The sequence below is a fragment of the Anser brachyrhynchus genome (genome assembly GCF_964034855.1).
Source record: "Anser brachyrhynchus genome assembly, chromosome: 16".
NCBI classification, from domain to species: Eukaryota; Metazoa; Chordata; class Aves; order Anseriformes; family Anatidae; genus Anser; species Anser brachyrhynchus.
In genome coordinates, this window is record NC_137734.1 from 2,284,127 (window position 1) to 2,423,421 (window position 139,295).

At 49.5% G+C, this 139,295-nt stretch overlaps 4 protein-coding genes across 10 annotated transcripts in view; all 4 read left to right on the forward strand.

The window, feature by feature from the left end:
* The first annotated feature begins 2,263 nt into the window (after window positions 1-2,263).
* Window positions 2,264-70,192, forward strand: MYT1 (myelin transcription factor 1). 2 transcript variants are annotated; one of them, XM_080557997.1, is made up of 25 exons: window positions 2,264-2,519; window positions 23,666-23,766; window positions 30,609-30,663; window positions 32,522-32,552; window positions 35,521-35,583; window positions 36,333-36,577; window positions 37,409-38,284; window positions 38,859-38,993; window positions 40,411-40,501; window positions 42,039-42,152; window positions 43,623-43,837; window positions 46,402-46,607; window positions 47,340-47,609; window positions 48,152-48,306; window positions 49,591-49,653; window positions 49,864-49,932; window positions 53,783-53,845; window positions 54,469-54,552; window positions 58,373-58,594; window positions 59,206-59,297; window positions 60,116-60,219; window positions 60,315-60,458; window positions 61,917-65,343; window positions 66,780-67,769; window positions 68,156-70,192. In XM_080557997.1, the coding sequence occupies exons 1-23, from the start codon at window positions 2,495-2,497 to the stop codon at window positions 62,055-62,057; spliced, it is 3,564 nt and encodes a 1,187-aa protein (XP_080414123.1). In that variant the 5' UTR covers window positions 2,264-2,494; the 3' UTR covers window positions 62,058-65,343; window positions 66,780-67,769; window positions 68,156-70,192. The 2 variants fall into 2 exon arrangements, with proteins under 2 accessions (XP_080414123.1, XP_080414124.1); XM_080557998.1 differs by lacking the exons at window positions 53,783-53,845; window positions 54,469-54,552; window positions 58,373-58,594; ... (4 more) ...; window positions 66,780-67,769; window positions 68,156-70,192 and adding an exon at window positions 51,331-53,502.
* A 5,657-nt stretch (window positions 70,193-75,849) lies between these two features.
* Window positions 75,850-89,071, forward strand: PCMTD2 (protein-L-isoaspartate (D-aspartate) O-methyltransferase domain containing 2). Of its 2 annotated transcripts, none has more exons than XM_080558004.1 (7): window positions 75,850-76,046; window positions 76,819-77,013; window positions 79,109-79,441; window positions 80,426-80,528; window positions 82,311-82,482; window positions 82,873-82,996; window positions 84,501-89,071. In XM_080558004.1, the coding sequence occupies exons 3-7, from the start codon at window positions 79,135-79,137 to the stop codon at window positions 84,878-84,880; spliced, it is 1,086 nt and encodes a 361-aa protein (XP_080414130.1). In that variant the 5' UTR covers window positions 75,850-76,046; window positions 76,819-77,013; window positions 79,109-79,134; the 3' UTR covers window positions 84,881-89,071. The 2 variants fall into 2 exon arrangements, with proteins under 2 accessions (XP_080414130.1, XP_080414129.1); XM_080558003.1 differs by having other exon boundaries at window positions 75,860-76,009.
* A 148-nt stretch (window positions 89,072-89,219) lies between these two features.
* Window positions 89,220-135,007, forward strand: LOC308178850 (peroxidasin homolog). 5 transcript variants are annotated; one of them, XM_080557994.1, is made up of 24 exons: window positions 89,220-90,373; window positions 91,588-91,695; window positions 101,134-101,205; window positions 108,509-108,580; window positions 108,816-108,887; window positions 111,703-111,774; window positions 113,281-113,352; window positions 115,099-115,268; window positions 117,392-117,509; window positions 119,020-119,189; window positions 119,594-119,866; window positions 120,040-120,156; window positions 121,416-121,574; window positions 122,627-122,739; window positions 123,956-124,112; window positions 125,579-125,687; window positions 126,422-126,579; window positions 127,882-129,385; window positions 129,856-129,990; window positions 130,610-130,818; window positions 131,338-131,452; window positions 131,825-131,918; window positions 132,250-132,367; window positions 133,642-135,007. In XM_080557994.1, the coding sequence occupies exons 2-23, from the start codon at window positions 91,643-91,645 to the stop codon at window positions 132,343-132,345; spliced, it is 4,110 nt and encodes a 1,369-aa protein (XP_080414120.1). In that variant the 5' UTR covers window positions 89,220-90,373; window positions 91,588-91,642; the 3' UTR covers window positions 132,346-132,367; window positions 133,642-135,007. The 5 variants fall into 5 exon arrangements, with proteins under 5 accessions (XP_080414120.1, XP_080414117.1, XP_080414118.1 ...); XM_080557991.1 differs by having other exon boundaries at window positions 89,220-89,865; window positions 90,232-91,695; XM_080557992.1 differs by having other exon boundaries at window positions 89,220-89,865; window positions 90,257-91,695.
* A 118-nt stretch (window positions 135,008-135,125) lies between these two features.
* The window catches only part of LOC308178853 (tyrosine-protein kinase Srms-like), a 9,187-nt gene continuing 5,017 nt past the window's right edge, over window positions 135,126-139,295 (forward strand). Inside the window, exon 1 of the mRNA XM_080557999.1 lies at window positions 135,126-137,352. Within this exon, the coding sequence (XP_080414125.1) occupies window positions 136,997-137,352 (356 nt within the window). The 5' untranslated portion in view covers window positions 135,126-136,996. The remainder of the gene's footprint in view (window positions 137,353-139,295) is intronic.

Below are 139,295 nucleotides of genomic sequence, written 5' to 3' on the forward strand. Positions count from 1 at the left end.
GCAGCAGCAGGAAAAACAAGGATGAGGTGCCTGAGAAAATCACCAAAAAGGAGTGAAAAAGGCAGATGCAGTCATAAGACGTGCTTATAACATTGCGGGGCTCCCTGTGCCAGACAAAAGCCAGCATCTCCCAGCTCCCGGATGAACTAATTTCACTCTGCTTTTGTCTCCTCGGAGTCTTCACCTTTTTCCCCAGCTAATGCCTGGGGAAGGTGGGCCGTTCCAGAGCCACTGTGAATTGGTTTCCTTTCCTTGCTTGCCGGAGCTGCGTAAGGGCTGTTTCATCTCAACAGGCTTCTCCCAACACACCTTAATTTGAGATCTCCTGCATGCAGGCAGCAATGAAGTTAAGTGACCTTGCTGAATCCCGGCCGTTGCAGCTGCGTGAGAAGAGGGGAGGAAAAGAAAAGAGGGGAGGAGGAAGAGGCACTTTGCAGTCTCCCATTAAAGCCCCAAGAGGCTGCAGATGAGAGAGTGAAAGTTTCAAATTGCCAGAATATAATTCTGAAAGTCATTTTCCAAGCGCAGAGCTCTCCTCAATGTCACCTCTCATCTTCCAAGGTGGGGACTGAAGGAACGGTAAAGCGCAGAATATTCTGAAGAGACAGAGCTGCTAATGCAAAGACCGAAGAGGTGCTGGTCCCCAAAGAGGCAGCCTCGCACCCCCTTCTTCTGGGAGATCTGTGCAGCTCAGATGTACCTGTACTGGGGGACCATTCCCAGCTCCCTTCCCAAGCTGGGCAGGTGAGCTGGATGTGCTGAGCGTGGCTTTTTCCAGTCTTTCTAAGAGCAAGAATCACAAAAAAGCTCACCAATTCAGCAGTTACACTTTTAATTTGAACCAAACTCCTGACTTCTAATTCAATCCAGTGCTTATGATAATGATTATTATTATTAATAATTTCTTAGCCCTCCCTGAGATTAGCAGAAGATGATGATGGATGTGCAGGAGAAAGGTGCACTTTGAAATTCACCTCCATGCCCCGATCCAGCCAAGCTGTTCCTCCCGGCTCCCCCTTCCAGCCTTCTGCCTTCAAAGAAATCTGAATTAAGGAGTTTGATGCATTCAGCAAAGAGTTCAGCCCGGGATCTTGCACCAAGGAGTGAATTAGCCTCTTGTTCTACATTCTTTGCTGACCTTTATTCCAACTGCACCCCCCTATGTTTATAAAATAAAAAAATACTCAAATATACAGGCATACCCTGCTGAGATAAATTGCATTCAGCTCTCCTTCAGCTAATATCAGCTTTGTCCAGCACTCCTTGTTACTGGTGCCACCTGCCCCTCCAAGCCCAGGCTTTTCCCCTTTCCCTCTCCCGAATTGCCCGAGCTGAGGCCTGGGATGGCTTGCCCTCTGTCTGCAAGCGCACTTATTTACCCACCCAGGTCAGAGAGCTGAGTTTTCACACTGACAATCGGGCTTTTTGCCAGGCAATCCCTCCCCTCTCACACTTTCAGGAAAGGCACTTTGCCCTCTCTGCAGGTCAGAGCTGACCCTAAGAAGGAGCTGGTTATGTTTTTGTCAAGGGTGATGCAGAGAGTTCAGTGGGCCACATAACCTGCAGAAGGCACTTTGCCCTTGGAGCCAACAAGGTAGCAAAGTTCGGTGTTACCATACATTGTAATTACAATCCTGGTTAATTTTGCTGGTTAATTTTTATTATCATTATTATTATTATTATTTCCTGGTAACTATTTCCCTGCTTTTCCATCTGGGAGGCCAGCGAGAGCACTCCTCGCTGGCCCGTAGCCAGTTTTCTCCAGCTGGGATCGGTTGAGTCCAATGTTGCCATCTGTCCTTGGAGACAGAGGGACGTCCTTTTCCATTTCGGATCTCTCCCAGAAGCAATTCCCCTTCCCCCACGCGCCCTGGACTGGACCAAAGCATCCCGTGAGCTGCATGTGGCCACGATGGGACTCGTGCACAACCAGACTCAAACATGCAAGAGGTCCGCTCACCCAGCCACCGAGCTCCCCAGGGGCTGCCAGGTCCCTGGGGTGCCATCGGGTTGAACTGGGGGGGCGGGGGGGACGACACTGTCACTCCACAATCAGCCATGGGCTCTCTTGGGGTCTCCCCGGTCGAGAGGAGGTGGATGGGGCTCCGGGGATGCTCAGCCTGGAGGGGGGGGCGGTGATTATAGGATTATAACCCCGGACTGGGACGTGCGTGTTATCGCTTCGGCTCTCTTCTAATTAAAGACACGGAGATGCTTGGCCTTTGGGGGGGGGGTCGGGGGTGGGGTGGGGGGGGCAGAGCCATTGTGCCGGGCCCCGGCCCGCCCCCGCCCATTGGCCGCCGAGTGCGCTGCAGTGATTTGGCGGCGAGGTGCCATTGGCCGGCGGCGGGGATAAGTTTTTGCTCCGGCCGGGAACTTTTCCCAGGGAGGGAGGAACCCCGCGGAGCCTCCGCTCCCTCCCTGCCGCCGCCCCCCACCCCCCGGCCCCCTCGTTCCCTTCCCCGGCGAAGGCAGCCACCGCTCGCCGGCAAGGATGAAGCTCTGCGGGACTTTCCTCGGTTCGTAGCCGGCGGATGGGGCGGAGGGGGGGGGAGGGCGTGGGTAAGGGTGGGGGGGGGGGGGGGCGTGCTGGGTGCCCCCACTCTCCCTCTGTTTCTGAAGCTCTCGAGCGGCTTAACTCTGCCCAAGCCCCTCCTCGCAAAGGGGCTCGCTGGGCTGGGGGGAAGGCGGTCCCACAAATGCTCTCCTTGTTCTGGGCTGATTTTTGGCTTTTTTTTTTTTTTTTTTTTCCCCTAATGTCATAGCGGAAAGGGTGTTTCAGAGCGCAGGTTTCCCGAGTTTGCGTTTAGCGGGAGAGATCCCGGGCTCGTTCCCCCCCCCCTCCGCCTTGCTCCGGGCGCGGCCCCGCGGGGCTACAGGTGCGCGGGGACGCGCGCGGCCCCGGGGGCGGCTGCTGCTGCTGCTGCTGCGCGCCTCCGCCGGGCTTTGTCCCCGCTGCCGAGGCTCCCAGCTGCTTACAAAGGGCAGGGGGCGAGGGGAGCAAATCCCGTTTTCTGCCACTTCTGGCACAGTTCTGCTAAGTTCGGTTTGGTTTTTGCTCTCGTGCGAGGGTGGCATGCAACCAAAGTCGCTTCGCGCCCGGTGAGCCGGGGGGGGGGTTTCGGTGCCTGCGTTAACCGAGGTACAAAGGGAAAGTACCGGGCTAACGCAAGGTGTCTCTTGCAAAAGCTGCCGGTTGCTTCAATTGTCGCTTTTTAGGGAGAAAAGAGCTCTAGATGGGGGTGAGACAAAGGCATCGCCTCTTCGGGAAGGAACCGCCCAAATCGGGGAGAAGGGGCGCGCCAGAGAGCGAGCAGAGGGTTATTAAAAGTTTTTTTTTGTGCCTGTGCATGTTGTTCCATCTGCCAGGGGCCTGTAGTGGGCAGGTTTCTTCGCAACCCTTCAGCTGTTCCATATACAATATTAATGCTGGCCATTTCTATTCGGCATACAACGGCACTAATTGTAGTCTGAGGCATTAAGGCAGCCAGCCCATCTGCATAGAAGCTTTCAGAAAGAAACAAGGAAAAAATCTTTCACCCCCAGCTGGTAACCGGAGAAGCTGGTGCCAATTACAAATGCATAAAGTTTGAGATCTAAATTACTTCGGAACAGTCTCAGCGAAGCAAGAGAACTGCAGCACGGCGTTTTTTATGTCTGTATTTACACAAGCAATTGCAGTTTTATTTTAAATAACCTGAAACTTGAAATGCTTGATCAGAAAAGATGAGCATAGGAAGACGTTAAAATAAATAAATAAGAACGCTGCATGGGGACAGAAGTGAAGGGAATCCACTTAAAAAAACCAAACCCTTCCGGCATTCATTTCTGTAGGCGACGTGAAGTCAGTATCCTCAGCGTACCCGTCTCAAACAATGCTCCAAAGGCGAAAATATTTGAATATTTTTATTTTATACCTTTCGGCTGCACGGCTCCCTTCGGGGATGCGGCAGCTCTTTCAGACCCGGGAGCGCACGATAATTACCTGCTGCCTGAAATCGTCTGTGAAGTGACTGTAGAGCTTAAAAATAATAATAAAAAAATAAATAAAAAGTGCAAAAATGCCTTAAAAGCCGGACGGGGGCGGCCGGAGCTGTCCGCTGCCGTGGTGCTGAGCCGCTGCTGGCACGGCTCGGCACTGCTCGGCCCGGGCTGCTGCCCCCGGAGCCTGGGGGGTGCGGAGGGATGTGCGGGGGGGTCTGGGGAGTCCAGCTGCTTGCTGGAGCTCTTGGTGGTCACTGGAAGTTGGGGGTAAGGGGCCGGTTGGTTGCACCGTTTTGGGGAGGTTTTGAGAGAAGGGGACGGTGAAGTTGGCGAGTTGGGGAACAAAGGGGAGCCGAACAGCCTCCGGTAACCCCGAGCTTAGCAAACGGTGTCAAAGCCGCGAGCTCGACCTGCCTCAGGGCTCCCTGGGCGCACCGCCTGCTAATAAATGCAAGAGCAGCGATAATAAAACACCTCCGTGCCGATACTCGGAGGCACAGGTACGTTTTGCACATCGTGCGCATTTCTACACGAGCGGCGGTGCACGCACGGATTTATGCGGGAGCACAAGGGAAAGCACCTCCCTCCTGCCTCCCGTCCTGGCTATCGTGCTTTTGTTTCTCAAGTTTTAGCGTTGCGTGTCTAAATGAAATAGGGCCGGGGAGCACCAGGCAGCGCTGTGGGGAGAGGCGCTGAGCCCTCCCGGCCCTGCCTTTGATCCTATCGCGGGCGCAGAACAATGGGGCTGCGGTGTAGCACCAGGCCTGCTGCCTGCAGATAAGAGTTTAATAGAATTTCTGAATGCCAAAGGTTTAGGATGTAAAATATCCCCGTCTCCGTGGTGTGTCCAAAGGAGATAGAAAACGGCTTTTCAGGAGCACTCTCTGCTGAATACCTCCTTTATGCTCGCGGGTTAGGAGCACACCAGGCTTGCGAGCCGTGGAAATGAGCATCGCAAGAATTTCCAAGACTACCTCAACAGTTTAAAATTAGTGGTTTTTTATTTATTTTTATTTTTTTATGTATTTTTTTGTCACCCTCTTCTCAACAAAACGCCCTAAATGGTGAATTTTCTCAGTGTCCCCCTGCCATGGCCCCGTAACAGTCCGTGGGCAGGACGGGGCTGCATCCTGCACTCCTTCCAGCCCACGGTGCCTGGAAGGGTCCCGGCGGGGCTGCCTGGGCTGAGCCCCCGAGCAGTGCCCAGGGCTTTTCCCAGGGTTTTTCCCCTCCTGTTCCCCCAGGAGCTGCTCAGGTGCGGGGCTGGGGCTTCCAGGGGAGAGGACAGGACCCCGGCAGGACCCGGCTTTCCCTGCCTCAGCTCCTGGGGCTCCCTCCCGCATCTTTTCGGAAATCTTCAGTACGATGACAGCGAAGTCTAAATCAGTGCTGGGGGAGGCGTGAGGGTGTAGGGAAAAGAGCCGGGTAGGAAGGCGAGCCCCAGCTCCCCCTGCCCCCGTTTCCAAAAAGTTGCCAGCAAAGTGTTAATGCGCCCCTCTGCCGGGGGGGGGCTCCTGCGGGGGCCTCCGCAAGGAAAAGTGCGGCTCTGCCCGGGAGGAAAGCAGGCGGCCGGGCAGAACACGGGGCTTTGCTCACTTAAAACACCCCCCGAACTCTTTCAGCCACCGTTTTCTTTTAGGACTTATCCTCGCGGTCTTCTCCTCCCCGTCCCAAAGTCCTGAACGAGTCGGGATCCGTCCCTCGTGGGGTGAGGCGACGTCTGCCGGGAACACCTTGTGCCATTTATTTTCTTTAAGGGGAGGAAAAAAAATATATATATATATTTATACACCTTTTAAGCGCTCGCTTTTGAATATGTATATCAGCTAATATGCAATACTTCCAGGTTCATGGAGGCGATAAATTTCCCAGTCTGTTCTTTATGGTGATAGGTCATCTTCCTAACCACCAATAAATATTGTAAAGTACTTTCGCTGGAGCTGTGCTAACCCAGGGCATCTGTCACTCGCTGCTTGCTGCTATTAGGAATTATTGGGCTGTACCACGCGGAGGGATGCGCAGGGGGGACGGCGCGGTGCTCGTCGCGCTCGCCGTCCTTTTGTGTTGCTGCCATCAAAGGAGCCCCGAGCCTCGTGCATATTAATTATGAATCAGCTCGGGCAAAAATCCCTCACCTTCTGCTGGCTCTCGGCGAGGGGGAGCGGGAGCGAGAGGGGCCGGCGGGGCTGGGAGAGCCCCAACTCTCCGTGCGCTCAAGTCAGCAGCTCCATCTCTCTCTCTCTCTCTCTCTTTTTGATGCTATACTGTAAATTTATTTCACCTCGGAGAGTAAACAGATATATTGCAACCCCAAGGTTTCATGGGTAGTGTATTTACAAAGGGAAGGCGCAGCAAGCCCCCTCTGTGCCATTTCCATTAATGAGAGCGGTCATTAAGTAAATGAGACATTGCCTTTAGCAGGCTTAAGAGTTCACACACTAAGGAGTATCAGATATTTAATTGAAACCAACAACCCGTCTTACACGCGTGTTACTGGTGTAGGGAAGTGGGCTGCCCTCCAAGAACTCTCCCCCCACAACCTCCCCCATGCAAATTTCATGATTGGTTTCCGTGATGTCATTTTGCAAAGGGGCAGACAATAGCTGTGGGGAAAGGTAAGTCAATATTATGTTCTTTCGCTGACAAAGGCAGATAATGCTGGCTTTTTTCTTTTTTTTTTTTTTTCCTTTTCCTCTTTTTTTTTTTCCTCCCTTGGATTGAGACAGAGGGGAAAGGCTTTCGGAGCACACAGTTGATGTAAACAGACGCAGGCGTTTCGCTTTTAGAGCACGAAGGCTGGGTTGTTGTTTTGAAAATTGCACTGGAGAACCGAGGGGATTTTTATGATGATCATCATGCTCCTAGGTCCATCTTTGCTCGCTCGCTCTCTCGCTGGCTGCGAGACGCTAGTGGACATATTCTGCTTCTGACTGAAAAGAGCTTGAATAAGACGAGGAAGGAGGAGATTTAAAATATATATATATATATAAACACGACATCGCTTTCAGCCGGGAAACTTTCTGAATATTTCTGGAAGAGGATGCTTGCCGGGTTTGCGGACCGGGGGATCGGTGGATGTTTACCCGGAGGGCAGCGAGCGCGGTGTTAGCAGAAGACGCCGGGGGCGCCGGGACGCGGAGCTCTCGGAGGTGCTGATCGCGGTGCGCGGCCGGGCTCGGCTCGTCCCTCTCCGGGCTCCCCCCGAGCCCTCGGTGCCCCGCAGGGCCCCCAGCCCACCTCGGGGACCCCTCGGGGACCCAGCGGGGCTCCGCGTGCGGGGCTTGCGCCTGCACGCCCCAGCCTCTGCCCCGCTTCTTGCCACGAGCGCACTTTTGCGTTTTGTTTCTTTCTTTATTTTTTTCCCCCCCACTCCTTCCCTCTCCCCCAGCGTTGACTCCTTGAGACTTCTCTATTTATAGCAGCGAGGACCAAGGGAAGCGTGCCATGTTTGTGGATTTCTCCCCGCGCGTTGACCGCGGCAGAAAAATCTGCGGGTTCTTATTTTTAGCTAGCTCGGAAGAGGCTTTGCTCGCCTAATCTCTTTATCAATTTCAGCAAAGTTTGGTGGCGGTGGTGTTCTGTGGATGGTTCGGGGGAAGGGGCTCGGAGCCCGGGGAAATGCTGCCGCTGCGATGGACCCCGGCGAGTTAGGCTGAGTTTGGGGCGCAGCTCCCCGGCGGGCAGGACCGACCCCCCCCCTCCAGGGGAGGTGTCCCCAAGAGGGTCCCGACACCCCCCGAGGCTCCCCCGCATGCCAGGGGCAAGTCGTGGGCATTAACCCCCGGTACCAGGAGGCTCGGGGGGATGCCTAATGCCAGCCCCCCCGGAGCCGGGATGCCGGGGCGGGGTGGGGGGCACCTGCCCTTTGCTCCCCAGACCTGGCCGGGCCGACCCTGGCAGAGCACCCGCGACCCCCAAAACGGTGGGGGGCAACCTCAAGCCCCCTCCGCTCCGCCCTCCCCCCCCTCCCCCCCCCCCCCCGCTATTGTTGAACCCCCTCGCTCCGAGCAGCCTCTGCAAACAAGTGCAAAAAGCCCCGGGTAAATCCCTCGCCCTGCCGCTACTTTTAGCTATTTCTCTTTTCTTTCCCTTTCCCCCTTCTCGTCGGCTCATCTGCTGTTATTATCAGCCTTTTCCATATGGCCACTCTAATTAATGGCAGACAAAAGGGGGGGGGGGCGGCTTGCGGGGGGGGGGGGGGGGGGGGAGGAATCTAGGAATTAGAGTTTATAGTTGGGTTGTCTCCGATGCTGTCATAGAAACCAGAAGCAAAGATGCCGCCTTTCCACTTCTTTGTATGATCCTGTTTATTGTTCCCGAGCGGCGCAGGCTGGAGCAGCCGCGTGTTGCAAAGCTCAGCCCCGCGCCTGCTGCTCGGAGCCCCCCCGGGCTCGCCCCGCGCAACTTCTTCCCTCCGGCTCCCCTGCTCCCTGCCCGTCCTCCCTCTCCCCCATCCTTCCCCTCTTTCTGCCACCTCGGGAAGGCCGAGGATCTCCTCCCACCCTTTTATTATTATTATTATTTTTTTTTTTTTAAAGTGGTTTAGCGATCTGTGGCATCCCGACCGCACGGAGGCGAGGAGTAGGAAAACTCCCCAAAAGTTGGATTTGTCCCATTCCCAAAAGCAGGCGGGGACCCCCCCCCTCGCGTCCCGGCGGAATTTGGGGCCGGGGACCCCCGAAGCCGTGGGTCCGGCTCAGTCCCAGGCCGGTGGCACTGCGGGGAGGGGGGCTCCGTGCCCCGGGGGTGGGCAGCAGCTCGGGGCCGGCCGGGGGTCCCGTCCCGGGGGGGTCTGTCCGGGCTGGGCCGTTTGTCCCCCGAGCAGCCCGGAGCCCCCAGCCCTGCTGCAGGGGGGTCCCGCTGCGGGAGGGGGGCTCCAGGCAGCGCTCAGTGTCCCTGCGGAGTGTCACCTCGGTAGCTTAGGGGTGAGGGGGTGGCGGTGACCCCCACCCTCCGGCCAAGCCCTGGGGGTTGGAGGGGGGGGACACCTCTCCCCTTCCCCTCCCCTGTCCCTACTGTTGTGGGGCGGGGGAGGCGACAGCGGTGCCACCACGTTCCCTTTACCACCCTGGGCTCATCCTTGTCCCCAAAGCCTCCCACGGAGCCGGGGAGGGGGGCAAACAGCCCGAGGACCCCACCCCCCCCCACCCCCCCCGGACTTCTGTTTTGTGGAGCTGGGCTGGCAAATCGCCCCGGGCTGGGCTTGGGGGCGCAGGGAGCCCGGGTGGCACCCAGCCGGGGGGAGTCATCAGGCCGCTGAATAACCCAGCCGGGCCGGGACTTCTGCGAGGAACCGGGGTCCGGGAGGGGGGGGGGGGGTCCGGGGGGGGGGGGCGCAGCTCTGGTTCTGCCCCCGGCCCGGGGGGGGGGGCGGCGCCGGGAGCGGGCCGGCCCCGGTTCCTGGCAGTCAGATGATGGGGAGGGCAGGGCTGACTTTGCAAGACGTAGGGCGGCGTCAGAGCAGCTGCCATTTTAGCAGACGTTGTTAAACTGCCCCCCCCCCCCCCCCGCACACCCCCAGAACTTGGCTTTAGGGTGCCGCATCAAATCGGGCCCCTTGCCGGGGATGGGGCGTGCTCCTCTTCGGGTGCACAACGACCACGAAGTCATCGATGCACCCTGAGCAAGCTGAATAACGCAGCTTTAGGGGCTCAGGAGTATCAGTTTGTCTTGCTCCCCCAAACCCCAACTTGCTTCTGCGTTGGGGTTTGGCGGGTGGCAGGTGACTTTTATTCCCTGAGCCCCAGAAATAAATCAGTATGATGCAAAATGGTCCCTAGCTCCCCACCTGGTGAGGTTGTTTTTCTCCTTTTGCATCCTGGGGGGTGCTGGTTTTGCCGGGGGTGCTTGCATCTGCCCCCTTGGAAGTTTGGGGACCCTCTGCCCCCAGAGCTGAGGGACGAGGGGGAAGCAGCAGGCTTACAGTAAAGGCCGGAGCGTGCGGGGGAAATCGCCTCGGCTGGGCTGGGCTTCCCAGAAGATGTGAAATCAGCCCTGGGAAGGGGTGGGGGGAGGCCGGGGGAGGCATCGCCTTACCGCTGGGAAGTCAGATGTGAGAGCTGATGGCAAAGTGGGGGGCAAGACCCGCTCCCCCCTTCGCTTTGTGTCCGTGTGGCAGTCTGTGAATGGCAAGGGCTTATTTTTACAGCTGCGAACTGTACGGCTTAGTTGCTTGAGCTCTTTCCTGAACGACAAAGGACGTCTCCTGTCACTTTGTAGCTGCTGCCCTTTCTCGTGCGTGGGAGCTGAGGGTGGAGGATCCACGCTGCAAACTTACGGAGCTGGGAGTACCCCACCACCTTCACTCACCTTCCCCATCAGCTCCGTGCTGTGCAGATGCTGGTTTACCCCCAGCTGAGCAGGCACGGATGCTGATATCCAGGAGGGCTGAAAAGGTGGCCGCGGACCCCAGGTTTATTTGTCATTTGGGGAAGCAGCCCTACAGCGGCAGTCTGAAGGATGCTAGCCCCGACTAACTCCTGCCCATGCCCTCGGTTCCCAGATACTTCTAGAGTTTTGACAGGGTGGAAGTTGCTGTCAGGAAGCCTCACTCTTTGCACTTTTTTTTCCACCTTTTTTCCTGATTTTTGCTGGTTTCTGCAAATAACTCCTGCAGATCTGTACTGGTGTCCCTGGGCACGTGCTGCAGGGTCCCCTGGTGCACGGTGGCTGGCACCGCTGGCAGCCTTAGGGCTGCGTGAAGCCTCCCACAACCTAAAACACTCTGTGGTGCTGCTGAGGCCGCTTACCTCTGCGAAATAAACTCGATCCAGCAGCTAGTCCTTAGGAGACGGTGGTGTGAATAAAGAAGCGTGGCAATAAGCATGTGCTGTGAAGTTCTGGGGGTAGGTGAGATGCCCCAAACCACCTTGCTTCTAGTGAAATGAATTTACACGAGACTCCTGATTTGGGAACCGGGTCATGAGTAATACCGAAGAGCAGGGCTGTGGCATCCCTCCGGCTTCAAACAGAGGTGGGAGGAAACCTGTCACCCCCTCCGTCCCCCCGGTTCTTTTAGCCAAGGAGAGAAGAGCTTTGTGCGTGTGTACGCTTGGAGGAAACAAGCTTCCCTTCTCGGTAGGCTGCTCTGATAATTTCTGAAAGTGCAAGGTTTGCTCTTGCAGAGCTCGCGAGCTGCTCGCTGGGAGCTGCTGCGCGGTGGCTTGGCCCTTGGGGACAGGACTGGGACACTAAATATGAAGGGCAGTTTCTGGGGGTGTCCTCCCCATGCAGGTCTGCTGGGCTTTCCCTGCCTGAGAGCAGCAGCGCCCGGTGTCCCGCAGGAGGGGATCCCTGAGCTGCTCTGACAGGGTCCTGTGCTGGAGGGGGGCTGCTCCTGCCCCACCACCAGCTGGGGGGACACACACCTTGATGGCATGAACACGTGCTAAATATTCATGTGCAAAGACTGGAAGCATCAAAAATCACCCAAACAGGGTCATTCTTTGGAAATCTGAAACACTCTGTGGATTTTTTTGTGGATGCTTATGGATGGCACAAGCTGGAGTTGCAAGGAAAAATGACTGAATACACAACACAAGCCTAGCGTGGAGGTTACTCCTCCCTGCAGTGCTTCTGTGAGGTCTTGCTGTGGTTTTGCAGTGGGGATGTTGAGGCAGGGGAGGATTCGGGGCCAGGAAGGCCCAGGCCAACTGCCTGGGATCTGAGAGTGAAATCTGGGATCCTCTAAGCCGGGCATCCTGCAGTTTATCCCTTATGGGTCTGTGTTTCAGATATCAAATTTAGACATGCCCCTGTCCATGCTACAGGCATGTGGTGAGGTCAGGAAATTGGGCAGACCCCTGGTGCACACAGCTCCGTCAAGGCCATGGGGGAGAGGAGAGGCTGGGAACGTGACGGGGCTCAGCCCCCTGCCAGCCCCTCGGTTGGGCTGCCCGGTGTGTTTTATAGCAGCGAGGAAATGCAGGTAGCTGTGAAAGAGTCTGGAAGCTGGTCTGGTGCAAAAAGATGTCAGGAAAGGACGCAGGGAATTTCCAGCACAATTTTGTTGAGGAAAGGGTGGCAGGGATCGCTTCTTCTGACCGGCCGTAATGCAGTGACACGCTCTGCAGTATCCGCTTTTCATTTTGGCTTAGTTTAAAAAAAAAAATAAAATACAATTTTCACCTGATCTAAAATACTTTTGATCTGTCTTTCATTGAACTTTTTGCTTCAGAAAGAATAGATTAATAAACACTTTCAAATGGAAAAAACATAGTTTGGAAAGGTCCCCCTTTCATCTTTAACGCAGAGCTTTAATGCTAACCTGGGTGCGGGCTGTCTGCCCCTCAGTTCCTTTTGTCTCGCTTTTTTATCTCAACAACAATAAACTTGCTTTTATTGTGATCATGCTGGCCTTTACTGGTCACTTTTTTATTCTTTTTATTCTTCCCTTTTTTTATTTTGAAGTCAGCACATTAAAAAAATTGCAGTGTTATTTTAATCAGACCAAATGAAAGAGCAAATCAGAGCGAGAACTTTAATCTGCCCCAAGCAAAACTGCCTTGTACATCTGTCATGTTGGGATTAGTGGAACTCTTTAAAGAAGCTGAAGACTTTTTAAACGAAGTATTAAACATTTGTGACCTCATTTCCATTCTTACAATATTCTCGTTAATAAGAGTGCAGGCTGAAAGACATCTGTTGGGTCCTATTTGTTTTAAGAATATTAAAGAATAATAAGAATATTTGGGGGGGATGGGGGATCTAAATGCTGTTTTTAGAGCCAAATGTCTAAGCCGCATCCTTGCAGAGTGGTTCTGTGCCCAACTTGGGGCAGGGTGGAGGGAAAAGCAGCTCCTGGTGAAGGCTGCCAGGTCGGACACGGTGTTGCTGGCTTTGCCTGGTGGTTCGGCACGCTGGTGTTTGGGGCAGCTCTTCCTGAGGGCTGCCAGCTTTGCCTGGCTGATGGATATGTGCCTGGTGCTCCGGCATCCCCCTGCTGCGTTTGTGGGGTGGGCAGGACGGACCCTGGCGAAGCCCTGCAGCAGCAGCCAGCTCCCCGCGCCTCGCCTTGTGGGGTTGGATTGTGGGGTGGTGTCAGCACGGGGCCGGGCTGGCCCGTAAATAGGTTTGCACATCCCTCATGAAACACTGCAGTGGTGGATAAGGGACGATTCCACAGCCCCAGGATAAATTCCAGCTGGGAATGCAAAACCCACGGAGCTGCAGCCTTACGAGTTGCACTCAAATACCACTTGTGTGCAGCACCTGCCCGCGTCCACTGCTGCCTTTGACCTGCCAGGAAACTGAGTAGGAAGGGAGCGAAAATGTCCTCCTTGGGTGTTCTGCTTGTGTTCTGTTTGATGCTAATGCGGTTAAAGTAAATGGACCCCTAAAGGAGGGGAAAAAAAGCCAGGCATGTGTTCGGTAAACTACTTGCTGAAAGAATCCTTCGCTATTAACGCGGGTATATGGTTTAAGAGGAGGTTGCTGTCGACTGCAATCTTTGCATCTTGTTTATGCTTGCTGGGTAAAATATTAACTAAAGCATCTGAACATAAAGTTCTGGTGTGAAAGAATATCAGCAGGGGAGAGCCATATGGTGCCAGCATGCTAACAAAATACCAAACGTTGGAGATTCCTTTTTGCAGAAGACTGAAAACTCTCGTTCCCATCCATAATACATGAGTTCACGCCTTTGATTACTCTAAACATTAGTCCAAGTGGTACGGGAGTCTCTTTGGAGCTAACACAACTTAGGGCACACAGTTCTCTTTCCTCTCTTCCTTCACATAAAAGAAATCGATGTCGAGCTGTTAAGATACAAATACCCAATATGCTGTAAGACAATATGTTTCCGAAACTGCTGCATAAGCTGCCTCTGCTCTAATTAAATATAAACTGCAGCGGGGACTCGGGTTTCTTCTGCTTCGTGCCTTCGCTTGAGACCATTTGGCACGCGTGCGGCTTTCCCTAGGCCAGCATCTGCAAGTCAAGCCTCTTCTGAGGAAGCCTCTTCCTCCTCGGTGGCACACTCAGACCTTTTTGCTCAGCGTGGAGGACGGGACCGAGGGCTGTAATTGTCTCCTTGAGCCGCAACTCACGGGCGTGTTTACCTGAATGCTCTCTGCAAGCGCAGGAGTCAGGTGTATTCAACAGCAATGAATTAAACCCTGCATTAGGAGGATCCCCTGGTGAATATTATTATAAGGTACAAGAGATGGCTCTGGGGGAGCTTTCATGCACACGGTATTTAAAAACTGAGGCAAAGCCTGTAGGTGACACTCTGAACGCTTTCAAATTTATTTTTTTTAAACAATCCCACAAACCTGACAATTTGGTGCTCAGTAATTCTGCCTTGTGCTTGTCCCTGGGATCCCCAAGCATGGCTGGTTGAGTTTGGTGATGAGTACTGAGTTACCTGCATGTAGAAACAGCTACGAGGTGTGGATTAACCCCCCAGCAGCTGGCTGGGGTTAACCCACCTGGCATTGGTGTTTCGGGGCTGAAGCCTTCCCACCCAGGGGAAGGCAGCACAGGGGGTGGAGGACAATGTCTGTTTGGCAGTCAGGTGTTTGGGGTCAAACCTGGCCTTTTTTTTTTTTTAGTCCCCTTTTTCAGTGCTTGTGCCTCTAAAGTTAGCCCTGCTCAAGCAGCAAGGATGAAAAGTTTGTGTCTCTGCAAGGAGCTGTGGCCGTGAGCCCCAGCTGCTCCTGCTGATGCACACATTTCTCCTCTGTAATCCTGAAGCTCTGCGTCTAGCAAGCTCCTGGCAAGTGGAGTTAAAGGTTTGTTTGTTGCCCTCAATATTTTGATGTAATTAGTCAGCGAGCAAGTAGCTGCTTTTGCCCAGAGAAATGCTCTCTGCAAGTACACAAGTGACAGGAGAGGATGAATGGCCTTCTGGAGGGAGCTGCTGGTTCAAAAAAAAAAAAAAAAAGGTGCCTGGGAGCCATGTTGTTGCTTCAGAAGAGAAAAAGACAGTCAAAACAGTTAACTTTGCCTGCAGCATCGCAGCAGAGCACGGGGTTGTCATCTCCTCTCGCACATCCCCTAGAAACTTGTGGCTTCCCTCTGCGGGGGAGAGGCCCCCGGCCGCAGGGAGGGTGCTGCGGTGCCACGGGGGTGCTGGGTGACAGCAGGAGCGAGGGGAGGGCAGGGGGGGCAAGGAGGCTTGCCAGGGTGTGAGCTAAACTCTGGCTGTGTCTGGGGCTTGGGCTGCGGGGCTGTACCCCTGTCCTGCAACGTTTTCCCTATGGTAGGCTCAGCTCTCGGGCTGGGGCTCAGCATCGGGGCCAAGCGGTGCAGCGCAGGGGGCTCAGGCCGTGCCAGAGGCTGGATGCAGGGATGGAAGATGTGCAGAGAGGCACCCAGCCGCTGCCCCAACCTCCTCCCCAGGCGTGCCGTTGTCCCCGCTTCCTATTCACAAGCCAGCCCTGGCTCCCATGGGCAATGCAGAGAGGTGCCACTCGCCTCTATTTAATCCCAATTACACGGGGCCGCAGGAGCGCTAAGAGTGCTGCCAGCAGGGCTGTAAACTCAGCATATTTGATGATTCCCCGCGAGCAAGTGGAGCTCAGCAGGCGACTGTCCAGGCAGGCCGTGGCACGATACCGGCAGAGGGTCCCGGCTCGTGGTGGGCAGCGTGGGGACGGCCCCGGTGCGAGCGCGGCGCTGCCGCTTCCCCAGGGGAGCTGCAGGCACACGATGAGCTCACCTCCGCTCCTGCCTTATTGCTGCTGTCTGTTGGACTCCGCCTGACACACGCTTACGTGTCAAGTTTTCACTTCTTATAAGACAGCGGAGAGGAAAGGCTTAATATCGCAAAGACAAGCTGGCAGCTGGGAAGTAGCCCACTTAGTCATCTAGCCGTGCGTCACAGCGCTGCCAGCATCTTCCCCGGCTCCTCCAGGCAGCCTCTCCTCCGGTGCCTGACCTGCTGCTGCCTGCTGCAGACCCCCCAGTGCAAAAAAGGGGCTGCTCCAGCAAACACCAGCAGTAAGACCAGGTCCTGTGCTGGGGACAGAAGGGCTCTGTCCCTCGGACACCTCTGTGCCTGGCTTGGCCACCAGCAATGAGCCAAATTCAGGCAGCAGCAAATTTTTTTTTTCTTCCAGTTTTGTGTTTTTGCTCAGAACCCCAGGGGCCCAAGGGTAAGGTCTCCAGGCAGATTCAGATTCACGTGGGCTGTGACAAATTCGCTGGGGTATTTCTGGAAGTTTGGAGCCCAGAAGGAACAAGAGTCATTGACAGACAAATCTATAGCTGGCAGATGATGGAGGAAAGATCAGTTCATACCCCAGCAGTTTCTTCAGCTCTTTCCCTACATGCTGGGGAAATCCATGTTTGCTATTCAAAAAAAAAAAAAAAAAAAAGTGCAGATCTAAATGACGCTTCGACCTGTTCCAGGAAGGCTGTCTGGAGCTAGTTTTGACTCGCTTGCTATTTCTTCGTGCAAAGACCCCCATTTGTTACCTTTGATTTAAGCATTTGGCTTCCACCCCCATGCAAAGACAGAGCTCAGGCTCTCTTCTCCCTTGAATATCCAAACTGATGATGGAGCAGCTTGGACGTGAGGTGCTGTGAATACCTGAGCTGTCTCAGTGCACCCAGCTCGATCTGTTTGCCATCCACCCACACTGGGACAACCTCCCCGTGCAGGCACAGCGCTGCTCTGAGAGAGGGGAAGATCTGGCTGCAGCAATCACTGATGCCCCCCTTTAACCATTCAGGGGCAAACCAGGGGGGTCTTGGGGCTGAAACCCCCCCCATCTGGTTTGCTCCTCTCCATCACCTCGTTCTGGCTGTTCCCCACCACCCCTTTCCTCAGCCACCCCTCTCTCTACCCGTCCTCATCCCCAGCCGTCCTAGTGCCACACCTCTTTTCCACGTGCACAAGGTTTTACGACACAGAAAACACTTTTGTGGCTTCACCCCGAGCCATTAGTTCATTTGTTTCAGCGGCAGCTCGACTCCGAGCTGCTTCCTTTCCCCTGACCCAAGACACAGTTATCCAAAATCATCTCTAAAAATCCATCCGTGGTGAATTCTCCTGCTGGTGTTTCGACACATCGGCTCCATGGAAGCTTTCGATTTGGTATGAAAAGTAATTATTACCGGGGTGCAGTTTAGCAGTTATTTTTCACAGCACTGGTAAGGTTAAAAGAAATAATAATAATAATATAAGAAAGACTCAGCCAGAGTAACTGTCTGCAACATGCTATTTGCATTTTTAAGGAAATACTTCTTTGAGACAGCTTGGGTGAAAGGTCGACATTTGCATATAAATGGAAAAGAAAGTGTGTGGTGCTGGAAGTTACATCTATATTATTTTCTCAGCAGTGAGCTGCTGTTTCGGCGATTAAGGGACGCAGTTTGCATTTGGCTTTTATTGAATAGAGAAGGTACCGGGAAAGCCAAATTAGAACAAAATAATGAGGAAAATGCGCAAGAAGAAAGAAGCAGCATCCTGTGCCTTGCTTCTCGGAGATGCACTCTGCGTGCCCGACGTGTTACACGCCTGTTTGCACATGCGTTGGGCACGAGTGCGTGTCTGAGCGGGGCTGCCTCTGTGCACAAAGGGATGCTGGAGCCGAAGCCCAAAGCAGGAGTGGTCCTGTTGTGGAAGAGCAAGGCAGAGGAGGGCCCCTGGCACTCCCAGTTTGGAAAGGATAAGCCAGGGCTTGCTTGGTTTTTGTCCAGGCTCAGGTATGGTCCGAGAGGAATATATGGCTCCTGAGACAGCAGTAGGAAAACTCGCTCTTTGGGCAACCTGTAGAGGTTTTTAGGGCGAGGGCAGGAGGGAGATGCCCATCCTTCAGACCTAGCTCTCATCTTGGTGGGGTCAGCATCTGCTTTTCCAGGCCCTGCTGTTGCCCTGGCCCTTGGAAATCCCAAGGGGGTCCTCTCGTGGAGGACCTCACCACTTTGCTTTTGCTGTTGTGGGTGGCCTTGCTCGCCGTTCTCAGGGTGCCTCGTATTAACAGCGACAAGCCAAGGAGCTGGGGACGGATGGGACATTGAGGAACGTTCACTCTTTCTATTCTTTTTGATCAATATATTTAAGGAACAATGCACAAACAGCGGTGTTACTGTGGGCATGCAGCATTCCTTCTCGTGAAGAGTATACGAGTGATACAAGGGTGGAAGGCAAAAAGCCCCTACACATTCTGCAGCACCGTGCGCTGCACTTCTGCCAGCCAGCAGGAAAAGGAAAATAAAAAAGGCTCCAACAAAAAGCCTTATTAACTGGCCGTGAACACTGGAGCATGAATATTGCTCTTAATGAGGAGAGGCTGTAGCCTCATTTGCTTTCTTTGCATCGGAGGTGTGCTGAGCGCTTCAGCCCCTGCAGCTGAGGGTGAGGCAAAAGGTGGGTCCCGGTGCTCGCTGTGCAGAGCTGCTGGGTCTGGGGGCGGTGAGATGGCAGCAGGAGGGGGGGTGGATGGACAGGAGCCACCTGGGCTTTGTGTGGAGCTGGAGGAGGGATCCCAGGCAGGGTGCTGCCGGGTGACCCCGGCCACTGCAGCAGGCAGAGCTGGAGGGAGGGCGGCAGCACCAGGCACCTCTGAGCCCCACTGGTGCTGAGCTGGTTCATCACACGTGCTGTGCTGCAAGCATCCGTCCAGCAGCGAAAGCACCAGAAAGACTTGATCCTACCAAAATCCCAACCTTTCCTTTACTTTGTGTAAAGGGAAAGGAAAAGGTCAGCGTGCATCACGGATTTTGTAACCCTTGATGCTACAACGTGTGGTTTGGTAGCAGAGCGCGTTAAGCTGATGCTGCCTGTCTGCTGGGGCAGAAGGATCAAAAATTCATGCACCCGGTGAGCTGCTGGGGCTCTGCATGGCTGGGGTGAGCAGTGAGGCATCGCCCGGCCCGGTGTGGCTGAGCAGGAGACCAAGATGTGGGTGAACTGCCCTGGAGACCAGCCCAGGGTGTAGGAGCCGTTCGCGTCCCTCATCAAAGGCGCTAATGTTCGCCTGCTCGCTTTAAATAAGAGTCACAATCAGAAGCATGGGGCTGCTGTGGTTCTGGCACGCAGCAGCCTCCAGGTGCTGGGGAGGACGAGCATCTCTTGGCATTTGCTCCCTGCTCACCAGTTCCCCACTTTCCTGCTGGTGTAGTCGTGGGGCCAGTTCCCTGCAGCTTTATAAGAAGGAACTGTCTGTGGCTCCTACATCTGTCCTTTTGCAGAGATAATAAACTCTTTGGGGTTTGTCCAGGGAAGCTCCCCAGCTCAGAGCATCCAAGCTCAACATCTGCTTGGCAATTGCTGAGCTCCTTTCCCAACCTGCTAAATAAAAGTGTCCTTAGGTCAACTACGGAGCAACACAGAACAACCTGCAGTCTGGCCGGCCCTGCTCCGTCTCCCATCCATACATTCGGTCTAATTGATTATTAAATCATATTTGCTGATAAGTGTGAGATGTAATATCTATTATACAGCTGTTAAACCTCAATTAATATGTTTTAATGATCAGTCATTTACTGTGCAATATACAATTAACATCCGGTATTAAATCTTGAATTAAATGCATGTTTGGGAAGCTAAATTTGGAGCGCTGAACGTAGATGTGCTGCGGTAAACAGTGATCATTGCATTGAGTAGGTAGTATTTCTGTGCTGTGAGAGGGCATGCAACACTTCTCTTAAAGATCCTGAGGAGCACAATTAGTAACTCAAGGGTTTTCTCGAGGCAAATGCAGCTCCGCACCGGACTGTTTGCCCCGAGAGCTATCAAAGGCGCTGCTGAGAACTCCTTGCCTTTATTTTGTGCTGTCGGGTGCAAGCATCGGTGTGCGGGTGTGTAACGGCAGCAAAAGCAGCAGTGTGTGTTCAGCCACCTCCACAGTTATTCCACCCCGTGCCATCGCTGTTCCTCAGCGCAGCTGCAGAGGAACCTGCGGAGGCATTCAAGGACCTAATGACGAAGCAGAAAATTCCCGTATTTCCTTGTAAACCTGGCAAAAGAGCCAACGTCTTTCAGCATGTGGCTGAGTCCGCACGTTTCCCTTCCACAATGGCACGTGCAAGCTACAGCTCGGTGCAGGGGTTTGCTCCCCCTCTGGCTGGCGGGGAAAGGCGCCCGTTGCCTTGTGGAGTTTGGGTGCAGAGAGCGGTGAGCGCGGGCGATGTGCTGCAAAATGCACCCCTGTGAGCCACCAAGAGGTGTGGCGGCACAGAAATGATGCAAAATTTGGCCTTGGGATTATTTTTATTCGTGTGAAAGGCAGGGTCCAAAATACACCCTCGGTGCTGCCGTTGTATTTGTCCTCAGGAGCGAGCCCATGTCATCTAGCGGGATGCTGAGCACCTGGGCTGAAGGACCCAGCGCAGGGTCCCTTGTCAGCACAGCGCTCACCTTTCCCTGAAAAATGTGCCTGAACAAAGATGAAGAAAATTCTCACCCTCTTCCTCTTTCTTTCCTCGCACTTGGGGGAGCAAATGAAGATTGATATGTTTTTCTTCTGGTCTTTCGGTTAAAATATGCGGCGATGCATCTATGAGGAAACGAAGCCTTTCCCCCATCTGTTCTCCGAGAGCCCCGTCTCTCACCCCGTCGCTTTGCCGGAGCAGATGCAAGCCCCGTGCAGGGGCAGCTCTGGAGGCAGGGCCGTGCTGCTCTGCCTGCAAGCGGGGCTGCCCCGCGCCGGAGCTGGCTGCCTCCCAGCAGCCTCCCTCCACGGCTGCCTTGCTTTCTGTTCACCTTCTGCACTCATGAGTTTCATATGGGCTTATTTTTGAGGGAAATATCTGCTGTTCTTTGGAGTTGTTTTTTTTTTTCTTTTCTGGAAAATCGATGCTTTCGCTCCTTGGAAAGTGAAATACTCCAGAGTCTGATCCACCTTCTGACTTGCGTGTGGTCTCCCTCCAGACTTCCCAGATTTTCCTTTTTGGAGTTGATGAGGGTGACCAGAGATTTCAGAGAACTTGCTCTTTCGTGTCACGGTTTTGCACATTTTGCAGTGCTTCGGTTCACAACTGCCCTTCCTCAGTGGCTATCTATCTCTGAAGGAGAGGAGGGGACAAACAGATTCAAGGCTTGGGAAAAACCTATTTCAGAAGAGTATATCGTGATGTTTTGGTGGTAGACTGACATAAATGTCGATGGGGAAACACAACCTTTTTAACGAGTGACCCAGACAGCGGGCACAGAGGATGGGTGCGGTGGAGGAAGGCCGGTTACCTCCTTGGGATGCGAACATCAGGCCGTGACCTCCTGGCCAGGCTGAGCATCCAGGGCTGCTTTTCAAGGGGAAGTGTTTGTACGTCCTCCTCCTGGCTGCGAGCTCTGGCCGTCCCAGCTCAGCGCCGGGAGGGGAGCTCAGAATGGCTGGTTCCCTCAGGGATCCGCTTCCCGTGCACAAAATCTGTCATTTAAGGCAATATCCCGCATCTCTGCTTGGGCGGTCCTGGTTAACAGGAGTGTCCTTCCCATAAGCGTGCTGCGTTTCTGCTGAATCCGGGTCCGGAGGCGAGGGGAAAGGGCACAGCCAGCACGTGCAAGCTGATCCCCTCTGGAGACCGGAGAGATGCATTTAAGCAGCATGGAGCAGAGGAAATCTGATTCGGGTGTTGACGGCTCAGATGGCCACGGCAGCTCCGGGCTGGGCGGAGGGCTGGGAGCAGCGGCTGGAGGGTGCTGAGCTGGCGGGGAGAGCCTGGCCCCGTCCCCTTCTCTGCACCTCGGGACCAAAGGCACGGGAAGTGATGCGAAACGTAGCTGGCACCTTGGTCTACGTTTACCCTGACAGCTCCAGGGCTCGTTCTTAGCCTTCTACTTAGGGAAATGTTTCCCTTCAGATAAGTAGTCAGGCCATAATGTCCCATGTAAGTGCTATAGAAACATCTTTTATTATTATTACTTGATGTCCTCACCCCCGTTCTCCTTTCCTCTGTCCCTTTTTTAGTTTCTTTCCCACATTATGTTTCATTTTTTATCATCTGCCTGGCCATCTGTGCCTCCCCGCTTCCCTTCCTTGGAGCTTCTCTGAAGGAAAATAATATTTGGCAGCTCTTGGATTTTGTGTCCAAGCCCTGTACCTTTCCTGCGGATCCAGGCTGGACACAGTGTTTCAGGCAGGATTTTGAGCAGAGTCTCCAACACACATGTTTTACCCGTGAAACCTAGAAAAGCCCCCTAAACATCTCTGCTGGCCTCAGAACAATTTTATAACAAATGCATGAAGGTGACTTTCACAGTCGTCGGTGCCGGGCGCTACCTTGGGCAGTGTGTCACCGCGGGATCGAATTATCCCAGCCTTTCAACATGCTCATCCTTGCAAGAGCACTGTGGGATGTGGTTGTTTCTTAATATCTTGTGGATAAAGAACAGACACAGGCTAGGGGTAGGTATTTCCCTTGGTATTTGTTGTGCGTTCTCCTAAAAGCTGCTTGGTGGCAGAGCAGCTCTGAAGTCGCTCAGCTGGTGTCCTGCATGCTCAGCAAGTTATCCGTGATCCTTATCCGTTTCTGAAAGCCCGTCTCAGGTTTCCTTCAGTGCCTGTTAGCCTTCTGCCTGCTTTCGCTTAGAGATCACCCAAATAACAGGCACATCGAGGAAGCATGGGAGCCTGTTGTGGCAGTGCTCAGGGAGCCCGGAGCTGCCCTGGGCTCTTCTGCAGGCTGTTAGCACCCGCGATGGATGCGCATCCTCAGCTCCCTCCTGCTGGGGGATGCACTCCTTCCGCTCGCCTTGCTGCTGGAAGATGAATGGTGGGAGGCTTGGAGAACAGGCAGTAAATTATTCACTGCTCAATGCCACGGGGAGCCGCAATTAAGGATTGAAGGGGAAGGCTGGTGGCGGCGGCACCCAAAGCAACCCTGGCTTGCCAAGGTGAGCTGTGACCGTGGGGAGCTGGAGTCTGGGGGCGAGCATTTTTCATCTCATTACCACAAACAGGAGGGGAAGACCCCCAACACAGCTCCTCGCTGCTGCAGCAGGGCTGGCGCCTGCCCCTTGGATGTGTTTGAAGTTGTGTAAGAGGAAGGGAGAGTGCCAAGCGTCAGCTTGTATAGTGCGTGCTTCCCAGGGCTTTCCCCTGCTCTCCAGCTGTACCTCGGGTATCCTCATTTTGCATCTTCTCTGCAAATTGCTGCAGTGACCCACTCCCAAAAGCTGGTGGTGCCTGGATTTGTCATGGAAAATTGCACCAGGAACAGGGACCTGCTCGGCTCCCAGCGATGCCCAGCGGCGGGTCCCATCCGCTGCCTTGGATGTGGAAAATTTCTAGGAAAGAATAAAAAACTAACTTTATCTCTGGAAAGGGAAGAAAAGAAGGTGTGAGGGTAGAGCACGTGGTGAGGCTTTGTCAGCTGCCACAGGCACCGCAAGGCTCCTGGGCTGCTGCTGGTGGCCCCCATGGGCAACCTGGGGGCTGCAGTCACTGCTGCTGTTGGGTTTTCCATTGAAGGACCAAGCTGAGCAGCATTGTGCAGAGCCTGCAGCAGCCTGAGGGCACCCATGGGTGCTCCTGCAGCTTGGCTGCTGCATGGGAGCCTGTTGAGTCTCTGAACCATCTTTTACCCCAAATGCAAAGTCTTCATGGTCAGGTCTCGTGGCCCTGGAGTGCCACCAAGGGGTCCTGCTCAGGGCATGGAGACTGCAGGCAGGGTTTAAGTGCCCATTTAAATAAAGCAGGAAATAAAAATGTCATTTTCACCTCTGGCTGATGCTGCCAAAGGAGTGCCGGGCTGGCTTTGTCTCCTGACCCCGTGTTCCTCTTCCCCTCCCTAGAAAATGAGTTTCGGGGCGAGCTGCTGAACCAGAGGTGGACCTGCGGAGAGAAGATCAGCAGCTGCGAGGGAGCCGCCAGCCTGCACGGCACACGCATCAAGGTGAGCGGAGAGCCCTTCCTCCTCCACGAGCATCCTCTTCCTCGGTGCGGCGACAGCAGGACAGGGCCCCACGGTGCCACAGCCCTCGGGGACCAGCTGGGCCAGGGGGACGGAGCCTTTCCGGCACCCAAACCGCGGGCAGGAACTGGGCGGCTCTGTCTCCTTGTTAAAACCGAGCCTCCTGCACGGTGCGTGCAGGCAGAGAGGCTTCCAGCTGGCAAGATTTGGCTTCGGGGCCAGATATTTCAATCCTTCCCTTCCTCTCTGGTCCCATCCTTCAAGGACAGCTCAGGATATTTAGCTCGGTCCCAGGCCTGTTAAAAGAGGCCCTTTCTGTGAGGGGCCGGCTGGTCGGAAGAAGCCCCTCGCGGGCCAGGTGAAGCCGTGGCGCGCGCGGAGGGGACAAGCGAGGCATTCATCCTGCCCATCCACAGAGCTGCCCATTTACTGCTGCAGCTGGGGCTGCTGAAAGGGGTCCAGCCCGCGCCGTCAGAGCCTCTGCCAGCAGATGAGGAAGCTTTAATTAAGCACAGAACGGGGCTGCTCGTTACACAAGTGATGATGCTTCCCGCCTGGTTTTGGACTCTTGGTAACGAGGCACGGGCTGGGACAGACGGACGGACCCCCAGGGCAGTGGAGGGAGCCCTCCTTGGGTGACTGATGTTAGGCATACATCCTCGGTCCCCAAATAAATGGGGCCCCAGGAAAAGTCCAAATCAGCAAATATCCACCCTTAGAAGCATCCTTCTTGGCTAACAAGCTGTCAGCTGCGTGCAGGTGTCGCCAGGAAAGCTCACACCTTCTTAGAAAGCAGCGTAAGCAGTTGTTGCTATATTTAAAAGCGGCTCAATTAAGGCTTTTCTATTGAACCTGCCAAATAAGCACTTAGATTAGATTTAATAAGATTGTTGTATGTTAATAAAGCGATGATTACAAAAGGTAACGTGCCTAGTACCTGGTGCTCATCTAGTGCTCTGCCTCTGCCAAGCACGTTGCTAGTATTAACCATTTCTCTCCACCCTCCCCTCTGCCCAGCTGTGCTTTAACACAGGGAACCTGGTCTGGGGCCAGGAGGAGCTAGGAGGGAGCATCCAAAGTGGGAGCAGGATTTGGGGTGGTCCTGCAAAGCCAGGTTGTGCTGAGAGCACCAAATAAACATGGACTACGTTTATATGTAGCTTTCCATGGTAGTTACGGCTTGTAACCTACAGGATGCGCAGCTTGAAAGGACGATGGGGTGTGGGGCATGCTTACTTATTTATTTTTGTCCCTAAAGGAGTCTGGGTGCAGGATAAAATTTCCCTTGACAGGTCTGAAATGAGATCTCTGAGGAGCAGCAGGGAGAGGTGCTCCCTGCATGCATCCAGCTGCATCCGTCTGCCCGGACGCTCCTGCCTGTGCTTGTCCTGGCCCCAGCAGCTGGCAGAGAAATGAGCCTTTTTCTCCCAAATCTCCATTCCCCTGTGCCTTGGAGAGGTCCGTGGCCCAGCGAAGGCTGGCAGCTGCTAGGACAGGTAGGGCTGGTGGTGACGGGGCCACCAGAGCCCCTCTTTGGAGATGTGCTCTCATAGTCTCGCTTCAGCAACTGCCTCAGCTCGTGCCACTTGAGGATAATCTTATGAAAATGGCAGCTTATTACCGAGCTTGAAAACAATGGGATTGAGGAGCTGCAATTTTTTTTCCTCCCTCACCCCTCCTCTTTTGGCATGAGAGCTGTTTGCACATACCGAGCCACTTAGGTCTCTGTGCGCGTGAAATGGCGTTTGGATTGCACGTTGTAGCACTTCCAAACAGTCAAGGGGAAAGTAGATGTCAACTTAAACTGCTGCACGTGAAATCACCCCAGCCTTGAATGCTGGTGCTGCAGAGGCACACGGTGCAACTGTGGCTGTGCCAGACGTGATGCTCAGAGCATCTTTTCTGGTCCGCTTCACTCGTGCGGAGGATGCCTCTGCTACAGAGCATTAGTGCTCTGTAAATGTTTAATTTTCTGCGTTGTTGTTGTTTTTTTTTTTTTGGGGGGGGGGGGTGGGGATAGGACCCCTTGTTGCAAATGAAAACTGACAGCGCAGCTGAAGGAGGCTGGTTGTGACAAAGCTACAGGTTTTAATTTGGGGGAGAGGGCGGAGGTACAAGCTGTGGTTTTGCAATTAAAGATGTCAAGGCGAAATCCTCCCCCGACTCGGGGCACAGGGTGTCCTTTCTCGGCAGCAGCGAGAGAGCAAAAGGCAGCCGGTAGCTTGTACAGCTGAGGACGGGGCTCTCCATAGGTGGAACGTCAGAAGGATTTAAATCGAGCAGCAGGAGAGACCCTAAAGGAGGAGCGGGGAAAAACAAACAGCCCCAGAGTGTGGTTATAAAATAGTGCCTGGGAGCTACGGGGCTGGCGCGGAGGCTTTCAGCCACTTTCAGCCCTTTTTAAAAGAAGAGCGAGAGTCTTGAGCAAAGAGTACTTCTTCCTCCATCCCCTCTTTATTTATTCTTTAACAACTAATAGCTAGAGAAGGTGCAGTGTGACGGAGCCCTCCGCATTTCCCGCAGTGAGCGGTGGTGCCCTGGCACTTGGCAGAGGGGGATGTGGAGATCCAGAGCCAGGTCTGCCACCCGCACGCAGCCTGCAGCAGCCAAGGCGGGGCTACCTTGTGGGGTAAGAAATAAAACTTTAAAAAATCAGGCCAGGCCATTCAACCCCATTTTTGCTGCCTGGCTTGGGTTGGCTCCATAGCCCTCCACACCGGCATCCAGCTGGACCCTGGGGCTAGCTAGGGCTGGTGAGGCAGCCCCTAGGTCCAGAGGGAGCTGGGGGACCACAGTGTAAATTAATCAGAATGTTAATTGTCCCTGGTGAGAGCCTGAAGGAGTCTGACTGCTGGGATAAGGTTGTTGTTGGTGGAGTTTCCCACATGCCATCCTTCTCCCTTCCCTTAACTCATCCCGGCTTTGAACCCAGCCCCGAAACGGGGCAGTGAGAACTGGGCTGTCCTCCCACCCTGCATGGCCCGAGAGGAAAAAGCCAAGAACAAAACCACCGTTCAACCGTTCTGTAAAACATCATTTCTTCTGGCATTTTCCTCCTCCTCCCCTACCTGCTGAGCAAGCCTCGGTTTTGTTTTTTAATTGAGCAGAAGCTGTCCGCGTGTCCCTCGGATGCAGCTTCGTGCAAAACGTTTTTTGCAACATCCGCAAATAGGCGCTGATGGAAGTTCTGCTGCTTCCAGAGCAAAATAAATATTCCTGCTGAATCCTCACCTCTCTTTGGCCAGCTGAAGGCTTTTTCAGCGTGTTTATTTTCTCTGAGCTCCGCGCTGCTCTTGAATACATATAAAGTATTACTGCTGACCGTGGGGAATTTCAGCATGGCCCTTAATGGGGGATTTGCATAGAGCTGTCGAAGCCCCGGCGCACCTGGGTGTCTGGGCGCGGGAGGCTCCAGTGGTTTTATGTTAACGCCTCGGTCTGCCTTCAGAAAATAAATGTGTATTAAGATAAGAAAGGGGATGAAAATATCAACCGTGTAGGTACTCTGCGAACTTAAACTTCAGATCCATTCCATCGCTGTAGTTTTGGCAGCAGAGCAAGACAGCTACTGCACGAGGAGGCTTTTAAAATTCACCTGGTGCTCAGGTTAAACTGTCTTTCAAGCTTCTCTCTCTGAACCTCATTGATTTAGGTGTGCAGCATCAGGACACCATCGGTACTGTTTGTATTATGTCGGGAATTTCCTTAGTGCAGGGCAAACACGGTAAGAAATTGTTTCTGCATCAAAGCACCTTCAGAGAGAGAAAAGGGCAGGAGGGAAAAGAAGCCCCAGAGAGGAAGGGATGCTCTCCAGGTCACCCCACCTGGCAGTGACAGACCACAAAGCTGAATCCTGATGCGAGCATCCTGACCCGGTGCAGGGTCCGGTGTCTGCCTGGTTCCGTGCTGTTGGCTTGGGAAATCCTCTCGGTGTGCGAGAGAGCATCCAGCCACGAGGCGAGGAGGGGCTGCACAAACTCTGCCTTGTTCTAGCTGCACTAGCGTGCACCGGGGCCAGCACCCGGTGGCAATAATTTATTTTCAGGTTTCCTTACCAACTGTGTGCTTGTGTATGCAGGGTCTTTGTCATGAGCTGGATTTGGGGAGGAAGTTTGTACAGTGAAGAGGAAATCAGATTTTGCTGCTGTTGATTTAAGCTGAGAAAAGGTGACCGATGGTAGAAAACAGAGTCTGGCTGGGGAGCCCACGCCATCTCTCTGGTGTAATGGGACCTTCTCTGCAGGGGAAAAAAACAATATATATATATTTATAATTTTTTATAAAATTTTTTATTTTAATATATATATATATATATATATTTTTAAGCAGGCCATGTCATGCAGTAGTGCAGGCCAGGCAGCCTACCTGGCTTTTCCAGCCTGGGTGAGGCTGGTGCCCAGCTCAGGACCCTCCTGCCCCTTTTCCCACGCTGTCACCATGGACCCTGTGCTCTCGTTGCCCAGGGGAGACAATTCTGCCCTGAAAAGGTGTTGAAGGCAACGGGAGGAATTGCTCCATTGAGGTGTCACAGCGTAGAGAGGAGCCTGGTGTTAGCTCAGGAGTGATACCTAATTTTTTGAAGGCAAATGTTGCATGCGGTGGGATCTCTCCCATTTATAAGCAAACAGCTCCAGCCTGTCATCCAAGGGCAGGTTTAAGAAAACCGAACTTTAGCTCTGTGTTTCCCTCAGTCCCAGCCCTCCCTCTGGGCTGTTTTGAAGGCAGGCTGTGAAACCAGAGCCACGTCCATCAGCTCCGCTGGCCGGAGCCAGCACGTCACAGGCACTGCCCGCAGCCCACCCTGCTCTCGCTTTGAATAATTTATCCACAGGAAACCCGTATTGCCAAGGCACCAGCCGAAAGCGTGCCAGTTCCCTGGGAAAACTGTCAAAGGAAAAAAAAAAGAAAAAAAAGCCCTCTCTGAAATTCATTTTGGTAGAACGCAGGCTCCCAGCAATCAAACGTATCAGGCGCTTTGTCGGCGCGCGACGTTAGCTCGCTCGCTCAGCGCACGCCGGCTTTGAAAGGCTCATAAATGTAATGAAGTCCCTTTGACACCTGCTCCTCTCCACACTTTAAACGTAAGCCATTGGTCCGCAGGGAACCGGGGCTTTAAAAATAGGAATTATAGTAATTGTCTGCTGTGTTATTGGGAAGATTGTAATAAACGTGGAGCACAACACCGCGGTGCCACGAGCTGAATGCTGACAGGGTGCATAAATTGCTCCAGGTTTTGATATATTTTTTTTTACCTTTTCTTGAGTCTCCCTATCCAGCAAATCACAGAAATGAAGGTGTGTTAGTGCTTTGCTGCCGGAGGGAGGCAGTGGGAGGGAGAGATGTGCTGGGGAAACTTCAGCCCTTGCTTTGAAGGGTTTCCAGCTGCGGTGCCCCATCGGCTGGGACCTCCATCCCTGCTCCCTGCCTGCCAAGGATCCATCCAGAAAGAGTTTTGAGGTGCACGTGGGGGTCTGGAGGCACCCACTGTGTGTGCATTGTCCCCACCAGAAGCGGAGCAGCTCCCATGTGTGTCCTGTCCCATCCCACCTCCCTTGGGGTACCACAGCGTTTTCTTTTGTCTCCTCATTTGGGGGTGGCACAGGAGCTGGTCTCATCCATATGGGACCTGTAGAGGATGCTCCAAAGAGTACACGCCAAAGAGAATTTGTTTTTATTGCATCAAATTGCACTCAGAAATCCTTTTTCCCCCTTTTCTCTCTTTCCCAGGAGGAAATGTCCTGGAGCGTGATGCTCTACAATAAAACCTAAATCATCTTCCCAGTCTACTCCGATCCCATTCACCTCCCTGTTCACTCCCTGATCCTCCATACCCCATTGGTATTTGCTGCCGAACGCACCCGGTGACTCAGATTCTGTGACATTGGGATTTTCATCCCTGCTGTGGGGCTGCAAGAAGAGATTTGGGCTGTCCACATCAGAGCAGCTACAATCGCCTTAGGGCACGACAAGGGCAGGAGAAGAAATCGGCTCTCGGGCCCCTTCAGCAGCTTCCCTGACAAGTTCAGTGCAGTACCACTTCTGTTATCCTTCTCCCCTCACCTGGGCATCCCCTGCTTTTGCTGCCACTTCAGCCAGGGCTGATCTCAAAGCTCCCACCTACGCCACGGCGCGGGCACGGAGACTGCGCTGCAGCCACGCGCTGCTGCATTCAGCCCTCCGCTACCTTGTGGCACGCTGTGATGTTTAATTAATAGCGAGTGCTTTGAAGTCCATGGCGTTACTTATTCATGCCCATATTCCCCGCAGACCCTCCCGTTTGATGTCCATGTTGCAGAGGTTATTTAGATGCACCCTCTGTGTCAAATCTGAGCACAGCGGAGAGGTTGCTCTTTAGAGCACTACATGAGAAGTTGCCCTTCCCGGGCACAAGATCAGCTTGACCGAATATTCAGAGATTTCCGAAGGCTGAAATGTGCTGGCTGCTCCCTGAGTTGCTCCCAGTAGTTCTGAATCACCTGGTTTGGTGTAAATACAGGGAAATTTGGTCTGGCCTTAGCAAGGGACGCTGTCTGCCTCCATCAGCGCGGTTCCACCTGCGTGTTTGGCCCTCCGTGGCACCCCCAGCAGGGAGTCCGTGCTATGGCCTGGGATGGGGAAATTAACACAAGGTTGCTAAATCTGGGAATCTAAAAGAAGATTGTGCCTTCTGCCTTTCAAATGAATAACTTCGGGTTGAATGACAAAAGCAATGCAAGAATTGTCTGTCTCAGGTGTTTACCCAGAGCAACAGCCATGTGTGAGAATTGCCTTTAATGATAGTTTTCACGTTGTCTTTTAACCAACACCTTCTCTTTCCATCCCAGATGAGTTTAGAAAATGACGATAAGAGAGCACGCACGCGATCGAAGTCTATCAGAGGTGAGCAGCTGATCATCCTGCTGCGCGCGGAGGTGGTACCCGAGCTCCCTGCACTTCGCTTGTTCCAAAAGGGCTTTGATTTGTCGGGTCCAGGCTGGTGGCTCTTTAAATTACACTCACCGCCTCCCCTCCAGCCCCACTGAGATTTGTCCACGAGCCTGGAAAACTCCCAACTACAAATCTTTACAGTGCCTCGTAATATTTAACCCTCCCTCCCTGCTTCCCTCATCCTTGATGCCCAAGGAAAAAAAAAAAAAAAAGAAAAAAAAAAAGAAAAAGCCCTTTGCATGCTTTGCTTGATGGGGATCGCAATCGCTGTAGCTTCAGATCAGCTCCCGGGGCTTTCATCATGCACACTCTGCTAGTGGCTTTGAAGTTGTACATCTGAGAGCGCCTGGCAGAAGTGGTGCATGCTGCAGAAGCAAACAGGGCTGTCTCCCGGCAGGGACACGAGGACAAGTGACTTGTTAATGCAAAGCTTGATTGATATTTATTTTTCACCTTTAATAAATCGCTCAGTTCGCTCTTCACGTGCTTTCTCTCCGGGAGGAGGAGAGGCAGTCTGGTGCAGAGCACGGTGCATCACCTCGTGTGATGGGTGCAGGGCATCCTCGCAGTATTTATTCCTTCTTGTGGACATAGATTTGATTAATTGCGAAGGTGGCTGGCAGCGATGGATGGATGGGGCTTGCTGACATGAATAGCAAGGGCTATAGGGGTTGCAGATTCCCGCATGTGGTTGTGCTGGCCCACCTCACTTTGTGCTGGCCTGCCTTCCTCCTTGCATTTTTCAGCATCGTTTTTAAAACCAAAGGAAAAACCAGATGCTGCCAATTGTGCTGAATCAAGCTGGATTATGTGGGTTTTATTATCTTGCTGCACGTCCGTAAAAGTGCTCACTCAGGTTGCTAATGAGAGTGGCACGATTCTATTTATTTTCTCTCACCCTGCCTTCGCCACACTTGAATCTGGGTTTCTAGATGTGAAAAGGTAATTTATCGAATACACCGTGGGATTTGCCACTGCCTCCAGTTTGTTGAAGCTTGTGAGTCATCCCACGGGGAGCTGGATCCCAGGAAACCCAATTAGCTCAAACAAATTGAGCAAATGTGTTATGGTTTTTAGCTTGGACGAATTTAGCTTGTGTTGTATTTTTTTTTTCCCTTCCGATTATTTGGATTCCTTGCTGAATGGGAGGTTTTCAGCAATGATGCGATGTTGGTGTGTGTTGTTACTGTAAGCAGTGGGATGCCCTCTTAATCACGAGTGGGGAATAATCCCCGTCCCCCCACAAACTATTGTTCACCCTAAAAGCCAAGTGTCTGAGCATAGGCAGGGCTCTTACGTAGTCCAGTGGGACAAAGGAAGGAGAAAAAAATGTGCCTGTTGATGTTACAGAGGTAAACATGGCCATTGCGGCAAACCAGTAGCGAACTGTGCAATAAGTAATTAGGGGACATGTTTTAAAGGCAAACACAGAGAGGAAGGCATAAGAAAGCTCAGTCCTTACTTATAAGTGTTTGAATCCTATGCATATAAATCAGTATAGCTCTGCTGACTCTAAAGTTGTCATTTTGAGATGGAGGTACTCCCTGATGCTGCGAACATGCATTTACGGGCTTAAGGCTAAGAACACACGTGAGGATTTCCAAGGCAGGTGTATGATGGCACGCAGCAAACATTGACAAAGTGGGTTGTCCTTTCTTTCCCAAGTGGGATGCCTCCGGGGGCAGTAGGAATGGAGTAGCTGTAGGAGAGCATCGCCCAGGGAGGGGAGGTGCCCCGTGGGGGCTCAGCCCCTTAATGTGTTTTTGACCGTGTCTTTGTTTCCATTGCTGCCTCCTGCCCCTTCGGCCAGTGCCCACGGAGCTCATCGGCCAGGAGGTGAGGTAAGGACCCTGCTCCTCTTCCTCGGTGGTGGTGGGAGGGATGGAGACCCCAGGCTGGGGCTGGCTTGGGTGAAACCTCGCTGCTGCTGGCCCATCTGGGGACCAGGGAGCAAATGTGTGGGACTTACAGGGTGGAGATCTTGCTGGTTGGCTTATATTGGACCAAAGAACCTCTGTCCACCCTCTGTCCTGCCCAGTGTAAACCCCAGCAACGCCTGATGCCCCTATTTTATGGAGGTTGTTGTCTTTGATGATCTTGCAACTGAGCAGGATTTCTTTTCCGCGTAGGTCACATCCTCCCCTTGCCCCCAAACAAAGCCATGTCACATCACTCCTCGTGCCAGATGCTCCTCCTCTAGCCCTGCGTCCCCTGTCAAGCCACCGAGGTCTCGTTGTCACTCATTTAGCAGCGCTGGCATGCGAGCAGCAGCCGCCCAAAGAGCCGGAGCGAGCCTTTGCAGCCCTACAGAGCTTCTCATTATAAATAACAGCCTCCCCCACCTCTAAGCTGCCTTTAAACCTTGCGCGAGGGCTTATGCAAGAGGTAGGAGTCTTTAACCTGGACAGGCACTAATAGCAGGGGCTGCCTCTCCGATAGAAAGCCGTGCGTGTCAAAGAGTAATTGGACCTTAACCAACCCAATCTCAGCGCATTTCTGCTCCTCCGCTCCCCGATGGCTCTGGAGAGATGGAGGAGCGAGCGGCAGGCACGCCACTTCTCCAACTTTTATTGCTGAACACTTGAGTGGAGGTGGTAATTGGAGCAGGTGACATATATAAGGGGCAGGACGGAGCGCTCCACAAAGCCATCTCTGCAGCTGTCACCTAATTGCCTGATTAACTGGACGATTAATCGACTAATTGGAAGCAGGGCAACGTCTGCATGACAATAAGCGGCCCTTTTGTCAAGCAGATGAAGGCTTCGGGGAGAGGGGAGCAGGTCCGGCAGTGGCTGTGGCAGGGAAGGAGCGCGGCTTTCGCAGGCCCCAGAGGCCCTTTCTGCTTCTGGGACCCCAGCCAAAATGCGTGAAACCCCCTGGAGGAGAGCGGGGACAGAGGTGTGGGGATGGCAAAGCCTGGCCCGGAGCGTGGTGAGCATCACCTCTGCTTTGGGGGCTTTGTAAGGGTTTAAATCCACGCACCGGAGACATCCCAAATCGCCACCTGCTTTGGGAAACCCCGATGCTGAGCCGCTTGGCTTGTTCTCTTTTATTATTTACTGCAGGCTTCATTTCACCACATTAAAAATGAGGTGGGGGCAACGAGCTTTAATTGATTCAGGAAAGCTTATAAAAGCCTGTAACATCTTCATCAGAGCTGCTTTTGTTTCTTGCTGAATGAAGCCTTTTTCAGGCGAGTCACTGGCACCATAAACACCGCTCTGTCTTCTGCCTGCGCTCACTTAACGTGTGTCTGGGGCTGCTCGGCACAGAGCAGCCTCAGTCGTGACTGAGGACAATTAAAATTAAGTAGACTTGAAGATCAGCAGCAGAGGGAGCAGCGAAGGGGACAGCCCCTGATCATGCACGTTAGCGGGATGAGATGCTTTTATAGATGGTCCTGAGCGCTTTGCTAGGGATGGGTGTGTTGGTGGCAGGACCCCAGGGGTGGTGGGGCTGTTTCCAAATCCTCCAGAAAGGGTTCCTACCCAAAGGAAGCATTCCTACTGCCCTGACAATTCAGCAACCCATTCCTGTCCTGTTTTGGGGTTTAATTCTTTTATTTGAATGCAGCAGTCCAGCTTGTGCATGGTGTTGTGGGGAGCTAAGCCATTAAGAGCCCACCGGTGTGCTCCCATTCACCTTCTCCCGAGCTTTTTGCAGGGGCTGGGCTCTCTGCTGAGAGCAGAAACTCTGCATCCCTAAAGCCTGACTTGGCACTTGCTGCTATTTAATATCATCCCGTGTTTTTACTCCAAGACTAAAAGGCTGGCCGGATCCCCTCTGGGCTGGCAATGCCTTCTCCCTTTGCACTGTCATCAGGAGATTTCATTAGCGCTTCCAACTTCCCGGGCCGAGGGTGATACGGTGCTAAATGAGGTTATTAATCCTACACGACTCCAGAATCCCTCAGACGTCAGGCGAGTCACTTGGGCATCCTATAATCAATGCCGTAATCTGGTTTTGCCAGAAAATGTTTGCTTTAATGCTTTTTATCTGGAGCCCTTCTTGCTCTCGGAGCTGGGATTAATTACCCCTGCAGGGGAAGCGTGCGGCCCCGTGCTGAGGGATGCAGCACGCAGACGGTGTGGCTGCAGCCCCTGGCAAGGGCAGCAGCATCTGTGAGCGCTGCCCAGAGCTCCTGGGAAGTCTTTAATGAGTCCTCTTCTGCAGGGCAGCAGGAACAAGTGCAGGGATTTGGGATTTTTGTCACCTAAATGCCTTCCGTTCCCCCAAAAGCAAGCCTCCGAGGTGCTCTGGAGGATTCGCCTCCAGGTGACTTTCACCCACTGTGCTCTGGCTAAAAGCTGGACATCCTCACCCCGTTCCCTGCCTGCTCTTTTCATCAGGGCTCCCATTTCTTGGTGCCAGGAGCCCCAGTTCCCCAATACGCCATCACGTAAGTGGAAACCCATGTTTTCCTCCAGCACCAGCGAAAAAGAAAGCTGAAGAGTGGGGATGGGGGGAGGCAGAGTGTAGTAGTTGTCTGGTTTTTAAAAGCTTGCTCTTACACATGCAAATCTTTAATTAAACATACTCATAAAACTATAATGAACCGTTCATCTAATTAAATGGGGTGAGTCATTTCATTAATTTTTAGCAAACTGCAAAGCTGCTCTCCTGCCCTCCTCACTTGGAATTCAAAGGGACAAGCTGAAGCATTTGAGGGAAATTATCTTCCATTTTGCGGTTATTTTGTTCTTTGTGCACCGAACCTGTTTAACTGACCATAGTTTATACTCTTCTAATTAAAAAAGAATTCTCCGGGCCCTATTGCTGTTCTTGATGGTTGCTTGTTTCCTTCTCCAGCTGTCCTACCCCAGGCTGTAACGGCTCAGGACACATCCGTGGGAAGTATGCGAGGCACAGAAGGTAAGGCTGGGCCGGAGGTAATGGGGATGGAAACACGCAAGCAGGAAACCCAGAGACAGATGTTCCCTGGAGAAGCTGGTTCCTTGGAGGATGGTTCAGAGCAGGAGCCAAACACCCCAAATCCATCTCTTGCTCTCTCTCCATCGGTCCGTGGGGTCTTTCACCAGGCTGACAGCTGCCTTCACACCGACCCCAAACCAAGACAGCAGTGCCTGGCTCGGGTGCCTGGTGTCAGTGGGAGCTGTCAGCAGGAACAGATTGTGGTCTGCTCCGTGCCTTTATGGACATGGAGAGGAACGAGAGCCCGCTGGCTGCCTTGGGAGCCATGCCAGCAGTAACCAGTGGTTTTCAGATAAATTTAGTTACAGCGGTTGGTGGATGAGCTCCACAGGCTGGTTCTGTGTCCCCTGCCTGGTTTCATGGTGGCACTGGTGGCCAGCACCAGCAGTGGTGCTGGGAACCATTGGTCCTGCTGCTCCCTGGACACCAACTGTCCATGGGCAGACTGGTAGCATGAGTTGGGCAAGCTTGTGCTGACTTCTGCATAAAGCCAATATCAGGAGATGCACAAAGTCAAGATCTGAGAGCAGATCTGTCCAAAAAAAAATCAAAAAATGCTAAAAAGCTGGGGTACTATATGTGTTATTTTTTAGTATTTGTGTATTTATCCCAATTGCCTTTGCCTGCCTGGGTGAGATGCCGTAGACATGCCTTCTCACCGGGCAATGCCTCCTTGCTCCCACCCACAGCCTACAGAGCTGCCCTCTAGCAAAGAAGAGGAAACTTCAGGATGCGGAGGCCGAACACCTGGTGTCGAAGCGAAAATCCCACCCGCTCAAGCTGGCCTTGGACGAAGGCTACAACGTCGACAGCGACGGCAGCGAGGAGGCCGAGGCGAAGGAGTCTGGCTCCGATGAGTCGGAGGGGACGCTGGAGGAGGACGAGGCGGAGGCGGTGGAGCAGGAGGAGACCCGCAGCCCCGAGCCAGCAGAAGGTGCTTTGTCATTATTGATTGCCGAGCTGCGTTGTGGAGATGAATAAAGGGCAGTGAGTGTTAATAACCAGGAGTTATAGCTCCTCTGAATCGCGCGTTCCGCAATTATTGTGTTTGGTGGAAGCAGGGCAGCAGAGCTCTGGTTAAGCAGTGATGGGTTACAAGCAGACTGTCTCTGGAGTCTTCAAAGTGAGAGCTGCTCCATCAGGGATGCTCCCTGGGGAAAGACCCCTGGGAAGCACAAAGGAGCTGTGCGTGGTGGCGAGGGTGGCAGCCCGGGCTCCTCCATCGCCTCCCTGGTGCGGGATCTGGCCATCCATCCTCTTTCCAAGGTGACAGGCGGATGGGCTGGGTGTCTGTCCAGGGTCCTGGCACCGCCTGGTGCAGAGCCCCTGGTTTTGGGAGCAGGGGGAGCACGGGGCCAGCTGGCTGCTGATGGTAGGGGGCCAGGGAGCAGTGTGCATCTGAGCACCGCGAAAGCTTTCGTGAGGAAATCCCCTTTCTATCTGCCGTCCCCGAGTGCAATAAATTAGGCTGCTCCAGGGGTATAACAGCAAGGCTCTGGTTTCAATTAAGCTTAAGGAAGACAAAGAGATGTTTACAAGCTTATATCATTACTTTATTTTCCTTTTTTCCTCCCTTTTTTTCTCTCCTTTTTTCTTCCTCTCCTTTTTTCCTCTCCTATTTTTCCTTCTTTTTTCTCCTTCCCCCCCTTTTTTTTCCATCTTCTTTTTCTTCTTTTTTTTCCCTCTCTTTTTTCCTCTTCCTTTCCCTTTTTTCTTTCCCCTTTTCCTTTTCCCAATCCCCTCCCCCCCCCCCCCGCCTTCTCAGAGAGAAGCCCAGCAAAATCAACCCATTACGGACAAAAACCAGCAACAAGCACATCTGGGCCCAGCAAGGCCAACTATAGCAGCTATCAAGAAATAATCGCCAACTCTCTCCTAAACCTAGGCCAAATAGCGGAGGAAACCCTCGCCATCGAAGGGCAGCTGCCCGAAGCAGAGCTGCAGGTCTCCAAGCCGCCGTCCAACGTTGTGCACCTGGTCCACGAGGACGCAGGAGAGGAGATGGTGGAGGAGTGCGACAAGGAGATCATCATCCAGACGGAGGACGCGGAGGAAGTCATCGAGGTCACCAGCGAACGCAGCAGCAGCGAGTTGGGTCCAGAGCACCGGGACGACGCCAGCTGCGAGGAGGCCTGCAAACTGCCCAAGGCCATGCAGGCTGAAGGAGAGGAGGAGGAGGAGGATGAGGAGGAGGAGGATGAAGATGAGGAGGAGGAGGAGGAGGAAGAAGAGGAAGAGGAGGAGGAGGAGGAAGAGGAGGAGGAGGAGGAGGAAGAGATGGCTCCCGAAGTGATCTGTGAAGAAGCTCCTCACACTTCTCAGGACGCCCAGAAAAGCCACTGTGAAGGGCAGTTCAGCCCGAAGCCCGAATACTCGGTCATCGTGGAGGTCCGCTCGGACGACGACAAGGACGATGACGCCCGCTCCCAGAAGTCAGCCGTGACCGACGAGTCGGAGATGTACGACATGATGACGAGGGGGAACCTGGGGCTGCTGGAGCAAGCCATCGCGCTGAAGGCCGAGCAGGTGAAAATCGTGAGGGAACCCAGCCGGCTGCCGGGAGAGCACGTAAAGCACTTCCAGGTGGACGAGAAACAGAGCAAACCACTGGACAGCATCCGAAAGAGCTACTATGGCAAAGGTGGGGTATGGGGGTTAGCCTCCGTGGGTCTCCTCCCTTCCCACCCCCAGGGACAGAGCTTCTCCGCTCCAGGAAAAGTGGGCTGCTGGGGTGGGTTCATGTCCCGCAGTGGGAATTTAGCTACAAATCCATGCCCAGAGAAATGGGGACATCCTAGAGTTAAGCAGTGAATGCATAAAATGATGGTGGTCTCCGGGTCTCAGCAGGGGAGTTACTGGGTTAAAGAACTCTGTTGGCCTTGCAAATCTCAGCCTGGGCTGGAGGGCTGGTTTCAAAGCCAGATGGGTTTTGGAGCAAGGGCAGGCGTTGGGCATGGCCAGGCAAGGGGTGTTCAGTGTGCACTGCGAGCACTGCTGCTGGGCCGCCTGCTCGGCCTAGAGAGCAGCTCTGTGCTGCCAATTTGTTTCCAGTGCTACAGCTCCACTTTCATAAAAAAATCTCCAAACGCAAAGGTTTCTCCCTCATTAACTGGAAGAGTGGCGGGAGGCATCCGGGGCAATTTTGCAATGAAATGTTCCACACCTTTACACCTCTTCCCCTCCAAATCCGCTAACCTGCCTCCCACAACCCCTAGATCCCTCGAGACCCGAGAAGAGAGAAATCAAATGTCCGACGCCCGGCTGCGATGGGACTGGCCACGTCACGGGACTCTACCCTCACCATCGCAGCCTCTCTGGTTGTCCGCACAAAGACAGGATCCCCCCTGAGAGTGAGTACATGCTCGGGTGCCCAGCAGGATAGCACGGGTTGCTTAAATTAGTCCAGAGCCGCATTTCCTAGAGGGACTTTTACGTCTGATGGGTAGAGTCATCTCAAGGGTAATGGGCACTCCAAGGAGTCCCAAATGGTGTGAATTTTGTGACTGAGTCTCTAGCAGAAGTCTGATGTTAACCGCTGAGGTATGACGGTGTCTCTGGTGTGGTGTGGTGCTTTTCCAACTCATTCCAGGACGCTTCTGTCCACCAAGGTGGTACTGCTCTTCATGGGAAATGCTAAGGAGATTACAAGAAAGTCAGACCCTTCTTAAAGATTTTAGCACCATCCTGTGGAGGACGAGGTCCCTTCTCTGAAAATCAAAGGTGCTTTGAAAATGACTGCCCACCTCCAGAGACGTGTTGAGCAGTTCCCACCTTTACACCGAATTTCTTGTATTTTTCTCTATTTGGGAGATCATATTTGGAAGGAAGAGAAAGTGTTCTCTCCTGATGTCCAGCTGTGATGAGGGGGTTGCCATCCGGCAAAGGAGAGGAGGTGCTCAGGATGTATAAGGCAGCTGAGTATCCTCCTATGCTCTCGTCGCTGTAAAATTCATGAAGCACTACACTGAGATTCATCTCTTCTCCAGGAAATATTTATCAGCATCATAACAGATTTTTATACACATATACGTAGATAGAGTTTATTTCTACCTCTCTACCAGCATCCTAAATAGTTTTCCTTGTGCATATACATAAAAATCAATGTTGTATGTTTACGATAATGGCATAATAGACCAAAAAATAAAACCACCACACTTCTTTATCAGTAATTTCAAAGGTTGCAGACCTGCTATAAAGACAGACTTGCAGGAAACAAGGAGGAAGTACAGCTATCTCCGCACAAGTTCAAATGCAAGGAGAAATATTAATAAATAAATAACACAAGCTGTGTGCTTCAGAAAGGCTTGCAAATCAAATTATTTTCTTTACTTTTAAGGTCAGCACTGCAGGAAGCAATAATCCTGAAGATTAAAACTTAAAAAAAAAAAAATCAAACAAAGACTAGTCCTCAGGATAAAAGCAGAGATACAACTTCAATCACTTAAAACTACCTGAAATGGGGAGGCCTGGCTCCAAAATGATGGAAGGCAGGAGGGGCTGGTTGGGGAAACTGGACTGCAATCAGTAAACAGGGACAAAGCCCAGGCTGTGCGCAGGGATGCTCTGACCTGAGCGGTTCTGCTTTGAAAATCTTTTTTTTTTTTTTTTCTCCACGCAGAAAAATTCTAATTACAGCATTTCACATTCCTTGATTTCTAGGAAGCCAGTGTACAAGTCTTGATGATTTTGTCTTTTTTTTTTTCTCTGATTTTTATCGAGTTGTTTTTGCCTCCCTTCCCTTCTCCCCTTCCCCTTCTCGCTCCGAAGTCTTGGCGATGCACGAGAACGTGTTGAAATGCCCCACGCCAGGCTGCACAGGACAGGGTCACGTCAACAGCAACCGCAACACGCACAGGAGGTACTGCCTTCCGCTTCTTCTGCCCTGCAGCCGGCCCCAGGGGCACAGGTTTTGTCCTGGAGCTACAGCCCTCGTGCTGGCAGATGCTCCAAGCAGGATGGGCAAGGAAGGGGTGATCCTAAGACGAAGAATAATACGGGAAAGCACGGATGGGGCAGGGATTTCTGGCTGGGCAGTAGGGCAGAGCAATGCTTCCAGGCTCAAAGGTGGATGTCCCGGGATGGGGGCTCAAGGAGGAGACACATGGAGCCAGGGGAGCAGAGGGTGCCTGGTGATGCTTGCTTGAGTGGCACTTTGCAGGATTTTTAGGAATTGACACAATACTCGGGCTGAAATTAGTCCACAGTACATGTGAGCTGGGAGTTTAGGCCCTGCTGCTCTATGCCCTCAGCCCAGGTGTAGCCAGGAGGGGACAGGCCGGTGCTTTGGGATCAGTAATTATACCCCGTGCTCTGGCTTCAGTCAAACCCCAGAACTTTTACAAATGGGAAGGCTGCAAGCAGAGGGGATGGTGCTGTTCAAGCTAGAAACCATCCCAAAAGCCAGACTAGCCGGTGCTACAGGGATCTGCTCACCAGTTTGTGATTTATTCACTGTGCCCACGCTTCATTAGCACTGAGTGCCGGCTCTGCGAGCATTACCGTGCTGGTAGGCACGAGGTGAGAGTTTACTGTCACCCATCCAGACATGGCTGGGGACCACGGGGGCAGCCACCCTGGTGATGCCTCCCTGCAGCTGTAATTGCTAGAGGAAAATTAGGGAAATCTCCTGGGTTAATTGAGAAACATGGTTTGCTGCAAGCAGTGAGATCGCAGGGAGATTGAGGTGAGGGGCTGCTCCCAGGGGGTTATGGAGAGGGCTTCCAGCGGGGTGCTTTGCTCTGCCAGCCCCAGCCCTGAGCCTGGCGGGGGTCCCTTGGTGGTGGATTCTCCGGGGATGGGGGCACCTGAGATGGTTTGGGGCTGTAAACCCCTTACACTGCTTGTAAGGCGTTTCTACCTTCCCTGAGCAATCGCTGCTAGAGCCAAGCTGGTCCCGAAGAGGCACAGCCAAGCTCATGCAAAGGGTGAGCGCAAGCAAAAGCCCTCGTAGCCCCCGACCGACCCCAGGCACCGTGTGCTGGCAGCTGTGCACATCAGAAGTGCAAATGTTTCCCAGCCAGCACCCCTCAGAAGGCTCCCTTCAAACAGCCTCAAAAGAGACAAATAAACACAAATCAAAAATGCCATTTAACTGCTAAAACTTCCCGAAGAAACCAGCCTGGCCTCTGCTGTGCTCAGCCCTGGGCAGCTGCCTCCCTCCTCCATCCCCGACACTGGTGATGCTCCGGGGCTTGCCCCAGAGAGATCTGGCAGCTCTGCTGCTTGGCAAGACTAGCAGTACACTGGGATAATGCTAACCAGAAAAACCTTAAATGCAAACATTTTTCTCAAGGGCTCAGTGCAGCTCTGGGTCTCTGAAATGAGAGAGGATTTCCGTGTGCATCCCTCATGCTCTGTTTCCTTCCCTCTCCCTTTTTTCTTTTTAACTCACACAGTTTATCTGGGTGCCCCATTGCTGCTGCTGAAAAATTAGCCAAATCACATGAAAAGCAACAAACCCAGTCTGGTGACCCTTCGAAGACCAGCTCCAATTCTGACCGGATACTCAGGTATGTGGTGTGGGAAGCCAGCACCGGGGACCCGCGCCCACAGCGGGAGCCGGCTCACTCCAGCTGTATCCTGATACTGCTGAGTCCTGTTATTATGATCATAGGTCTCGCCAAGGTGGGGAGATATTTAATTGATGATCCCAGGGAGGGCATTGAGGACAATGAATTGCTTCTGTAGCATCAATTAATGCTGAGGCTACAGGCCAAAGGGTTTTAGCAGCGCAGCAGAAGGCATTTGTGCCGATAGTGCTGCAATGCAAACTGCCAGAGAATTATGGCTATTATATTAGCATTATAAGTAGGGTGGGCCCAGGGAGGGGGAGGAGGAGATTTCGGCTACATATAAATCACTCGATCACAGTTTCACACAAGTCCTCCCACTTTTCTTCCTTAGCCCGCACGGGTCAGAGGAGAGGAACCTGCCACTCATTGCCAAACCGCCCGCATTTATTTTGTAATTTCACCCATCTCTGTCTTCCCGGGAGAAAGGGCTGTCTCACAGCAAGGATGTCCCTGATAGATGCTGGCTTCCGTAGCCGACGTGATTCATGAGGCTACAGATGGATTGTAATATGGTTAGTTATTTCACAATGAGAGCAGGAGGATCGCAACTGCAGCACGAGCCCTTTCCATGCTGCGCTGAGCAGCGCTCCCACCAAGGCATCGAAGTCGGATTAATTTATTTATTTGCTCCCCAGGACTGCTGAGCACCCCGGTGCACCGGCGCTGAGAGCTCGGTGCTTTGCAAAGGAAGGCCATTCGGGGCGATTACTTATTTATTTGCAGCGGAGCCTGCGATGGGCGCAGCGTGCTCTGGGCACATCACGAGGACACTCCATGCTCCAAGGAGCTCCCGCTCCGAGGACTCACTGGTGGAAAGAGGTCACGGGAAGGAGAATAACAATGGGCCATTTATATACAATTTATATGCAAGACAAATTGATTCATGATAGGCAGCCCGGCAGAAGCGGGGCTTTAGGAGGGACTCTGCAGGCAGGGGAGAGGCGCGCTCGGCTCGGCTCTGCGTCAAGCTCCCCTTTGCGGCCAGGCTGCAGAGGGGCTGAGAGCTGGATTGGGGTCCTGATGCCTTCATGTGCTGTCCTTTGGCACAGCTCCCACGGGCGAGCGGCACCTGGGTGTTTACTCTCTGCTATTGGAAACATGCTGCCATGTCAGAGCAGCCTGCGGGGGTATTTTGGATGACTCCTCAGCTTTTGGTTTAAAAAGAAATTAAAAATGAAAAACAAACAAAAAAAAGAAAGAAAAAAAAAAGAAAAATGAATTTAATGGACCCAAACCAGGTGCAGACTTGCTGAGGGACAGAAAAGGGCTGTCACCGCCAGCTCTTCCCCTGCAGCCCCTGGGGATGTCCCCACCACGTCGGTCCCCCCGCACTACCCCAGCCGCTGGTGCCACCTCGGTCGCACCGAGGAAAAGAGAAATCACCGGTGCTCGTTGTTTCGTCCTCAGGCCTATGTGCTTTGTGAAGCAACTGGAGATCCCTCAGTACGGAAGCTACCGGCCCAACATGGTCCCAGCCACCCCCCGGGCCAACCTGGCCAAGGAGCTGGAGAAGTACTCCAAGGTCACCTTCGATTATGCAAGTTTTGATGCTCAGGTTTTTGGCAAACGCATGCTTGCCCCAAAGATTCAGACTAGCGAAACCTCACCTAAAGCCTTTAAATGTAAGTTGGGCGCAGGGAAGGGCTGGGTTTTGCATTCTCTGCCTGTCTCAGCACCTCGCGTGCCGTGAGGCCCTGGGGAGCATCGCTTCGGGGTGCGGGGAGCGTCCCGGGGCTGAGCCTTGTGGGGTGGGAGGAGAAACGGGGACGGGGTGGGGAGGCTGAGCTGGGTCCTGCAGCACATCCCCGCCGTGGGGAAAGGGACACGGGGCCCGTGGCTGCCGTGAGAGCTCGGCCTGGGGGAGAGGCCCTCGGGCTTCGGGTTTGGGAAGAATTGCCTGGAGCGGTGGGAGCATTAATCTGAGCGATGGCTCCAGGTGGGATAAGTTACACAGTTGTCCTCAGTTGGTCCCCACTGCTTTGCAGTTCATATCTATTGATCTGTCTTTTCTCATCTAGCTAAATGGATTATAGTTCTCCTCTCTTCCATCTTACGTATGACCCACTCCACCCATTTGTCTTCTCGGCTGCGCTGGGCTCTCCAGCGCTGCTCCTATCGATCACCCCCTCCCATCCTCCGCTCCCTGTCGCAGCCACCCACCTCTGCTCCGCACAGAGGCTCTTGCACTGGTTACAACACTGCGATGACAGCGTGGGTGAAAATGAAAGGGTGAAAACAAAATTAAAGCCTCTGGGATGGGTTCTCAGGAGCTGTGCAGGGAGCCAGCCTGACCCCAGCCCTGTGCCGGGGGACCAACGTTTAACGTCCCCCCTCTCTTTGACACCAAATATGCTCCTGAAGACATCTTCCTGAAAAAAAAAATAGTAAAGATTTAGGAGACCAGTTTGCAGAAGTCAGCAGCCTCAAGAGGGCTTTCTGTCTGGCTAATCCCACTTCCACAATCCTGTTTAATCCTGATGCAGCTGCTCTCTAAAAAGTGCTCGTACTTGAAAGCATCCCGGTTGTTGCACTACAATGGAAGCTGCCTTTATTACAGTACTAAATCTGTAAAGGATCAGACAATGAAATTGGATGGAGGCCAGAGAGCACAACTGCCACTGTCATCCTGGGTTAGGGCTGATGGAAAAGTAATTTGTTTCCCAGCACAAGTGATTCTCTTGCTGAATAGATTGTGTTATTTGCAATATTAGCAAAGAATTTTCAGGGTAATTGTACTGACAAAAATAATTCCAGCAAACCTGCTAGGATAATCCTTTCTATTTTTTCTCATCACTTATTTTACTAATTTGCTGATTGCGAGTCTATTAGTGGTAGAAATACTTATGAAATGGAAAAGCATCGCTGAGTCTACGGTGTGAAATTGAAATTGGCATCTCACGATCCTGGATGTTGTCAGGTTGGGCTGGCAAACACCCGCACTCCGCAGCGAAGATGTGGATTAAACCGGACTCAAAAATAAGCAGCCATACACAAGAATAACCATTTGGGCAAGCTTCCAATGAGTTAATCAAAGCGACAAGATGAATATGATTGCCAATCATAGCAGGGAAATCTGTTCCTTTCACTGAGAACTTATTTTAAAGAGATCTTCATCCAGAGGGATTTATACTCCCCTGCATGTGTGTGCATCCCTCCCATTAATGTCAACGTGCATTATATACGCACACAGCCTGGAAGAAAGCAGTCCTCGGGAACATTAGCATTTTATAGTGCCTTATATTTCCAGTTTGTGATGGCAATCGTGAAGTCGCTCTGCTCTGCGGCCACAGCCGCCCAGGTTGTCCTGCTGCTCCGTCACCAGCAGGACAAACCTCACGGGTCTTCCCTGGGCGAGACTCCTGAGTTTTCCCTCAAAACGTGAAGAGGGAAATGAAATGAGAATGGGAAAATTTTGCTAATTGATTCCGAACACGATCCTGTGGTGGTTCAAAATCAGATGATCCCGTCTGCACCCACTGAAACTGCTGACTTCAGAGCCCTCCTAAGTGGGTCCAGTTTTTAAACTGGGGCCAGTTTAATTGTGGGTTAACCTTGGGAGCTCCTGACTTTGATTTCATAGGGTGTGAAGAGAGCATAGCACCTCCAGGATTGCACTGCTATGTGCTGTGATATACAGTACCAGTGCGGAGTAGTGACCATGTGTGGCTGTGCAATAAATCTGGTTACTCAGACGTATTTAAATTATATGTCAGCTGTCGGAAAATCCATATTTCACCAGTGTCATCCTCAGAAGCTCATATTTCATGGCCGTGGGTTTGCTACAAATGTAATTTTTTAACTTGTAAGTGTTCAAACGTGCTGCAAGAAATCTCCCTGCAAGTCAGCTCCGTGGCTAAGTTAGGAACAGAGAGAGAAAAAAAAATAAAAGAGCCGGGAAGCTCCTCTGGGCTTTCTCCTTCGGCACCTTCCACCGAGGGTTAGCTTTAATGAAGAAAAGTGGGTTCTGGGAGGCTTGACGGCAGAGCCAGCTAATGAATTGACTTTTCCCACCAAGAAACCATCGCACAAGATCCCAGCAGCAGCCAGCATTGCTCCTATTGCACCTCCCTGGCAATCCAGGGCTGGAAATAGCAGCGGGCTGGCGCTGCCGATGCGCTGCATCGGGCTGACTTGCCCGTGCCAGTCATACCTTAGCCTTGTGTTGTTCCTTCTCTTTTTGTTCCAGCCAAACCTTTTCCAAAGGCCTCCTCCCCCAGCCACAGCCCCTCCAGCAGTTACGTGAAGAGCACTTCATCTTCCTCCACAGGCTTCGACTACTCCCACGACGCCGAGGCCGCGCACATGGCCGCCACCGCCATCCTCAACCTCTCCACCCGCTGCTGGGAAATGCCCGAGAACCTCAGCACCAAGCAGCAGGAGGCCCCCGGCAAGGTGAGCTTCCAGCTGCAAGTGTTGGAAGGCAAAAAGACCTTTTTTTTTTTTTTTTTTTTAATCCTTCCCTTTCGTTTTGAGCTTTAAATAGACAGAAATGGCAGGCTTATCGCTTGCCGCCCTCTCCCTCCCGACGTGCTTTGGGCGATGTAGCATTTAGAGGACGTAATCTTGGCTTTTTGTGTGTTCTGGAGCTGCATTGTAGTTCAGATTTACCCATTGGAGGTGAGACTCTCCCAGGGAGATGCCCAGGGCCGGTTCCAGTTGCTTGCTGCTCAGTGTCTGGTGCCATTCGAGGTTTCCCAGTTGCATCCAGGCTGACCTCCAGCTGCTTTTCAGAGGAGCGTGGGTTTTCCAGAGGTCCTGTGCCACACTCCCAGCTTTGGGCAGATGTCTTGGATGCCTCAAGACATCTTAAATGGCACTGGGTGTCTGTGTTCAGGCAATCGATGCAAGATGCCATGCTGCTTTTAGTGGAGGGGTGCATTTGCACCGCACGTTTCTGAAAACCTTTAGAACCTTCTCGGGTCATGCCCATGGCAGGGGCAGGAGCTGTGTGGGCTTTAAGGGCCCTGCCAGCCCAAACTGATCGGTGGCTCTGTGATGACTGACTGCAGAGAGGACAGGACACGAATAACCTGTTCCCTAACCTCCCCCATGACAAACGGGGAGAAGATCCCCTTAGGGAATTTCTGGCAGATGCTGACGTTGGGCTTATTTCCCCCTTTTCAGTCCATGGACATTGAGGTGGATGAAAATGGGACTCTGGACTTGAGTATGAACAAGCACCGCAAGCGGGAGAGCACCTTTCCCAGCAGCAGCAGCTGCAGCAGCAGTCCCAGCGTGAAGTCCCCAGACGTGTCCCAGCGCCAAAACAGCACCAGTGCCACTAGCAGCACCATGACCTCCCCCCAGTCCAGCCAGACCTCCCGCCAGGATGAATGGGATGGGCCCATCGACTACACCAAACCAAACCGCCAGCGGGAAGAGGAGCCAGAAGAGGTGAGCTCTGGACCTCAGGTAACACCTCACGGTGGCTTGAAGGCCATATTTTCTTGCACAGTTCTCCTGTTTATCCCCAGCACTCCTAGTTAGCTCTCTGGGCCTAGGAGAGAAGTATTACTGCTTTTGTTGGTGTTACCAGACATCAACTGCAGACTGTGGGGCAGGAGGCAGAGCTGTCCTGGGGTGAACGTGTGCTCTTGGCTCCATTGAGGAGCTCTTCCAAAGGAAAAGCCCGCTGTGTGCTCTGTTCTGGGTCTGCTGTGCTTGCTTTGCTGTAAATCCTTCCTTCATTTGCACAAGAAATGCTCCTGGTGATGTTCCCCAAGATATGATTTCTATGTGCCGTTAGCACGGGTCCCTACATTTCTCCTGCAAAAAGGGGAAATTGCAGACTGCTTGGTTTGGGGACCGAGGTGCTTACAGGGCTCAGCAGTGTTGCCAAAGCTGCAGGAGCTCTGAGCTGGGATGAACCACTACATCCACTTCTCCTGGCACCATTACAACCACTGCATCCCCTTCTCCCGGCTGTTCTCTTGCAGTCAGAGCCAGCAGCCCACTCGTTTGCCTCCTCGGAAGCTGATGAGCAAGAAGTGTCGGAGGAAAACTTTGAAGAACGAAAATACCCAGGGGAAGTTACTTTAACCAACTTCAAGCTTAAATTCCTCTCCAAGGACATCAAGAAAGAGCTGCTCACGTGAGTCCTGCCTTCTTGCCTCTTTCTCCGATGCATATAAAACATGTGCTGAGGGCAGCCAGGCTGGCAGCAGACAAAAATTGTAGGAAATACCTTTTAAAATGTACCTTCTCATGGAGGTTTTGAGCTTCAAGGTGTCTCATTGAGAAGGCAGGACTTCTGCTTAATGCAGAGCAAGGAGCTCCATCACCGTGAAGCTGCAAGGCCACCAAATGTGAGCCCTGGCTGCGGCAGAACTGCTGCCATGCTGCATTTTGCATTGCAGAGGGGTCTTAACTAAGCTCTCGTCTGTGTATTCACTGTGTTGGACGGGGAGCAAAATAGACCCAGATCTGTTCTATCCATGCTGACCCCCCCAAAGGTTAAGGTTTAGAGCTGGACCCAGGCGCTGCAGCCTGGACCTGCCTCTGCCCCGATGCCCCTCGGGATCCGTTTGGAGGTGGTGGTGCTGAGGTCTCCCCTCCCAGACCACCCTGCGGATCTTTTTCCCGCACGTCTGACCTTCCCGTATGCTAAAGAGGGAAGTGTGGCGAGCCTCTTTTTGCTGACCCTATACAAGCTGCTTTTTAATCGGCTGCGCCGGCAGGAACCTGAGGGAGCCATGTGGACAGGCGGGGAAGAGGTCTCTGGGGGGGGGCAGAGCAGCAGCAGCAGCTTCCTAAATGAGCAAAGCACACACCAACTGCCCTGTGCAAAGCAATCAGGGCTTTTTCAAAACCCAGCAGTGATGTGAATAGCAGTTTTTGAGGTGGAACCCTTTAGTTGTATTATGAAGATAGACAAATTTCCTCAATGCAAACAGCCCCGGAATAAATAACCGGTGCCACAGCCAGCCTGCAGCCACCTCTCCCCATTTAGCATCCTCTCTCCTTCCCGGCCCCAGGGCTGTAAGAAATTAGCTGCAGTTAATCCAGGAGCTGGCTACGTCTGTTCGAAGCTCCGTGTCTGGGTGCAGACCTTGGGCCATCTCCCGGCACCGATGGAGGTGTGGAGGTGCTGCTCACCTCCGCCTGCCCGCAGCCCCCCTGCTGGCACACGGCAACACATCGCTTTCTTCACGTTTGCCACGTTTTTTTTTTCAAAATTGTGGAGGGTCCTTGTGATCTTTTGGAAATAAAAGAGGCGCGAAAAGAAGGTGGAAGGGGAAGAGCCGGGGTATTTGCCCGCGAGCAGGGCCGATGGCAGGGACAGAACCCGAGGAGGGTTTTACTGACTGTGTGCGTGCGTTTTCGGGTGAATTCATTCCCTTCCAGCACTTACACTTGTGGTGTTGTTGTTGCCCAGTTGCCCTACCCCAGGCTGTGACGGCAGCGGACACATCACGGGAAACTATGCCTCTCACCGCAGGTGGGTTCGCCTCTTTTCCATGGCTCAGACTCTAAATACAACTTTATTTTTTAGTATATTTTTTCACCGTGTGGACGAATTTGGTTCTGTTTCCTCCCCACCTTCTGTTGCCCCTCTCCCTCCCCACGCCCCAGCCCTTTTTCTTTTTCCTTTTTTTTCCTTTTTTTTTTTTTTTTTGCTTATCCAGATATTCCATCTCTTCTCTTTCAGCCTTTCTGGTTGTCCTCTTGCTGACAAGAGCCTCAGAAACCTCATGGCTGCCCACTCTGCTGACCTCAAGTATGTTTGCGCTCAACTTGGATCTCCTTTTTTTTTCTTTTTTCCCCCTTTTTTCTGTCTTTTCCCTCCCTGCCCCCCACTTTGTGCTCTGCTTTTGCTTTTTTTATCCCTTCCCTTCTCCTTCCAAAAGCCGTTAAGAGTCCGCCTGCGAGGTGCTCTGTTGGACCCCAGCCTCTCGCTGTCATTTTGGGATGGCAACAAAATGAGGGAAGACATATTTTGGGGAGAGGGGGATCACGGAACTGTTCAGAAATAACTCAGACCCCTGGCAGGTTTCCTTTGGACACCTTAGAAATAAGCTGATTTCTTTTTAATTTGTTCCCTTCTAATTCATCATTTTTGTGCGGCTCTCAAAGAATCCAAAGCCAGGATAAAGGCACACCCTTTAGGACTGGGTAGAGGCACAGCTGGGAAAATACTGCCAGGACATTGCAAAAAAGAAGACATTTCTTTTGGAGAAGCCGGTGTGCTGATTTTATTGCTAAATATAAGGGGCTGTTGGGGATAAAGTGACAGAGATTTGGGTGTCTGATTGGTGGGGCAATGATGGCAGGGCTGAGCAAATGGTGCTGGGCAAGGTCGGATCCTGAGCAGCTGCGAAGGGGCAGATCCGAGTGTGCATCTGCTAACTGGGGGCAAAGGGCTCGTGGGCACCTGGATGTCTGCGTGCCCAATTCTGATCCCAAAGGGAGGAATCTAGCCACGGTATTTCCATTCAAATGTGTTCCTCCAAATCCCGTTTTCAGCTTTGCTCCTCTCTTCCCAGTACTCCTCGTTTTCAGGAGGAGCTGCTGCTTCACAGGGGAGTTTCCCAACTGCTCCTCAGTTTGCATCCCCTATAGAAAGATTCATTAGAAATTGTATTTAAAATCAGCGGAGACCATGGGGGGACCTGAGCCCTTCCCCACCCAGTGCATCCCCTTACAGTGAGGGTCTGGGACTGCTGCAGGTGCTGGTGCCAGGAAACCATTCGTTAACCTCCCGTTCTGCACCAGAGAGGTGGAAAAAGTAGCTGGATTAGGTGACATTAATAGAATGTGCCAGTGGATGGCAAGGACTCTCCTGATTAGTGTAAGCACACTTAATCGTGCATTATAGATGATATGCATTTTGGAAGAAGCTCTTAAGAGAGCTTTGCTGAACTGGTGTTTCTCCAACAGCCTTAAAGAACAGCCTGGCGATCAGGCAATTAGTGGTAAGATATTAAAAGCTCTCAGGAACAGCGCCCATGCCCAGTATGGACGTGGTGAAAAATGGACCAGAGTCATCATTCAGCGTCCAGAATGATGCACTGCCCCGTGCCCCTCGGGCATCTGAAATTAGTGCTTTTTTATCAAAATACTACATAAAACAGGTAACTCCTGGCCCAAACAAAGCCTTTCAATGTTATTTTCCAAGTGTTGTCCTGTTTGTATATCCTGGTGAGGACGGAGGCAGGGAGCGGAGGAAGGAGGAGGATTCGGAGATGTCACAGATCCCGCAGCCACAGCTCTTTCACAACTTCAGATAAGGCCGTGTCAGCATTTCCATTATAAATTCTATTTCAGGGGGTTAATATCCCTGATATAAAAAAATAGCTCCAGGCTGGAACATGCAATAAAAGGTCTCTGTCGGAATGATTTGTCTCCAGATAATTAAAAATAAAAATCAAATCACTTCTTTCACCTCTTTAACAGTCCTGAAAGGCAAGAGGAGTTGGGTGTTGGTGTTTTCATAATTTCATCCCACCCTGCAGCTAGAACAACAAAGAAATAGTTTTGCTTCCTACCCTACCAGGCTCTAATAGGGAAATGTCATGAACATGTAGTCATCTCCTAAGCCTCTAATGTTTGAGTTGGAGGATTTGTGCCCTCACCAGGTCCTGCTGGCCCTGTCCCTTCTGCACTGGACCCGGTGCTTTGCTGGGTCTGCAGGCGGAGCTGTGCCCTTACACCATCCCCATGTCAACTTTCTGGGACCAGAACAGGTCCCTGCTCTCCACACAGCCAATATTTTCCTTCAGCAGAGACTCTCAGTGACCTTTAAACCCCAAACCCTCAGAGCTGAGACAAAGAGGAGCGTTTTGATACTTTCTGATTTTAAAAACCAAACCAAACGGCGGTCGAGAGAGTGGGATATTTTCTGATTTTAAAACCAAACTAAATGGGGATAGAGAAACTGGGGGCACAAAACCATCCCCCCGAGAGCAGGGGCCCTTTGCAGACAGGGAGCAGCTCAGCACCCCCCCAAGGACCCCCCTCAGCCCCATTCACTTGACTGGAGCAGCGCTGGCTCATTGGCAGGCCGGCACGCGTGTCCTTGGTGAGGACTCCTCACCTCTCTTGCTGGTCCCCATGACAACTTTTGTGGCTCACCTGCGGCGTTCGGAGCGGATCTTTGTGCTGGCGGCACTTCAGAGCCCCTCACCTCCCTCGCTTCGGCCGCCTTACTGACGCCGTGCTCGACTCGCACCGTTATCTGTGCTGCCGCTCGCAGCCTTTGTGCAGCTCTGTGTGATCACAGGCGTGTTCTGCCAGGCTCGGCTCTCATTCACGTGCCTGAGTGCTGGCTGCTTACCTTCAGACCCGCGATTGTGGATGGGGTCTTCAAAGAGCCCTCTGCAACAGGCAGAGGTGGGGAGGGGGCACCTGAGGGTGCTGGTGACCCCACCTGAGGTCCCCTGCGGGACTCCTGTCCTTACCCGTGGTGTAACAGAGGGAGGAGGCCAAAGGTTAAGCTCACCTTTTTCCTCGTTCCTTCTTCGTTATTCTCCATCAGAGGCATTGGTCGGTTTTGGAGTCTGTTTTTGGGTCTGCCCCCAGTGAGCTTAGCCCCCCCATTGTCACCCAGACCTGAGTTAAAACCTCCCGATGGGCTTCCTCTTGGCATCAGCCGAGGTGGCCCGGGAGGAGAAACCTCAACAGCCGAGTTGTCCATGGCTGAAAACATTTTTCTGGTTTCTTGGCTGCACTCACATCCAGCCCAATGGTCCAGGAGGGTACCAGTGTCTCCTTGCATCTTCCCCAAGAGGACGGGCACAGTTCTGGAGTGTTTTACTCGCCTCTTTTGTTACCATCACCTAAGCTGTCCCCATCATTCCGGGCACCACAGTACAAGAAGGACATTAAACTGTTGGAGAGTGTCCAGAGGAGGGCGACAAAGATGGTGAAGGGCCTAGAGGGGAAGACGTATGAGGGGCGGCTGAGGGCACTGGGCCTGTTCAGCCTGGAGAAGAGGAGGCTGAGGGGGGGGCCTCATCGCGGCCTACAACTTCCTCGCGAGGGCGAGTGGACAGGCGGGTGACCTATTCACTGTAATCACCAGTGACAGGACCTGCGGGAATGGTGTTAAGCTGAGGCGGGGGAAGTTTAGGCTGGACATCAGGAAGAGGTTCTTCACCGAGGGGGTGGTCGCACACTGGGACAGGCTCCCCAGGGACGCAGTCACTGCACCAAGCCTGTCTGAATTTCAAAAGCGATTGACTGTGCACTCAGTCACAGGGTCTAAACTTTGGGCAGACCTGTGCGGTGCCAAGAGTTGGACTAGATGGTCCTTATGGGTCCCTTCCAGCTCGGGAGATTCTATGATTCTGTGGTTCTATGACTCAACAAGAAGGCGGGGATGAGGCCAGGACCCGTGTCCCTCCCAGTGTCCCCGTCCCTTCCCACCAACCACCCCCCCAGTGCCCACACCGGGCATGGCGGTTTCAGCGCGATGGATGCCATGGACCCGACGTTGTTCCCGTGGAGGGAGAAGGGGCCGGGAGAAAATCCTGCTTCGGTGCTGCCCAGATTTCTCTGGCACGAGCGGTGCAAATCCTCCAGCCCTGTGCGTGTCCCCTGGCTAATGGGAGCCTCCCTTTCTTCTGCAGGTGCCCTACTCCTGGCTGTGACGGCTCTGGTCACATAACAGGAAATTATGCATCGCATAGAAGGTAAGATCTTCCCTTAAATTATTTTATCCTTAGTCTCTTACTGTTTTTTTTTTTCTCTTCTTTTTTTTCCTTTTTTTCTTTTTTTTTATTTTCTTTCTTTCTTATTTTTTTTTTCCCTGCAATGGGCAGAGTTGTAAAGTTCTGAATAAAACATTAATGTTACTGACAACTGAAGCCTATTTTCATCTCTTTAATCTGACTATTTTTTTTCTTTTTTTTGATGTTTCCAGCATCTGATTAGAAGCTCCCTTCAATAGAATAAAAGACAAAGGGTCAGATTTTAGCTGATGCAATGTTCCTGTTAATAATGCTACCTATTTATGACTTCTATTATCACTTTAGAGCATTAATAGTGGAGATCTGAGCCTTCTGTTTCAACAATTCCATTAAACATCGCAGGCTGCTAGCAGATACCTTCTTATCTAGACACCGTTAATTACTGTCCATCTCCCTCAAATATATAGATATATTTTTTTTCCTTCTGACTTCTGGTGATGTGAAGCTGCAAATCGAGAGAGATCAAAACAGTGTGCGAAGTGCAGGGGGAAGCTGACTGGAGCGGGGGAATTGCGTGCGCGGGGCCCTGCCTCTCAGACAGGCCTTTCTTCTCTTTTCAAACACAGTCTGTCAGGCTGCCCTCGTGCCAAGAAAAGCGGGATCAAGATAACCCCGACAAAGGATGATAAAGAAGACCCGGAGCTGATGAAGTAAGTCTGGATAAAACCACCCTGCATCCCCACCGCTCAGAGCATCGCCTGCCTGGGGCCTGGCTCCGGCACTGTCAAAGCTTTTCCACATTATTCCCCTGATTTTTTCCCTGATGCCAGAAATGTTGCTGCAATTCTGAAATTGGATGGGAAAATTGGGAGGTAGGGGGGTAAGGGTGTTTTGTTTATTTATCTCATTGTTGTTTGCAGATGTGAAAGGTAGGTTGGCAGGGCACCGATGGTTCCTCTCCTTCCTGTGCTTTATATAATTCCTGAGGAAATCGCTGGTGTTGGGAATGAGGGTAAAAACACGCAGCCAGGTGAAATGTTGGGGGTTTCCAGGGTGGAAATGGGCAGGTGAGGGGTGCTGGTGGGCTCGCTTAGCTTCCCAGCACCATGTTGGGTCAGGACCTGGTAGCAGTGAATAAGATGTGTTTTGTAGGGTCTTCGCCACTGCTGAGTGTTCAGAGCGAACTGAAAAAGCCTTTCTCTGCTGCCATGGGCTGAATTTTTCAGAACCACCCAGGGGAATATTCCTCCTGGGAACAGGGATTTGAAATCCTACTTCAAACCCTCTCGTCCTGGCTCTCGGCACACCGCAGCACCACAGGCTGCGTGCCCAGGGGCTGCACCGCGACCCCTTGCACAGCTCCAGGATGTCAAAACCTTTATGGCAGGATGGGGCCAGCCCCAACTCCAGGATCCTATTTTTGGTTAACCCAGCACATCCCCAGCCTTGCCAGAACCTACCCAGTAACCCAGTGGGTGCAGGAGGAGCGGGGTGAAAAGAAGCATGGGAGGCCAGAGCAAACCTTTTAGTGAGTTTCTGGATGCTGCTGGGGCAGCCAGGAGTGCTGGCACTTCTGGCCAAACCCCTTTGGCTCAGCAAACTCTCCCCATTTTTCTCCCTATTTTAGCCCTTCCCTTGCCAGGGCAGCTCTCACCCTCGCCGAATTTCGGAGGGCCAGGAGCAGAGGCTGAGCTGGCTGCTGCTGGCCCCTGCGCTCTGCCAGGGCTGCGGGGAGCCGGGGCGCACGAGCCGGGGAAAGGAGCTGTACGAAGCAGATGATATTTGAGCCATCTGCTCTGTTCTCACTCCTCTGTCTCCAGGAAGGAAAGCCTCTGAGTTAAATGAACTGTGTGCCTAATTAGCAGGAGTTAGCAGAGTTTATTAAAAATTAAGCAAACTGCTCAATAATCTGCAGGAAAAACAACAACAACAACAACAAAACCCTTTTGGACTCAAATATCCTAAATTGCTGGTGGCATTGCAATGCTGCTCCATTAACTGGTGTCATGGCTAAGGACAGGAAAAGCAGCAAGTGTGGTCGCAGGGCTGCTGGGCTTTTGCACTGCTGGATGCACCCAGCGGCTTCCCCAGCACAGCTTCTTGGCAGGAGCTCTCTTCCCAGGGCAAAGGGAAACGGGGCTCCTGTAGGGCTGGTTTGTTATGGTGCAGCTGGCGCTTGCACAGGGATGCGGGAGGAGCTGTCGGGGCAGCTTCTGCAGAATCGAAACTCCTTCCTGGTGGCTGGGGCTGTCCCGTACCCCAGGGGTACAAATGCTGGAAGCTAATGGGGAAAAGTAACGTGCTGGAGCATCAGTAGGGATGGGATTTTCTGGATCGCAGAGAACTGATGCTGTCCATCACCAAACTGGCCTCTGAGACCTGGCTGTGGCTCTGCTCCCCTGTTTGCAGCAGGATTGTGGGGCGCAGGGGGGGCGTGAAAGCATCCCCTGATGTGTTGCAATACAAGCAGCAACCCCCGGTCCTCCAATATTCCCAGGATGAGCATCATCTCCTTGACATGTGCAAAACAGCACGGTGCAATGGTCTCTTCACTGCTGGCTTCCTCCAGTCCTTGGAAGCTGGAGTTTTGTCTCCGGCACAAGGTGCACCCGGTGCACATCCCCACGGGGATGCGTTAAGGAGCTTTGCCTCCAAATCCTTTCCTCTGCCTGCACCGAGTGCCTCTTGGAACCCGGCCGAGTTTTGCGCATCGCCACCAAGGAGAATGTCATTTAGTCCCTGTTGTTTTGCTGCTCAGCCTTCAAGCAATTTGCTACAGATGTGGTAGAACAGATCACCTCAACCTTCAGCCCAGCCCTGGCATAAAGCGGAAGCATCCGTGGCTGCCTAATTGATCGAGCACTGCCGTTACTTCCGTTAAATAATAATAATAAAATAAAATATCCAAGCCAGCTGTTTTGCACAATAAGGCTCTGGTTTATTTTTTAAAAAATGGAAGTGTAATGAAAGTTAAATTAACAGTGTAAAATATGTAACGGTTGGGCCATAACAGCTGCATGCTAAATGCCGGGGTTTGTTTCTCTCTCTCTCTCTCTCTCTCTCTCTTTTTTTTCCTCTCCTTTTCCTCCTGAGGATTCAGTAATTTGCTCGTGATCATATAAAAGCAATGATGTTATGAATTTACTGAGGATCCTGCTGGCAGGGATATTATAAGTGAATTGTGCTGCATTTGCAGCTGATTAAAATTGAGATCAGCATTTTTCAAATTATCTTGGGAAAATAATGGGTGTGCGGCTCCCCCTTCTGCTGTCAGCTCCCTTTTGTACGAAACATAAACAATAAGGGGAATCATTTCTGTGGCGAAACTGCTGCGATTTTCAGGAGCAGCTCAGTGGTTATTTTGCTGGGGAAACCTGAAGCCCCTAATTGCTTTCCAACTGAGGACAAGAGGTTATTTTCACCATTTCTTGCCTACTTTTTTTTTTTTTTTTCCTTCCCTTTTATAGGGCAACCTCCCTCAAGTAATAAACTTTTAACTGTATTTATAATTGACTAGCATCTTTAAGCAAGTGCAAGGCGCAGCAGAAACCTTAATGGACACTCAGGGCTGTGCTGAGCGGCTGCGTGTAGTTGGTGTGCCGTTGGGCTGGCGAGCAGGGGGACAGTGGCTCCTTCCACAGCACTTTTTGCTAATTAACACTGGCCATGTCAGCACTGCCACCGCACCTCCAGCACGCTTTAACCGGCCCTAATCAGTGCTGGAGGCACGGGGACGGAGGGTTTGTGCTGGGACGGACAGCAATTCCTGCTTCCAAAGGTGTTTGGTGCGAGCGTGTCCTCCTTGGGGGGGTGACAGGACCCAAAGTCAGGACCCAGGTAGCCACCTGGCACCCGAGGCGCCCACCCAGCAGGGTTTTTGACCTTCTGTATGATGGGTTGGGACTCCCCGGCAGCTGCTGTTCAGCTGTTTTGCTGCAAGTGTGGCGCTGATGTGGTCTGCTGGCTGGCTTTGGGTCTTTTTGGGGGGACAGCCATCTGCCTCCCATATCCATTGCTGTAAAAACAGAGCTTATTTTCCCTGAAGTGGGGTTTCCATTACATATTCGGTAGAAGTAACTACATGTTTGTGTCCCTGTCCCCTGGTTTTGGACTTAGAAAGCACCTCTCCTCCCGTGCCATGCAGCTTCTACCCTGCAGCACGAGCGGGCTGGGGGGAAGGTTCCCTCTGGCACTGTCCTGCTCTGCTGCCCTCCATCCCCTGCTCAGCTCAGGGATGAGCCCTTGCAGTGACAGAAGGTCTCAGCCTGGTTTCGTTGCCATCTCTAGCCATGGAAATAGCATGTAGAGCCCAGTGAGTCCCCCAGATTCTTAAAACCCATGGGAAGAGATATCCCAGCTGATGCAGAGCGGTGTGATCTTCTCCATCATTAAAGCACCGACCAAATAAAATCAAGATGAAGTCCCCAGGCATGAACACTCACTTCCCACACTTCCCCTTTCCTGCTCATCCCTATTTCCTTTCCATCCCTCTTCATTCCTGTGCTGTATTTTTTTTTTCCCTGTGCCCAGGTGTCCGGTTCCTGGCTGCGTTGGGCTTGGACACATCAGTGGCAAATACGCCTCGCACCGGAGCGCGTCGGGGTGCCCCCTCGCAGCCCGCAGGCAGAAGGAAGGATCCCTCAACGGCTCCTCGTTTTCCTGGAAATCGTTAAAAAACGAAGGCCCGACCTGCCCTACCCCTGGCTGCGACGGCTCCGGCCATGCCAACGGGAGCTTCCTCACTCACAGGAGGTAAAGGATGGACTTGAGGTCACCCCGAAGGTGGCAGCAGTGCCGTGACAGTGTGACGGTTTGGGGACCAACCTGCCTGCCTGTGAACGCTGCCCGAGCATCGTTCAGCTCTTGCGGAAAGGCTCCGTAACTGCTGCCTCTGATGCTGGCCTCTGCCAGGTTGCTTCAAGGGTTGTGTTATCTGCACGGGATAAAAATGTTTGGAAATGCTTTGTTCTTGTAACTTTTCAATGGCGAGGTGTGAATTGACCAAAGTCATGAAAAGCAGTGATAGAATGTCATTTAGCACGCCAGCTCAGGAATTTGGCAACCAAAAGGGGGGCTTGATGCCCAATCCATCCAGACTAGTTTCACCTTCCTTGCCTGTCATGCCCTCTCTTTTAGGAAACAACACGTTTTTTTAAAAATCTTTGCTCAGAGAAAATTGCTCTTGCTTTATAAATGAGGACCTTAGTGGCATTATTCATAAAGCAATTTCCTCTGCACCATAAAAAGCTTTTAGAAGGGCTGTCTCACAGCATGAGCTCCACCAAATGGTACGCACTCTTGTTGGGAACATAGCACCTATAAATACGGAGAGTTTATGAAACCCATTTTTACTTGCTTTTCAGTTTGTCAGGGTGCCCACGAGCTACTTTTGCTGGGAAGAAAGGAAAACTCTCAGGGGATGAAATTCTCAACACAAAGTTCAAGACCAGCGATGGTAAGGATTTTCACTCATTTTTTTCTGGCAGGTGTGTCAGGTACTGAACCTATATGCCTTGTTCTTTGCTGACTGAAACCCGAAAGCCTCAGTTTTACTAGCAAATCCTGTGCTACGAACACCCCTTTTGGGGTTGCCTCAGTGCTGGGTGTGGTGTGGCACTGATGCTGCTCCCTGATTGACACAGGTGAAATGGCAAAGAAGATCCCATAGTGAAGTAGTGCTGAAATCGAGATGTTTTTTCAAGTATTTTCTGGCATTTTCACAAGTCCCTTTCAGTCATTTTGCTATTTTCACCTATTCAAGACTTCTAATCTCACAGCTATTTCTGGATCTGGAGTTTTGTTAGTGATGGCACTATCACTATTTCCGGTGAAGGGTTTTGGTATTGGGCAAGGTTTGGATGTTTTACTTGAATTCTTATACAGTTTGGAAGATTAATTTCTTCTAGAAAGGTTTCCTTATTTTACTAGCCTCGTAATTTCTAATTAAGACACGCGTTCATTTTTCAAATTACATCTTCCTGACTTAGGACCAGACAGAGCGAACTGAGTTGTCAGGGCAGCCAACCTTGCAGGGCATGCAGATGCGCTGGGCTCCAACAGCTACGCTCTACTTTGCTTTTGCATTTACATATTGACCTGTAAAGCACTATTGAACCGCGCTGCTGAAAGCCTCGCTTAAAAAATAAATAAAAAAATAGAGCAAGCGAGATGTGCATCCCGTGCTGAGGACATGAAAGCAAAGGGGAGGACGTTGGGAGGTGGGATGCCTGCCCACGCGAAGGGGCTGAACGCCTGCCGCTTTCCCTCCTGCAGTTCTGGAGAACGATGAAGAGATCAAGCAGCTGAACAAGGAGATCAGCGAGCTGAACGAGTCCAACTCGGAGATGGAAGCTGCCATGGTGAAGCTGCAGTCGCAGGTTTGTGAGCGTGGATGTGCAGAGGAGCTCCTGGCAGGTGGTGGTGGGTGCCCTCGAGGGAGGGCTGCTAACCCTGCCTGCTCCTTGCTCTGCAGATCTCCACCATGGAGAAGAACCTGAAGAACATTGAGGAGGAAAACAAAATCATAGAGGAGCAAAACGAAGCCCTGTTCCTGGAGCTCTCAGGGTTGAGCCAGGCTCTAATCCAAAGTCTTGCCAATATCCGCCTTCCGCACATGGTAAGAAACTTTGTCGGCGCCCGGCCCTAAGCGGGGTGATCGAGGGAGCAGAACGAGATCTGGCTCAGATAAGGCTTATGGACCATTAAAGAGGGGGAGAATTTCTCTATGTACACCTACCCGTCCTTTATAAGATCAGTGCTTTTGCCTTATCTCTGAAGCCTGCATTATATCTCCCTTTTGTTGTCATTTTCTGCTGATCTCCTTTTGTATCTATTGTTCTGTCTCATTACATCTGGGAGCATTATCACAAAATAGGAAACTTTATCAAGGGCACCCAGCGCCTTTTAGGCTAAGACAGCACAAGCAGAGATCAGGAGGGATTGGATTTCAACGTCAGAGAGATCTTACAGCTCCCATTATAATGCAGGTAGTTTCAATTCAGTTTTGAATAGCTGGCAGCCAAAGAATAGCATTCTTAAAGAGAGTGTATTTTGTTTAATTTAACAAGGTCTAACAGCCCACAGCATGTTACCATAGAGTTACTGCAAAATGAAAAGGCTGCATTAAAATAGTAAAACCACAAAAGGCTATTAATTACCTTCCCTCTATTCCCAGGAATGTAATTACTGTTGTCAAAAACAGGTGTGTGCAGGGGGGGCTGCGTGCTGGTGGGGAAGCTGTCCTCTTGCAAGCCATAACGACCATCACGATGATCAGAGGAATGAGCTTTTGATTTATTTTTTTTTCTGCCATCATTTTTTGGGAATCCTTTTCATTGGGGGCTGTATTTAAATTCAGGCTGGTTGGAGACATGCCATCCTCCAGCAGAGCAGTTTTGGACAGTATTCACCCAGCTGCCTAACTGGCAGAAAACTGCTCACTGAGTGCTTTTTTTGTAAACTATTTGACTCATAAAGGTCAAATAAACTGTTCAGCAAATATATTTTCAAGGTTTCAGGCAACTCCAATTAAATAAGGCCCAGGAGACTTGTATGCTTATTTTATTCCTGCTCTTTTTCTTCCTCCTCCTTGTTACGTTTTTCCCTGTTAACCCTGAGATAGGTGTTTGCAAGGTTTCCACGATGCCCCTCAAAAGCCAAAGCTGTCCAGCAGCAGCGGCATGCTGGCGTGGGCAGGCACGAGCCCAGGGTGACCTGCTCCTGTCCTAACTTTGCCTTTGATTCCCCCTGGGATGCTGAGCAGTGCCTGCCTCCTCTCGTCCCCCAACCTTTCATTTCCATGGCTTGATTCAGCCTCAAGCCTGTCAAACTGCCTGCACACACTTAACCTGGTGCTGTTAATTGTTCCTCATGGCCAATGCATGAAAAAATGAGCAACCAGTGAAGACTTTGTAGGATCAGGGCTTGCACAATGACTTTCCCGTACGCACAGCACCACGCACAAAGAGCCTCTGATGTCGAGACCGTTGGCTGTTGGTATGATTAATTGCAAAGAAAGATTTCAATCCTTTCCTGCTCTACTGCTAACACTTTTATTTGGCTTTTTTGGCTGCAGGAGCCCATTAGCGAGCAGAACTTCGATGCGTACGTGAACACGCTGACCGATATGTACACCAACCAGGAGTGCTACCAGAACCCGGAGAACAAGGACCTGCTGGAGAGCATCAAGCAAGCCGTCAAGGGCATCCAGGTTTAGTGCCGTGGGATGGAGACAGGCAAGCAAACAGACTGTAAGACGGAACTTTCCCTCCAAGTATTCAGGTTTACAAGTTGTAAAACTTGTTTAATGAATGAAAAAAAAAAAAAAAACACACACACAAAGGACCAAAACGTAACCAAGAGGCCATTTCTGAGACGTGGAACTGATCGAACTCAATGTTCTCGTTTACTTAACTTTGGACCTTCTTAGGAAAAGTGGGATTTTTCTCCCTGGACCACGAGGTAGACCAGGATGGAAGGTTAAATTCTCCAGTAGGCTGTGGGGCTCGGCAGCTGGTGAAGAGCAGGCGTCTTTCATAAGCTGCCATGCTTTCACAGAGTTGATCCAAGGGTTAAAACGTTACAAGAACAGGGTTTTGTCTGATCCAAGACTAGCGTATGACTGGCTCAAACCCTCATGTTGTCTGTGGTCGTATGTCCAGATCACCTACTCACCCATGAATTATGTTATATGTTGCTATAAGTGCTGGAGCTGCAAGCTACCTGTAAATCTGAACCTGTGCTGGGCCTCCCAACCCCAGGAGTTCAGATATCCACTGGGCATGGGAACTCTTAAGTATTATAAAGTAGCTTATTTTTATTTTCTGAAAGAAATCTGAAGAGCAGTTCTGGATCTCCAGTGGAAAGCGCAATGGAAAAAAGGTTCTCAGGGAAGCTTTTGGAGTTTGCAACTACAGTATTCCTTTGTCTGTCTTAAATATGAGAATAGCTATTATGAATAGGCCAATACCAGATATTTCATACAGAAGAATTCTTAATGTGTCATGGTCCGGTGTATATGATTTTTTGGAAGTCTGTTTGATGACAGTTCTGGTTCTTTTCATTATTGTGATCATCCTTACAGTGGCGCAGTACTGCCAGTCCAGAGATCATACATCAATGCCAGAGAACGTTTGAGATTGCGATGAACAAAAAACAAACAAACAAAGAAAAAAGCAACAAAAATAGAAATGTTAATTGATGGCCAGCAAAGTGCTTACTTAACGTGAATCAGCAATTTATTTCTTGCAGATATCCACAGGGCAATGGGTTTTTCTTGGTTTGGTGTTCTACACCTTGTGCAAAATCACAGCACAAGCGCCGTTCTGGAGAAAAAAAAAAAAAAAAAGAGAGAAAAATTAAAAAAAAAAAAGCATTCAGGTATTGGGTGTTGTTCCAAAGAAGCATTTTGTAAGCAGCTCGGTACGTGCAGCTCCGTGAATGTCGCCGCGATGCTCCAGCCTCCAGCTGAGCGTGGTGGGGCTCGGGGGCCATTTCGGCACCTTTCCAAGCAAAGGAGAGGTGGGAGCTCCTTTTCTTAGAAAAAGAAAAGGATCTCCCACCCAGGGCTCGCCGCCGCCCTGGTGTAAACGCCTTGGAAGCGGAAGGGGCGAAACCCCTCCGGGGTCCCAGCACGGGGGGCGTTCGCCCCCCGCACTGCTCCTGGTGGCGTTGGGGCAGAGCGGAGGTGGGGATGATTTTGGTGACCGATGCTAAAGGCGAGGCCGTGGCGGCGTTTCGAGCCCAATCCCGCAGTTATTTGGGGCGGAATCTGTGATTTGGAGAAGCCAGCGGGGAGCTCGGCCCGGGCTGGTCCCCCTGGGGAGCTCAGCGGGTGCACGGCCACGCCGAGGCCTCCGCGGGCTCAGACTCCGTGAGTTCACTTATTTTAGAACCCATTCCAAGTGCAAAAATACAAAAGAAAGGGGAAAAAAATAATAATAATAATTTGAGGTGTTAAAAACACAATGTTCTTAACATGTAAATAGAGTCCAAATTGATTGTGACTGCAATTCAGTTAGTATTTAAAAGTAGAGAAATTGCACTTCCTGGAAGAAAGAGAGGAAAAAAAAAAAAAGTAGTTAGTTTAATTATCCTGTAAATTATTTAATTTTGGCAAGATGTATGTAATTTATATTTACAACACCTTATGTTAACTTTTTCTATTTATTTAACTTTTTTATTTATTAATTTTATACTTACTTTAAACTGGACACCGCACCATAGAAAAGAAGATAAAAGAAGCAAAAAAAAAAGTTTAAAATTAAAACTTTTGACCATAAAAAGTGATATTCCAAAAAAAAAAAAAGAAAAATCCCTATCTACAACTCCTACTTGTAATTTTGATGCAACCAAGTTATTTTTTATATATTTTGTTATTTATTCTTTTAACGATGGGAATTTTTTTAAAGATATTTTATAACTGAGACATTTTGATAATTTTTTGGTTTGTTTTTTTGTGGGGGCAGGGGCACCGGGGGAAGAGAGACTTTTTCAGTTTTTCTTTTCTTTTTCATTCATATTGTTTCAGGCACTGATAACAGGAAATGAAAATTCTGTATTTATTATTTATTTAATATTTAAGTTGAAAAAAAAATGAACTGTGCTCTTGTTGTATATTTATTTTGTCGTTTGTGTGTCGGTTATGTGATGACTGAGTACTTGTTTATGTGAAGGAATACTGTTAATATTTAAATAATAAAGAGTCACATTGAAAGTTATAGCAGGCTACATGTTATTCTGTGAAAATGAATACTGTGATCTACTTTCCTCAGGAAATGTATTTTGCAGACAGAACTTCCTTATGTACTGGCAGGGTTATTTCGTAATAAAACCCAGTTCTGTTTGTGACTTTAGTTCCTATGGTCTTTCTTCGAGCTTCTGCCAATGTCCCCGCCGTGTCCCCGAGCAGGGGTCGCATCCTGCCCCCCCCCCAGCACTCAGCAGCCCTGTGTGAGCAAAGGAGGTGCCAGGGGAGGACGGGGCGCAGGATGGATGCTTTCGCCCTCTGGATTTACTGAAAAATCACAAAATTGATCCTCGAGCTTTAGCTTAAAATGCCGGGAGGCGGTTGTTCTTCTCGACAGGATTTCCTCGCTTTTATTTGCCTGGCTCCCAGGCTGTCCTCGTCAAGGAGCGGAGCTGCTTCGCCAGAGAAAGAGTCTTGTTTTTGAAGCTGGGGCAATGAAGGGAATCCATCACCGTGCCCTTCGTTGGAGGAGGCATTTCTGAAGTGGCCGAAATTCACTTTAGCTCTGCTGGAGTCGCAGCTTCCGAGGTGAAATAAGGTAAATCACATTAAGGCCGCTTGGAGCTGAGCGAGTTGGGGCAAATGGGGAATTTCAGGCAGGTCTGTCATCGAGAAATTCATTTCTCTTATTAAGTGAGCTGAGCCTCCTGGCTGTCCCCGCGCAGGGGCACGAGCGGCGCTGGGTCGTGCCGGAGGTTGTGGCAGCGCTGCAGCAGCACGGGCGTGAAAGGCAGAGTGAAATGGAGGCAGACGGGTAAGGACTGGAGCCAGAGAAAGTTGGAGCAAGGTTTTGGGATAGAAACAAGATTCCTTAAAGCCTTTCCTCAAAGATGCACGGCCGTAGTGTTCACCGGAAGCTTTTTTCTCCCTGTCGGCTGTCTGCGAGCTGCAGACTGGGCGAGCGGCAGAGTCTGGGACAGGTTCACGGGGTTGGATCCTCCTGGGGCTGTGCTGGTGGCTCTTGCTTCATGCCTGTGGGTTCGGGGCTGGCAGGGCAGGCACCCGGCTGCCAGTTCTGCTGCCAGCTCTGCTCCCTCCCTTCGCAGGGCGTGGGCTAATTGCAAAGTGCAAGGCAGGGGGCAATTAGAGCCTTGTAGCCCCAAACGTCTGAGCAAAAACACCCTTGGGAGCGAGGACTGCTGGACACCAAGCCCCAGGAGCTGGACGTGGATGCTTCTGGGGCTCCACGCCCGAGACACAAAGGTGTCCTGGGACCAGAGCTCCGCATACTTGGCCCCACGCAGCCCAGCATCGTCCCCGCCGTGCGACCAGCGTCACCAGCAGCTCTCCAGAAAAAAAAAAAAATATATATATATATAAATGAGGCTGCCAAATTTTGGGGTGTGAAAGCCACTCCAAACACAAAACCAAAAAATTCGCATCTCAAAGACGTGAGGCTCACCTCCCTCAGGGCAAGGTCTCCTTGAGGCTTTGCTGGAGACCTCGTGGAGCTCGTGGGGTCCTGCCCCCTCCGCAACGAGCTGCACATCTTAAATGGGAAAAGGGGGCAGACTCGTGTGATGGCACGCCTAAACTGGCTGGCATGGCTTTTTTTCTGAAGGGCACGTCATTGTTTTGAGGGGGTGTTGATGGGCTTTGCACCACGAAGCGGTTCATCGTGCCAATATTTGATGATGATGATCGAGCTAATAGGCACGCTCGCGTGTCCTCTCCTAACGAATTGGCCGTGCTGCATAATGGAGCGGTTGGATTTGTGTTAAATTGCAGCTTTGGGAGCCATCACTGTGAGATGTTATCTTCTCCGAACTGGCGTCCTTTATCGCAGGGAAGGGAATTGAATTGGTTTAAGATGGTACACTGTGCGTTTATAGGTGTGCTTAGGAGAGCTCTTAAGCCTCCTCCGACAAGCAGAGGGTGAGAGCTGCACAGCAGAGGAGAGCGGGGCTTTGCTTCAAGGATGAAGGGAAAAGCTCCTTGTCAGCATACGGTCGTTTCTAAACACGTCGATAAATCATTGACCAACGAGAGCGTCATTTGGCCTCGCTGATGCCACTGTTAATTGTTAAAAGCTGCTAATGACCCTTCCCTCCGTTCTTCTGTTTAAGCGGTACCTTCCACGTTGACCCAGCCTCTCCTGGAGAGCCACAGGCTCCGGCAAGGGCTTTTGGGGGGAGCAGAAAGGGGTTTCTTTCCCAGCCTTGTGCATTTTTTCTGATTTTCTTCCCCTAGAGCTCCTCTGGGTGATGTCTCAAGGCTCCCACGTGATGCATGGCCTCCTTTCCATCTGCCTCCTTGCCACCAGGCTGCCCTGTAACACCCAAGCCCCTCGGCAAGCTGTGGTGGTCCTGGCACCACCTGCATCCTGCCCACCCCACCAAAAACCCTCAGCGGACAAGGGGTGATCGTGCACGGTGGCCCCCAGAAAGGCCAGCTACAGTCACATCAAGGGTCCGAAAAGACTGGTGTGGTCAGGATGGAGTGGCCTGCTCCTCCATCAGGTTCTCCACCAGGGAGAGAAGACAACTATGCTTTTTGGCAGGGAATTCACCTCCTTGGGCCCCAAGAAGATGGTGCTGAGGGTGCTGGGGTCACCACAGCCCCCCCCGACCAGCACTGAGCCCAGTGGGGCTGGCTGAAGGGCTCTGGCCTGCACTTGGCAATGCACTCACTTCTCCTACGCTTGGATGAGGAGATATATCCTGAAACAACCTTCCGCTTTGTACTGCAGGGCTCGTGGGACTGGGGCTGTAGGAAAGCGCGCGGATGATGCATTCGTCAGACAAATAGCTCTCGTTATTCCAGATGCCTTCACACCCTTCTTTCTGCAGGACAAATACATCACCGACTGCTGTAAAAATGGTACTATCAGATTTAAAGGCATTTTCATCCCTGTCAGCTGGAAAGTATAGCAAGCATTAAAGCCTGTATTCATTTGTAGACCGGCAACGCTCTTTTGTTTGAATGTCAGTGACGATCTGGAGAACCACAAGCCATGAAGAGACAAAGCAAGGACATGCGAACTGCTCAAGCTCCAGGACTGGCACCAAGGGTCAGAGCACGCCAGGAGGAGCCTGGACACGCTCAGGTTTGGTGTCTGACCCCGCAGCATTGGGGGACATATGGGGACAGACTCAGCCAGACCTGGCCATGGCTAACTCCAGCACGCCCTTATCGAAGCCACGACGTGCCAAAGCTTTTCCCTGAATCTTCCTACTCCCAGTGAGTCCCAGAGTCCCCCCAAAATGGCATGAGACCAACTAGCCTGGACCCAAAGGGGGCTACCCTGGACTTTGCACCAGTTTAATGGTGCTGGCCTCAGGGGATTTGGTTTTGGCCCAAAGCTCATCGAGCCCAAGATCGAGAACCAGCTCCTCAGGTTTTGCCGTTGCCAGAGAACTCCTCGGGCTTCAGCATTTAATAATCCAGCCCAACCATGCTGAGGCTGTTCAGCAATTAAATAACATAAATCCAGAAGCTAGATTAATAAACAGTCTAGTCCGTCTAGAGCAGTCTACAGGGTGGAGAGATAAAACTGTAAAATATTTATTACTGGCTCGGGGATGAAGTCATTAATTTAATAACTACCCGTTGCTTTCTTCTTGCAGTTGTTAGCAGTCTGGAGGTTACAGAAGATTAGGTGGGAAACTTGCTGCCTCCCCGCCGAGAGGAGCCTTTCCCATGAAAGCCGGAGCCCAGCTCCCATCTGTCACCCCATTACGTCGGAGGTGGTGAATGTATTACCGAAATACAACAAAACCCAAATTTCTGCTGGCCACATGGCAACCCTCCATGAAATTTAATGAGGATGCTGCCCTTTTTGCACGGGGCCATTTCCAACAGCTGTAGAGATGAAGGCAGAAGACCTTCGCCGGCACTCGCTGGTTGCTGGTGCCTTTGAGCACCGACGCTCCGCTGCCTCTGGTCCTGCGGCGCTGGGAGTGTCGTCAGCTCCCTCCTCTGTGCTTTCTCAGTGGGTTTTCACGTTTCTGTGGGAGGGAACACGGGCATTATTTCGGTCCCTGCTGTGATCTGATATTGGGGAGCATCCAGGACTTAGATATCAGCATCCTCTTTAGAGTGATTATGGATGGAGCCTTCTGATGAGCAAGCTCCCCCGCTGACAACTCCAATCCGCAGCGATGCTGCGGCAAAAGTCGGGTGAGGGGGGTGAGGGAGGGTGCCTGTTTGTGTGTCCTTGGCAGATTTTGTCATCGTTTCACCCGGGGACAGTGAAGAGCTTTCATCCCAGCGAAGTGCCGTGGGGAGGCTGGGTGCGATGCGGGGACACATGCTCCCGCCAGCTCTGGCTGGCGAGGGACCGAGACGCTGCTGATCTCCCTGCACTGACTGCGGAGGTAACCGAATCGCCTAAATAACTTAATTGAATCATTAGCCTCCTTCGGAAAATAAATAAAATACAAGCAGGCGTGTTCTGTGAGCGGGGGGTGCAGACCGACGGCTGTGCGCACACAGCGACGTGGGTGCAGGCACAGCCAGCCCTGCCAGGGCAGCCTCCAGCTGCAGCATCGTGGGGAGGAACGGCTCCAGCGGCACTTGGCACCCGTCCCTGTCCCTGCCACATGGCACGGCAGGGTGCTGCAGGGCTCCTGGCCAGCTCTGTCCTGGAGGAGCTGCAGGGAGCACTGCCCACGCTCCTGGCTCAGCCGCCAGCCTTGGAGAAACCCCTTTGCCCCGGGCATCCCTGCATCTCCTAAAGCCTTAGAGTGCAGCAGAGCCACACAGAGCCACTCTGAGCAAAGCAGAAACAGGTGGGAGCCCTGAGTGTCTCGAGGAAGGATGAGAGGTTGACTGGAGGGATGGCAGCAATGGGGAAAGGCACCCGTGTGCTCCAAAGCAACAAGGAGCATCTGCAGACCAGCAGTGACGGATGCTGATTTTCAACTCGCAGTTTTTTTTGTGGCTGAGGAATGCAGCAAGCACCAAGTAGCCTTGTTTTCAGGTCACACACCAGGTAATCTGTTTGACTCAAATTATTCTCGATGACCGCCTGGGGCAGAAAGCAAAACAACGTCCCTGAAATAATGTTCTGGCTTCTCCGCAAAGGAGACGCTCGCGTGAGGTTTGCGGGCAGCTCGGAGCAGGCAGGTCTGAAATTGGGTCTCCAGGCACTGGAGATGAGAAGCTCTGGACAGGTGGATGCCTTGGCGAAGACATTATGCTATGGCTCAGAGACATCAGGCTGTGTTTTAGCATAGACAGAGTGAGATTTCAGTGGTATCTGAAGCAGGAGGGGAGGGGGAAGGAGAGAGCAAAAACGCTTGTGCACCAGCCAGGCTTCTTTAGTGCAGAACGGCACAGCAGACCTGCAAGACATTTCTGTCATCACCAAAAAAGTAACAGAGACACTTCTGCAGAGTGCTAACCTCAATTTTCCCTTACAACGGGCTAATTTGCAACTGTCAGCATAAGCACCTTTGTCCTGACCATCCTGTACTCCGGTCCATGTCCAACACGGGCAGGGCTAACGCAGAGGCCCTACCCCGGTATCATGTCATCGCATTACCCTTTCATTTCTCTTATCAATGCCACCAGTCAGTTCCGCTCCTTATTCCCGGCCGTTATCACAACGAGCCAAGAAAGTGCAGAGCTTCAGCCAGAAGGAAAAAAAAAAAAAAAAAGAACAGGTGAAATTCTGATGTTGTCAGCTAAAATAGTTTCCAGATGAGCTCTGCCCACAAAGAGGCTGAATCTCAGGGATTTGGTTGCCAAATGTTGCATTTGCTCCCCATCCCTTCTCTCGGCTTCCAGCTCAAAGTGGAGCCCTGACACTGCAAAGTGTTAATAGAATTAGTCCCCTGCTCCAAACTGGTCGCTGGGGCTTGTTAGCTCAATTGTTGATGCTAAATTCTTATCAGAGCCACCTAAAAGAGCACTAATCTAGAAAGGCTGAACTCCCCGCCTGGGTCAGAGAAATTTAATTAAGCCCCAAGTAAAACTGGAAAATCGTTTTGAAAAGAGAAGAGATGAATGCAAAATGGTTTTCATCATTTGACTCTGCGTCTTCGCAGTTCAAACCCTCGCCCGTGACTGCAAAGAGAGTTTTGCTGGAGCAAAAGGCTGAGTGAAAGGCAAGACGAGAATGATGCTCACCCAGTGAAAACAGAAAAATACTGATTGATTGCTGAGCACCGGGACCCACAATTGTAAAGGAGCACAATGCTCTTCCAAGTGAAACAGCAATCTCCTTGAGTACGATTGTGTTACGGCTATGGGTTTATGGATTTGTAACTATTTTCCATTTGCTGTGCAAAAGGACTCGTGCAACTTTCATACTATTTGTTAGAAGACGCAGCCAGGTATTAGTACCAGCGTAGGCGGTGCAGTAAGACCTTGTGCGGGATATTGTGGGTAGTTCTGGGACCTGTCTTTGGGAAAACAAAGGATGAATTTACCCTTGAACAGGTGCAGGAAGGACTGGCGGGGTGATTAGCAGAATGGAGAACCTATCTTTGGAGAGGAGATTAAAAGAGCTCGGCTTGTTTAGCCTAGAAAAACAAAGGTTAAGAGGGGATATGATTACTCCTCATAAATACACTCAGGGTGGGAGGAAGGGGAATGATTTAAGATAGAGGATAATGCTGGTGGGAGATCAAATAAAGTGCACCTTGGCCAGGAATATATTCCCATCGGAAATGTGAAGATGCTCTCCTATTGCTGGAGGAAGGGAATTTGGGGAAGGCCTGCTGGCTGGGCAGCCAGCCCCCGTGGTCTTTAAGAGAGATGGAGAAAAGTTGTGGCTGGTGGGGTCTGACATCAATATCAAGAAGAGCTCAAGCACCTTGCTGCTCTATGTCCCCAGCTGCAGGGACTGTCGGTAACTCTTTCTCATCCCCAGAGCAGGTGGTGCAGCCTGGAGACTGCTCCGTCTGCTGGCTGCCTCCGTGCCTTCGGCCACGCAGGACTTCATAGCAGCTGCCCTCCTTTCAGCTCCGACGTCTCAGCTAAGTGAGATGAATCCAGGTCTTTATGGGGCCTTTTTTTCCAGGTGGCAGTGGTTATGCACGGGGCAATACGGTGGAAATCAAGACAGATGTGCTTCCTCTTCGTGCAGCAATTACTCACAGAGCCCTTCGATAAGTGAGACAAGAGGAAAGCTTTAGGAGACGCAGACACGCGTATACCCTCTGCATGGGCAGGAGGATTTCAGGTGATCTGCTGCCAGTCTCTTTGTAGTAATACTTGTGTAAATGCACACGTACCTGCATGTATTCACATGTATGCATATGTGTTTATATGCACAAGCTTCTGACCGTGGTGTAGTGCCAAGGTGACTAGAAAAGGCAACAGGCATATTTTGCACAATCTAAAAAAAAAAAAAAAAGGAAACGGTGAAGATATAACCCTATAATTTAATGCTCCTCCAGCTCTTAATTTACGCGAGCCATCCTGTCACCCACAAATTGCTGTGTTGACTTAGCCAGCTGCACTGCAAGGCTGCAGGTCAGGCGGAGCTCAGCAGCTCAGCCTGCTGGCCCCCGGCCGGGCGCGAAAATTAATTGTTACTATTTGCTCTTTCAAATGAATAAAACCACCCCATTTTCACTGACCGTCCCCACGGTGGAATTCAGAAAGTTAATTCACGCTGGCTGGTGTTTTAGAAGTATTTATAAAAGAAATTTGTTTTAAAAAGGAAGGAGGAAACAGGGTAAAGCAGGGAAATCAATACAGGGGAAGCAAGAAGAAGCTATCAGCTCGCCCTCATGAAAACTGCTTGCTCTCAGCAATTAGGGATCTCAGCTAACGAAGGCTGCAGACCTGATCCTTGCTGGTGAGCCTTGGAGCTGGGGGGGACGCCGAGGGGCAAGCGCTGAGCCCCGCAGCAGCGGCCGTGCTGCTGGGGCCATCTGCCGGTGCGGCTGCCGGAGGCGCTGGGTCCCTGGGGTCCCAACCCAACCCTTCTGTTTTCCTAAATGTGGGGATTTTTGCAATAATCCAAATTCCCCACATAAGTGGAGAAGTACGTGTTCAAAGAACCCAGGGGGGGAAAAAGCTCACAGGGGAGCAGAACAAGCAGGTGCCAAGGGGAAAGCTGGGGGGGGAAGCCATGCGGCAGCAAAAGCGTGCCCGTGGGGTCGCGGCTCTGCCTTACTCTTCTGTTACTCATCCCTCCTACGTTGTGACTCGGGCCAGGTACCGCAGACACTCTTCTGAGTTAGAGCTGCAGAAAATAACCCGTCCCTTGGGGGTGCTCATCTTCCTTTAGCCGGCCCCTCCCCGAGGCTGTGTCCTCGGACACATTTGGGGTGCAGGCAACCGGGTGGGGAGGCACTCGTGGCGTGCGTCTTCCCTGGCGCTTCTCCTGGCTCACTCCTGTAATTCTCTGGAAACAGACGGGCCGCATCTCACAAATCCTGGAAGCGAAAGGCTGTAAGGAATCACAAATACACCTGGGAGGTGCAGCATATTTGGGAATCTCTAAAAAAACTCCTCGAGCTCTTTCTGGTCTTCTTGGGGTCTTGCTGCCAGAAGGGGTGCTGCCGCCGAATCTCTCTCCCTCGCTCAGTAACAGTTTGCTGGGAGGTGCAGCAGTGCCCCCCATCACCTCTGCCGCTCTCACGTCACATCACATCACTGGGAAATTTTTACCCAGCTTTTATTTTAACTATTTTTTCAAGCAGCTCTGCTGGGAAGGGGAGCAGATGCTGAATGGAAGGCCGGGAATCATACGTGTAAGGAGTTTGTCTGTTCTGTGTTTGCAGATTTCAACCGTGTTGCCATTATGCTCGGGTGCTTTTCTTATTAAACAAGACGAGGCAAGCACAATCAACATGTCCTGTTTTGGTTGAATCAGCAAGGAGGAGTTCAGTGCTCGCTCTCCACAAATAATCCCATTCTCCCAGGCAGCTGTCTTCTGCAAAATGAAAGTGCAGACATCTACAGTATTACCCCGTGCCTGTTTGCACGGAGTCTGCTGTTATCATGTTAATGAAGGGAGCTGAGATAATCACCTTAACGCATAAATACAACTTGGATGCTGATTCACTTTCTCCTATTTGAGTCCAATTTGCCAGGCTATTTCTTTTTTTTTTTCCCCCGCTGCAGGTTTGTTGTGTCTGGAAGGACAGCTTTTTTTTTTTTTTTTCCCCACAAATCATCTTCAGACAAATCAAGAAGCCTCTTGTCTAGATGTGGTTATTCCGTCTCATTTCGCAGCCATACACAGTACCAAGTCCCCGATCTAAGGCTAGTCCAGACAATTTTGTCTGATCTGCAGCCACGGAGGTCAGACAGATCCCACAGCCTCAGCTGACATCGTGTGGGTCACTTACGGATGAAGAGACACACTGTTAGAGGATAATTTCTCTTACCCTGAGATGGGTGAGAGAAATCACCTTTCCCCTATGTTTTGTCAGACCCTGCTAGGTTGGTTACAACCAGAGAAGGAGCCTACATGGTTGGGTATAATTCAAATTGTGTGTCTAATGCTCAGGCAGATAATGTGAAGGGACAGGATCTCCCTGCTGCACAAATGGTGAGTCGGATATCGGGGCAGTCTTGCGATAACCCTCCATGTTTCCTTCAATCCCCAACCCCTAGAGCCAGGTTAATAAGCATCTCACTTATTTACTTCTCAGCGAATTTCTTTTTCATATTTATGGGTGCTGAAAACAAAGTAATAATAAAAAGTCCTAGCAATCCTAGCAATCCAATCCTTCATAGGCTCAAAATGCAGAATATCAATTAGCCCCCAGAGTAATGCTTTTTCCATGTTCCCATATTTATTTTTTTTTTCCAAGCCTGACTAATGATAGCAGAACATCTGGTGTTGGCCATGCTTCACGTGGGAGGCTCAGCTACGGCGCGAGGACTGCGTGTGCCAGCCGGAGACTGGCATCTCCCCAGCACCGCCGCTCCCACTGCTCCCGCACCCTAGGGAGCGCATCCGCACCCCAGGGAGCCCCGGTCCCAGCAGGAGCGGGGACAAGGCCCCGTCGCAGCGGGGTGCGCTGCGGAGGCGCCTGGCAGGGCGCGAGGACTGGGAGAACTGGGAGAGCTGGGTGCTGAGCTCAAAGGGCGGGCGTGGAAAAGAAGCTGAGCCCAAGATTAGGGCAGGGTACAGGGTATGGGATCGGGGGGAAGGCAGCCACAATGGGATGGGGACATGGGCACGGGGCTGTATTTAGACCCGGTCCATATTTAGGCCAGATCTGTGGGTGCAGGCTGTTGGCACAGTCTCTCTTTAGGCCTGGTCTGCCTTTAGGCCTGGCCGGTATCATAGAACCGTGGAATCATCCCCGCTCTGCTGGCCCCACTGGCACTGAGCCCCGGCCTGTAGCTCTGCTCCGTCCTGCAGCCCTGGCTGGAGGCTCAGCCTGTGCTCAGGCCCAGTTTGTACTTGGGCCTGGTCCATATTTAACTGTGCATGACCTGTAGGGCTGCTCTCCTGGCTTGGTTTGAGGCTAGGTCAGGTCTGTAGGGCCTGTGTGTAGGCCCCACATGCAGGCCCTGTTCGTGCATATGATCATACACAGACCTCATGTGTCAGCCTCAACCAGTCCCATGTACAGGTCCCATACGTGGGTCCCATACACAGGCCGCATATAGGGGTCCCTACACAGGTCCCATACACGGTTCCCTATACAGATCCCATACACAGACCCCATACATTGGTCCTATATACAGGTCCCATATGGAGGCCCCATACACAGACCCCATACATTGGTCCTATACAGGGGTCCCATACACAGGTCCCATATGCGGGTCCCTACATAGATCCCACACACAGACCCCATATATTGGTTCTATACATGGGTCCTATACACAGGTCCCATACACGGGTCCCTACACAGACCCCCACACACAGACCCCATATATTGGTTCTATACATGGGTCCTATACACAGGTCCCATACACGGGTCCCTACACAGACCCCCATACACAGACCCTGTACATTGATCCTATACACGGGTCCCATACACAGGTCCCATACGCGGGTCCCTACACAGATCCCATACACAGACCCCATATATTGGTTCTATACACTGGTCCCATATGTGGGTCCCATATACAGTCCCCATATACGGGTTGCATACACAGGACCTATATGTGAGTCCCATACACAGGCCCCATACACGGGTCCCTACACAAACCCCATCCCCGGTCCCCATACACTGACCCCGCCCACACCCAGGTCGCATTACAACAACCCCCCCCCCCCGCCCCGCAGTGGTACAGCCCTCCCCCCGCGCCTCTCCCCCATGGCACAGCCCCGGCAGCCCCGCTCCCCCTCCGGCTCGCAGTGGTACGCCCCACGCCCCCCTCCCCAGGCCGGTGGGGCGGGCCGCGCGTGCGCAGTGCGCGGCCGGCGCTCAGCTGGGCTCTGTTTACAGCGGCGGGGCCGGGGGGGGCCCGGCGGGGTCAAAGCCCGGAGGGGGGGTTCGGGGGCGTCCCGGCCTCAGCTCGGCCCGGTTCGGTTCTCACAGCCTGCGCCTGTGGAGGTCGGGGGACGATGGGGAGGGGGGTCGTATATTTGGGGTGAGGGGGTCGTAATTTGGGTTGGAAGGGTCTTAATTTGGAGTGTGGGGGGGTCGTAATTTGGGGTGGGGGGGGTCGTAATTTGGGGGGTGTCATCACTTGGGGTGTGGGGGGGGTCATAATCTGGTGTGAGGGTTCATAATTTGGGATGGGAGGTCTTAATTTGGGGTGGGGTGGTCTAAATTTGGAGGGGGAGTCTTAATTTGGAGGGGGGGGTCTTAGTTTGGGGAGAGGGGTCTTAATTTGGGGTGGGGGTGTCATCATTTGGGGTAGGGGGTCATAATTTGGTGTGAGGATTCGTAATTTGGGATGGGAGGGTCGTAGTTTGGGGTGGGGGTTTATAATTTGGAGTGGGGGGGGTCTTAATTTGGATAGTTCGTATTTTGGTGTGGGGTTAATTTGGTGGGGGGGGAGTCTTAATTTGGGACGGGGGGTTGTAATTTGGGATGAGGGGTTCCTAATTGGGTGGGGGGTTAATTTGGGGTGGGGTCTTGATTTGGTGGGGGTTCGTAATTTGGGGGGAGGAGTTCTTAATTGGGTGGCGGGTTAATTTGGTGGGGGGAGTTTCTTAATTTGGGCTGTGGGGTTCTTTGGGCCGCCCTGGGGCTCTGCCGGGGTGAGGAGTTGTGCTGGTGGGCCTTGTGCATTGTTCTGGGGCTGCTGCGGCGCATCTGCTGCTCCCTGCTTTGTAACAAACCGCTTTAATTTCATTGTTCTGTTTCAGGCGTCTGAATGCAGGCACTCATGTCAGCCTCGTTTGTTTGTTTTTAAGGAGGAAGATGGCAACAGGCAACTGAAGGGATGCTTCAGCGCTGGAAGGCGGCTTGATTCGGTACCTGTACTGTGATCATCATATCTGCACGGGAGCTTCGTGCCTGCTCAGAGCTGTGGAATTCAGCGTTCGGCCCGAGGAGTGTGAAAAGTGCAACTGTGCGAAGTGTGGATGGAGAGGATCTCGTTTTAAAAGGTTTGTTACAAGTAAATCCTGCTCCAAGTCTGTGTGCTCTCTCCTAATTAGAAGGAGGCAACACAATTAAACGAAAACATGGAATTACTTGAGGAGGAATTTGAGTGAGGCAGTTCTGTGTTCTGCTTATAAAACATTCATTTTATTGGAAGGCAACTAGTGTTCAGTAAAAGTAGTAAATTCAGAAATAACTGACACCTGTTACAGCTTGGATATTCCTTGATCCCATTAGAAAATGTCTGCTACTTGTAGAACGTGGAAGAACGGTTGTTGATCACAAAGCTGAGCTAAAACCAGGTCGGACCAGTTGTCCCAGTGGGGATTGCATACACTGGGAGGAATTTGATTGGCATCCGAAGTGGAACGCCGTTAAAGACTGTGGATTTATGCTTTAAATCTGAAAACACGGATTTTAATTGCAAGAAGAGCTTAAGTGGAAAAAAGAAGCAAGTGTAGGAACTAAACGTACGAAAGGTCAAGGGAATTAACACCTTCAGGGAAGAGAGTATTTTAATGCAGTGTTAGAGGGAGTGTATTAAAGACAAAAGCAGTCCTCAGTGTACAGTTGCAGTGTGATGATTTGTATATAAGAGGGGAAAAAAATTGAATTGGCTGATGAACCCACCTAAGCCTTAAATCTGTGGTGTTTCCACTGTGAAGTAATACAGCACAGTAGTTTTCTGTAGAGAAACTGAAGGAGTTACGACAGAGAAGCAAAGGGAGGCTTTTTTTTTTTTAAAGTTGTATTAATAGTCTAAAACTGGATTGATATGTTTGAGACAAGAATGTATTAAAAACTGGCTTGAGTTCCCTGTCGAAGTATGTTGTTTTGTGTGTCTCAACAGCAGGTAGTCAGGATGGTATGTTATTTGAGTAACAGTGAAACTTTCTTAGATTCCTGCAGGGTTCTTTTGTTTCCTCTGAAAATGAAAGTGTACCATTTGCTCTCTGCTGAATGTAACAAATAAGCCCCAACAATTTAGCTGTAGGCAGATCTTCTGATCCCAGGAATGAATTCTAAAGCTGCTGCTTCTGTGGTTATTATTGTGAGCTACGAAAGGCATTGTAAATAAATGCATTTAAAAAAAAAAAACGGTGGTGCTTTCTGAAAAGGGATTTTTTTGTAGGTGGGGTCAGGGGAAGGAAAGCTAGAAGAATTCAGAGTAATAAGTTCTTTTGTGTTCTTCTCCCTGTATATTTTCTTCTTTAAAACCTGCAGATACTGTACTGCATGAAGCATATATCTCTACTTAGTATTCTGCACAGGCAAGGAGGGTGCTTGCTTTTTTTTCCCCCACATCACGGGGTCTGAATTTGACGCTGGAGATGACAGGAAAATCAGAAGTGTTTGTACTTCTTAAATCTGTGTCACTGAAGTGTTTTCAGATTGGGGGCTAGCTCATCTAGGAGTTAGGAGAACCTAAAAAGTTCCACTGGCTTCAGTGGAACTTCTCTCTGCAGTTGCTGTCCCTGTCATTGTCCTTTACTGATGACGATGGTGCCAGCTCTAAAGATGAGCTGTGTGGAAGTACGTTTGCTGAAGAGAGGAAGCTTGTGCTTATGTCTAGGCCAGAGGTTTTTAACCTCCATGAGCCCCAAATCCTGATGTTTTCTTTGAATGTGCAACTTGAGATTTTCCAGTTCTCCCTGCTTGTCTCATGATTTCCCCTTGACACTCTTGAAAATAAAAGTCTGCATGTGGCAAGAGCTCTGGCAGGGAAGCCAGACTTGCGTTACTGCTCGGATTTGCAACGAAGAATGACCTATAAGCATAACAGCTAGAATAATCTGTTATGTAAAAGGGTTCAGTGGAACAGCTGACACGCTCGTAACGTGTTGCTGTTGTTTTAAGACAGGCGTTGCACATCTGAATTGTCTGTTATGATTTTCCCTGCTAGTGTCAGGTACTAGATGCCAGATCTGCTGCATTTTGTTCTTTGCTGTTTGACAGGGCAGGGTGGTGCTGGTAATGTTTTTCTGCTGCTTCTTGTCCTTCATGTACCTAAAGGTCTCTCTCAAAGGACTTCATATGCAGCAGCATAACTTAGCATTCAAATGCATGCTCTATACCTCACCTTTCCTTTTTCTTGTTTAGTTCTAGTGTTTACAGAAAACTTGAAGATGGGAGGTGCAGTGAGTGCAGGAGAAGACAATGATGAGTTAATTGATAACCTGAAGGAGGCACAATATATCCGGACAGAACTGGTAGAGCAGGCATTCCGTGCCATTGATCGAGCAGACTACTACCTGGAAGAGTTCAAAGACAATGCCTACAAGGACTTGGCATGGAAGCATGGAAATATTCATCTTTCAGCACCCTGCATTTACTCTGAGGTGATGGAAGCTTTGGATCTGCAACCTGGGCTGTCGTTTTTGAATCTTGGCAGTGGCACTGGCTATCTGAGTTCTATGGTTGGACTCATCTTGGGTAAATACCTTTTCAATCATGTTAACTACTTTCATTAGTTCTAATTTCAAAACTTTTTTTGATTTTTTTTTAAGAGGGAAGCATTCTTCAAGTAATGAAACAAAATGTTAGTAAAGTGAACAGTGCACTAATCCAGCTGGCCAATTCATCAGGATTCTTGCAGCCTTCTTTCTGGAACTGGATGGTGTCCAGATTTTTGTGGCAAGTTGGAGCAGGCAGCAGTGAAGTTACACGGGTGGCTTTAGTAGATTCCCGCAGGACTGGGCACAAACTTGGGTTTGTTGCCAGTTAACTGAGATCCAATTTTGGTTCTTATCAACATATAGGTGGGAACAGCTTGTGGAAGAGCAGTTAGTGCATCAGAACTGGCTTTGTGACTGCATCTACAGTAGGTACGAAGCATCAAAGAACAATTTTGTAATTGCAGCTTGCCCTGAAGTATTTCTGGAGTATTTTTGAAGTGATCGAGTCAGTTCTGAATAAAAAGCATGAGTTGATAAATAACATCTGTTTTTTCCAATTTATTTTTGTTGTTAATTGAGGTATAATTTGTGGTCACTCTTCCTGTTTCCTTGGATGTATTGATTTTTAGTATATCAATAAGGAGGTATAAAATAATATATTTCTGAGGGCTTTATTAAAACATGCAGGCTATTCTACACTTGAAGGTTTCTTCCAGGTGGTCAGTTTTACAATAATAGTATTTCTTCACTATTGGTGTTCTCGTCCTACAGAGGAATTTCCTGCATAGTTAAGACCAAATGATTCAAATTGTTGCAAAACACCTTTATTTGCTGACAGGAGCTGCGAGTGTAGGGTTGCACTTCCCATTGTAGTAGTAAAACATCTGGCCCTACACAAGCACTGACTGGCACTCAAGGAGTAATCTGATACAGGAAGTAACCAATGCTGTGTTCAGTTCTGCTGGATTTTGTGGTGTTGCCTGTTGCATTACCTGTTGCCTGTTTCTTCGAAATTTTTCAGGTCCTTTTGGTGTTAACCATGGCGTGGAGCTCCATTCCGATGTGATTGAATATGCAAAGCAGAAATTGGACTTCTTCATCAAAACAAGCGACAGCTTTGACAAGTAAGAACGTTGAATGCCTGTTCAGTTTTGTTTTGTGTGCTTGGCTGTAGTCGTGGCAGTTCTTGCTCCCATGTGGCAGCTCTGGATTCAGGGTAATCTGAGGATTCTGGCTCCTTAGGCTTGCTGAGCTTCAGTGTGTGACCTTCTAAGCTGATGCGTGTTTGGGGGGTGGTGGTGGTCAGAAATTGCTGTGGTGTTTTCAACAGCAGTTCTGATGGTGCAGAGCTTAGAACAAGCTGAAAAGGGTTGCTTATTTTAAAATGCAATTGCAGGTAACAACTTGAAACCCACAAATGACAGTAATAGTTACGTTTGTGATCTGAGAGCATGCATGGTTATTCAGAAAAATATGAACTGATTTTTGTGGTGACCTAATGTGTCTTATCTGAGAAGAAGAAAAATGGTATTTTAAAACAGGAAGGTATTTTTATAGTGATTAAGTTAGTACTAAAGCTGCTTGGGATTTGATTTATGTTCTTTCTTACAACATCCATTCTGCTGCTGTCAAAAGTAATAACTTTCTAGCAAGATAACCACTGCCAAAAGCAACCTCAGCAATGAAAGTTGTAGCTGTCATATTTTTGGATCTGTCTCACAGTTTGTTCAGACATGGAAGTAAAATATCTCTGGCTACCTGGAAGTCATCTTGTTGTGGGAGGAAGAAAATTAGTCTTTAAATGCTGGAATTTAAACTACTCCATTTTGAAATTGCTGTTACTGCAGTACTGGAAAGCTGCTGATGAAAGGGCTGTATTTTCCTGATGTTGGCAACCGACTGAAATTTTTCTGCATGGAAGGTGCTTGCACATTGATGTCCCCACCTCCCCAGAGAGTCACATTGCTATTGTTTGAACAGGTGTTTTTAAGGGAGGCTTTTCTCTTCTCTCCAGACAAGTAAAAGCAAAAGTCAGCTGAATTCAGAAATCAACACGACTGGAAAATCGGCGTTGCTGAGAGAAGTGGCTGCTGAGTTGTTATGCTGCTAAAACACCTCATGTAGGAACTGTTAGCCAGCTGCTAGGAATGTCTAACATGCTTGGCAAAAGCAAAAAGCTTCAGGAAGTATCTAGGAAATAAGTAGGTGCTATACTGAGGTGCCTCTCAAGATGCTGGTAGACAAATGGATATGTTGTACAACTTCTATCAAGGTCAGCCCTGAAATGTAGAGCTTAAAGCTTATGTAGATTAGTGTGTGTAAGAAAAACAGAAGTGTCATAAAATTACTCATTTTGCTTCTAAACTAAATCAGAAATTCAATGGACAAAAATTCTTATGAAGGATGAAATCAAGCTGCTTTTGAAGCTAATGGCAAAGCTCCCATTGGCTTCAGCACATATATTTCTGAAGCATCAAGCTTCCCCAGAACATCTGAAAACCATATAAAAGGTTTTGAAAATGCCAAACAACTGGTACAGTAGTCCTCGAGACTTCTACATTTAGAATTGCAGGCCAAATGTTTATCTTTAGATATTATAACTGAGTCAGCATTAGCTAACTGAAAATAGCTACTTCTGAAGTTATATGCAAATCAGGTGTGAAGTCTTGCATCAATACCCTTTGGATATTTTTACCTATGAGCTCTCACCTGAAGGTTTTTGTGGTTTCAGGATTTCCAGCTGTGGTCTGTTCTGGCAATCTCTAGAATACAAGGGCTTGGGAGGAGAAATGCCATGAAACATTTTTTTGAGTATTCTTCATTCTCATTTTTTCCAGAATCATGAAAGTGATTCATTTGATATATTGTAATATTCCTGTATGATACACAATCTTCTTAACTTTCAGATTTGAATTTTGTGAGCCGTCATTTGTTACTGGCAATTGTTTAGAGATTTCCCCGGACTGTACTCAGTATGACCGTGTTTACTGTGGTGCTGGAGTACAGAAGGAACACGAAGACTACATGAAGAACCTGTTGAAAGTTGGGGGAATTCTTGTCATGCCTCTAGAAGAGAAGGTTGAGTGCCTTTCTACTCATGTTCTTCTTCCAGTTACTTTTAATTCTGATTTCAGCGTAGTCAGTAGCTATTCCTTCAGTTTGCACTTCTTACCACTTCTTTTGGTTCAAAACTGGGAGAGAAGTGGGAAAGCTGGGCGACCTAAACTGCCAGTGTACATATTCTGTGCATATGCATATTCAATGGAAAAAGATACTTGGGGCCAGTCCCATCAGGAGTTCTGAATTTTCTGGAGGGGGGAAAAAAAGCAATCCTCTTTACTATCTAATTTTTTACTATTACAGTTTCTAGTACTTTAACTGCTTGTCCAGGTAGAGGAGTTGTTTTTTTCTGTTTAAAAAATCTAATTAGTTCACACACAGAAAAATAACATCCTTGTTTTGGTTTAGTTAACTAAGATAACTCGTACTGGTCCTTCTGCCTGGGAAACCAAGAAGATTCTTGCTGTTTCGTTTGCTCCTTTGATTCAGCCCAACCACGCAGATTCAGGAAAATCAAGGCTTGTTCACTTGCGTGAGTACAAATGTTCTTGGCTATGGGGGAGATTTTGTCTGCTCTTTGTTCATAAGATGCGTCTTGCTTCCTTGTTCTTAACATCACTATCAATCCTTTCCATAAAAATTACTCCATCTGCTTCCTTCTTTGAACAGTCTTTAAGACTCCTGTGTTGGATCCCAGTCTATCTTGGAGTCTATCTGCTGCTAGAATCAGAATTGCATAATTAAAATTCTAAATATAAATGATCTGTTGTGAAATAGTACCGAAGCTTCATGGGATATTTGGTCATTGTCTTTGCGTGTTCAGACATCTATTTCAGTCTGGAGTCATGTACTGTCACGGTTCTCAGGCACTGTGCCATGGTGATGGAAAATAACATGGGCAGTACCTGTGAACAAACATCCCCTACCCAAAGGCTCTCACTGCCTAGCAGTTAAGAATAATCCTGAACCCGGAACACTTGAGAGAAGTAAATTGTGCAATTTCTGGTTCGTTGTTTGAAATGCAGTCATATGCAATGGCCTCAATCTTCAGATTAAGACTTTGTTGTAGAGAGGCCTCTTAAGAATGCATGAAGACAAAGATACTCATAAAGAGATTAGTCAGGCTTTGTTCTTATTCTGGAAAGGTGTCTTTGTGTGACAAAAAGCACCTCAGTAAGCAGTCCGTATGGTACCATAAAGTCCACTAAAAATGTGTTTGAGCATACTTTTTATGGTGTCTTTGTAGAGAGACCTGCATTTATTACATGCTGTTTTTTTCTGATTCATTCATCCAGATCACAGGAATGCTTGCTTTTCAGTTGAAGATGGTTTTGATTTTTTTAGCATATAGATGTATGCATTAGTATATTACTTTTTTCTTTGTGCTGCACGGGTTATGTTATGCATTTATATACTGGCAGCAAATAAGCGCAGAAGACAGTAGTTTTCCAAGCCGTTAATGTGGAAAGTATTTTTTAATACAATAACTTGATGTTTGCTTCTAAAGTTATTTTTACCAATAGATTTCCAGCCAGCCTTCACCCCACAAGTCTGAAGCAGTCTTTGAAGAGCATAAATAGTACTCGTTTTGTAAAAGAACAACTTGGCAAAGCTGAAATAACTTCACAATAGGAAAGTCATTGTGTGGAAGAGTTAAATAGACTTCACTTCTAGTTATCTACAGTAGGAAAATATATTGGTTATTAACTAGTCACAGTATCACTCCCTAAATCTACATTCTTATAATCTTTAAGATGTGTATATTAAAATAATTGTGAGGACTTGACATCAAAACACACAACTCTTCTTTCATCCCATTCTTTCTCTCCAGTTAATGAGAGAAATGCGTAATTAAATTTTGTTTGGAAAGTTACAATACAGTTTATCGGAGTTGACAGGAGCTGAATAGAGCTGTTTTTGAAATCACAGCAGGGAATTCAAGTGGCCTGATTTAATCTGAGCAAATGCAGCTTTTCCTGTGAGTGCTCTTGAGGGGAATTTCTCTGTATCTGTTCATGGTTTTCATTCTGTTTTAGCCCCAGTGGCTGTTCGCAGCCTCCAGGATCTGGCTCGCATAGCCATCCGAGGAACCATTAAAAAAATTATACATCAAGAAACAATGAGCAAAAATGGAAATGGGCTGAAGAACCCCCCAAGATTTAAACGAAGACGTGTGCGTCGCCGTCGCATGGAAACTATTGTTTTCTTGGACAAAGAGGTCTTCGCTAGTCGTATCTCCAACCCATCAGATGATAACAACGGTGAGGAGCTCGAGGACGAGAGGCGAGAAGAGGAGGAAACCAAACCCTCTGAACTAAAGCCAGATCCCCCTGTAAACTTTCTGAGGGAAAAGGTCTTGAGTTTGCCTTTGCCTGATCCCTTGAAATATTACCTGCTTTATTACAGGGAAAAGTAACTTGTTCTAGAAAGTGGGGAGTAGGCAGAAAATAAAGTACTACTTAGGGCTTGACAAATGTATACCACTTGCTTGCCTGCTAATGTGACCACCCAAGGCAGTAGGCTAGCTGGGGAATGTGGCTGCTGTATACTTAAACATTATAGCTTTTTTTTTAAGTTTCCTCTTTCTTCTTGGTTGTGTGCTATAGTTTGATCCTACAGCAGGGATTCCTTAGGAAGCAAGTTGGTGAAATGCTTGGCTGCTTACAGAAAGGAGGATTTAATTCCCTGAAACTAACTGCAGAGAGATGTTCTAAAAATCTCACGGCTGCTCTACCGAATTGCAGTTTTTAAATGTTGTTATATTCTTAAGCAGTTCCCTGAAGACCTTTGCTGTCTGTGCACTCTGCCGCTCAACCTGTCATGTATTTTCCGTGGCGTGTGTTTAATGAAGGTTGAAGATTATTAGTAAAAAGCTGACCCAGCAAATCTTTTTCTTCCAGAAACGTGAAAAAGCACAACTTTTACGGATAAGAAAGAAAAGAATATTTGGTGTTACTCTTGAGGCATCCAGGTTTTGAATGCAGAAGGAAAGCATCAGCTCCCCTTTGGTTGGTCTCAGTTTTGCTTTTAAACAATATATCAGTTTTCAGTAAAAGGTAGAAATGTTTTACAGAATATTGGTTTGATTAATGAGAAACACCTCTTTTAGTGAATTACAGTTTAATGAGATGTGAAGCTTTCTTTTAAAGCCGTGGAGTCAGGTGAGGAGTTGTGAAGCTGATTAGCTTTGACAGGATGCTCGTGTTGTCAGGGTTGTGACTGTAGTCTCTGGAAATCTTTACAGAGTAATTCTGAATGGGGACGAGGGTAGAGAGGAGATGCGTAGGAGAGTTTGTGACTATTGCCTGTAAAAGCAGAACCTGTAGATTTTGCAGTTAAGTGTGAGAACTTGCGTCTGCTGGGCTGAACAGAGTGGAGTGCAGGGCTCCAGCCTGGGCGGAGTGGCTTGTGCCCTGGGAAATCAGCCAAGCGTAGTTTTGCGGAGGGTAAATGGAAACTGCCTAGAAAGCCAAATCGATGCAGTTTGTAGATGTTCCTTTGCGTGCCCCGCCATAGCAAGGTGGCTAGAAGACAGCTCGTGTACATCTAATCCATATACAGTAGGTGGAAGGAGGTTGATTGTCTCAGTAGTTTTTATTCCTGCAGCGATGAAATAGATGCTTTACCAGACTTGCATGGAAGGACTTTACACCCACAAAACTGCAGACTGTAGACTTTTAATTTTTATTCCCCATTCTTCCTGTAATGCTGATGGAAGGAGATACTGTGTTTGGAAGGGGAAGTTGACTTGGTTCAGCCTGTTTGAAAAATCTACTTAAATCAGCATAGGCTGGAAAGAAACCTTTAAGGTTGCTTTGATGAGTAGTACTCCTAAAGCTAGGAGTAAAAAACAAACCCTCAGTAGATAACAAAGCTGTTTAAGAAAAGGGTTGGCCCATCAAAGCACCTAAGGTGGTGTCACTTTGATACCTGTTTTGAAGCTGTCTCCTCAGTTTCCGAGGAGGAATGAATGAAGACTGTCCTGCCAAAAATACACTGGGTGTTCAGTTAATGGTACCGAGTTGCACAACTTGTTTAACAATGGTGTTTCAAAGTTCTATGGAGCTTTGAAAATGTACAGATAACTCTCGTACATCTAAGCCCAAGCTGGAGAACTCTTCCTCGCTTAATAGGCTTTTTTTGTCTTCTAAAATATTATCAGAGTCATGTGGCTGGTGGCCATGTGATACGAAAGAGTTGTAGGCTGTATTTTGCCTCAAGTTTCCTAAGTCTTCACCTCTGTTCTAAATGGTACCCCAAGCTATCCTGCTCCCTCAGGTTTCTGTTTGTGCATTTGGAATGGGGCAGTTATGTGGCCACTGAGCTGATGGTTTCCTGCAAACTTGCAAGTACCCATCTTGTAAATCTGGCAACCACAATTAATTTTTTTCCCATGGATGAAAATCCTGAATATGGTGATAAATGGAGGTGTAATCGAATCTATATGGAGTTTCTTTGTGCTTCCCTGAAGACTATCATCTCTGCGGGTGTTAGGCATTTCTGCTTAATAGCTGTCCTACCAGGTGGGCACCTTTCTGTATTGTGGCACAATTTACATGTCTCTGCATAGTAAGTACAGGGGGCTTCTTACTTTTGGCTAGCAGGTTACCTTTTGGTTTATCAATTGCAGAGTTTTTCATGGAGGTTGTGAAGAAGTTACTTAATTTAAAAAGAGACTTTTAAAGTTCAGGTCATGCTAGTAAACCTTGCTGAGATAGTGTTAAAGCTGACTGAGGAAGAATCTTTTGTTTAGCCCTCTTTGATTTTTTTTAACCACACCCCATCCCCCAATTTTAAAAGATATTTTATCAGATTTTTCACCAGATTTGCCTTTTTATTACATTTGCTAGATTTTTGTAGTCTTCTATAAAATGCATAAAATACTGCTATTTTTCCTGGATACGGTTAAGTAAATATATATACAGGAAATGTATGTTCTAGGTTGTCAGATTGTCCCCTTGTCCAAAAAAAACCCACAGATCCAAACAAACCTATAGTAGAATTTTTCTGTGTAATAAAATTGTGAAGTAGTATTGCTTATAGTGTATAAATGAAGGGGAACCATAAATGCATTTTTCCCTGTGCACAAGCATTTGCACTGTAGTTTTGTATGCGTTTTTAGCAGAGTAATTGTAGCATAATTGTTTTTGTATAGCCTGTAAGCTCTCTAGGAGTTTTATCTGCTTTGACTGTTTCTTTTTGTTTTAAGAAGTTTCTACTTCAATTGTATCTGACTCCTTGTAGGTTTGATAGTGCAGTAAACTTGCAAAAAGAAACGAACTTCAAACTGCTTTAATCATTAGTGTGTAAGCTGAAAAATCTGTGTATAGAAACAAGTTAAATTGGCCTGAGGCATGCAAAAGTGTTACACCATTTAAAAACTTTCATTAATAAGTGTTTCTGTATCAATAAATTCAGTAAAGACTTTTTAGCCTTCTTAACATGGCTTTGCATCGTGTTGTGATTAGAATACTTTGTAGATAAGTGCTTATTTCCATAATTGAAGGTTAAGACACTAGAACACTAGAAAAAGCACTTAATAATATGGTCCAGGTGCATAGTTTTAGATGAACTCAGAATATAATCAAAAGAAACCTGCCCATCTGATGATTTCCAAATCCGTATGTAATGGACTTGTGCAAGATGTGTTTTGGAATCAGTGTACACAGCACTGATCTTGATTTTAATAGAAAAGAGAGCTCACTTACCCAGCTGATAGGCTTGTAGACAACAGAGACATCAAGAGGTCATCAGGTCTGTTCCTCTGCTTTGAGACAAGATCACCAAAAGCAAACACGACAGTACCTTGTTTAATGCATTCTGAACTACTGCCATTTCTGCAATTCCCCTTTCATCTCCTATGCTGTTTCAGTGCTTAATTAATGCAGGTTTTTAGGAGCTAGTTTCAAAGCTTTCTTCTGGTAATATTGAGAATAATGCTTCAGCTGTAATAGAAAGCTGTTCATAATAGCAAATCCAGCTGTTGGCAATTAAATGTCTGTTCACCTTTATTCCATGTGATAGTTCTTTGTAGACTGTTTCTTCCTGTTGTCTGTCTGTATGATAGATGTCTTTCTACAAGCTATAAAACGAGCCTAGTACAGTGTTAATGCATTCCTTCACACGATGCTTGCTAGAAGAAAAAATCCTGTCCTGTTTTGGAAAGCCATGGATGTGTCACATCAAGTAGATTAAACTTGTCAAGACAGGTAATGTTTATGTTCACTTCCTACTGAAAAACACATCGCAGTTCCCTGGAAGGTAGTGAACTCTTCAGGGGGTGTACTCTTATGAAATCTTTTTGCTGGGACAGAAGTGATAGTTAAAAACAAGGGTGCTTAAAAGAAAAAGCAACACCCACACAAAAAAAAAAAGAACAACAACAAAACAAGAACAACAAAACTCTTCCTTGTGTTCTTCCAGTGTGGAAAAAGCCTTTCTAGCACAGGCTGCAAATGCTGAAGCACAGGACGCAAGCATTAACTTTTGTTCTTGTCATTTAGGAGTTAACTCTTGTTTTTTCTTCAGACCTGCACGCTCCTTTTTTTTCTTAAACAATTTGTCATGTTGTTGGAAAATAAAATGAATTGATGCAAATGAAAGGGAACTGTGATCATTAGTGTTTTGTAACATCTCACAAACATCCCGTTTGTCATGAAGGGGAGATAGGGTAGAAGAGGAATGCTTCAAGTGAAGATTGCTCCTAAGTAGATTTGGGTTGCAGAACTTGCCTTTATGCATTCAAATTATTCCCTGTCGTATGGCCATTATTAAATCTGATGCCTTTGCCAAATATCTGTATCCCACAAAAGAAGTAAATACCCATCCATCCATCTGGAAGCTGTCATCAACTGCACAACCAGGCCCTGAACATTGCAAAGACAAGTGCGTATAGAAACATGACTGATGCATAGCCCAGTTCTCTTAACATTATAAAGAAACCTGGAAGGGAATGAATGTTTTTTGCAGGTGGTTGATTTAGAGCTCATAGTTCATGCAGCCGGACATAATCGGAGGCAGAGGGCAGAAGTGTTGTGTTTGTGAAGCATCCAACTGTGCGACAGAAGATGGCGAATTTCATAAATGCTGAAACACGGTTAGAAGAGAGTGGTTTTGCTTATTTTCCTAGAAATACTTACAGAGCAGCTCCTAGGTAGTTATCCTGTCCTAACAGAGTTCATGTTTTTGGAAACAGATGGCCCGGGGACCAGAGCGGAGGACAATATGACTTAATTCTTGCAGATTTCAGTGACATAACCTGCGTCATCTTTTTTAATGCACATGCAGGAGGGAGCTGCACTTGACCTCTCAAATCGGAATTAAAAGCTGTCACTTACCTGGAGCACTCAGGGTGTTATTTAAAGGCTGGAGCAGATGCTGATTCTTTTACGACCTGTTTTGGTAAGAAAGGGCTGGGTGGCCACTAGAGGACACTATGCTCAAAAGCATGAGTTGGTCCTCGGGGGAATGGGGGGGAGTTCAACAATTTCCCTGGTTTTCAAAGCGGTGCAAGTGCAAACAACCAGCAGATTGCTTGAGCATCAGAGGCAAGAAACCTGCTGCATAATGTCCTTTGCTGGCCAGAAGAAAATAGCTTTTACCGTGTATTAAATGACTCCTGCTTAAATTTCTAAGTGCTCGAGTATAATGCATCAGCTATTGTATAATGGCAATTTGTCCAACGGCATATGTGTCAGCAGAAACTAAATACCTGCAAGTTTTCTGGGTGAGGAGGAGACCAATAATCTTATTATTTTATTCTGGAAGGTGCTTTCTAAGCCTTGATTTACAGGGCCATTGAGAGGGAGACTGGCAAAAATAACCACCTGAAAAGAAACTACAGAGAACAACACTTGGACCACAAATGCTCAAGTGACAAAGTATCCCAGGGGAAAAGAGAACCAGAGAGGTGATGTCGCTGTGGTTAAGTACCATTTTGCCATGTTAATTGTTTTGCAGTTCACACCGTAAGGCAGACTTGTAGATTCATAGAGAACTTTGGGTTGGTCCTCCAGGTAATATGAAATGGTGCCGCGTCTGGACTTCCTAATGTGGCTTTATATCCTAACGAGCCTTAATGTTTCACATTTCTGTTAAAACCATGCATTTGGGATCTTGTATAGTAATAACTGAAAACTTAAAGACAAGCCATTGGCACTCTTAAGCTTCCTTATAATGGTAAAAATGATTAATTAAAAGGGGAACGAGTCTTCCCTTTTGCACCTCAATTTTCTTATCCTTCAATGGGATAAACAGAAGCCTGTATTTCCTGCAGGAGTTACTGCAATTCAAACGTGGTTGTTTCCATTGTTTCTCTCCCTCTTCACACCTCAATTGCCCTTTGTTTTTCCAGAGCCCTAACATTTTTCTAAATGACATCTTTATAGTGTGAAACTACATTAGCTAAAAAGTCTTTGAAATTAATCAGATTTTACTGTGTAACATGACAGAAAGCATGCAGTCAGGGTTTTTTTCTCTTTATTTGCAGGTTATTTATCTTTGTTAGCGGTCTCCCTTTTAAAATCCCTTATCTGTAGCACTCCAAGTTCCCACAAATAGTGGGAGATGTATTTTACCAGATGTTATACATACATGCAATAACTATCCTAAAAGTCATACCGCCTGCTACGTTTGACAGAGGCTATTAGATAAGATGCCATCCTTAGTCTGCAGTGAGTGTTAAGGCAAAAATTTTGACATAAAAGCATGATCCCAGGCTATTCGAGCCCTAGCAGTTTTTTGTCGTTGTCCACAAAGGTGCATTCTGTATGCTTTTAGATAAATGGCTAAGGAGTTAACCTGCTGTTAAAAAACAAGAAACAAGGCAAGAATAAATCAAAATTAAGACTTAAGATTTCAACACCACGATTAAAGAGAGGTGGGAACAGTCTGATCTTCAATGATGTACATAATGGCAGGGAGGGTGGGCGGTTGGACTGTCAAACTGCCTTAATTTAATTGCGAACACATGCTGATGAGTCCCCTCCTCCCGGACCTCAGGGCTGGGAAACTTTTTTGTCAGCTCCCTGCAGTTCAGAATTGAGGAAAATACACTCGGGCAAACACCATGCTGATCAAATCTTCAGCTCTCCTAGGCTTTTTGTGCTTTCTCCTCTTGCTTAGTTTCTCCTGTTCCTGCCCCAGTCGCTGCCTGTGCTTCAGGACTACGGTGAGATGCATGCATCTGATGCTGGAAACCATCCCCGACATCCCTCCCCAGACAAACATACTGTGAGTAGCTATTTCATTTTACTGCCTTTCTTACCTGCTTGGTCTCTAGGAAGGAGAAAGAAAAAGCCACGGCTAAAGGCATGCTTTTTCTCCTTTTTGGTGCAGAGTTGTCTGCACTGCAAACTGTTTCAGGCTTTTAGAACATAGAAAAGAAACTGCTTCTTTTGGCATCAGTTAATTGTTAACAGGACAATCGAGGGAGTTGAAAAATGCATGAGAAGAATGCCATGAAATCCCTGGAAGAAGGTTTTGGAGAATCAAAGGTCACAAATATTAAACTGTGCTTATAGAAAGGTACACAGTTTATGTTTGAGAAGGCTTTGTATATGGGTGTAGGAGAGAGAGAGGAAATACAGCAGTTCGGGCTTTTGTCTCTACAGAACAAAACACCTAATTTTTCATAAATACAACCCTATTTCTTTTGTAGACTTTAAATTTTGGCTTTCCTGTTTCAATCTGAACTATACAAACCATATGTAAGGTTTATTAAGAAAACAGCAATCGGGGCATCTCATAAGCTCCTTGAGAAGTAAAAATATACCTGTTGGGCTTGCTGTTCCTTTTGGGGAGGGAGCTGCTGGGTGTGTCCATTCAAACAGAAAAGGTGTAGGAAAAGGGCATGTAGCACTCCCAGACTTCTGAACAGCTCTTAGTGACAGGTCCAGAAGAGCACCTTCCTCTCATTCTGTATAGTATATCCTATTCTGTGGTATATCCTATGCTTAAGAGTGTCTTTAGGATGCAGTGGCGAATTTTCTGCAGTGACAGAATTTTCTCTTTGCACTTTTCTTAGCTGATCCCTTAGTTTGGAAGACCTTTTTTTGTAAATAGCAGGAAAGACTTCTCAAAAATTCATCTCAGAACCGTTAAATCACTGCTGATTGTAAAGCTTTTCCAACTCTAGTGGGTTGAGAAGCTGTTCTCTGTGCCCATAACAAACCAAATTTGGTCTCAGCCAGAACATCTATACGAGCGTGTCTCCTGTAAACATTTCTCTAATAATACTAATGCGATTTATCTGCTGGCAGCCTAAGGAGCATAATGCAGGCAGGATGCTGGCATTTTAATTGCTGCCATCCAGATCTGCTTGGGTGGATGGAAAAAAACCACAGAGGTCCTAGCAGGACTGGCACAAAGGAAATGCCTACTCTAGCTCTAGCTGCCAGAGCTGTGCTGGTGCAGAAACTGATGGCAGCTGGGCTACGTGGGACTCACCCCGACTTGGGGCAGACCCAAATCTGGACTTGCTTTCTGTTGAGGCTAATGATGATGTAGTTATTGTGCAGAGTAATGCTGTCTACTCTGTGGTTTGTTGCACGTTAGCTGGGTTGTAGCTATCTGCTCTACAGTAACTTGCAGAGTTTCCCTCTCCAACTTGTCACCAGCCTTTTTCTCCCCTTACAAGTTTTTCTTGAATGGGAAACTGGGGTTTTAAGCATTAGCTAAATGGTATAGGTGTGAGGTATGAAAGCAGTCATATTTCAAGATGAGATGACTGTCTTTATAGACTGGTATTTTTGAGGGAGTTTTATCTGGTATATTCTCTTCTAATACTGCCTGCATAATTATAAGTAAAACCCATACTGATAAGTAGTGATTCCCATAGATACAGAATAATAGGAGCCTGGTAAGTTCTCTGTTGGCAGATCACGTGCCTTTTTACGGTGTGCAGCAAGTAAAGATGCTGACTTTCTGGCAATCTTGAGGATTTAATGTATGTAAATGCATTTGCCATACAGCATCCCATTGTATCTGTTATAAATACCATTTGAATAATTAAACTTTAAAAAAAAAAAACTGAAAGATCAAAGAATGCTTCTTAACCAAGGCCCTGACTACTCCAGCTTTTAGGTACGTTAATCTTTCTCTTGGGAGGAGAACTGTTACTGCTCAATGCGAACACTCAGAATTATAGCAAGAATATCTGATCGTGGAGTTATTCTGAGTAGAAAATGTGGGATTGTGATATTTTCCACATTTGCCCTTTGGTATGAACAGGACCGAGTCTGTGACTGCAGATTCGAACACCGATGCGAGGCTCCAGCTCTGTTCCCTCGCCGAACAGCTGCAGCTTCCAGATGGGCTTTGCTTTGAAGTCGGGAGTTTGGGACTTTCTGACTTCCGTGACTCCGTGCCACCCTCTCTCGAACAATCCTTGAAGAGCAGGGAAGTCTTCTAGCCGGCACACGCTGTGCTTCAACAAGCCCTGCTGGCAGATGGCCCCCTCGGGGCGGTAGCCAGCTGGCGTAACTTGGAGCAGCCCATGGCCGTCTCTGAGTGATGCTGGGACTGGCATGGAACCAGCTCCGGGATTGATGAGCTGTTACTGGCTCCTCTTTGGTTGCCGTTTCCCTCCTCCCTTCCCAGTCCCAGCTGGGTGCAGCCGAGGATCTGGCCCAATGTCTGGTTTTAGCAATAGACTATTTGTCTTGGGTAATGAAGTCTGCTCGTTTTATCCCGAGCAGAGAATAGGATGGCAGGAATGGCTACGTGTGTACAGATAAGTAAGCTATAAAAATTTGTGGTGTTTAACTGTAAACGTATTTTGGCTGCTGTCTGTTCAACTGGAACACGATTATCCAGATGTGATCTGCTGGTTACCGCTGGGATTTGAGCAGTTTCTTTAGCCAGCAGCCCAAAGAAGGGAACAGCTGTGAAACATACACTCCGAAAATTTCAATAGGTCTTTAACCTTCGAAGTCATTTGTTCTACAGAGTGACATTTGAAACAATAAACTTTGAAACGTGTGGGCACGAGGGGAAGAAATCCATGGAAAGAAGTTCCCCTCTGGCTGGCAGCTAATGGATTGCAATCCAATTATCCGTGGGTTATTCTCCTTTTTGCATTATGCATAGCACGTAATGAATGAGGACTTCCAGAGAAACGTAGCTGAGGGCACCAGCAAAGACGGCGCAGTAGCTGGGATGCGAACACACTGCTGGCATGAACGGGAGGTGACCCAGTTGTTCGCAGACCTGGTCGCTAATTGGGCAGCGTGGGCACGGCCACTTTGGCGAGCTTTGTTTCCCATCATTGCTGTGCAGCGTGCCGCATGTTGGCTGCCTGCTCGGTTCCCCTTTTCCTCCAGTCGGATGTTACGCAGCAGGAGGGAAGGCTGCGCTGGGACAGGCTGCAGCACTCTCTGTGTGTCTTAAGAAGCATATTTGCAAGAAAACCATCTACATTTGTAGGGGGAAGGCTTACTGAGCAAATGAGTTCTTGGAAATGCTGCTCCCATTGTGGTCTCTGTCGTGCGCTTTCGGTCTCTCAGATGAAGAATGGATTAGTCATTTCCTCTGCCTGTGATAGTCTTAGATGCAGTCATTGAATGTACACCCACACATTCTGGATGTTCCAGGTGTGATCTCCTTCCGACTTTTGCTGCAGTATTTAATCATCATTAAACCTTTGGAAGTGACCAAGGTCTTCTGTATGTTCTATTTATAAAAGTTACTTCATCAGAAGGAAGATGGGGAGGGAAGGTATTTGAAGGTTTTGTGTTTTTTCTTTCCTCCCTAGAAGCATTCCAGCATCTTTTGGTGACATCATCCTAACTCTCGGGTTTGTGGTTATCTCAAGTGTTTAGAAATCCTGTCTTCACTGACCTGTAGTGCCCCTTCATCTGGTTCTCACTTCAATATCTGCACTTTCCCTGACTGCCTTGGTCTCACAACATCCTTCTCCTCATACTTGTACCAGGATGTTTTCCTGTGCTCTTTAAGGCCGCTTTCTCAGAGTGGGCTACATCAGTAGAATGGAGAAATCAGTATTTTTTGGTGAAAGAATGCATTTATATTCTGGTTAAAGACTGAAATGGTCATGCTCTTAAGAAAGAAAAAAGCCAACATCTTTGCTGCAAGGGACTTGGTATTTAAAAATGCCATTAACAGTTCATTTAAGCTCACATGGTGCTACTGCTTTTTGGGTTCACTAAAAAAATAAATATATCTTTACACACTGAAACTTTCTTTTATCACTTCTGGATCAGGCTCAGTATACAGTTCAGGAGGAGGGAATATTGTCATTATTTGATGTGGGCAATATCTTGAATAGATGGTACAAAGGAAATATTCATTAGGCTAAGAGACTCCTCCTTGCTGACATGAATATCCAAGAATAGATTTAGCTCATTTGATTCGGATCAGACCGTAATCTCCATACCAGCTGTTAATACATAATAGCTCAAATTATCTAAGATTGATGAGGTCAACAGTTTGCTGTGTAATCTTCCTACTTTAATACGTGTTCAGGGCCAAAAGTGTGTTTTGGAGGTGTTTTGCGCACCTGCCTTTTACTGGTGAAAGCTATGGGATGCTTGGTGGCGCATGGCAAAATGATTCCGGCAAGGAAGAAGCACCAGCAGATGCCTTGTGCAACTCTTCCAGACACATCGTACAGCCCGACTTCCTCCAGACCCTGACCAGAGTCGCATCTTTGGTATCTGGGCTTCCAGGGGGGCTGTGGGGAGTGCCCGTGGTGGTCCCAAACCACCCAGAACTGCCAATAACCACTTTTTTTTTGTATAAATGAGTGCTGTAGTCTTGCACAGTTGAACACGTGCCTGTGAGTGTGTGCTGGCTTGTGTGCACAGAAGAAGGGGGATCAACACAGCAGCAGTCAACGCACCAAGCTGAATTACTGTCGAGCTCTTGCTCCGGCTGATGAAGAGGGAGCCCTTTTAAAAATCTGCCCTGTTTGTGGGTGCTGAAATTTTAAAAAGCTTTTTTCAGGAATGCCTGTGGTAAATTCTTAATTAAAATCTAGCATGCCCATCCCTCTTTCAATCTGTAAGAAGTGTACAAAAGGGAATAGCAGCTTGTTCTGCAGCACGAGGCTCTCTGCATATGCTTGCTCTTCTCTGTTTCATCCATCATCTTACTATCTTCTTCATCAGTATTTCCATGCTGAATGTATTTTCCTTCCTCTTCACTCCTCGGAGAGTCAAATCTTGATGTCTTAAACTGGAACGCCCCAAAATAGCAGAAACTTGGCTCCCCAGCCCGGAGCCCCCCTGTGGTCTCCTCTCCCTAGCAGAGATGACAACGCTCAGCTGTCCTTGTAGGGATTCACAGATGAAGGCTGTCATTTATTAAAGCCGTTTGGGGTCTTGTGTGCAAGAGGGACATTCCTGAGCCGGGGAGCTGATGACAATGAGTCTGGAAGACTTCATTCCCATCTCAGCAAGGCTGTTTTCCCTTCCTGCCAGCACTGTAGCTGTTTGGCAGCGTGGGGGAACCTGCAGAGCTGACTGCGATGTTCTGTTAGATAAACGAGCATCTTCCTGACAAGTGCTCTGGCTCTTATTATAAGTGGGAAACTTGACTTAAAAATCATGTTTAGAATGTCTTACACACCCCAGGAAAAACTGGAAGGAACCTCGATGTCTTATCTCCCTTTGTAAAAACAACCTTTACTCTCAATGTCTTTGGTGATAATGGCTGGTTGGCTGCCACTTACCCAACCACTTCTGGGTTAAATGGCCCCAAACTGACAGCGCCATTGCTGTGCGCAGTGTTTTGAACACAAAAGATACTTCAGTGAAGCAAACCCAGTAATTTCCACAGAACTGCAGTAAAATACCTCATGTAGCTAATTATCTGGTTAGGTAACAGTAATATATATCATTCTTTAAAAGCCTAAATAAGTTAAACAGAAATGGAAGCTTCTTGTAAAAGCTGTAGATTGCTTTATATGCTAATCATTGTTAATTATTTAACACAATGATTTCAGGAACGATTGCTCTGATAACAGCTGAGAGGATCGTAAAGATTTGAGTGTAAATACCTGTGTCCCCAGGCCATTTGCAAATTCTCTCTTTCTTGGTAAGCCTCGGGGACAGGGCTGAGAGTTCCCACAGTCAGGAAAGGTGAGTTATTTCACTAGCAGATCCGAGATTATCCATGCATTCCATCCGGTTTTCTGCCAGAGCCGTGGTGTTTTGGCACGAGGATTTGGTGAGATTTTCTGCAGAGGCAGTCAAGCTGCTGCTGTCTGGAGGGATCTGTGCTGAGTGGTGCGGGACAGCCGCTGTCCCAGGACACTGGGTGTGCGCTGGTTGTGTGAAGGTAGGAAAAGGTCTGGGATCCTCTCTTGTAACCCCAGGCTGTCAGCTTTGAAAGCATGGGGGAGAGTTAAATCACAGGGGACTTCCCCCCGGCCACCCCCCCGTTTTGCAGATCCCAAGGTAAAGGAAGCAGGCGGGAGGGAGGGAGCCCAGCTGCTCACATCCACAGCAGCTGGGACAGGCTGGCACCCGAGCAGCTGCGTGGTGGGTCCTGGTGAAAAGCACGCTGCTTTGTTGGGAGAAACATCAAGTTTCCAAAGCGAGTACCCTGGGAATAGGGAGAAACAAGCGTTTCTGTGTAAAAAGGAACAAACTCTGCAGGGAATGGGAATGCTCTCAATCACTGCACGCAAGCCAGGAATTTCCCAGTGCAGCCTTACATGGTGTTCTTTCACTAGCTGAGCTCAAGGCTAAGGCAAAGTCTGGAGGAAGATGCTGTGGATGAGCCAAAGTTGTTTTGTTTGTTTGTTTTTCTTTTTTTAAATGCATTGGTAAGGATGAAGATATGGGTTCCTCTCAGACTGTTGCCGTTGTGTGATGGAAGGCAAACCAGAGTGACCCTTCCAAAGGAGTGCAAAACAGATGAGTTCAGAACTTGGGGTCCAGGGACTTATTTGGCGATCTTAACCTGGAATTGAAAAGGGATGAAAAATCAAGGCATTTCATTAAAATAACATGCTATGCTTTATTATTTGCTCCTTGAGGGTGGTGGTGGGGAAAAGTTCCTGTGAGTTTGCAGTGCATGAAACCAGACCTGGTGCTCACCCAGCAATGGGAACCATCAGGAGGCATCTCTGCCCCTGTGCTTTTCACCGGCAGGAACACTGCTGATAGAAAAGGTGCAGCCAAGCTGCAGTGCTGAGACCTTTATTAGTGATGCATGATTGCTCTTGCCAGGCTCTGCAGCCCAGGCTTGCTTTATTGCTCTCACAGGTGAAAAATCCCACTCTCCAGGAGGTCTGACTTGCTTAGGGAGCTGCAGACTTCCCCAGCACCATTTCCATGGAGTTGTTTTCCGCAAGTGACCCACAGTGAAAGCAATCCTGGGAGTGGGGGAGCTTGTGTTTATTTTGATGGCTTTTCAGAGGTGTTTTCAGTCACCTGTGGTTCTGGGTTTTGCTTGTAGTTTCGGCTGGGGAAGCCGTGCTCTTATGTGTGAATGCTGGGGTGTGAAGGATTGTAGTTGGCTGTGTTCGTTAAAATAGTCGGATTTTTTTTTTTCCACCAACAGTCTGTGACCCAAGGTGGTGTTTTACACCTCACTGTCCGCGTCCCGCTGCCTTTCACGAGCATCAGCAGCCTCAGCCTTGACTCCTGTGTGTTTCTCCCATTTGTTTGTTCCCTCCCCTATTACCTGTAGCCAGCTGCCTGGACTAATTACACTCTCCTCACAGCCCCCCAGGGAGGCAGAGTTGGTGTCTGTGTGTTACAGTGCATAAATCAAGTTTGCATTTCTTCACCTTTTCTCATGGTCTAGTTTTTTCCCTCATTCCCTTTTAATGAGACCGTGGAGAACAGCTCATCGTGCTATCGCCTTTGCCGATAGTTAATTGTATTTGGCTTTACGGTGTCAGCCGTGGCCTCGAAAGCTCTGTACAGATAGCATCAAATCCACATCATCAGTGAAGAGGGATCTGTGACACCTTCCAACAAGGAGAGCAAGAAATATGCATTCGAAACAATGGAAGTAAAACTAAATGCACCAGAAAATGTCAAAGGTTAAATTATTGTTAAAAAGTGCAATTCTAAAGGGGGATCTGCCCAGACTGCAGTGTTTGCAGTGGACAAAAGTTCCTTGCAAGTTACATATGAAATACTTTTTTCAAAATGCTGAAGCTGTGTGCCTTCCTGCCCTCTAGCTCTTCAGTGTACGATACTTACCACTAAGAAAGGGGAGAAAGTTCTCTTATTTAGTCTACTCATTTCTTTGTTCAAAGCTGAAAAGCTACAGAAATGGGAAAAAACAAGAGAAGAGACAACTTCCACTGTCATTCTATTGCATTCAGTGGTAAATGGGGTAACAAGGCAGAGATTTAATATTTCAGCATAACTCGAGTTCAATAAAAATACTGTATTTTTTCTGCCTAAAAGTAAGAAGGCTTAGTGGGATTCTTTTTAAAATAACCTTCTTTGCAAACTGTTATGCCGAAGAAACATTACATCTTAAACTAAAATCAGCTTTACTTACTGTGTATCCTCCACTCCAATACTTGCTCAAAAACCTTTCAGCCCCCTTGGATACTCACTCTGTTTGTTTACAGCTATCTGCCAGTGAATGCACTTCGTTATAGTCTTACATAGGCCACAATTTGTGTCGAAGCTCATTCTAAAAATAAGTGTTGAACATTTAGCGATGTGTAGAATTCTTGTTTTAAACTGTGACTCCGAATGCTCCTTAGTTTACCACCAGAATGACAGGCATTTCAGCACATTCATGTGTTTTTCCCCTTAAAGCAAATGCCCTTAAAAGGCTGTCTTGAACAGAAATAGCTGTGTGTTCACTAAAGGTGATAGTTCAGGCAGTATTGGAGAAAAAAAATAATTGTTGTGCTTTGAATAGAAACTAACGGCAAAAAACTGTTGTCAGTCTTTTGCAATTTGTTATAATATGCTGGACCGTGCAAGGTGCCAAATCGATGCGCATTCCCTATAGAAGTGTTTCTACTTGGTTAACCAGGTTAAACCACTTAGCTGTTATTTTATTATCTCATTAGCCATCTAAACAACATGTTTTAAGGTTCCAAATCAATGTAGATACATGGACAGCCCTTGAAAATTGCCAGAATCCCCTGGACTCCACTAATTCTAATTGAAGTTGGCACAAATTTGAAATGCAGGCAGCGATAAGCTGTTCTGAGTCTTGGAGCACTGTGGAGCAGAATGTGAAATGCTTATTATATGAGGTTATTTGATCAGATTTAACCATTTTAGGACAAAGATAATTTTGCTGGGGACCTAAAAAGTGGGTCAACATGATTATGTGCGTTCCTCTACAAACCAGCATGAGATGCAAGGGCAATTGTACGTGAACTTGGGGTGCCGAGCAGCAGACCTTGTCCGCAGTTCACGGAATTGATCACTTGAGTCCTTTCAGCCTTCAGTTTTCTATGAAATGAAAATAAATTTTGTACATTTTGCAAAGGTAGGGTTGGTTGTGCAGGCTTTCAGCCGATTTTGCAGGCAATGGTAGCCCCCCAGCCACCATCCCCACTCCTCCTCTTCCTCCTCCTCCCCATCCCTGATTGTTGTCTCCATTTCTCCAGTCCTGTAGACCTGACACAACAGAGTCTCCCAGCAGTCCTCCTCCCTTTGTTGCTGATTGCTACTGCCTCATTTATATTGAGAGTGTAATGATTGTGTTTTCTGCTTTCAGAGATTTACGTTTCAACCACATCAAGGAGATACAACCCGGAGCCTTCAGGAGACTGAAGAACCTCAATACTCTGTAAGTCCCGCTCAGTGATCCTGCAGTGAGGTTATCTATTTATTACATTAGTACTAAATGCTATCATGGTTTAAGGATGGCCTTGGTCATAGTTATTTCAGCCAATTTGCCCATACCCAGTTAAAGCTTTAAAATTCTCTCTGTTTTACCCTGGATCATACGTCTTACCCTTTTTAACTAAATGTACAATTTAATAACTTTCATTTTGGTAGTTAACCTGTCTTTAAAAAAAGAAGATTCCTTATACATACTCTTACTGCCTGAGGATGTTTCAGCAGGTATGGCTTTGGAGCAGCCCATAATGGCCTGGACGGCAGAAGGATGCATTAAAAGTGTCTTTATTTCCATAGTTGCCTCAAATGTTTACTGAAGTGAGTGTGTCCTTACAAATGCCAGTCTGTCGCTCTGTTTTGCCACAGAATAAATACCTACACCTACCCTTTTGCAGATAGGGATGGGAGTAGAAGGCAGTTCCTTGAGCCTTGCATCCCAGCCAGGGCAGGCATGCTCACGTCAGTCTGCTACACTACTTTATTAACGAGTTTCTTGCTCTGCTCAAAGGAAATAATGGGAGCCTTTGCTGCTTCTTGCTGCCTTAAGGCTGAGGGTTTGAAGATAGATATGAGTACATCTGCACTGTGTAGCCGAGAAGTTGAAAACAAACCAGCCCCCAAATCAGAAACAGAAGCTGTGTCAGCACAGCACTGTGCTGGATGTAATTGGCCTGTTGAGGCTCAGACCTGATTATTCAAGCTGTTACATGGCGCTAACAGCTATAAGATTTCTAGGTTCAAGCTCTTTGTGAGGCAAACCAGCTAGTCTGAGAGTCTGCACTGCATGACAGACGCATTCATATTTCCTGGGTTCAGACATTCGTGGCCCCAAACAGCAAGAGAAAGTCCAGATTATTTTTTTCTGTCTGACCTTGAAAGATCTGAAGTCCCTGATCCAGTGAAGATGTCAGTGCTGAAAGAAGGCAAAACTGGGCAATAAGAAGTTCAGTCAATTGTAAGAAGTTGTAGAAAGAGTAACAATGCAGGAGTAATTTGCCATAGAGAGCTGTTTAAAAGCTATATTTTAAAAATCAGCGTTTGCTAAAGTTTGTTCCACTGCGTGTAGGAGACTGATCGACCAAACCAAGCAGCGTGACTGCAGGCTGCTTTCAGCTGAACCCTGGGGAAACCAAGGAGGCTGGCAGGCTTGCACAGGAGAAATGCTCCACATAATGAACAGAGTTCTGTAAGAGATGCCAGGTGCTGTCCTCACAGTGCTTAAATGTAGTCAGGTCCCTGGCACGTGCAAGACTTCTTACTTTCTAACTCCTGCCACTCTGCTACATGGGGATATGCTGCCTAGCTGAGAAAGACAGACCCATCTCTCAATAATATCTGTATGCTCCATGACTTTGGCCAATCTTTTTGGTTACTGCTTACACACGCTCCTGGGTAGGGACCTCCAGGGCAGGAATTCCATGAACAGATCCTGAAGGAAATAGGCATGAACATACACCTACCATCCCTAATCTCGTAGTTATGGATGCCAGGGCAGTAAGAGGGATGTGTTTTGCACAGATGGTGAACAGGCTCTCACGCTTTCCCTAAGCAGCATCCTACAGCTGTCCTCGGAGCCAGAATACTGGGTTGGCTAAAAAACACTGCCCTAAGAAAATATGTCATTTTTATATTTCAGTTCTGAAAATCAACTGTTTTTACAAATGAAACCTTTCCATTTAGATAGTTCATTTACTTTGTTTTATTTCCTGCTTTGGCCAGCAAGCTGGAAGAATCAGTTATTCTCACGCTCGCGGGAGTTATCGGGTTCCCCATAGGTGGGAGTTAACGGAATGGAAGTCAGAGCTCGCGCTCCTCATGCAAGGGTCTCTCCAGGAACTTTGGTTTCTCCAATTCCCATATCAGAACCGACAAGAGCTGAAGAATTTGCTGATGTTTCTTAGATGGTAACCTTTTGGCTCAGGACTTGCATAGGTTTTCAAGTGATAAAGAGAATAAATCCTTAAAAATCCCTGAGAGACGTGCTGGGGAAGTTTGGCCAGAATATTTGAAGCACGTGGTTTAGAGGACAGAGCAGCTCAGGTTCCATATGCAGGAACTCTGAGATTGCTGCTATCTGCCGTGGGATTTACAGAAATAAAGTTCCTTAACCGAGTTAAAGCTTTTAAAAGAGCCTTTTCCTGAAATCCTTCGGCCTGGCAGAGGAAGGGCAGCAGAGCCTGGTGCAGTTTCTGTTTTGCATCCCCTTTCGGGCAGGATGGCTGTAGAATATCCAAGTTTGACAGTTTATAAACCACCCTGATAAGGAAACCTTTGTACCCTGCGTTGGAGGGAGAGATGCAGAGAGGTGGGCTGAGAGAAGAGGAGCCTGCCCTGAATGTCCCGTGGAGCTTTTAAACATCCTGAGTAAAGTTCAGACCTTCCCCTGGCTCTCCTCTCTTCTTTCCACTCCCTGGTGCAGGAGATTTGATAAATTACAGAGCACCACTGAAATTAGAAACAGGAGCCCTGTTTGTCTGTGGAGGAGCAGCAGTCATTCCATGCTCCTGCCTTTGGGCCCCTGGTGCACCACCAGAGGTAATATGCATTTACCCTAAATGCTGCCCCACTGAGACCTTGCTTGTTGGCTGTCCGCAACGTCGCGTGCACCGATTTTCTTGGGCAAAAAGTCTTAAATCTGTGAGGTTTTCTCATCCAGTCCTCTCCCTTCCCATGTAGCTGCTGGTCTCAGAATCTCCTTTGTGTATTTTTAAGCCGTTACTATGTCACCGTAGTAAAAAAATGTAGAGCAGCAGGGAGCGGGAAGGAAAAAAATTCTCTCGTATGCCATCCGCGGAGTGCCGGCAGCTTTGCAGCAGCTGTTTTGCTCGAGTTGGCCGACGCCGGCCGCATCGCTTAACCCAGCATTAGCTCACAGCAGGTGCTGGGCCCTGGAAGAGAACAAACACGTCGCAAGCCCGTGGTGAGAGGCAGCGTCTGCCTGCCTCCCAGTCTTCGCTCCTTTAGGTCATCTCCGGGTGGGGATGGATGACGACGCCCCCGTGTTACTGCCCTCTTGTGTGCTCCCCCAGGAGGCCGGCACCCTGCTGCGCTGACCCAACTGGGCCATTGCTGTGTTTTCACGCTGATGCCCTCACAGCCCGGTAGTTGCTGCTGTTTGTCCCCCCAGCTCATAGAAACCTCGAGCCCTGAGACCAAAGCAGCACTTATTAACTTCCCCAGCAGGTTTTTTTTGTCCTCCTGCCTGTATCGTGGGCACCTGAGGGAACAGGAGCTCTGAAGAGGCCACGTCATGGTTTGTGCTTCTGCCCGTGCCCTTGTTCTGTCCGTGTCCTCGCTCACATCGTGCTTCTCTTTCCGGCTCAAGTTACCTGTTTTCACACTTGTCTGTCTCTGTAAGTGCTTTGAAAACTATTTAGGAAGAATTATGTGGGAACACAAAGCACTTCTGGTGAGCTCTGCGGCTCTCCTTTAGGTGCTGCTTCCAGGGGGGCTGACAGGGACAATGCGCAGGCTGCCTCGGATCCTCCGGTGGCTCCTGAGGGAACAAGGCCCCGTGAGCAGGAGGGGATGTCGGAGCCTGATGGATCTTGAAATAAAGGTTTCTCTCTCACCTATGGGAAATGGCTATTCCAAATCACCCTGTCAGCAAGGGAGAACGTACAGCTGAACGTTAAATTAACTTTTTCTCCCCCTTTAAATACACTACACGATGATTTCTGGTAATGGCGCGAGGGGAAAAAGTAGCTGCTATGTCACGACGACTGCAGCATGTCGTTTGTCAGAGGAAAGGAGGAAAGGGAACAGGTTTTGAGTATGAATGCTGGACTGTCGCATCATCTAATACATTCTTCAAAATAGAAAAACGACTCAGTGAACGCGACTTAAGCCTGTGCTTGGCAACCTGGAGGCAGGGTGGGGAGGGAAGAGGGAGGGACGGTCAGAACACAGGGCCTAAAGGAAACTCGGTGGGAAATGCTCTCTTAGAGGATATGGGCCAGCTTGCGTGGGGCTTGTGTTGTATCCCAAGCCTCCCAGAAGAATTTTCAGGAATAAAACCTGTACGATTGAGTCCGCCTGTTTGTTCTGAGCCAAATTCGCCAGCTGTCCTGGAGGGGAGTGCCACATCAGTTTGCTATCTGTTGGTAAGCTCCAGGAAACATACTTCTGATATTTTTAATTTAGCTCATTTTGCAATGGGTTGTGCTTGAGACATACATCAATAATGATCTTTCCAGCTTCTGTCTGCCAAAGCGTTTATTCCCAGCAGATCCAGTTAGCGGTAGAACTTAGCTTTCAATTCTCTGCAACTTAAATGGGTAATTGGGCATTTTGCTATTGATTGCAGCTGGGATCCGTATCCAGGTCATGCAAATCATGGCCAGGATTTTGCACACTTCTTCGCTTGGGTGAACTGCACAGGAGTCAAGGAACAGACAGCTGTCCGCAAACCATCTGAAGTCTTTCTAGGATCCAGATGTGCTGTCTTGACTATGTATTTCCCTGAAAGTAGCTCTTTGGAATATGTACAGTATGAGGGACTTCATAAATTATCTCAGTTTTGAGTGTATTCCAGGACATATCCTTCTGTTACAATAGGGAATCCTGAGACAGGAAACAGAGATTGCTTCTTCCATACGCTTTTTAACCTTTAATCAGGCAATGAACAATTTAAGTATCAGACCATGAGATAAGAGACCTGCGGGGTGCGTGCTGTTTGAACTCCCAGAGTTTCTCTTGTTTGGCTTGGATCACCCATTCTGTCCCCTTTTAACTGTCCTCAACAGCAGAGACACCAAAATGGACTCGATGAATGTTTTTCAATAGCACCAAAATTCAGCCAGTCGACAAGCTGCGATTTAAAATCTCCCTGCATTTCAGTCCGGGTCCAAACTCTCTGCATTAAAGGGTCTGTGTTAAAGGGTCAGCCGAGGATCCCACACTGCTGTGGTGCAGGGGGTGCTCCTCAGCCCATCGGCGTGCCCCTGCCCCAAGGGTCTGCTTGCTGGCAGCCCTCTCGTGTCCTCCGTGAGTCGAGCAGTCGATGCCAGCCGCGTGGCAGGGGACAGATGCCTGCATCCAGGGGCACGATGTCCCAGCTGGCACCTGTTTATCAGCCTATCCAGCATCCTCAGAAGTGGGGCCAAGGATCAGATAGCAGAGAACAAGCCGCCTCCTTTCTCCCCTGGCTGAAGATGAAAGTGTGCTGATAGAGGGCAGGGAAGGAAGCGTGCGCCGCTGGTGCCTGTGTTGTCTTTGTCCTGTGGGTAAATAGACAAAAGTCCTCTCCTGCACCGCTCTCGAGCAGTCCTCGGGTGTTCGATCATCAAATAAACCTTGGGGTTGCTTTTCAGGGGCTGGATTTCCACTCAGCGTATCTGGCTGTCAAAGCACGAGAGCGTGTTCCAAGGGCTTGACATCATTTTTGCATCCTTATGAGCGAAATCGGGTTTTTTAGCCTCAGTCGTGTGTGTTGAGCCATTGCTCACAGCTGTGCAGAAACTTGCCAGCATCTTTCTGCCTTAACCTCTTCGGACTGCTTGTCCACGCTGCTGCTACGTGCAGCTTGGAAGTGGCATTCAGGTCCGTGGTAGCAAGATAGGTAATCAAAAGAGGATAGTGAGATTTTTCTCAAATCCTTATTGCTTTGGCTTCCAAAAATGTGGTTTTTGTTTCTTTTTCTCCCCTTCATTCAAGTACCTTCTGTGCTTTTTGCACCTTTAATGTAATTCCTCACCTGAGGACAAGCTGGTGGAGGGCTGGCGCAGCTCAGGGACCTTGTGAAGCTGCCGTAACACATCTGTGCTTCTGAGGTCTTTCATCCTTGCATCCCTGGGGCATTCGATTGTATCTTCATCTTCTTTTCCCACGTGTTTTTGCCATTTTTCCCCACCTCTTTGTCTTTTCTCTCTATCCTTTACCTGCACAAATGTTCCTCCCAGGATGGGACCTTTGCCAGAGGCTCTCTGATGTGCTATCAACCCGATTTTCTCCATCAAAGTGGGGGGCAGAAAATTGAGTTTTGTGCTGGGAAACCACTGAGCCGTCTTCCCATGTGCTGTCAGGTGGTGGATCGTTTCTGAAGAATACAGCTATCACAAAAAGGAAAGAGAATGAACTTGTAGAATGAGCTCCATGGGCAGCCTGGCCTGGTTTTGTGTTGAATTTGACCTGATATCGGAAGGTCTGGCTGCTTACAGAGGGAAGAGCAGTTTTTCTTAGAAAAACAAACTTCTGCGGTGCAGTCACAGCTCTCCTCTTTGTCCCCATGTCCATTTAAGAACTTAAAAATAAGTGTAGCCAGTGAGATCCTTAATCCTAGCCATCGGGCTACGAAATCCACTGGTGGCCACCGTGAGGTTTGTCGGATCCTATACCGTGGGGAAAAAGAACCCCACGAGTGCGGTTCGACAGCCACGATGAATAGTTAAAACCTCATCCATTAAAGAGTTATTTGTAAGTGATTTATTTAGTTTTCTGAGCGTTGGGCTTGGCAGCGGTCGCAGAGGAGGTTTCTGTAGCGTTCGGCCGTGCGGTCACTGCTGTTGCACCCAGCGTTACAAGGACGGGCTGCTTTCTGCTCGCTGGCACAGGCAGTCATTTGCACGCACAGTCATGGTAACTAAACACACAAGTCAGAGACTGCCTGCCAATGTGATGTTGTCCATAGGTTTTGTATTAAAATCTGGCACAAGGCTCTCCGGATTGAAAGAGGCTGTTTCGGAATAGCTGTGGGACTCAGATCTGTATCATTTATTTACTTTTTGTATGTACATATTTGTATACAAAGTGATTAAAACAATGCCTTACCATTTAATAACTCTTATAACCTATGAAGTAGCATTTCAGACTGCTTTTGTACAGTTAAAACTTGGTTCTGCGTGCCCCTGCTCACACGTTGACACAACCATGCATCCCCCAAAACCTTCTGTAATTGTACAAAAATGGCAGCAATGATTTAATTTGTCCCTTCTCTCTGCTTTCTGCTCTCTCCCTTCCCCTCATTCTTTTCCTGGCCAAAATTCTAACTTTTGGGTGAAAGCCACCGTGACAAAAGGTAAGGAAATGTTTTTGAATGTTCCTTACTGGAATGCACCTCTGGGCAAGAAATGTTCTCATTGACTTAACTGTTGTGAGCATCCTGACTGCAGGCTGATAACCCCTTTAAATCTTAAATCCTATGAAACCCGTGGATTATGAATTTTTTCAGTGGCCGTCCAGTAATACAAATGCCACAAGTCTCTCTCACACTGAATTCTCCAGCTGTGTTTTTTCTGTCTTGATCTGAACAGGCTGCTGAACAATAACCTGATAAAACACATTGTGAGAAGATCCTTTGAAGATCTGGAGAACCTGAAATACCTGTGAGTTGCTGTCTCGGTAGTTTCTTAACCCCTTGGAAATTTAACAGCCCACTTCCAACATTTTCCAGTGCAGGATGCACTTTCTGTGCTCAGAATTTCTGGATGCTGATGTTGCAGGTGTAAAACATTGCCCCTGAATCCAGTCAGAAAGCTCTGCTTTGGATTCCTGTGTTATTTAAAATACAACTGCTGAGCGGTTATCCTAATGCTTTTTTTCTTTCTCTCCTCTTGAAAGCTACCTTTATAAAAACGAAATTCAGAGTATCCAGCAGCATGCCTTCAATGGACTTCGCTCTCTGGAGCAGCTGTAAGTACAGACGAGTGCTGTTTGTCGCTTGAGTGTGTCGTGCAGAAGAGCTGAGCTGTTGGCTTGTCTAATCCCAATGCTGTGTTTCTGTGCACCAGCCACTTAGGAAGGAGTAGGATGAGGTTCTACTGTTTTGAGGTCCAGCTTTGCAACGCTGCACTGGCTTCACTTGAAAACAGCTGGTCCCAGTATTGATTTGAGGTAGTTAATACCAAGGACTCTTCCTACTGACATCCCGTATGTTTTCTCCTGACCCTAAACCTCTGGAGCATAAGAAGAGCCCAGCTGTGCTTTTAATTCCCTGTATGTCCGAGGATCTTACAATGGGAGGAAAATGGGGATGTGTAGGATGGCTTGAAACAGAAGGCAGCTGGCCTGCTGTGTTTATGTCTGCTGTGACTTCTGGAGCAGAGCGTAGGGTCTGGCTGTTCTCTTGAACTGACGGTGCTGGTTCAGTTTCTGTCTTATCCAAACCTTTGCTGAAAGCGAATGGATGGAGTGCGAACTGAGAGCTGGGATGGGGTATTTATGGAAGCCACCAGGGTGGTGGTGCTCGCATGCGTTAAATCATCTGGAAATTCCAATGGGGAGAAGAAAAGATGGATGCAAACCAAGCAGTGACCTTCCCTCCAAGCTGCGAGGCTCTCTGGGATGAAAGGAGCCTCATGAGTCTTACTGGCAGCTGGAGCCTCTCACAGTGACATTCCTGCATCCTTAATTGCTCCCCTTCTGTGTATTGCAAATCCACGCTGTTTATTCTGTCGAAGAAGTTTTGTTTTTTGACCGTTCAGGCTCCATGCTAAAGGTGAGATGCGAAGACTGAGGTCTGACTCCTCTAACGGGGCTTGCTGAACTGGGGTTGGATTTTTCATGTCAGGTGTCATGATATATTATGTGCATGTGGGTAAATTTGTGTGCGCTGGAAAGAATGCAAGCATAGGTATTTGAAGTACAGCAATTATTTACATCATCGGAGAACAGGGAGCAAAGGTGAAACCACTAATTCATGGATTGTCCCAAACTACAGAGTTTATGGGGCTGGAATGTAGCTAACAATTTTGCTGTAAAAAGAATAGGATCCAGCTTGTTCTCTAGGCTGACAGCAGAAGTGGATGGGGTGTAGCTGCAAGCTATAGGTACTATAGGTATTATAGCTATAGGGCATTACAGGCAAGCTTAACAATAGGTGTGCTGCCATCCTTGTGTATGGTATGTTTTTTCCATCAGCCAGCTCAGCAGTGATTCCTGGGAGAAAACAGGAAGCAGTGACTGGCTCAGCTGTGCTCAGGGAGATGATGCTGGCCTCGGTCATATTTTAACAATGAGCGTTCCAGACTTGATGTCACAAATAAAAGAAAAAAAAAACACAACAAAGCCACAAAAACAACAAACAACCCTTGGAAGGGCCCATCTGTTTTCAATCTCGAAGGCAGGCACGGTTCCAAAAGAATTAGCTTTGCTCAAATCCTACCCCGTTTTCCTGTACCCCACAAGCCAGCTTTTCAAGGAAAGTATTGCCCGATTGATGGACAATATCAGATGCTTTCCTCAAAGGCCAAAGCAATGACAGCAGACATCTGAGACTTATTACAGCACATGCGTTTCCCTCTCCCCACTCTTGCCCTCCACTGCAGGATCTGAGTCACCGTGCCTGTTTTGTGCTCTGATAGCGATCCATTTATTGTGAATCCTTCCATTACAAATCAAACAGCCATGCGGAGGCTTAGGCAATTATTTCTCATCCCAGTCAGCTACAATAGCAGTGAGTATTTGTAGACCCACGATTAATCAGCGTCTGTTGGGAAATGTATGCTTGTGTAAAAATTGGGGAAGGATTTGGGCAACTTGGAAACTGCCCTGAGATGCATTTAAAGGTCAGGAACACGTCGGTTACGTCAGTGCATGTCACAGCTAAGGGGAGCAGGGGATGTCAGGTACCTTGGCGTGGTGCTGCAGAGCCCAGCTTTCCTTGGCTGACGGCAAGGGGTAACTTGGGGCAGTGCGGGAGGTCTCTGCGGATGGAACAGCAGGTTGGTCGCATGAGCAATAGCAGGGCTGTTCACATTAACGAACCGTTTAGATGATAGTGTTCCAGCCGACTGCATTATCTCTGTCTTTGGAGGCTGTTTTCCTTCCACAGAAGCAGAATAGCCTGATGACAGCAGTACCTAAATGTTTCTGCTCTTGCTTGGTAGATGTATTTCTGGGAGCCCCTGTTAGCATCACAAACAAGCGCAGGCTGGAAGAAGCCTCTGGATGTCTCTAGCCCAGCCCCCAGCTCCAAGCAGGGCCGACTTCAAAGTTTTGTCAGAATGCTCAGGGCCTTTTTCTAAAAATTAATTCTTGGCAAACTCGTGATCCCTCTCAGACATGTTTAAATTTCTAGGCTGGAGACAAGTGCCTTACAGTGTGGCTATTTCGTCTCAACGATCTGAGGCAGTGTAGGGGGATGTCGAGGCACTGGGAGCAAGGCAGGCAAAGTTCTTGGATGGTGGTTGGATGGGGAACAGCTGCTGCAGGCTCTTCAGGAGTTTCATTCTTTCACAGTTTAAAGGAAGAGCAAAGCTGATCTCCCCAGTGTGTGTTACAGTTTATAAAGAGAGAGTAAACAATTGAGAGCACAGGGAGAAGCCAGTGTTGGCTACAATTTTTGCATGTGAAAATTGGAGATACTAAAGAGAATACTGGCTTCTAAACATCTGTCCTGAGATACGTGGTGAGTGATTAAGGGCAGTTGGTAGATCAGTCTGGGAAGATCTTATAGCTTTTAAATTCTGATCCACAACCCTGTCCTTTGTGATTTTCTGTGTGACAGCTACCTGCACTTCAACAACCTGGAAACCCTGGAGCCAGAGACTTTTAGTGACCTGCCTAAACTTGAAAGGCTGTAAGTAAAGATGTGACTTTCATTGTAAGTGGGGGAGAAGACAGGTAAAAAAAAACCCTTCATTTTGTTTAACAGTGATGTTTCTGTAGTGTGAAGCAAAGTGTGTTGATCTCCAAAATGGAGAGAAATACGGAGAGAAGCATCCTTAAAGAAGCAGATTTTATGTACTTGGGAAGTGGAATCGTTACTGAAATGATGTGGGAATTTCTCGTCTTGTCTAATGTTCACATTTCCATCTAAGTAGGTATAAACCTATAGAAAGTCAGTTTTATTCTACTTGTCAGGTCAACTTAACTCACAGTTGGGCAGTGTATACAAAAAAAGGAGATGGAAAAGGAACAAAGTCATAAGAATGTCTGACAAGAAAAACGTGCATCCTTCTTGAAAGCAGTTAGGAAACTGAGTCCTGTGTCTCCTGCTCCCCGGTATTGCTTGTAGTAAAAATGTAGCCACCAGAGGAAAGGCTCACATGGTGGTTCCCGCTCCATGGTGAAACCAACAGACCCTTCTGTGCTGCATGCAAACATGCATTACACCCGTACTTACTAGGGAAACAAAACCGAGGGATCCAAACAACACCCTTAGAAAAATTCCGACCTGGATCAGTACGCTGTGGCTGATCTCAGTCTCTGTCTTTGGTCCAACAAAAATTCTGCGTTAAGTTTCAGAGGAAGGTTTGTCAGCATCCAGGCTGTGCAACCAGGCTGAACCCCCCGTACATGTACATATGCAGACGATTGCACTCAAGTCACACTGCTTTTGTATTTCTTTCCTGTTCCACCGTCTACTAAAATTACTTATCTGTAGTCAATGGTCTTTTGAGAGTATTAGGTGTAACTGACATAACCAAATTTCCTCCATTAAGTGAGTGGAGAGTTAATTATTCCATCCTGGTTCCCCTGCTGTATTTCAGTGCAGTTTTTTTCTAAGAACTGTTGAGTCTTATCTGCATGCTAGGACTCTGGAAGTGAGAAGTTGCCTCGGCTTCATTCAGAGTAAACCCAGGTTCGGCTGCTGTTGTCTGAGTTGGATTTACTCATGGATTTGGGTTTATAACGACACTGAGTTGTCTACTGGAGCCTTACTTCAATAGCTGCCCCTGTAAACTCCCATATCTTCTGCAGGGGGAAAAGGTCTCTCGTAAACTGGAGCTGACCATGGCACAGAAAACACAGGGTGGGTCCAGCCTGCAGGGATTTTGTGCCCTTTCTCCTCCCTTTGCACAGCATAAAGCAGATTAACTTTAAGGTTCCAGTTTAAATCTGTTACATCACATCTTGAGTCACCGTTTCCAGTACACACCCGCTCTCAGCTTTGGTGTGTTGCATTGCACTCGCACATGAATAAAATCCCTATAGCTCATGGAAACAAACACAGTAGATTTAAAAATCTGAGCTCCATTTTGGTGAGCAACCTTTGTACTTCAGCTGAGTTTTGACCTGGGTTGTTATCATCTGTGTAGTGCAAATACTGAATAATGTTTTGGCATGGGTTCTTCCATTGCAGATTCTTGCACAACAACAAAATTTCCAGGATTCATCCAGGGACATTCTCTCAACTGGAATCCCTCAAACGACTGTAAGTAAAAAACATTGCCTGCAAAGAGCAATTGTTTATCTTCGATCAGACGGCCAGGATCTGAGGAAAAATGTGCCTGGTTGGCAAAGCCTTTAGTTGTTGCACTTCTAAGGCCACTGTGAAGTTTATAAAACAGTTTTGGTTGGACACAAGAGCTGATTTAACCAGTTAGGAGTTACTTCACGCTGGTGTCTAATTAAAGTCTAACTAGAAGCTTACAGATCAATAACGCCGCAGAAATGAACGTTCGTGGAAAGTCATCCCAACCCTCTGCTGTCCTACGTGCTTTAAACTATAAAAAATTCTGCAAAAATGTGGGAAGTCCAGGCCATGGATAGGACCTCAATCATGTCTTAGATCAGTATCTAACAGAGAAGGAAAAATCATAGCTGTAAAAGAAAAGAAAAAGGCCGTTTTACTCAGAAGAGTGCCACAGTGCATGGTTCTCACCCCATGAAGGAATGTCCTGCTGTGTTATTCCCATGTAACCTGTCTCTTATTCTTTTTGCGTGCTTAAATCTCCTAGTACTTGGCTTTGTTTGTGTTTTATGATCTTTGGAAATGGTGCATTTCCAACAAGGGGGAGGAGGGAAGCAAAAACCAAAGAATTTGGGGGTTCTGCCATGATTTTATACCCCAAGAAAATCATGTGCTTCTCACCACAGCCCTCTGTGATTTCTGCAAGCAGGTAAAATGCTTCGTATTTCATTAACAGGGAACAACTTTTGCCTGCGTGTGTCAGCGAAAAAGGCGTGGTGTCTATAAAGGGCTGTATCGTGGCCTTGTGCGAAATCTCACCTTCTCAAATATTTGTCCCTTAAGACATTAGGCCTTTCTCCTGTGTCTTTTTCAGATGGCTAAGACCCCTATACTGTAAAACTGTCAGAGGGGAAGGAGGCATAAGCTAATCTCCCCATAACCTCCTTTATCCGTGCGCATGGCACTGTATGGCGTAATGAGGTCAGTGGAAGGAGAGGCACGGGTGCACCAGGAGGTCACCATTGCTCCCATTTGACATGGTTCAGACATGTGTTGCAGTAATAAAAGTCCTTACAGTTGCGCAGAAGTGCTGCAACCTCTAATAACTGGTCACAGAAAAAGGTTGCTCCCAAGCATGCTAAAATCAAGGGGTTCTTTCAGCTGATTTCAGTACTCTGGCTAATGCTGAGGGAATTCCCGTGTGCTCATTTGAAAGCATCACACCTTGCACTCCATATCATGTGTTTTGCTTTGTGCTGTTGCAAATAAACTGTGGAATTAGATTTTAGCTACCCTAGGGCAGCTGTCCTGGCTAACTAGGACAGTTAGGTGCACCGCGTTATGGTTGCAGGCCAGAAGGAATATCTGCATGTCATGCAGTGATATTTGAACCAAGAGCACAGAAAGCTCTAGCAGAGGCAGTGCTACCTGCCGTTCCTACACATTTAATAAAGGTTGAAATCTCCATGCTCTGAGAAATTTCAATATTTCATTGCAGCTCGTTTAATAGAATAATTGTCACTTAAAACTGGAATGACTGATAGACAGCAGTGTTTCAACAAAATCATTCTGACTTCGTTAAGATTTTAAAAGCTATGGGAATTAAGTATCTCTGATTTTCATATGGGATATAATCAAATGCAAGGAAGAACAGCCGAGTGGTCCTTCAGTCCAGGGCTATTCCACTCTCATGCATCAGAGAGAGGCAGCAGGCAGGGACACGGGCGGGAGGCTGGGGACTGAAATGTCTTCCCCTTGCTCTTGCAGGCGGCTGGATTCCAACTCCTTGCTCTGTGACTGCGACTTGCTGTGGCTGGCCGAGCTGCTGAAGAAATACGCTGAGCAGGGCAGCATTCAGACAGCTGCCACCTGCGAGGCTCCTCGGGAGCTGCACGGCCGCTCCATCGTCACCTTGACGGCTCAGGAGTTCAACTGCGGTGAGCCCTGCAGCCACGGGGCTGGGCTCTGGGCTAGGAAATGCTTCTTCTGTCTCTTTCCCTTCCTCTCTTCCATCCTGGGATCCTGCTTTCTCTCTCCTGTCGCTGCCAAACCAGAAACGTCTCGCTGGGGTCAGGCTAGTTATCAGTATAACGCGGGGAAAGTCAACAGTCGCGTGTCTGTTGAAAGCTGCTCTGTTTTGTCTGGCAGTTGTTGTCTTGGTTTTTAGAGAGCGTAGGGCCAGCACAGGATCTGCTGGAGTCAGAGGCTAAACCAGAAATTGGGAAAACTTGTCCTGCGTTAGGCTGAATGGAGTGGGAACGCTGCAAGAGTCTCAGTGGCTCCAAACAGCTGAAAACCCAAGTAAACACATGTTGGATGAATAGCCGGATGCTTTGCCTGTGGCAGTGTGTTGCATTTGTTAATCTGTTATTCTTTAAATTTAGATAATTTCTCCATGAACTAATCCATTTTGAAATGAAAGGCTTTGTTCTGAAAAATGACAAAATTAAACATTTCATATAGAGAGGACGACAGAACGCGGACTTTGGTCTGCAAGCACCAGCAGAGCTTTAGCTGTGGTTCCCTGGTACTTCCCTGCAGAAGGTTTGGTTTGAGGTGTTCCCCCTTGCCAGACACCAGCAGCCCCCCAGTAGGTGCCAGTCCAGCTGTTTTCGTGGTCCTGCTGGGAGCCAGATGGGTGACATCAGCTGGGGCTTGAAGAAATTGAATTCTCCTGAATTCCACTTTTCTCCTACAATTTTATATAATTTTTTTCACTTTGACCATGTTGCAGCTTCGTTTAGGGCGCAGCTGTGCAAAGGGTTGGATTGGCACAAACGGGGCTCGTAACCTCGAAGGGGTGGAAGGAACAAAAAGGGCCCAAAGGCAGCAGCTGGAACACGGGCTGGGACCCGTTGCAATGCTGTGCTGCACCACGAGCTGTCCCTGCCGTGCACCCGGTGCCGTGGTACAGCCACGGATGGAAATTTGTCCCGGTTCAGGCATGGGCACACAGTGGGATGTCTGTCAAATTAGCCAGGGCACCTGGTGGGAAGATTTTGCTGGCATTAGGCTTTTACGCTGGTGTTGTGCCAGCTGGGGAAGACAAACGATGCATAATTCAGCATAAAGCCCTCATGATGCAGACAGCTGATATCTGAGTCAGTGTGGAGCCTGCTGGCACGGAGTTAACCCACCGCTCCTCAGCAGATGTGAGCCAGCAGCGCAGATTTGCACCGGGTCAGCATTTTGTATCGTGGCTCGTGGTGGTTTTGGTCTCACCCTGGAATCCTGGAGGTTGGCTACCAGCTCGTGGGCTTGCAGGCTAAGGAATAAGAGCACCGGCCTTACACTGGAAAAGTTAGCAGGTTCTCACTTAATTTTTTTGAATAATCCATCTGGTTTTACTGGTGAGTGTAGAGATTGTTAGATGAGAAGGTATTCTGCTGAAACACGATGAAGCGTGTCAGACCACGGGCACAAATTCCTTCCTATTTTAGCACATCCTTTCAGCCCGTTTGGCTCGCTGAGTGCTTGAGTGCATCTCAAAATGAAGCACGTAGTGAAAGGCTCAGCTGAATAGGGCTGGGCTGATGAATTAGGGACATAATGAATGAAACCCTGTCAAAAGAGAAGCGGTGTGATTTGCAGAGAGCTGGTGCTCTTCGGATGGAGCAGGCGGTTGCTGAGAGCAGCAGGGTGCCAAGGGCAGAAAAACGACCCACGTGAGGGTGCTGCTGACTTACAGGTTTATTTGGGGAGAGCCAGGGACCAACTTTTGGGGCAGCTGTAGTGATCCAGCATGCAGGCAGGTCTCTTTTACTCCCAGTGCTGCCTTGGGCTGTGCAGGGAGCTGATCTTTCCTAGCAGCTGTTGATAATAAGAATGGCCACTGCGGTCCTCCAGGGCTTGAATAAATGATGCTCTTCTTTTCCCTGGCATCTTTAGTTTTGCTGCTCTTGATGAAAAGTCTTGGACTGGTTCTGTGTTAGATGCCTGTGTGCCTGGGGCTCTGCTGGTGCCTCGTGCCCAGGGGCTGCAGGATGGGCGTTTTCCCCCATCTGTTTGGACTGGTTTCGTGCTACTCTCAACTGTGTTGTGTTAAAATGGTCTCTTGCAGAGAGGCCTCGCATAACCTCAGAGCCCCACGATGTCGACGTCCTCCTGGGAAACACGGTTTATTTCACGTGCAGGGCAGAAGGAAACCCAAAGCCTGCGATCATTTGGCTCCACAACAAGTAAGTCGCACACAATGAGCCCCGGGATAGCAAAGGTTTCTACCAAGCGCTGAGTTCTTCAGCCTGCAATTACAAAAGCTGTTTCATGCAATGTTAAAAACTAGAAATGAATATTCCATGGGTTGTATTTACCTTCCTTTTAACAGCGTTCTCTGATGACCGTGTAATGCAAGTTATCATCTGTATTTAAAACGTTTCATGTGGATTGTAGTGGATTCCAAGAGTTTATAACTTTCCCATAAACACACTCTGCAGACTGAAATTAAAATAAAAAGGAGAAAGGTATTTTGTGTTGCTCTAAGCCATGATGCTTGCTTTTCTCATTGAAGGCCTAGTGTGCTGGAAGAAGCTTTTCTGTCAGAGGGAAAATTACCGTGCTCCTCCGAAAGACAGACTTTGCAAAGCAGTGTGCAGATTAATGCTATATGCAGCAACGCTGAAAAAATATATGGCTTTGCTAGATGCCAAAGCATTTCTGGGAAATGCTACACAATAAAATATTCTGTGCTCAAGCAGTTACCCACTGAGGAAGTGAAGTTACTTAGCTGCTTTACGAGCTTCTTGTCTGTGGGAGTCTGAATAGGGCCTGGTTATTAATAAAAATGATCAATGTATGCTTCTTCAGCTAACTCCCCACCAGGCAAAGTTTCAGCACAGAGCAAAAGTTTATGGCTGAGTGAAGTCCCCTGGAAGGAAGGTCTTGTTAGGGAAATGCTGGCAGGCTCCCAAAGATAGCATTGTAAGAGGGGTAATGATAATAAATGTTCCTCAAACAAGATATGACTGCAGTGAGGAGACATCGGGGGAATTAAATAAATGTCCAGCAAGCATATTAGTTTGCATAGTGGATTCAGCTTTTGTCCTGGGGGGGAGAGAGGTCCCCTCTCCCTTTTCAATCATCCGCAGCCATCCAAGATTCCTTCACTCTGGGACAAATGGGATGCCGTGGTGGGACCTTCTGCCACGGGCTGGGCTCCAGGAGTCACAGGTCACTGCAGAAAGAGGGAAGATGCTTCATAGCTTTTAGGTCTCGGACTGGAGTCCGAGCCATGGTTGGGTCCCGTTGAGACTTACTTGGAGGTTTTTGCCCCCTCCTGAGGCCCGTGAGCCCACTCGAATAGAAATGGCTGCACACAATAACAATATGCATTCATTAGTGTATTTGCATTTAGCAAATAATGAGAACAAGCTTTGCAGGCCTCGATGGCTGACAATAGCAGCGATGCTATTGCTCAGGAACAGTATGCTCTCCTGATGGGCTGTAAACGTCACACGTAATCCGTGGTGAGGGAGAAAGTACCTCGCCCGGGGAGTGAATCAGAGCTGGAGCTGAAGTTCAGTGCTCTAAATCATAACTCTTGCTATAAACTTCATGAGGCCTCAGAGCAGTGCCAAGGAACACCAATTTACTGCAGTGCGTGCAAAGCCCCCCTGCCCCGCTGGCAGCTCGTGGGGGGACCCCTTGGGCTTCTCCCCTTTCCAACTTTTCCTGTTTATGGCTGTTTTTCAGTAATGAGATCGACATGAAAGATGACAACCGCCTGAACCTGCTGCAGGACGGTACCTTAATGATCCAGAACACCAAGGAGTCGGACAAAGGCGTCTACCAGTGCATGGCCAAGAACATCGCCGGAGAGGTCAAGACACAAGAAGTCGTTCTGCGCTATTTTGGCACCCCATGTAATTGAGCCTTGCTTATTCCTTGCTGGCCCATCTCAGAAGCATGGGGAGGGCTGGAAGGGGAGCTGAGCAGAGTCAGGCCCTCCTTTGTAGGTGCCAAGCTGGTCTTGGTGTGCTGGGGAGGAGAGTAATGGCACGGCACGGGCTGAGCTGTGGGGTGGCTCCTTCATGGGAGTCAGAAATTGGGGGGTTAGAGAGTGAAGGTGATTTGGGGTTAGGGAGGGAGTTGGGGGGCTGGGAAGAATTCTGCAGCACGGGGGTATCAAGTGGGGAGGGGACACCGGAGTGGGGAAGTGGCAGAGAACAGGGCAGTAGCTTGGCTGCATGAAGGGTTCAAGCAATTTCTGTCTGTGACGGAGCAGGCAGCAGGGCTCCTGGTTTCTGAAGCACTCGTTTCCTTCCAGCCAAGCCCACTTTTGTGATCCAGCCGCAGAACACTGAAGTGCTGGTTGGGGAAAGCGTCACCTTGGAGTGCGGGGTCTCTGGGCACCCCCACCCTCGCATCAGCTGGACACTTGGCACAGGCTCTCCTTTACCGCAGGATCCCCGTTTCGCCATCACCAGCTCTGGAGGACTCTTCATTCAGAACGTCACCTTCTCCGACCAGGGGCAGTACAATTGCAATGCCAGCAACACCGAGGGGTCCATCCAGGCAACAGCAAGAATCATAGTGCAAGGTGAGGAGCCCCAGGCTGATGCTGTTTTGGGGATAAAGTGCTTGGTCCGGGTGTGTGGATTTAATCCCTGTGCGTTGCGACTCGTTAATTTTTTCACTCCCATGAGCTGAAAATTAATCTGAGCTTGCTGCCTGAGTTCTTGCCTGCTACTCAGCCATTGCCTTCTCCTCCAGATTCTCCCAGGTTTCTCCTCGTCCCCACCGATCAGACGGTAACCGAGGGACAAAGCGTGGATTTCCTCTGCTCAGCTGAGGGTCACCCTCCACCCGTGATTGCCTGGACAAGGGCAGGTACTGCCTCGCTTGGCTTGGGTTTTCTCTCTCTTCCATAGGATGTGGGTGAGAAGAGCTAAGCTATAAGGTCACCCATGGAAACCCATGGAAAGCCTTGAGCTTGCTCCTCCTGGGACTTCCTACCGCCTGGAAACTTCAGGCTGGTGGATATCACCGTGTACCAGCTCTGTCAGTCTCTGATCTGCTCCTCCTGAGGAGCAGGAAGGCACTGGTTCACTGCTGACACACCTCTGTGGTTTCCTTTAGCTCAGGAAAAACCTCTTTGGGCCAACAGGTGGTGGGGAACTTTTAAAATCTCAAATGATTGTTAGCGCTGGCTGGGCTGAACTGATCCCATCTAACATGCTCTGGGACAGAAGCCAATAACGCTTGGCCCAGAGGCCCTCCAACTTTTCCTTATGCTTCACAAGCCATAATTAATGGTTTAGTGCTGCGGAGAATTCATGCCTATTGTATTCCAGCTTCCACAGCAATAGCCCTGACGCGGAGTTAAGGACCAGCTGAAATTCCCCTCCACCGTGTTCTCCATCTCCTTTAACCTGATTTCCTTCACTGCCGTGATCTCTCTTAGAGATGTGAAAGATCACGGTGACAAGAAGTAAGGTTAAGGTGATTTTTGTAACTAGATTTGCTAGGTCACTCAGCAAGGCAAAAATTAACCAAGCTTTGAAGTGCTTTTACAGAAGATATGCTAAGACCAGGACAATAGGAGGAGAAGTAATGGAGCACAGCTCCCACTGAGCTCTTACTTGGAAGAAAGCAGAATATTAAAGAAAAAGTAACTAGATAGAGAAGTTTGAGGGAGGGTTAATAAAACATTTTCATTTTGAACTTTCCACCTTAAATAGAGAAAATATTAATGATGTAGTTTCCAAACCGAAGAAAATCAAAATACTGAATTAAAGACAACGTTAAATATTCCCATGTATTTGATTAAACAGACAGTTTGGAGATTTGAACACGGATTTGCTGTCCATCAGGTGTCAGTAAATCTGCAGTTTTCACTAAGAAAAGGCTTGAGGAAAGAAAGCGCCATCTCCTTTCTATTGCCTAGACAAGACAACTCAGTCATCTTCCTGGGTGTGGGAAGAGCAGCGTCTGCCCACTCCTCACTCAGCACGCTGAGGCTGGTATTTCCGGGTGCCTGATGTCATGTCGGGGAGGAAATGAAATTTTTACCTCTCACGCAGATACCTGCAGTGATGGGGAGAGAAATCTCACAGCCAATTAACAAATCGCTCTGCTTGTTCCATCAGGTGGGCCGCTGCCAAATGACCGGAGGCACAGCATCCTCTCCACGGGGACCCTGCGGGTGATGAGGGTCGCGCTGCACGACGAAGGCCAGTACGAGTGCCATGCCATCAGTGCCATCGGGGTGAGGACCCTCCCCGTGCAGCTCTCCGTGACCCCCAGAGGTAAGCTGCCGGGAGCTGGAGGTTGTGAGAAATAAGGGCCGGCAAACCTTAACTCGTTAATGTTAAGTTAATGTTTTGGTAAATAACAGTTTCTCACAAGGCGGGGATTTGCCCTGATGCTTGTGGGATGGGAGTTTGCTTTTGCCAGGGAGCAGACGTCTAGCCATGAGAGCTCAATCTGCTGGTGGGAAACTTTAAAGAGGTTTCCCTAGTGCCAAGATTTGCAAATTGGAAGAAGCTGCTTCGCTTTTCCTTACTTGAAAGTTTGTCTAGTTGTCTAGAAAGAGTATAGTCGTGGGAATGAAATCATCTGGGGTGGCCAGTGAATGGGAGAAGACAAAAAACTGATTACTCCTCAGCAAGATTTAACTCTGGCTCCAGATACATTTATCTTAAACATTAGCTACAAGGCCATAGGTTCAACCTAAATTTAGGTATTCTAAAATCAAGCCTTTTTAAAAACAAGTCACACAGGAATGCCCTCGTGTTTTCATTTTCTTTTTTATTCCCATATAAATAATCTTTCGAAACAAGCAAATGCCCTTGCTCTTTCACAAGCATGACAGAATTTTGGTAATGGTAGACTGGATGGAAGGAAACTAGAAGCATGAAATTAGTAATGCTTCAAAGAAAGAACTCACAGAATATTTTAAGACCAGCAAGATGAATATAATTCCTTAATCTGGCCTAACACTTCCCAGACAACCTCATCCAATAATCACTGAATCAATCCACAATCAGCATTTCAGCTAGAGCATCTTTCCTAGAAAGTCCTTTGATAGTAAAAGGTTTTAAATTACAGAGAGCCTAATACATTCCAATATAATTGCACCAAACAAAGACACACGGGAGTAGAAAGTAATGGCTGTAAATGATGGAGGACTTGGTGTAGGGACAGAGAATGTGCATCTTCTGACGCTCTTCGAAGAGCCCTTGCAACAGCAAAAGGAGCCCAGCAACTCTGTGCTCTCAACAGTGAGACGTTTTGCACACAAACTTGTTTTTCTTTGTGTTTATTGTGCTCGTAACCTTCTTTTTCCTGTGTCCCACAGTGATCCCCGTGTTCCTTCATCCCCCCCAAGACGTGGTGGCAGAGACTGGCCAGGACGTCGCGATCACCTGCGCTGCCCAAGGGGACCCGCGGCCCACCATAACCTGGGTCAAAGTAAGAGGCGACACCGCTCAGCGTGGCTGAGGAAGGCTCAGCAGCTCTCTCGTTAAACTCTCCCAGCTGAACTAGTTAAATCAGCTTCTGCAATGCACAGGGAAGAAACTGCATTTGCTATAAGGACCAACGCTTCCACTGATTTGTGCTGTTAAATGGTCTGAAATGGTTTCTCAGGCTCGAAGCCTCGCAGTGCACATGCCTGCTTTCTCTTGCTCTTCCTTCCAAACAAGTAACTTGAAGCCAGTGACCTTCCAGGATGTTAGAAATGCTTGACTGACTATTCCTGGAAATAACTGAAAACTGATTTTTTCCTAAGTAGTTTGTCCTTATTTCCAGGATTCCCACTGGTGGAACTGGATGATGCTGGCTGGCTCCAGCTTTGGTGGGGCAAAGCCATGATCCCTCACAATCATGCTGCAGTCTGGCTGCTCTTTTGAAGAATTCATTAGATGGAGCTCTTCAGACTTTTTCCTGCTGTGCCATATCACACCTGTGACCTTCACTGAGACCTGCCCTGGCTGTGAGCACAGTCAGGCATGGAACAAATCACAGGGGAAAATGCTTGAGCCTCATTTACCTTGCAGAGGTCTGGTGGGAGGTGACCTGCAGCTTGCCTTGGGCTCCAGCCAACAGTGGAGCAGAAGGAAAGAGTCTGGGAGGGCAGCACAGTAAGTTTTAGATTGGGCCAGGGCAGCAGAAAGGTATTAAGAAGTAAGAGAATAAAGAAGTAAAGCTGGAGCCACTTGTGCCACCAGGCAGGTTGAGAGGTGGGGCTGAGCGTGCCGCCTTCTGCAGCACTTTGATCAGTGATGCTGCGCAGAGCCAGCAAAAATTGGCATCTGCAGTTGAAAGCCAACAAAAATCCATCAGTTTCGGGTTGCCCCCAAACTGCAGGCATTTAGACTTAGTTACGTGCCACAGAACTTCTGGGCCAGGCTGTCTGTGCGAAGCGCAGGGAAACTGTGCTCTGTGTGTGCCCTGCGGCGAGCGCCTGGGGGCAGACCGGGGTGAGGGAGCTGAGCAAGGAGGGCTTTGTTGTGGCTCCAGGCAGGAGCAGCTGCCCTTGGATGGCTTTCTGGTTCCTCTGGAAGAGCAATGCTAACATCTGGTGGCCGCGTTAGCTCATCGCAGCCGTCTGTGGGGTTGCTGAAGGTTGGGCTGATGGAAGCTTTCCACCCGCTGACGCCTTTTCTGTCTTTTGACGGTGCAACAGGAAGGGATTCAGATCACCGAGAGCGGCAAGTTCCACATCAGCCACGACGGGACCCTTTCCATTCAAGACCTCGGTGTGGCCGACCAGGGCAGATACGAGTGCATAGCGAGAAACCCCTTCGGCTTCACCTCCAGCGCCATGCAGCTCACCATCACCGGTAGTGTATCTCCTCCTGGTGGTCCTTTGGAGCCTCCTCTTGCTCTCGTGTAAGCAGGGGCTATGGCATCGTCATGGCTGCAATTTGAAGGGAAAAAACTCTTATTTCCTTAGCTTCTTTGCACGCAGGTCACCCACAGGCGTGCTCGAAGCCGTGCACCTCCTCGCTGCTGCCTCAGCTGAGCTGCAGTTGCTCAGCGCGGAGCACAAGGTGTTGTCCTAAACCACCGGCTTTGTCTCATGCTGCAGTGAGCTGTCAGCGTGCCTGGAGTTCCTGCCTCTGCTGAGGGGGAGAAACTTATTAAAATGTGCCAGCACGCTCACAAGTCAGCGTCTGACCGTAACCTCGCGCACCAGGGGATGGGGAGTGAGAACAACACTGCCGCTGCAAATACGGGGGTTGAAACGTTCCCTGCGTCCCTTAGGGATGGGAAATAAGTCTCGGGTTTTCAAGCAACTGCTCTGTGCATTAGGGAAACTGTAATGAATAAAGAAGAGCAGCGCTCCTCCGCTAGTCAAAGCAGGGGTCAAGTGCAGCCATTGTGCTTCTTAGAGGGTGAGGAAGAACTGATAAGGAAAAAAAAAAATAAAAGGTCGGCAATAAGGTTAAAAATTTAAGTGGAGACCTTTTCTCAAGCACACAGGAGTGACCATCATGAATACTGAGGAGCTTATTAGGTGAATTTAATAGCATTTTCTATACAGGGTCGGTATGCGAGGAACCGAGATAATCTGAAATTTCTTTGTTGCTTGAAATTATTCGAAAGATAATTTCTGTGATTTATTCTTGATTCCTACCTCATTTTCCAGCTGCCCATTGCATACACCAGTAGTCAAATGAGAACTGGTTTGCTTTGCTGTGAAAAAGGCCCTGGCTCAAAAAAATGCATTCTGTAGTCATCTTTCAAGAATTTTTGTTTACTTCTGAAGGTATTCAAACAACAGCTTTCATTTTTGTTTTAGAATGATGTGGTTGACGTGCTAATACTAAATTTGAACTTAAATTAAATTAGAAGTGTTCCACAAATGGAAAATGAATGTAGAAGCAATGCTTTCAAATGAATTTCATGAATTTTAGAAGTTTCTTTTGTGGGATGTAAATGCATTTTGGGGGGGTTAACCCGCTGTGATTTGTACATTTTCTTTTTCCACTTTAACCACCAACCAAAACTGGTATTTATTTGCAAAGCTGTACAGGAACAGATTCTGAATGTGTGTTCCACAGCCGCCACCTGGAAAAATCACTTTTTTCAGTCAGTTAATTTCTTCTTCAGAATATCTGTTTAAAAAAAAAATTAAAAAAATCATGGTTTCATGGTATTTAAATTGCAAATGCAAATGGAATTTGACCTGCAGTGGAGTTACTATGGTGTCTGTTCTCATATGCAGATTTTTTTTGAGCTTGGACAACAGATTAATATCAAAATAAATTTAGAATTTTTGATTTTCTCTTTGTGCTTTGGAAAGCCATAGATGTCGGTCGCAGCGGCGACACTTTTGTAGCCACCTCCATACGGGAAGCTATCAGCAGCGTGGACTATGCCATCAATTCAACACGTACTGAGCTGTTCAGCAAGTAAGTGCATGAAGGGCCAAGAAGTGAGACGTGAAGCAGAAATGAGATAAGAAGCACTGAATGAAGCTTTCTGAAATCTCATTTTATTGTTGACAATCCGCAAATGAAAGCTACGGCACTGTTTCAGAAATTGGAGGTTGAAGCTATACCATGTAGATGTAAGGATGTGCTAGAAGGCATTTGGGGTCCTGGAAAAATCTGATATACTAATACCGCTTCTTATGTCACATATATCTGCTACATGCATTTTGTCAGCTGGAATTGGCTCCAGAGACAGTGCATAGAAAAAAAAAGAGCATAGTCATATTATAAATGCAATTGACTTGGTGTAGGGAGAAGAAAAATACTAATATAATCCTTCTTACCATTTCCTTAATGAAAAACGACTTCTGAGAGAATGACAATTCCTTTATCTTCCATCCCAACATATGTTTTGATGAAAAAATAAACACTTTGTATTAAGCCCAAAACCTCAGAGTTTCAGCTGTTAAAAAATAAATTACTATATAGCAGGAAAAAAAAAAAAAAGAGAGAGAGATACTGAGGAAATTAAATACGTGTATTTTCCTGGGGGGAAATATCTTTTCTGTAATCATCTAAACCACATTCATATGCACTAGTTTTGGGGGTCAAGCACCAGACCAGGCTTAGAGCCTGATTCCTGCAGTCTCACGGCTCTGAACACAGCGTATTTATTTTAATTTTCCTGCATCTCTTCTAATTCCTTGAAACAGACGCCCCAAGACACCCAATGACTTGCTGGCTCTCTTCCGTTACCCCCGGGACCCCTACACCATTGAAACAGCCAGGGCAGGTGAGATCTTTGAAAGGACCTTGCAGCTGATTCAGGAACACGTGCAACAAGGCTTAATTGTGGACGTGAATGTCACAGGTAGGAGAGATTTCATTTCCTTCTTAACCATGTGAGTAGGATTAAATTAAAAGAACAATGTGCAGGTATCTAGAAAGTTTAGAAAGTGTAATGTTCTACCAAGAGTCTAGATTAACTGTGGTTATGTCAAGAAATGTGCTGTCTGGGTCACAATTCTTTCTAACATCTAATGGTTTTCGTAACAGCCGGAGGCTGTTCTTGTGGTTGCTGTACCAACCTGGTACTCGTGAAAGTGGTTCGGTTCCCCGTTTTGCTAAAGATCTCCCAATTGGCTATGAAAATCCTAATATTTACAAATATTTACCCGTCTACCTTCCTCAGCCCTAAAAGAGGGGGTCAGGCATCTGAGTGACTTCGTGGATCTGAGTTTCAGCTCCTCAGCAGCCTGGGCAGAGGTGATTCCTGCCCTCCAGGTGGCAACAAGAAAAATACCGAAAACCCTGGAGTACTTGGGTGCTGTAACAGAGGATGGGGATTTCACTTCTGCTTTTCCTCTCTGTGGTCTCACTTTTAGTACTTTGACCTTTGAGCTGCAAACTTGGGCCAGTTCCAGCCTGCCCGGTTCCTTTTATCAAAGCAGGATAGCAAGCAACAAGGCAATGCACCACACTGCTGCCCAAAGGTCCCCAGCGAGGTCCAAGCATCCAGCAGCGGGGCTCCAAAGTTCGCTAGCTGGGTCTTCCTTTGTACCCGTCGGACGTTCCCATCCGCTGCATGTTTCTACCTATACGTGTTAGTCAGCAGGCACGTATGTTTGGGCCCGTAAATACTTTTACCTGCCTGGATCCGCTCCAGGCTGCGAGGAGCTGCAGGGCTGGTCCGGGCTCGTCGGACCGCCAGCCTTCCTCCTCGCTCCCCGCCAGCATCCGCACAGCGCAGCATTATTCAGCGCTTTTCGCTCTGTGCAGCGCCCTGGCAGTCACCCACAGCTTCCCTGCTGCTCGTCACGTAGAATTGGGCTCATCAGGGATGCTCGAGGTTGCGGCAATAACCCAGAGAGATGGGAAATAAACCCAGAGCTAACTGCAGAAGATCACCCCAGCTGTTTGGCCTGCCAGCCACAGCGCTTCTGGTTTCCATCTCTGCGTGGTTTATACTAAACTATTTTCCCTCCTTCTCTGTGGGTCTGATATAATCCTGTGTTTCCAGTCTTTCTGTAAATTACGTAGCGACACCACACTGAGATACGGCCTCCCCGTGCCCATCCTGAGGATCCCAGCAGCAGGTTTCAGGCAGCGCCCTTACGTGGGACAGCAGGAACCAGCTGTGGTCTGATGTGGTGCTCTTTGTTTTCCTTCCCAGGTTATCGTTACAATGACTTGGTGTCTCCTCACTACCTGAACATGATCGCGAACCTGTCGGGCTGCTCTGCTCACCGCCGTACCCCAAACTGCTCGGATATCTGCTTCCACAAGAAGTACCGGACCCACGACGGCTCTTGCAACAACCTCCAGCACCCGATGTGGGGTGCGTCCCTCACGGCCTTCCAGCGGCTCCTCAAACCTGCCTACCAGAACGGATTTAACCTCCCCCGGGGGTTTTCCTTATCAGAAGACGCCAGGGACCTGCCCCTTCCTTTACCCCGCCTCGTCTCCACCACCATGGTCGGGACCGAGACCGTCACCCCCGACGAGCAGTTCACGCACATGCTGATGCAGTGGGGCCAGTTCCTGGACCACGACATGGACCAGACGGTGGCAGCCATCAGCATGTCCCGCTTCTCGGACGGGGCGCCCTGCAGCCAGGTGTGCAGCAACGACCCGCCGTGCTTCTCCGTCCTCATCCCCGCCAACGATCCCCGCGTGAGGAACGGGCGCTGCATGTTCTTCGTCCGCTCCAGCCCCGTGTGCGGCAGCGGGATGACCTCGCTGCTGATGAACTCCGTCTACGCCAGGGAGCAGATCAACCACTTGACCTCCTACATCGATGCCTCCAACGTGTACGGCAGCACAGAGCAGGAATCGAGGGAACTGCGGGATCTCAGCAGCCAGAAAGGGTTGCTGAAGCAAGGGCAGGTCGTGCCCGGCTCGGGGAAGCCTCTCCTTCCCTTTGCCGTGGGGCCACCCACCGAGTGCATGCGGGATGAGAATGAGAGCCCTGTGCCGTGCTTCCTAGCAGGAGACCACCGCGCCAACGAGCAGCTGGGCCTCACGGCCATGCACACCCTGTGGTTCAGGGAGCACAACCGCATCGCCATGGAGCTCTCGACCCTCAATCCCCACTGGGACGGAGACCTCCTGTATCACGAGGCGCGGAAGATCGTGGGTGCCCAGATGCAGCATATCACCTATGCCCACTGGCTGCCTAAGATCCTCGGGGAAGCTGGGATGAAGATGCTGGGTGAGTACAAAGGCTACGACCCCAACGTCAACGCAGGGATTCTCAACGCCTTTGCCACCGCTGCCTTCCGCTTCGGGCACACTTTGATCAACCCCATCCTGTACCGGCTGAATGAAACCTTCCAGCCCATCCGCCATGGCCACGTCCCCCTGCACAAGGCCTTCTTCTCCCCTTTCAGGATCACGCAGGAGGGTGGGATCGACCCCCTCCTCCGCGGGCTCTTTGGGGTTCCTGGGAAGATGCGGGTCCCCTCCGAACTCCTCAACATGGAGCTGACAGAGAAACTCTTCTCCATGGCACACTCCGTCTCACTGGACTTGGCCGCTATCAACATCCAGCGAGGACGAGACCACGGCATCCCACCGTACAACGACTTCAGGGTCTTCTGCAACCTCTCGTCTGCACAGGAATTTGAGGACCTCAGAAATGAGATAAAGAACTTGGAGATCAGGGAAAAGCTCAGGAGGTACTGCAGCCTGGACTTGGAAGCATCAGAATTGCTGCAGATCAGTCAGTGAAAAGTGTCTGCTCTTGCCAGAACACCCCTTAAATAACCTCCCAGATATCACTGCCCACAGATATTAGGATAAGTTAATAACTGTGGTTTAAGAACAGGGTAAGATAAATCAGGTCTCTCTGAGTGATCAGGCTGGTTCTGAGTGAGTTGTCATCAGGCACTGGTGTGGTATAGTTTGGGAGCAGATTGAGCCGTAGAGCTGTATTCCAGTGAGACTAAACTGCCTCCTATCTGCACTGGCTACCATTAGCTTACTCTTTCCAGGACAGACCTTTATCCCATTTCCTTTTAGATAAGACCATTAGAAATATTGTCCAGATGAGTTCCTGGCGTACAAATTCCTACAATGGGATCAGATTCATCTCCGCTCTTTGATAGTCTTTAAGTGATTTTTTTTAAATATATATTTTATTCCTCAGCTTATATGGAACTACCAAAAACATTGACCTGTTTCCAGCACTGATGGTGGAGGATCTTGTCCCTGGTACCAGAGTTGGACCAACGCTGATGTGCTTGTTAACAACACAGTTCAGCAGGCTGAGGCATGGAGACAGGTATAGTCATCAGAGTCAACCTAAAGTCTTTGGTATTCTATTTGAGGACGTTTACCGCCTTTGAGGTAACAACAGAACCTGTCATTTTTGACTGTTGCTTCTCTTTTGATACTAGGCAGGTTTTCCTCTGCCCGGTATTTGAGGGAGGACTTGCCACAGTTACTGTCAGCGTGTCCTTTCATGATTTAACAATTCCCTTTCTACAGGACACTGGACACCACTGAGGATGTGTCCGTTGTCTCCTCAAAATGCTGAAAATATCCATAGGAGCAAATTTCCCGTTTGCTCCTTGTGCAAGTGAGAGCCTTCTCGGCCTGATGATGCACTTAGGGCAGGAACGCTGCAGGCCCACCCACACATCTCCCAGCCTGCTGCAGCAGAGCTCTTTGGAGCTTGGGATTCTCCTGCAAGGGGCTGTATGTGTGGGGTGGTGGCACTCAGATCTGGCCAGCAGCTCATGGGGGTTCGTGGCTTTACAGTTGTCTGACAACCGAATAAAAGCCCCTTTCAGCGGTCTCGGTGCAGCCACGCAGATGTAGAGGAACTCTTCTCCCTCTCCCAGCCTCACTCCCTGTCCTCTTCTACTCCTGACTCACGCTGTGATTACCACCCACTGCAGGTTTTGGTATGAGAATCCTGGAGTCTTCACGCCGGCGCAGCTGACTCAGATCAGGCAGGCGTCCCTCGCTCGTGTCATCTGTGACAACAGCGACGGCATCCAGCAGCTGCAGAGAGACGTCTTCCGGGTGGCGTCGTACCCCCAGGGCATGGCTGGCTGCGAGGAGATTCCCGCGGTGGACCTGCGCTTCTGGCAGGACTGCTGCGAAGGTGGGAAGGAGGCCGATGGCCCTGTGGGGGGCATCACCCAGTGCCATCTCTTTGTGTGAAACGCCAGGAGCTGGTTTCATGGTGCACCATGAGAACCAAGTGTTAGGCAAGGAGAATAGCTGCGATGGATCTGGCCGAGGGTCCGCCGAGTTCAGTGCTGCTGTCTCTGGCGGCAGCTGATAGCTCGTGCTTAGGGGGGTGAGACTGGAATAGGGTGTGGGCATGGTGATCTCCACCACATATAGCCGAACAAACACATGTGGGAGCCTGTAAAGCTCCTCCATTAAAGCTCACATCCTGCCGTGGTCTCTCTGTGCTATATTCTGGCTACAGATGTTCTCCCGAGACACGGGAATCCCCGTGCGGTGCACGCCCTTTGCTGTCTCCTTCACTCTGCTGTAAGAGAGGCACCAAGGGTGGGTGGGGAAGGAGAGCAGCACTGACTTGTTCACACATCACTTCAGGATGAATGGTTCATTAAAGACGAGTGCTCATGCACGCTTTCCCTTCCTTCCCAAGACTGCCAGACACGTGGGCAATTCAGGGCGCTTTCTCAGCGCTTCCGAAGCAAGAGGTCTCCTGGATTCAGCTACCCAGAAGAAAACCCTGCCAAGCATAAGCCTGCCTTCCCCAGGTGCGGTATTGCCCCTTCTTTTGCTTCTGTTCTGAAGTATAAGAGAATTTTTAGTAACTTACTCCATTCGGGCCTTTAACATTGGCATTCTGCACTGAGGCCTGGAGAGTTTCAGTAAGCCAATGCTGAGCTTGATCAAAATCCTCCAACACTTTAGCACAGAGCATGACTCTGCTGTTTAAATATCTGGGCACATCAGTGACACCATAAGTGGCTGTTTAACTGACCTCCCTTGGCAGGCAAAGCTGGAAGTTGGGCTCTTCTGCGCCCCATTTATTATTTGGAGGCTGATGTTGGAGAAGGCAGAACGATTCTGTAATCCAGGAAGTCAACGTTTCCGTAATCCCTTTCACTTTTTATCCCTCTCCCCAGAAATGAGGTGCCTTCTCCAAGCCCTTCTTCCAGAAAGAATCTCGAGTCCCTTGTGGGTGAGCTGGAGAAGACAGTTGCTTCCCTACGGAAACAGGTAAAACTGTGTGCTTTGATATTTGTCTTCTGTGGAGTCTGGAGCAGGATTTAGCTCTCTACAGCCTCTGCAGCTTCTGTGCCCTCCAGAGCCGCAAGCAACCATCTGACCAAAGGGAGCTAACAGGTACGGAGGAGGTAGAGCTGGGAGAGGAGAGGGAGTCGAGCTCTGTGAGCTCAGACCTCCACAACTGCAGGGTGAAATGCAAGTTTGAGGCTCAGTGAGATTGACTTGAGCTGGCACTTTTTTTTATTTTATTGGAACAAGTTACAGATTGTCTGTGCAATAGTGCAGACTCCTCCTAGAGCTGCTGGTTTTATATCCCCACCAGGTGAATGTCCTAGAGAGCCAGCTGAGGTGGCACCACAGGAACACCAGCATGTATGGACAGGGGAAGAAGACTGGAGACAAATGGAGAAAAAGATGACCGTGTTGCCTCTTTGTACAAGGTAAGTGTGTTTGTTCTGGGCTGGGGTCCTCCAGGAGGATGTGGTGGGACACCCGAGCAGTCTTCACCTACAGAAGAGACTGCAGAAAGGGATGGAGCAACCCAGTGGTGAATGGGACAAGAGGTAATGTGCTTAAATGCAGCAGGTTAGACACCATTTCTAACAGTAATGATTAGTGACTCACTGGAATGGGTTGTCTGGGGACCTTGTGGCATATCCATTCCTGGAGGTCTTTTCAGAACTGGTTTGGCAAAGATGGGGAAAGACATAAGTATAGGATGGACGAGGTGGACTGGGTGAGGTGTCTGAGGTCTGTTCTCTGGGACTCCGGGTAGATTTCTTCTAGCAACGCTTAATACCACAACCCCAAATCCAACAGCCTCCCTTTGTGGGGAAGAGATATCAGAAAGCGTAGCGATGGAGTAGGTGGACTGGTTTCTCCTCAGGGTAACGAGGACACCTGGGCAGGTGGAGCAGTCCATTATTTGCTTACATATTGGCAGGGATTTCCCCCCCCGAGTCACTCTCTCCTGAAAGCACCAGTCCTCTGTTTGCTCAGCTCCAGCCAAGGGAGCAGGACTGCTGCCAGCACCGCTCAGCGCGGGGACTCCTGCCGCTGCTCAGCTGTGGTCTGCAAGACCTCTGGTTCCCTGTGCTCAGGGTGACGGTGAGCACAGGCTGAGATCCTTTACCACTTCCCATAGATATCCCTGCAGCTGTGGAAGAGAGGATAAACAATTTGCTGGCACCTGCCAGTCTGGAGGAGGCATTTAATAGTTTTTACATGTTGCAAATGATTACTCTAGGGACAAGAGCAGAGGAGTTATGCAGAAGCATTGCTTTGCCAGGCAGTCTGTGCTAGGAGGAGCATCCTCTGGAAGTCACATTACAGGAGAGGGCAAGCAAAGCCTGGTCTGTGCTGATAATCTCAGTGGAAAACAGAAGGGGAAGCCTGTAGGCTGGCCATGCCATTTCCAGACTGGTTTGGTGTGTGGATTCTTACAGATTTACTGGCCGAATGTTGGTCCCCGTTAGAAATTTGACAACCGTTGGTTGCAGTGTGACCCGTGTAAATTGGCTTTTCCTTGACATCGTTTGCAGATCCTTGAAGAGTCCTGTAGGGTCTGAAAAGTGTCTGTGTGGTTTTAAAGGATTACTGCTGGTTTTATACTGCAGTCATGCATACCCCAGCCATGCCAGGCACTGTACCAACGGTGATCTTGGCCTCCAGCTGCCTCCCATGGAGTTTTTTCTGTTTTCCTACACCGTTTCAGGTGCCCAGTGACCTGCACTCCTGCTCTCCACCAGCCAGCCCAACCCACTCCCAGAGGGCTCCGAAAGAGCAACCCACGAGCCCCCGCGATGCTCTGCCTCCTCTCCTGCCCCCTGCACCGCCTCCGTCCCAGGACGACCGTACTTCTGCCTGCATTGAGCCCCTGCGCTTACTGCTCCGAGCCCTCCGTCTCCCAGACCTCCTCTGCTCGTCAGCCTCTGAGACGGGCTCTGGCACTTGCCCTGTGTGATGGTGGCAGAGCAGCAGTCTGCCGAGATGCCACCTTCTGCCAGACGTCCCCAGGAAATGGAGGATAGCCGAGGCTGCTTTAGTGCCACTGTCGTGCCCTTCTCTTCCCACGCACCCCATCGTCGTCCCCCGCCCTCGTCTGCAATGTCCCCATGGCACCCGATTGAGGTTCACGATGAAGCACAACCTCTCTCAAACGCGCTGTCTCCGAGCCCTTGTGCCAGGAAGCATCTGGAGAAATCTGGGTGGGGTTTAAAAAAAAAAAAAACAACAAACAAATGAAAAAAACACCAACAAAAACACAAAAAAAACTTGCTGAGATCAGCCACCGTTCTGTGCCATCTGTTTTGGTAACAAGTGGCACGTCCTGAGTTATATTACCCTGCGAGTGACCTCCCGTTACGTGCCCAGCGCTCAGACATGAACCACATTCTCCAAGTTTCTTCCCATCCGAGGGTTTTAATTAGATTGATGTTTCTCTCCCCCCCCCCTTTTTTTTTTTCCCCCTCCCAAAAGGCTCTTCACTGGAAGATGTGTTTTGAGTGTAAACGTAACAGGACCTGGAACAGAACCTCGGATAATTAGATGTAATGGGCGCCCTCGTTAGTGGAGGGGAGCTGCTGGTTTCCGTCAATTAGTGCGGAAGAACATGATGTGCAGCGTTTGACACATTGATGAATGCAAAGTGCTGTTTGTGTTTATTGCTCCTAGGTGCTCTGCAACCAAACCAGGAGTCTGTAACCAGCTCCACGGAACAGGTCTTCTGGTTTCCTTGCTCTTTGGAGGTGCTTTTTAGTGGTGCTAGAACTAAGGTCCCTGTGTGCTCGCCATAGCCACAAATCCGTGGGCAGGTTGGTTTTAATACAGCTGTGAAAACCAACCACAGGGACCGAGAGAAAATACTTGACCCATTAGGGATCTGTGCCGTCCTTACCTTTTTCACTTTTCCTCTGTCCTCCCACCTTTCTTCCCCCAGTGCAGTTTCTTCCCCCCATATCTTTTTACGGATATGCTTTTTTTTTCTCCTCTGTTTTTAGGTGTGTTATAGTACCAAAGGGATTCGAAGCAGCAGGGATGCTCCTGGAACTTAATAGAAAAATAAAAAAGATGCTGAAAAAGGTGGTGATTTATCAGCTGGTTCCTGGCGTGGGACTCGGAGCCGTGCGTGCGTGTGCTGTGTAGACGGAGGTTTGCAGTGATGAGTGTGTGCTATGCATGTCTGGTGAGCTCGGCTCGGAGGCAGTATTTAGTCCTCAGGGATGTTTGTCATTTTGAAGTACTCTTTCATTTAGGTGCAAATCAAGGTCCAAAGCCTTGTGTGTTATAAATCAGCTGCACTCGTCTATCGGTCGTACCACTAGAGAGTCTAATCCGGCAGAGGTCAATAAAGGTAAATCAGACTCCAGTCTCCTTCTGCAAACCACAAGTTTACCAAGTCCCCATTCAAAACAGCAAGGCATAAACGTTTGGTGCTCGATCTGATCAGATAATCTCTAAATGCATAAGCAGGCAGCCCATTTCCTTCCCCATGGAGCATGACGTGAGGAGCAGGCTCGTCAGAAGTGCTGCTGAAGGACAGCAGAGGGGAGGACGGCCGCTGCTTTTTCCGCCACTGGAGTTGCAGACCCTTTTTGTCCACCATCCTCTGTTTTTCTCAAGTGGGAAAAATACACAGAGAAATTAAATGTCTGTGTGCCACCAAGAACGTGAAAAATCCCAAAAGCCATTCAGGTGGAGACTTCGAAGTCGTATGGCACAGCCCCACCTGGGAAGAGGCTGCTTCAGGGCCTGACTGAAGTAGCAGTCCTCAGCTCGGACCCACTACAATAAATGTTTCTTTTTTTTTCCAAGTTGCTTTGAAAACCCAGCTGCACACCCAAAACGAGCTATCTGCAGCAATTACAGCAGGGGAGGATCAAAATAACAGGCTCGGGGCCAGGAGCTGAGTTCCTGGGGGAGTAGCTCGCACCGAGCACAAACCTCCCCCTAATTAGATGAAGCATTTAAGTGACAAAACCCACGCAGGGGCGACCTGGGGGGCCGCAGTTGGGATTTCTCAGCAGAGAAGCGCGTTGCAGGCAGCTTCAAGTGTGCTACCCCTACGTGAGGTGTAAATCCATCCTTCTGCGGCTGCTGGGGGTTGGCAGGGGCTTTGCTGTGTGTTTGTGTCCGGCTGTGAGCGGGGCTGCTCGCACCACGGGTGTGCAAATCGGCCACGCGAGGCTGTGGGTGAGGGCTCGGCTGCAGGGGGCACGCGAGTGCCTGGGGCTGATGCCGGCGCTGTGGCCGACGGTGGCCAGCGGGTGCTGGGGGGGTCCCATCCCTGCCACAGGCTGGGCAAGATCCTGAGGGGTCTGGGAAGCGGATTCCTTGGAAATCCCTTGTAATGAGAAAGGGAAATCAATGGGAAGAGGGGAATGCTTCAGCGGGGTGATGCTTGGAGGCCAATGCAGACCCAAGGGAGAAGGGTTCCGGTGTGCAAAACCCCACAACGTTCCCCCATCAACCACCCAAACCACTTCAGGTCTCTTCTAGGTTATTTCCCAAATTCTTTTTAACCCTCGCGCATTTGTGGATGCAATTATTTTCCTCTAGAAAACAAAAACACCCTCCCACAGCCCGAGACTATTAACCGGAGCCTGCCACTTCGTCACAAGAGCTGCTTACAGAGCAGGGAGCTGCGCTCCAGCAACGAGCGTGAGAGCGGGCGTTAAAATAATAATTAAAAAGGAAAAAAAAAAAAAAAAGAGAGAGAGAGGGAGGGAGAAGCCTTTCTCCTTCCCGGCCGCGCCGCAGCTCCAGCTGTGCCGGTCTGCCAGATGTGCCCGCAGGTGCGCGCCGGGGCTGCCGCCTGCAGCCGCGTCCCGCCCGCGCACCCACCCCAGCAGCCACCCCACCAGCCCGACCAGTTTCACTTTCAGAAATAGGAACTTGGCGGCGCCGGGCGCCCAGACGCACACGCGGCTCGGGACGAAGGTGGCGAGCTGCCGGCACGCGCGGGGCCCGGGGCCGGCGGGATGAACCCCAGCGCGCCCCTTCTTCCGGCTTCCCGAAGGACATAGGAAAAGGAGAGCGGCGGCAGCCGGGCACCACGTCCCCCTCCGGGGATGGAGCAGTTTGTCCGCAAGCGTTTGACCTTCTTGACATCCTTCTGGAACAAGCTGTGGCCCCGCTCCGGCCCGGATAGCTGCTCGCTGGGGTACTTTGGTTCCGATTCTGTTTCGCTGCACTCGGAGCCCAGCTCGGTTTCCTTCATCCCAAAGTCCTCTCTCTTTATCGCTTTATACGCTTTCACAGCCCGCAGTGCGGACGAACTGAGCATAAGCGCAGGGGACAAACTGCGTGTCCTCAGAGAAGAAGGAGAGTATGTCTTAGCCCGGAGGCTGCTGGGGGAACCGGCCATGGGCTACGTCCCCGCCGCCTACGTGGCCAACCTCAGCCAGGGCTCCTCCGCTCACCGGCCGTAAGTACCCGGGGCTCAGACCCCCGACGCGTGGCCGTGGCGGGTGGCAGGGTGGCCCCGCGGGGAAAGGCAGCGGGAGCACAAACTCCTCGTCCCCAGCTTTTACAGGGCTGCCGTGGGACCCATCGAGGAGGTTTTCCTGCTCCTGAGAGCGATGTTAGTGGGGTGGAGGTGTTCGGTGCGTGGGGACGCAGCAGGGGCAGCGGTGCTGGTTCCCTTCCCTGGTGTTAAACCCTGGCAAGGGACCGGGTGGACCAGGCGGAGATGTGCATGGGGGGTAGCTGCGGTGCCCAAAGAGCGGGTCACCGCTTGCTCCAGCTCCTCTGCCTCTCTCCCTGCATTCCTGGGGAGGCAGCAGGGAGGGATGGAGCTGGGGAAGCTGCCAGGAGCTGTGGCTGAGCCCCGCCGGCTCCAAAGAGCCCGGGAACATGGGGAGAAGTGGTTCAGGTTGAGACCCAACAGGGAAGCCTGAAGCTTTTTAAGACCAAGCTGTGCCTGGGCTGTTCTCACGCACCCAGGACCTGGGGTTCCTTCTCTGCCGCTGCCTCTCCCACCCGCACGGAGCTGGGTTAGCCTCCCAGCCCTCTCCCAGCTGGGGAAAACCTGGGCTTGTCCTTGCACGAGACAGCCCGGTCCCGACACGCCAGGCAAAGCGCCCCGAGAGGCTGCTGCTGCCCTGCACCGGGTCCTGAGTGGTGCTGAGCGGTGGGGATGCAGGCGGAGGTCATCACCGTGCAGGCTCCCGCTGCCCCCCCCAGCTGGGGGTAAAGGAAAGCAGGGGCAGGGGCACGGCCTGCAGCCAGCGGGATGGGAAAGACCCTCCCTCCCCACCCTGCCTGCGCTTTGGGGCAAATGGGCGAGATTTAGGACCACGCTGTCGAGACCCTGGGGTTCAGCTCCATGCTGCGTTCCCGTTGCAGAGAGCTGTTCAGCAGGTTGAGACTGAGCACGGGTCTGTGCCCGTGGGTCTGTGGGTGTCTGCGGGATCCCATCCCGGGGATGGGGGCGAGGAGGATGCCACGGGGCCGGTGAGCAGCCGACGTGCGCGGCTCTGCAGCCGGAGCGAGCCCTGGGCGCACAGACTCCCCGGAGCCGCAGGTCGCAGCTGGGTGGTAATTTGTTCAGCTGCAGTAAAGCCATCACGTATAATTTCCTGCACGGCTTCCCAGACGCCGGGGATCCCGGCTAATGACGAAACCTCGGGCTTTGCACGTCCCGGCCGCGTCGGGCTGAACGAAGCGGCCTCTTCCCCGGGCTCGCGTGCGTCACGCGGGCGTTGGGCCCGAGCTGCCAACCTGCCTTTTCTTGCCGGGGGATTTCGTGGCATGAAAGGGGGGGGGGGGGGGGGGTTGGGGGGGGGTGTTGGCTGGGTCCTCCCCCTCTTGGCTCAGCATTGCTGTCCCACCGCGCTGCTGCAGCCGGGAGAGGTCTGCGCGGGTGAGACAGGGGTTGGAGGGCTCTGAGAGCTCCTTGTGAGCTGCAGGTCAGGCGCTGCGGGGAGCTCCTGCTCCCCTGGCGGGGCAGGTGGGCGCAGCCCCACAAAAAGAGACGGAAATTCCTAATTTTGCTGTTTTCTGAGCTCGGAAGGAAGATAACGCAGCCCATATCCCTGCCTTGGTGCACGCAGAGGATAAGCTGGAAATTCGTTTTACTTGGAGAGGGTGAAAGATGCCTTCCGCCAAGCACTGAAGATAAAAACAAACAAACAAACGAAAACAACAAGGAAATGGTTTGAAGTTAGGAAATTTAGGAAATTGTGCTAAAATGCAATAAGTACCCATGAAAGCAAGGAAATGAAGCAGCCCCGGGTGCAGGCTGGCCGTGGTGCACGAGGGCAGAGGCGTTTACAGGCTCTGTGCCACTCGGGAGGTGGCTGCTCAGGGGATGAGCAAGTTGGGGGGGGGCTGCTCCCGTCCCCTGGCTCAGCTGGGGCTGGGTGAGGG

Coding starts and splice junctions, on each gene's coding strand:
- MYT1 (XM_080557997.1), top strand. CDS start 2,495: ATGAAGCTCTGCGGGACTTTCCTCG. Junction 43,838..46,401: donor CTCACCTAAAGCCTTTAAAT/GTAAGTTGGGCG, acceptor TTTTTGTTCCAG/CCAAACCTTTTCCAAAGGCC. Junction 58,595..59,205: donor AGCTTCCTCACTCACAGGAG/GTAAAGGATGGA, acceptor CTTGCTTTTCAG/TTTGTCAGGGTGCCCACGAG.
- PCMTD2 (XM_080558004.1), top strand. CDS start 79,135: ATGGGAGGTGCAGTGAGTGCAGGAGAAGACAATGATGAGTTAATTGAT. Junction 80,529..82,310: donor ACAAGCGACAGCTTTGACAA/GTAAGAACGTTG, acceptor CTTAACTTTCAG/ATTTGAATTTTGTGAGCCGT. Junction 82,997..84,500: donor ATCAAGGCTTGTTCACTTGC/GTGAGTACAAAT, acceptor ATTCTGTTTTAG/CCCCAGTGGCTGTTCGCAGC.
- LOC308178850 (XM_080557991.1), top strand. CDS start 91,532: ATGCTGATCAAATCTTCAGCTCTCCTAGGCTTTTTGTGCTTTCTCCTC. Junction 113,353..115,098: donor CTGGAATCCCTCAAACGACT/GTAAGTAAAAAA, acceptor TTGCTCTTGCAG/GCGGCTGGATTCCAACTCCT. Junction 119,190..119,593: donor GCGCTATTTTGGCACCCCAT/GTAATTGAGCCT, acceptor GTTTCCTTCCAG/CCAAGCCCACTTTTGTGATC.